We start from the raw sequence: 144,179 nt of genomic DNA, 5'->3' as shown, positions 1-144,179 counted from the left end.
AAAGAGTTGAATAAATTGAACTTCCAACTATGCCTCCTGAGAGTTCTCTGACAACAGAATTCAGCCAATAGTAACAGGTGAAAAATAAACTGAAAAATGGTTTTGAACCTACCATTTGGAATAAAGCAACTAAATTTATTTCTTCAATTGAGAAATCCTTTGTATGTTTGTACTAAATCTGGAAGAAAGGGAAAGCCGCATCTTTCTTTTTAAAAGGTTTTATTGATGTTCTTTTATCTTTTTTTACATCACTTTCATTTCCCAATGAGCAACCTCTCAACCTCCCCTTCCTTGTAATAAAGTACTGCCAAACAAAACAAATCAATATATAGGCCATGACTCAGAATGAATACCTAATTCTGCACCTAATGTTCCAGGAAGAAGAGACATGGTTCATCATATTCTTCTGAAGTCATGATCAGAGCTAAGAAGAAGTCTTTCATTATTGTGGCTATCTATTTGTTTGTTTGTTTTTGCCAGGCAATGGGGTTAAGTGACTTGCCCAAGATCACACAGCTAGATAATTAAGTGTCTGAGGTCACATTTGAATTCAGGTCCTCCTGATTCAGGGCCAGTGCTTTATCCACTGCACCACCTACCCACCCCCTAAAGGAAGCATCTCCGCAGTTACATGGACAATGAATTAGAATGGGAAAGACTTGAGGCAGGAAAACTAGTTAGAGTAAGGAGAGAAGTGAGATTCTGAATATGTATTAAGTGGTAGTTGTATGAATGGAAAGAAGAGGATAAATATGAAAGATGCTGTAAAGATAGAAATTACATTATTTAATAATGGATTGTATGTGTGGAGTGAGTGCAAGTGAGGAGTTGGGGATCCTAAGGAGTTTATGAGTATATGTGACTAGAAAGATGGCCATGCTTTCTATACCAGAACTTGGGGAAGAAAAGATAAATTCTTTTAAGGGAAAGATAAATTCTGTTAGGGGTATGTTGAGCTTGAGGTGCTTATGAGACATCTAATTCAAGATTTCCCAACTAAAGTTGAAAATATCTATATAGATATAGATGTGTATGTATTTATGTATATATGTGAATCATAAGGTGCTGATGAGACCATCAAATAAGAGACTTTAGAGAGAAAAGAGAGCCCAGGACAGAGCTTTGGGTATTGCCCTTCATTAGTGGAGGGTGACATGGATGAAGAAACAACAAAAGAGACTAAAGATTTCCTCTTGTGGAGTTTTGCAAACTCCATGCAGGAGTAGAGAAGTCTGATGTTGGGAATAGTCTAAGGTTGGTGTTTGAAAAGGGATAATGGCATAGAATGGGATAAGGGATTCAAGATGAATGTAAAGTTAATCATTTAAAACAAAGATTTTGAAGGGAGGAACATGAGATTAGAACAAGGATGATAATCTTGGAGAGCAGGGAGTGACTGAAGGTTGGGATGAGAATAAAGAATGTTTAGAAGGAATGAAGCAAGGGGACAGATGGAAAGACCAAATGTTATGATGACATCCAAGAATTTCAGAGCTAAGGATTGTGGTGGTAGAACATTTGTCAAGTTAATGCATATTTAAATGATTACAGTACCAGGGATATGCTAAACCCTGAGAATATAAAAAAGGGTGAAAGCAGCTCTGTTCTGAAGGAGCTCATAGTCTAATGGGAGATACAGCATGAAAACTTTGTACAGTTAAGATGTTCACAGGATAAACTGGAGACTCAAAGAAGGAAGGCACTAGCATTAAGGCTGACTGGAAATGAATGGCTTATCCAGAGAGTGAAATTTTTGTTGAGACTCAAAGAAAATCAGGGAAGTCAAGAAGCAGAGACAAGGAGAGAAAATTCCAGATTTGGGTAACAACCAGTGAAAATATAGAGTCAGGAAATATAAGAAGACTGGAACAGTAGGCAGTGAGCCAAGTTAACAAGAGAAATTATTTACAGGTAATAACAAGATCAAGGGTTTGACTATCCCAGGGTACAGATGAAATAAAGTAAAACATTATCAATATTTAGAACATATTAAGATGATAAACTGGAAAGTAAGTATATTTAAAGCCACCATTATCAAGGTAGTCTGTAACAAAGTTAGATTTTTGAACACAGGTCAAACTTCAGTCATCTAGGTACTCCTGCCAGTCAGCCCCTGGAGCGAGAAGAATCTGTATGAGATTTAAATTGTCTGAAGCCCTGCCTTCACCTCCAAAAAAAGTATATAATTTAAAAATATATATGGACATATTTTGTTTTTTAAATAACATTGTTTTTCAAATAGAGTCTCCATTTTTATCTGGAGTCATTATTTATAATAGATAATAAAAAATAAATAAAAGAAAGGTAAGCAATTTAAGAAAACTAACCAATACATCAACTGAGTCTGATAATACATGCGATAATTCCCTATTCTATAGTTTCTCTCTTCTAAAAAAAGAGAGGAAAAAAGAAAACATACAATTTCTTACATTGCTCTTTTTATTTTTTATCAACTATTTAATTTGATTTCATTCCTCAATATGTGAATCATCATTTTTTAAAATACAGAGTATTGTTTATAAACCACAGTGACAAAAGCAAAACCTTTGAGAAATCTGTTTTCCATTTTCCTTTGCCAAATATAAAGTCAGATTATGGGCTGGGGGAAGGGGGAATGTCACTTTCTTTATGAGAAATACTGAGTCATAGATTTTCTAGGGGGTTTACAAGAAACATGAGATAATTAGTACTAACAATTAATATTTCTGTAATGACTTTTTGGCTTTGGGTTGAATTGATTGAAGTCTATGAATGAGGAGTTGTTATTTTGAGGGGCACTATGATCCATATGGTGTATTAATAAAACTATGGACTTGTCTTTTATCTATGTTTTAATCATTTGTGAGACAAGAAATAATTGCCATGCTATTGTATCTTCAAGTTCATTTTCCTGAACATAGAGTGAGATCACAAAAAGCATTCATTTTTTTTTGTTATTTGAAATGCCAAATGATAGAATTGTTAGAGAAGAGACAGGAAAAAAAATACAACCAATGGTTATTTATCTTCATGCACTTAAATGTTATGCTTTGAGATGAATTGTCTAAAGTTTCTTGTAGGAATTTGGCTTATATCCCATAACTTCATACTTTTTTCCTTATAATGTCATGGTCTAATATGTCTCTAATTGGTGCCATCTTTAATTTTGGAATTGTTATCACCTTTCCTTAAATTCCTGGGGTCCTCTTTCTTAGCTCACCATGGAGATTATTTCTTTCTGACATCTCACTCCAAAACATCACACAATCTTTTCCAGATTTTTGCATGAAAAGTTGTGACTAAGAGGAAATGTTCATATTAAGAAAATGACTATTTGACCTTCAAATGCTTCCACATGAATAAAATAACTATTTGGTCTGTCAAATAGTTAAGTTCCTTACTCCATACTATATGCAAATATATATATGTAAATTATTAATAAAACTAAAAATTGCATCATTAATTAATTCTAGTCATAAATATAAACATAATGAGAATTTTACCCTACTCTATTAATTTCCCTTTTTCCTGATGTTTGATCACAGTTCTTGTTCTGACCTTGAGCAAGTAAGCCAGTTAAACAACAAGATAGACAAAAGAAATTCCCTTCTCATAAGGCGCTCATAGTCTGATGGGGATTACAGACTTTTAATTTAGATTAGCATTTCTTTATCTGTTAAATGTGTTATACTCTATAAACTCTATGGTCCTTTTCCCTCTAAATCCTAAAATCCACCTAAATCAATCATATCCAGAAGGATCCACCCTTTTATCTATTGAGCTGAGTACCAGTTGATTTCTCCTTCCTATTTCTTTGCCAAGAAGTAGAATCGAAGAGGTCCCTACCTGTCTTAAGTATCCTTTAGCTGACATCTCCTATCACAAGGAGAGAGAATCAATAAAATGGGACCCATGAAGGTCCACACATAATTCATCCATATCTCAGAAGGCTTTCAAACTGACAGTCTTCACATTAAGCACCTATCTCTTTCAAGGAAGGAGTATCTTAATTCCTATTTATTAATAATAATGAGAATAATAATAGTAAACAGCATTCATACCCAGCACCCAGTGCTGATGATTGTTTGGTGTATAATGGGCACTTAATAAATGCTTGTTTATTGAACTGAATAAAGAAAATCTTCCTTCCAATTAGAAAAAATAGACACAAGAAGTCATATGAAATAATATTCCACAGTATTATCTTTGCAAAACTATTACATTTGTCCTATATATATAACTTGTTTCTGAAACAGCTAAGACATTTAAAAATTCTAGATAACCTTATGGAAACCCACTCATATATATATATATATATATATATATATACATATTAAGTAATCATCTTAGTATCAATTATGTTTTTCAAACCAAACAATAGTTTTCCACCCACTGAAAAAGCATTTAGTGCTCTCCCATCCAAGTCATAAGCATCCAAGGGTCTGCTTCCAACCAGTTAAAGCCCAGAAGGTGTGGTAGTTCACAAGCATAGAGAGTTTTGAAGCCCCCATCTCAGCTCACAACAGCCACCTCTTCATAATTTATCACATTTCTTTCACTCAGAACTTTTGAGAAATCTGTTTCCTTGCCAAAAAGTCTGCCTTCTCAATAAAGAATTAGGTATATGAACTGAAAGGAATAGGAAAATTCAATTCATGTATCTGAATCTTAGTTTCTTTATCTATAAAATGACACTAGATAACCTACTTTAAATCCTGAAACATTCACATGTGACTTCAAAAGATGGTCCCATTTATTGAAGATTTCTTTACAATCCTCCTTTGCTGAATTTTCTTCCAAAGCCTAACTGTAGGGAATCCCCAATGTTCTGTCCAGCCCCTCTTCTTTTAATGTTGGTCAATCATTTTTCAGTCATATCTGACACTTTATGACCTTATTTGGAGATTTCTTGGCAAAGACACAGGAGTGGTTTGTTATTTCCTTTTACAGATGAGGAAACCAAGGCAAAGAGTTATGTGATTTGCCCAGGGTTACCCAGCTAGTAGATGTTTAAGGCCAGATTTGGACTCAAGAAGATAAGTCTTCTGGACTCCAGGACCAGTTCTCTAATTATTGTGCCATCTCGCTCCCCTTCTTCTCTTCTACCTCTATTTACTTTGGTGATCTCTTCAGCTACTATGGATTCAACTACCATCCCTAGGCTGGTGAGTCTCAGATTTATTTGTCCAATCCTAACTTCTTTCCTGACCTCCTGTCTGGAATCCCTGACTGATTATTAGACATTTGAACTGTATGTCTCAGTCTTTTTTTTTTTAATTATGTCTTTATTTTTTATCTTTTTAAAAATATATATATATATTTCATTAAATATTTCCCAATTACATGTAAATATTTTTAACAGCTTTTTAAAAAAAATTTTAAGTTTAAATTCTCTTCCCACCTCCCAACCCTCTTCTCAACTTGAGAAGACAATTTGATATCATATATATATATATATATGAAGTAAGGCAAAATATAACTCCATATTAGCCATGTTACAAAAGAAAATATAAACAAAATAAAATAAAATTATAAAAATAAAGTTAAAAATATATGCTTCTGAACTGATGCTCTGATGAGCAGAACCAGAAGAACACTGTACACCCTAACAGTAACATGAGGGTGATGATCAACCTTAATGGACTTGGCTCGTTCCATCAGTACAACAATCAGGGACAATTTTAAGGTATCTGCAATGGAGAATACCATCTGTATCCAAAGAAAGAATTGTGGAGTTTAAACAAAGACCAAAGACTATTTAATTTTTTTAAAAAAAAGGTATCTTATTATGTACTTTTGCTATCTCTTATATATTTTTTTTCTTAAGGATATGATTTCTCTCTCAACATGTTCAGTTTTGATCAATGTATATAGCATGGAAACAATGTAAAGACTATCAAATTGCCTTCTGTGGGGATGGGGTGGGAGAGGGAAGTGAGATTGGGGAAAAAATTGTAAAATTCAAAAAAACAATAAAAAAAATGCTTCAATCTTTATTCAGAGTTCATCGGGATGTGAATAGTATTTTTCATCATGGGTCCTTTGGAACTGTGTTTGATCACTGTCTTCATTAGGGTAGCTAAATTCTTCACAGATTATCTTTCTTACACTGTTGCTATTACTGTGTACAGTGTTTTCCTGGTGTTGCTCACTTCATTTTACATCATTTCATATATGTCTTTCCAGATTTTTTCAAATTTTTCTGCTTATCATTTCTTAAAGCACAATAGTATTTCCTTACAATCATAGTTATATGCAACCCCAACACATTCAGTCATCCTCCAATTGATGGGCACACACTCAATTTCCAATTCTTTGCCACAACAAAAAATCTGCTATAAATGTTTTTGTACAAATAAGTCCTTTTACCCTTCTTTAATCTCACTGGGATTCAGATTATTAGTAGTACTGCTGGGTCAATGTGTGTGTATATTTTTATAGCCCTTTCAACCTAATTTTTTTTTTTTAGAGTTTTCAAGGCAATGGGGTTAAGTGGCTTGCCCAAGGCCACACAGCTAGGTAATTATTAAGTGTATGAGGTCAGATTTGAACCCAAGTACTCCTGACTCCAAGGCCGGTGTGCTATTCACTGTGCCACCTAGCTGCCCCGCAACCTAATTTCAAATTGTTCTTCAGAACAGTTGCACTAGTTCACAATTCCACAGCAGTTGACAATTATCCCAGTTTTTCATTCCTGTAGATTGTCATTTTCCTTTTCTGAAATGTTATATAATCTGATGGGTGTGAGATAGTATCTCAGAGTTGTTTTAATTCATATTTCTCTAATCAATAGTGATTTATAATATTTTTTCATGACTATTGAGAACTTTGATTTCTTCTTCCGAAAACTGCCTATTCATATCCTTTAATCATTTGTTAACTAGAGAATGGTTCTTATTTTTATAAATTGACTCAGTTCCCTATATATTTAGTAAATGAAACTTTATCAAAGAAACTTGATGTAAAATTTTCCTCAGTTTCCTTTTTTCCTTCTAATTTTGGCTATATTATTTTTGTTTGTACAAAAAGCCTTTTAATTTCATGTAAGTAAAATTATCAATTTTTACTTTGTATAAATCCCTTCTATGGTGGCACCTGGGTTAGTCAGTAGATAAAGCTCCTGACTTGGAATCAAGAAGACCTGAGTTCAAATCCCACCTCAAGCACTACCTATGTGACCAAAGGCAAGTCACTGAATTCTCTTTGCCCCAGTTTCCTCATCTATAATATGAGCTGAAGAAGGAAATGGCAATCCATTCCAGTATTCCTACTAAGAAAATCCCAAATGGGATCACAACAAGTTAAATATGACTGAAACAACTGAAAAAATTCTTTCTATCTTATCTGCCTGTAAACTCTTCCCTTATCCATAAATCTGACAAGTACATTTTTGTATGTTCCCCTAATTTACTTATACTATCAACCTTTATGTCTAAATCATGTATCCATTTAACTTTGTAAAAAATAAATGAGATGTTGGTCTATACCCAGTTTCTACCAAACTTCTTTACACTTTTCCCCCAGTAATTTTTGTCAGTTGCTGAGTCCTTGCCCCCAATGTTTTTTGTCTTTGGGTTTATAAAACACTAGATTGCTATGGTCATTTAATACTGTGTATAAACTTCTTTTTTATTTTTATTTAATGGAATGGGGTTTTGAGTGACTTGCCCAATTACTAAATGTCTGAGATCAAATTTGAACTCAGGTCCTTCTGACTCCAGGACTGCTGCTCTATCCACTGTGCTACCTCACTGCCCACCCTGTGTATAGACTTCTTAAACTTGACACAAAAAACTGAATTCATTATCTTCCCCCCAAAAAATTATCTTTCTTAACTTTCTTATTACGATGGAGCGTATTATGATCTAGTTACTTAATCTGGAAACCTTGGTGTCATCCTCTACTACTCATTCTCTCATCCTTCCCCAACTAATCAGATGTCAAGTTCCATTATTTCTACCTTTATAACATCTCTCTTATATGTGGTCTTCTTTCCTCTACTGCTACTATCTTGGTACAGGCCCTAATCATCTAATGCCTAGACTATTACAATTGGGAGCCCTCTTGCCACCATGACAAAATATAAAATCCGATTGACTTTTTTTTGTAAATAAGGGAAGTTTATGGAGTTAAGTAACTTACTCAAGGTCACACAGTTAGGCAATTGTTCAGTGTCTTAAGTAAGAATTGAACTGAGGTTCTCCTGACTCCACGGCCAGTGCTCTATCCACTGTGTCACCTAGCTGCCCCCTGATTGATTTTTAAAGCCCTTCTTTTTTTAAAGGGTTTTGCAAGGCAATGGGGTTGAATGGCTTGCCCAAGGCCACACAGCTAGGTAATTATTAAGTGTCTGAGACCGGATTTGAACCCAGGTACTCCTGACTCCAGGGCCAGTGCTTTATCCACTGTGCCACCTAGCCACCCCTTTTTAAAACCCTTCTTAACCTGACCCCTACCTACCTCTCTTATATTCTTTTACTTTATACCACATCCATTCCCATGATCCAGGAACATTAGCCTCTTTGTTTCTTGTCACACTACATTCTTCATCTCTAAAACCCAAGAATTTTTCACTGACTGTCTCTCCTGTCTAAAACTCTTTCCTTCCTCATCTCCAACTCCTAATTTTCCTGGCTTTTTTTCCAAGTCTCAGTTGAAATTCCATCTTTTACTAATTCTAGTGCCTTCCATCTATTGATCTCCCAGTTAATCTGTGCATGCCTTGATGATGCAAAGTTGTTTCAATATTGTCTTCCATTAGATTGTAAACTCCTGAAGAATAGGGACTGTTTCTTGCCTTATTTTTTAAATATCCTCTGCACTTAGTATACTGCCTAACATATAAGAAGGCACTTAAAAAACATTTATTTATTGATTGACAATGTCAACCTGGAATAAAGAGGACTACCAGTGTAGCATAACAAGGATCTTTAATCAAATCAAGGGAATTGCAATTCAGGACAATGCAGTGCACCAAAGAGCAAGAGTGTCTGGAAAGTGGAAGGGGTTAGATTTAAATTCACTTGAAGTGAGAAGAGTGTGCAAGAGAGACAGCAACAAGGAGGAGTTAGGTTGTTTTGTAAAATAATCAAAAGCTGGAGTGCAATGATATCTGGTCAGAACAGTGGACTCCAGGTACAATGAGTTTCCAGAGATACAATAAAACCTGCTCCAAACATGGGTCAACTAGGTCAAAGTAGTCTTTGCTGATTTCTGCATTCAACAAAAGTAAACAAAGATGCTACCATTAAGAGAAAATTAATTAAGATGTTGTGTGTTCCAGGTCTGGAACTGGTTGCTTTCTATTCTTAGACCATTCTTTGTTGGAAAGAAGCCTTAGTGTCCTTGGCTATTCCTCATTTTAGCTACATATTAAAATTCTGCCCCCCCCAATAGAGCCAATAGATATTCCATCTATTTCATGTTGGGCAGGGTATGAATACTTTCTTAGCTGTGCCCATGAACTTCCAGGTGAAATTCATAACAATGCCAAATAGATGCTATTTGGTTTGCTCATTGTGCTTAGCACTCATAGATAGATTCACCATATTAGTGTAGTGAACAAAACACTCCAAATGGATTTTGGTGGCAGGAGGAAAGTTGCAAGGGAAATTTCTTGGGTGAGTCTTTCATCATTTCCACATTTAATGAGGGGAATAAATAGCTGCCTTTCTCATGCATTAAAACTTGCCCACCAAAAGGGGAAGAGAAAAATTTTTGATATAGATGGATTTATAAATAAATTCTACCAAACATTTAAGTGAATACATTTTATGTTATATAAACTGTTTCCAAAAATAAATGGAGAAAATGATACCTTATCAAATATCTCCTATGAGACAACTGCATTGCTGATATTCAAACTAGAGATATATAAAACAGAGAAAGAAAACCATGAACCAATATCACTAATGAATTATGATGCATAAATATCAAATAAAATATTAACATAGAGGCTACAGAAATAAATATATATTTCAAATTATCATTGATTGCTGAGTTTACTCCAAAAATGAAAAATGTTATAACTCTTGAAAAACTATAAACACAATCATGATATCAAACTATTTTTAAATTGAATGACTATTCTATTACTAAAAAATATCAAGAGGAAGAGATAAGACATATCATTTAAGAAAACATAAAGTACACTAAATATATAAGAATTAAAATACAAAGATGCATGCATGAATTACATAAATAAAATCATAATATTTTTACAAATATAGAAACCCTAAATAATTAGAAAAGCATTCACTGTTCATAGCTCTGCTGTGCTAATATAATAAAAGAGAGCTAATGCCTCAATTATTCTACTGCTGTACTGAACAAATTACCAAGGAGATACTTTAAAGAATTAGAAAAAAATTTCATTTAAGTATCTATAAAATGAACTGGAGAAGGAAATGACAAACCGCTGAAGTATCTTTGCCAAGAAAAATCCAAATGGAGTCATGAAGAGTCAGACACAATTGAAAAATGACTAAACAATAACAAGTTAAAAAAACAACATTTTAAAAAATAGAAAAGTGTATCAGTAGAATGGACTTGATAATCAGGAAAGAAAAAATGCATATTGTAGTCTAGAAGTAATAAAACCAAGAGTACAAACTATTGGGAAACAGAAACATTAAGAAGTGCTGAGGAAATGGTTTAATAGTCTAGGAAAGACTAGATTTAGATATCTTACACCATATGCCACAAAAAAGTTCCAAATGGATATACAATCTAAATTGAAAAATTCATCTTATAAAAGAAAAGTAGAACTGAAGGCAAATAGGGGATAGAAGAGTTCAAAAAAAAAGTCAAAATTTACAATCTTGATTATATAAAATATTTTAAATTTTTACTCAAATAAAATCAATGTCCTTGAAACTAGAAGAAATTATATAGATCAGAAAAAGTCATATTTTATATTCTTGATAAAAGTCTGAAATTCAAAATCTATAGAGAACTGACATAAATCTATAAGTTAAGCCATTCCTTAATGGACAAGTGATTAAATGATAAAATTTTCATTCCACTTTGATTCAGAGATTCCACCAATGAGAGACCAGTGAAACACATAAGGCGGCAGGTAGCAAAGTGAATAGAGTTCTGGAGTTGGGGTTGGGAAGGGCTGGGTTCAAATTTAGCCTCACACACCTAGTAGTTGTATGTCCTTGGATGAGTCACTTAACCCTGTTTGCCTCAGTTTCCTTAATTGTAAAACAGATATTATAATAGTACCTTCCTCCCAGGGTTGCTGTGAGGGTCAAATAAGATAATTTAACACTTAACATAGTATTTAGCACACAGTAGTAACTATATCAATGCTATGATGATGAAAATGAAGGTGATGATGAACAAGAATGGAATATAAATATAACTTATGATGAAGAGAGAGGAAATCAGAGCCAAAAGAACAATATTTACAATTACAATGATAATGTAAATAAAATCAACTTTGAAAGACAACAAAACTTTGATCATTTATTGAAGTTAATGCTTATACCAAATTCTCAAAATTAAAGGACAACTTCCACTATTTTATTAACAATAACTAAAAATAACTATTTGGGGGGAATATTCCTTATGGGAAGAAGGGGTTATTTAGATATTTATTGCAAAGTATCTGTTTTGTCAAAATGTATCAATAAATTTAAAAATAAAAATAGTCCACAGTACTTTGTTGTTTTGACTGAAAAAGCTAAAAACAGTGGATCCAGGTAGGACTCTGGCTGGAAAAAGAATCATGACTCATAGTTGTCTTGGTTACTTGGATGTTTTCATTATTTCCTTTATCTGTGTGCTTTGCTGTTCTGAAATTAAATTAGATAAGATTTTTAGAGATCTATAAAAATTTTAATGTATCATATTAAGAGTCTGATGTGATTTTGGCAGTGATGTCAATGTTGACTATGATAATGATGATGATGATGATGATAATGATAATTTTGTGGATTCTGTGGAAAAATGGCCAAAAGAGCTAATACTGACTTCTCTGACTTCATTCTCTCCTCCTCCTTTTCATACTACCCTTCTCATAGTCCCAAAACATGTTTTCTATGGAAATGTTAATTCATTATTCTTGAAGTAGGATCATGGTTGAACCATAGGAGAGAGTATGATAAATCTGTTATCTCAGATTCATTGATAGCTAAATGTCTGTCAATGAAAGTCCAAGAATACTTTCTCTTTTTTTAGGAATGTGCCAAATCAGATCTTGAATGGAAAAGAATAAACTCCCCAAAATTGAATATCTTAGTTTTTCTCACCATTTTTTGGTGATACTGAGAGATCAGTTGCATAGAATCAATTCAGTTTAATAAATATTTACATGCAAAGCACTATGCTAGGTACTGGCAGTATAATCTAGTAGGCCAAAGAAGATATGTGCAAATAATTATGTTACAAGGGAAAGTGTGATAGAAATGCAGATGTCCCCAAAAAGTGCTGAGGACGGACTTGTGAAAAAGTGTAAGAGTTGTAGTTTGAGAAAGCTTTATGAGTGCAATCTCACAAAATGAGATGAACTTTGAAGTAAAAAATGGAGGAATTTTGGGACAAGGATAGTAAACCTAAGAGAGGCTTGAGGATGGTATGAACAAAGGTAAAGACATGGATATGAGAGGGCAGGACAACATAGGCAACAGAGCAAAGTTCTTTGCATTAACACTTTGATGAAGCTTAGTCCTCTATGGTTTATACCCTTAATAAGAATTCTGGAGTTTTCAACAAAATGGAATGAATATTACATGACATGAAATCAAACTGAATGGGGTTACACAGTTTTTTAAGAGAATTGAAAAGGTCTATCTGGTTTGAGAGTATAGTAAGAATGAATAAATGAATGAATGAATGATCATTTGTTAAGTTTGTTTTATGTGACAATCACTGTGTGAAGTCCTAGGAATACAAACAGAAAAAAAAGATGAGAATAAATTAGAGATAGAATGTCCAATTAAGAAACAAAAGGACCTAAAGACCTTAATTTGGGTGGTTGCAGAGTAAGTATTTTAAAATGACATTTCTTCGAATTATCCTTGGCACCCCTAAACACCTATGGCTCACATCTCTTGATAACATGTCAAAATTTAAGAGACCTTTTTGATAAGAAAGAAAAGTTGTGGAGGTAGGATTTGTTCATTGATTAGATATCTGGAGTGAGAGAGAAAAAAATTTGAAGATGGCTCCAAGATTATGAATCTGAAATATTACATATATATATATATCATTAATAAAAATTAAGAGGTTAGAGGGAAGATAAATTTAGAGAAGACAATAATAATTATTCAAATTTATATATTTCTTGCCAGTTTAAAATGCCCCTTCCCCCAAACAACCATTTATGGAAGATTGTATGAATACTATTATTGTCATTTTACATATAAAGAAATTAAGTCATGGAGTAGTTATGTTACCCAGGATATTACAGTTAGTAAGTATTGGAGTCAAGTTTAAAACTTAGCTCTTCTGCCTCCAATTCCAATACTGTTCTACTATACCAAATTGCATCCAAGATGGGGCCAATTTCACAAATATTAAGTATGAAGTTTTGGTAGGATATACAGATGGAATTATTCAGTCAATAGCTGAAAATATAGGATTTGAGTTCTGGAGCTTTAGGTATGGAAGTGATTTACATAGAGATAATAACTGAAATTTTGGGAGAGGATAAGATCACCAAGAAGAGCATATAGATGAAGAAAAGAACAAACCTCAGGGTTTTAAGGTTTTGTGAAATGTCCAATAGTTATTGCATGTTTTTTTTTCTGAAAAGGCAAAGGGGTATAATCTGAAAAAAAGATGCAAACTTGGGTTTAAGGAAAGGGAATTTGAATCTGATGAACACTTTCTGTATCTTTGATGAATTTACTAAATATCTCTGAGCCTCACTTTATTTGTAAAACAAGGAAAAAAATATCTGTAGTTTCTACATCACAAGGTTATTGAAGGGATCAAATGAAATGATATATAGAAAGGGTTTTGCATATTATAAATGCAATGTATAAGTGTTGGCTCTAATTACGATGGAATTGCTTTCCCCTTAGGTCTTCTCTCAACTTAGATTTCTGGAATGATTTATCAAAATTCACTTTGCTGAGACCATACAAAAAGAGGCCCAGGGGTGGCTAGGTGGCACAGTGGATAAAGCACCAGCCCTGGAGTCAGGAGTACCTGGGTTTAAATCTGGTCTCAGACACTTAATAATTACCTAGCTGTGTGGCCTTGGGCAAGCCACATAACCCCATTGCCTTGCAAAAAAAAAAAAAGAGGCCCATAACTCAAGAAAAAAACAATAGTTTGCTTTTTTGGTCAATTTGATTTTTGAGGTTGTGGTAGCAATTTGGAGCATAGAAATAAATTTTCTCTTCTCAGAAGGTCTTTCAGAATTCTCTTTCTCCTCACATCAGAGAGGACTGACGAAAAAACATGCATTAGTTTCCTAATTCAAAAGCTACCATAATATCTTTATGTATAAAGATATTATGGTATATATATATATATATATATATATACATATATATATATATGAAAGAAAATCTTTTGAATCAACAACCTGCTCCTTAAAAAGACAAGGATTTGAGTGTTCATTTATTCAAGAAGTATTTTTCAAGTATCTAGTATATACTAAACACTGGAAATAAAAAGATAAATATCAAAGTCTCTGACCCCAGTGAATTTACATTCTATTTGAGGAAAAAAATATTATTTTAGAAAAATAAATATAAAATATAAATATGATAAATACATAGGAATTTCTGGTGTGAGAACACTAGCAATTTGAGAGGATCAGGATAGGTTTCATATGAGAGATTGCACCTGAGTTGAGTCCAGGACAGTTTTTTTAAGCTTTTATACAGACATTTTTATTTCAAAAGGTGTAGTCAAAAATCTACAAACATTCTTTTGCTTATAGCAGGGAGTACTATTTTTTATTTATTTATTTATCAGTTTTTGCAAGGCAAATGGGGTTAAGTGGCTTACCCAAGGCCACACAGCTAGGTAATTATTAAATGTCTAAGGTGGATTTGAACTCAGGTACTCCTGATTCCAGGGCTGGTGCTCTATCCTCTAGCCACCCTCAGAGAGTACTATTGAAAGAATATTTATTACTATATGGAAACAAAAAATTGATTCAGATTTTGCTTGTGTTAGATTGGAACTATGTCATGAAACATTTGCCACTGAAAAAATTGTATCACAGATTACTAAATATGAGTCTTTGTGATACTGAAAAGCAAAAATAAAAGTCAAGAAAAGGATTAAAATATAAATTCGATTTTTCAAAAGCAGAAACTTTCCAAGATAAAGAAATGATATCAAATCTTAGGATTGGAAAGTGGCTCTTAAGCAGGTATTCTAAAAATTATTATGGAAAAAAGGGGTGAGCAAGCAGGCAAAAGCTAAGAGCTCTTCATAGCTAGTTACTTACTTGGTGGGCCAATATGGATGTTAAAAGACGGGATGCATGTTCTTCCCTCCAGCGCTGGGGATTCTGCAAAGTGGTTTCTCAGTAGGATACCATGACAACTCAGTAATGGGAAATAGGAAAAGATCCCGAGGTTTTGAGGAAGTATGTTCATAGTGAATAGAATGTTGTACCTGGTGTTAGGTAGACGAGTTCAAATCCTACCTTTTCTAAACAGCACTGTGAGCCCTCTGAATCTCAGTTTCCTCATCTATAAAATGGATGTTGTAAAACCCGCTGATGGTACTTACTTAACAGGTTTGTTATACGCCTGCAATGACATGTGTTAAGTACTTTATATGAATAAATATCAGTCATTATTACTAAGAACTATATTTGCCGTGGATTGAAAAGCACCTACTCCCCTTACATTCACTCCAAATGAAGTAGTCCTGGGGTCTGCTGACTCTTCCCTCTCCCGCCCCTAGCCTGGTTGGAGCATGCGCCTCCTCTCCTCGCATCCTCCAAGCTGCCGGAGCTAAGTACGGACTACGCCCTAGGAAAGTGACTCTAGACTGGGCTAGTTAGTCCAGCTTCGGTTCTTAGAAACTTCAGCACCTCAAGGGGTGGACAGCGCTCCAGCAGTCCTTGCAGACTCTAAACTTCAGCATCTTGCAAAGCCCTCTCTCCTCTTCAGCTTACCGGGCAGGTGCAGAACGGAACAAACAGCTTCTTCTCAGTCCACTCTCCCTCCCTTTCCATTCCTTTTTCCTGTTTTTACTCCTCTCCATTCATAACAAAAGCTACCAGTGCGGGTGGGTCTCTGCAGTTTTCTCAGCAACGCCAGTTGCCTGTAGCCCCTACGCCAAAGCAGTTTCCGCAGGGAGTGAGAATGGGGCTTCTCCGGATGGGGACAACGATTCAAGTGCTGGCGCTTGTCCTCAGCCAAATTCATGCTTTCCCTAAACCAGAGGGCAGTCAAGGTAGGTGTACATCCGCCCTTTCCATTTTTTTTCCTTCTACTTTGAGACAAAATCCTTGATGTTTCACTTTCAGTTCAGAACAAATTCATGCATATTTCGCCGAAAACCAGCAAAATCTGTTTTGATATAGAGCTAAGCCTGAAATTTATTCAAATATGTTATTTTGAAAATAAAAATGCTACCATCTAGAGACGTATTATTGTTTTGTTTTGTTTTGTTTTCTACTTGTGTTGCAACATTTTCCAGATATTTCATCCATGTCATGTTGGGGATAGAGCTATTAATCTCTTAATTACACCAATCTAATTTTTTTGTTATTTTTTGCAAGTCTTTGATGATACTGTTTCATGGCATAATTCCAATCTAACACAAGGAAAATATGAAACAATTTTTTTGTTTCCATATAGTAATAAGTATTCTTTCAATAGTACTTTCTGGTATAAGCAAAAGAATGTTTGCAGATTTTTTTGTTATTTTAAAAAGGCTTTTAAGTAAAGTTTTTAAAATTTGTATTTCATTCAGAGAAGACTTTGAATCTAAGAAAATCCAGGAAACACAAAATCTAGAGAACAATTCTAACAATCTTTCTTTCTAACAATTTTTTCCACTAAAATCATAAAGAGATAAGTTTCCCTCATTTATGAACATTTAAAATATTCTTTTTATGAAAGAAATGTAAAATGCTTTTACTATCTTTAAGTTAAAATACATGTGACTTTACAAAATACCATTAATTATATATAATGTGTATGTTTATTCTAGACAAATCTCCACACAACAGAGAACTAAGTGTAGAAAGGCCTTTGAAAGAACAGGTAGGTCAAATGAAAAACAATAAACATTACTTTATGGGTTTTTTCTTATTTGCCATTATTTCTTGTTTTGCATTGTTATTATAGTCATTAAAACATCAGAAAGTTTAGGAACTAAGTAGTCCTTAGCACAAATTAAAATAAATTTCTCAATGGCTGAAATTTATTTTTGGCAATATCTGCACATTGAAAGATAGAAGCATTGAAGTAAATACTAAGGACATAATCTAGCATCTCCTGCATTATATAAACTCCATGTCTAAATCTGTGAAATTCCCAGAAATTTTTTTGAGAGTATAGTAACATATATAAATAAACAGTGACTGGAACTTTCTTTTTGTTTGCTTGTTTCACAATTAGATTGCTGAAGCTGAAACAGATCAGATTCTAAAAACATCCCCTCCAGGTAAGTGTATGTGTGTATATGTGTGTTTGTGTGTGTGTGTGTGTGTGTGTGTGTGTGTGTGTGTGTGTCTGCCTTTAACTAATCTGAATCCTGATGATCTTGACCTAAAAAATAATAATATTATGCTGGGGGATTTTCTTCCAGAAAACAAGGCAGGAGAAAGAAATTATTCTTCTGATGATTTGAACCTGCTAAAGGCAATAGGAGAAAAAGAGAAAAAGGAGAAAGAAAGAAAATCAGTACAAAACTCACCACATAATAAGAAATTAATCATAGAAGATGTAGACTCAACCAAGAATCGCAAACTGGTGGATGACTATGATTCTACTAAAAGTGGACTAGAGAATAAATCTCAAGGTATTTAAAAAATAAAATCCTTCCTTCCTATGTGCTTTGTACCTTACTACAATTTAGCATGATTTGGGGGATTAAGAAAATTCCCTATTTAAAAAACTCACTAAATACTCATAATCCTAAAGTATTTAAATCAAAAATTTGTAATAAAACCACAATCACTCACTGTTCAAGGCTACAAACTCTATAAACAGCTGCAAATTTGGATTTCCTTTGTCAACCTTATTGATGCTTTAGGGAAAAGAAAACATTTTTTAAAATTTTTATTTAAGGCAATGGGGTTAAGTGACTTGTCCAAGGTCACATAGCTAGGCAATTATTAAGTGTCTGAAGAATTTGAACTCAGGTCCTCCTAACTCCAGGGCTGGTTCTCTATCCACTGTGCCACCTAGCTGCCCACAAGAAAACATTTTTTTAAGGTTGTTTTTTTTTTGCAAAGCAAATGGGGTTAAGTGGCTTGCCCAAGGCCACACAGCTAGGTAATTATTGTCTGAGACCGGATTTGAACCCAGGTACTCCTGACTCCAGGGCCAGTGCTTTATCCACTGCACCACCTAGTGGCCCCAAGAAAACATTTTTCATAGACAGAGTTCAAATCCTACCTCAGACCTATTCTAGTTATATGACCCTGGACAAATCACTTAACCTCCCAGTCTCAGATTCTTCATCTGCAAAAGGGGAATAAGATGAATAATAACTAAATACTCATAATAAATAATGTTAATTTTAGTTTATATTAATCTTTATATTAATATAATTAAGTCCCTATTAATAATATTAATGTGCTTATAATATAAATTCTATTATTAAGAAACAATAATAGATATTAATAGTATATACTTCACTGGGTTGTATTGAATGAGATAATGTGTAATGTGTTTTGCAAACTTTAAAGCACTATATAATTTTCCATTTGATTTAAACTTAATACATAGTAAAATTATAAAATTAACATCAAAATCAGTAATACAGAAAATGGGAAATTTTACAATGAAAGAAAATTCCCATCATCCATTCTTTCGTGTTCTATTCTTTATTCCAGTGCCTTAGTTATAGTAATATTTGTGCCTGGAGGTAGAGATTTGTTCTTCTATTCTTTGTATGGGTGCCTCAAATGCCCAATGTTCTTCTTTTGTGTCCTTATTCCAGTCCCTGACCACAGGAGAATTCAGCTCATTATTCTAGTTTGTAAATCTATGACCCATTGCTGAAAGGCAGTCACTAATTAAATTTACTTTTTAATAAAGCAATACAACTTGGAGTGGTTCAAATGAGGAAACAATATTTTGCTTTATTCTTAAAATTGATGGCTAATCTAGAAAATGTGGTTTCTTTTCAATTTTATTCTTAATTTATGATTCTAAATAATGGACTTGGAGTCAATAGACTATAAATAAATCTCCATATAACTGATTCAATCATTTATGACTGATTCAAGTAAAATATTTTTTTGACTAAATTGACTGGTCATTTGTGCCTGAAGACTAGTCACACATTGCATGTCTGAGTTGGCCACTGTACTTGTTATATAATAATGGGCAATTTAATTTTAAATCACTTTAAGTTTTCTAAGTATATAGAAATAAGGTTAGTTTCAAAAGATTTGTCATCTAGTCTGATAGTGATAGGAGAAAGATAGATAAGTGTATATCTATGTGTATATATATATATATATATATATATATATATATATATATATATATAGTCCATAAAAATAAATATATGTATCTATATAATAAATATATAATGCACATAATCTCTATCTCTTTTGATAGACAGATGGATAGATGGATGGATGAATGGATGGATGGATGGATGGATGGATGGATGGATGGATGGACTTTAGTTTCAGAAATTTGCAGTTGAAAGGAACTTTAAAGGATCATCTAATCCTACCCAAAATGTCTCCATGTCTAATCCTAGTTGGATTGTATTGTACTTAGACATGTTTAGAATTACCTAAATAGGCCTGGGAGGAGGCAAGAGACAGATATAGAGGGGGCAACTAGGTGATGCGGTGGATAGAGTACCAGTCCTGAAGTCAGGAGGACCTGAGTTCAAATTTGGCCTTAGACACTTAATAATTACTTAGCTTTGTGACCTTGGGCAAGTCACTTAATCCCATTGCCTTGCAAAATCCAAAGAGAGAGAGAGAGAGAGAGAGAGAGAGAGACATATACTATGGACAACCTCTAACTCTTAGCAACATTTGACTAGAATGAATTGTGAGAGTGATTTTGATCCACTTCTACTGCTAGAGGACACAATGGAGTTTTTTTTCCCAAAGATCTTATTTTGAAGAGGAAAAAATTATTACATTGACTTTGAGACAATCAAAATGATTAATAAATGACTTTAGGATCCAGAAAGACTTCTTGAATAACTGGGAGTGAATAATAGAGGAAAGGATGATTGAAACCACTCAACAGATCATTTGAGGAAGATCTGAATGAGCTTACCTTTAGAAAAAACTTCTTATTGTAGGGTGTAATTCCTTCATGTGTTAGATAATTATGATTTTCTTGGTTATGTGTTCAAGAATCCCCTAAATACTAGTTTTCTCTACTCAAGTGAGGATATGGATATAATAGCTGTAACCTTTTGCCATCAAGTCATCATGCAGTAAGTACTTGATAAAAGCCAATAAGAGGGGGCAGCTAGGTGGCACAGTGGATAGAGCACCGGCCTTGGAGTCAGGAGTACCTGAGTTCAAATCTAGCCTCAGACATTTAATAATTACCTAGCTGTGTGGCCTTGGGCAAGCCACTTAACCCCATTGCCTTGCAAAAAAAAAAAACTAATAAGAGGTAGGTATGATTTTTCATTTGAATCTTGTTTTCTGCATGTTAAGACCTTAGGCACAGTTTCCTAAACTATAAGATGACGGGATGAAATTAAATGACCTCTGAGTTCTCTTCTTTAATCTGATCTCTTACACTTGTCTTTCCTCTGGAACCATATAAGAGAAGAGAGACATAACCACTTTTGCACATATGAATGAATGATTCTGTATGTTGCTAAGTTTTGGTCAGAGTGTCAAAAGTATTACCCCATGCAAGCAGCAGTCCTTTTGTTCTCACTTCTGTTCCCAGGATCATACTAACAAAATTCTTCCAGTAGCTTTTGTAACTGCTAATGAAAAGCTCAGGGGAATATTGAAGTGGGAAGGAGAGCAAATGTTTCTTCCCCTCTGTGCATTGCTAGTATCCTCCCTATTGGAAGGGAAAGAAATAAGCAAACTAAAAACAAAAATAATCATCTTGTTGTCTCCAGCTATAGAAAAAACTTTTCTTCCATAGATCCCATGGGACTGAGAAGAAAGCAAAATATTTTTTTCTATTTCCCGATTAAAATCTATGCAGGACTTCTCTTCATAGGTTTACAAGCCTGCAGATAGAACACTTAAGGTTAAGCAGAAGTTAATTTGTGCACCTGTAAAAGGTCTATAAGGCATAGGCAGTTTCCTGGAGGGAGAACCCCCACCAAAAAAAATTTAATGATACTTTAAACTGATAAATCTAAGCCATATTGGGTTTTTGAAAACAACTCAGAAGACTTTTTCTTAGTGTTTGTAGTCTATCCATTGCCCTGGTCCACAATACTGAACTAAATCATAAAAGAGAATCTAAACAATTTCACCTGGCTGCTCCCTGCACTTCTCACTCCATTAGTTCTTCATGTTTCTTTTGAAGCAGCAGAAAAAAGTTGCTTTGCCAGAGGCTAAAGAGGTCATTAGCTCCAGGGAATCCAGAAAGGAAACTGAGACAGGAATTTCTTCTTTATGTGAAGAGCAGCATCAGAATAATAATACTCCGACCTCCTAACCTTAGAAGAACATTATGAAAGGTATTTGAACAGAACTAGCCAGGGAGTAAATTAGTATCCTGGAACAGAAACTCCATTTCTTAGATTTCAGGCATTAAAAACTCCTGCATGAGATTAGCCTTAGGGTAACATAAAGAGCCAAGTGCTTTATAAGCTTGATGTACTTCGTGTGGCATAGAATGGAAATGAGTGTGTGATGCCTGGCAGACCTCCAGGGAATCTGGTGCAATGCCTCATTGATAGCAGTGCCTCCCCTTGCTATTAGCGTTCTGTTTCCCCAGTGTTGGCCATAAAGTAAAAGTCAGATTTTCCCCAGAAAATCCAGGGGCACATATTTACATTCTGTGCTGCATAGATTTGCATATTAGGAATTTAAGAGCATAGATTTAGAGCTGGAAGGGACCTTAGAGACCATCTCATTCAATGTCTTCATTTTATAGTTGAGCTTAAGATCCAGAGAGGTGATGACTTTTCCAAGGTTATGTAGGTAGTAACAGGGGATAAAATTTGAACCTAACTCCTCTGACTGCAAAATCAGGGGAAATTTTTTCTACAGATCCAAAAAACGTTTACCTTATAGGTATAGCCAGATCATCTAGTCCAATCCCTTCATTTTACAGATAAGGAAACTGAGTCTTAGAGAAGTGAAATGACTTGTTCAACATCATACAGATAGTAAATAGCCAAGCTAGGATACAAACTAATCCTCTGATAGGAATTAGAAATCCAGTTCTATTGGATCTACTACTCTATGCCACATCTCTTATAGTCTTAGAGAGCTGCCTTGGAGGCTAAGAGGTTAAGTGATTTGCCAGTGATCACATAGCCAATTTGTGTTTGAATTAGCACTTGACCTCTGGTCAAGTCCAAGGCTGGTCCTCTATCTGCTATATTCTCTAATGATTTTAAAATTATTCAACAAAAATAGGTGACTAGCAAGTAATCCAATTATATTTATTCTAGATGATCCAGATGGCCTTCATCAACTGGATGGAACTCCTTTAACTGCAGAAGACATCGTTCAGAAAATCGCCACTAGAATTTATGAGGAAAATGACAGAGGAGTATTTGATAAAATTGTTTCAAAACTTCTGAATCTCGGCTTGGTAAGTCAATTAAATGCTTAACTTGCTTGAAGTCAGTCACAACAGCAAACCTAGTTTTATTTTTCATCCCTTTCCTGGCAGTAATAACCTCCACTGACACTGACCTATTATTACAGTACTCTATCCTTGCCAAGGTTACAAAATCCCTTTGTTACTGTATGATACTGAGCACTTATGGGGATCATGGTTGAAAGAAAGCCTCATGGTATCTCTCTATGGAAATACTCTGAGTACTTGCCAGCGGTGGGATTCTAGAACTGGGAAGGACTTTACAGATAGTCTAATCCAGTAGTGTCAGATTCAAAAAGAAACCCTGTGGATTATATATTGATTTAGAAAAAACAGAAATTAACATTATATATGTGGTATTACATTTTTATTTTTTTCCCCAATTACCTTTTAACTTTGGGAGTTTTGTGGTTGCCTATAAGTCTGACACCTCTTATCTAGTCCAACCCTCTCATTTTATGATGGAAGAAATTAAGACCCAGAAAAGTTACCTGGTTCCCAAAAGGTCACACAATTAGAAATCTGGTTTGAATCCATTTTTTTTATTCTAATTGTGCTTTTTTTAATTATATTTTTCCTAAAAATAAGTTTCTATTGATATTTTCTCTTTCATATATTATCACAGTATCCCATATATACCTCCCTCTACTTTCCCCTTTCCAGAAAGCCATCCTGTAGGACAAATAGTATTTTTTGGAGAGGAAAAAAAATCAGTACAACTGATTGCTATGTTGAAAAAGTCCAAAATATCTGCATTGTGTAACACCTGTGGACTTCCTGACTCCATGAAGGGGTAGTTTAGGAATATCTTCCCATATCTCTTTGAGTCCCATTTGCTCTTTATAATTTTTTTTATATTTTACTTTTGATTTTTGGTGTCATTCTTTCCATTTACATTTTTTTTTGCTATGTATGTTTTCTTATTTGCATTTACTTTCTTACCTGCACCTATTTTACTCTTCATTAGTTCATACAGATCTTTCCATGATTCTCTGTATTCATCATACACATCAGTTTTTACAGCACAGTTATCACTGTGACATGTCTTTAAAAGTGAACAGGATGAGGGGCGGCTAGGTGGCGCAGTAACTAGAGCACCAGCCTTGGAGTCAGGAGTACCTGAGTTCAAATCTGACCTCAGACACTTAATAATTACCTAGCTGTGTGACCTTAGGCAAAACACTTAACTCCAATTCCTTAAATAAATAAAATTAGGGAAAAAAGTGAATAGGATGGTTTCAGAATCTTCTTAAAACTATACTTCATCCTTCTTACATGCTCTATTATTTATTTATTTAGGTTTTTGCAAGGCAAATGGGGTTAAGTAGCTTGGCCAAGGCCACACAGCTAGGTAATTATTAAGTGTCTGAGACCAGATTTAAACCTAGGTACGCCTGACTCCAGGGCAGGTGCTTTATCCACTGCTCCACCTAGCTGCCCCTATGCTCTATTATTTAGAAAGTATAGACCATAAAAAATTGAGGTAATTGAGGCTCAGAGGTGATAAATATAATTTCAACAAGGACACACAGTGACTGTCCAATTTTGAGAGCCCATGCTCTTTCTACTGAATGTACCTAGGGCCTAGCATATAAATCTGGATCCAACAGAAATTAGATAGTAAAACTAAAAATGTGGTCCTTGTATCAGTTGTTTTTTTGTGGAGGTCAGAGCTACAGATAATCATTATTCTCTGACTCAATTTCCTTGTATTTGTTGACAGAGTTATAATATGCTGGTGTTGAAAAGCTCCCTTTTTGGGAGGGAAGCAAGAAGTATGGAGTTATTCATATACTATATATAATAGCTGCATGTACATGCCATGCAAGTCATTCTACCTTTGAGTGTCCCAGGTATCCCTCTATAATTCCCTTACATAGGAATTGCTTGACAATCTGTACCAACAGAGAGAATTTCCTTAATAGGAGTTCTCTAAATCAGTGAAACTATAGGTTCAAATTTTTTAAAAAAATGTTTTAATGAAATGTTTTATGTTACATTTTATGAATAAAACATATATATTCATGGTTAAAAAGAGTTAAGTTACAAATCTTCATTTATCTCTGAGTCAAATTTATTTGGTAAAATAAAAAAAACTTTTTAAAAACTTTTTTTCTTTATAAATAAAAATGAATAAGGGAATAAACAACTGAAATTAAGTTTCCAGACTCCAGACCTAGTGATAAGCAATATCTGCATTGGGACATTTGATCATTGAAATATAGTCCTGAAGGCTGAAGGAATGACCTTCAATAGCAAGTCTTGACTCACCAGGGGAAACAGGGAGAGGATTCTAAGATGGAAACTGTAGTAAGTCCTTAGTCTTATTTTAGCTGTGTATTCCACACTACTAAGTGCATGGTGTGTTTCATATTTTTATGTTGTAATAGTCAAATCTAGAATCCCATTGAAAGAGAAATTTACTCTGAGAATTAGTACAACTTTAGCATTATTTCAGGATTAGAAATCCCCTAATTATACAGGACTATATAAGTGAAATGGTTGTAAAGTCAATGTCCTCTGCAGCTCTCTCCCAAATCAACCATTCAATGATCAAGGTATTATTTTTCAATTGATATTTTATTTCATTTTCCAATTACAGGTTATGAAAGTTTTTCAACATTTATCCACACACATATGCATATTTTTAAATTACATAATTTCCTTCTACTCTCCCTTTCCACCCCCTTCCTCTCAACAGTAAACAGTTTGGTAACTATTATACATACACACGTGTGTTTGACATGTTTACAGATTGGTGATTTTCTGTATGAGGAATTAGGATTAAGGGAAAAGAAAGAAAATAGTGAGATAGGAAAGAAAAACATAAAAGAAATTTGTAAAAAGTGAATGTAGTGTTCATTCAGATCCTGTGGGTTTTTGTTTTGTTTTGTTTTTTCTTCTGGATGTGGATAGCATTGTAAAGAGCAGGTCTCCTTAGGGTTATCCTAGCTCTCTGAACTTTTGAGAGGAGCCGTACCCATCAAAGCTAATCAACGCACAATGTTGTTAATGTGTACAATGTTGTCTTGGATCTGCTCCCTTTGCTGGCATCAGAATGAACAAGGTATTTTTAAAGTCTGCAAAGAGCTGGGGATATCAACACAAAAGTATGCTAGACTCTGCCTTTATGGAGCTTGCATTCTACAAGTTCATAGATTAGTAAATACAAGATAAAAACAAAATAAAGACAAAACAATTGGGGAGGAGTGTAATAACGAGTGGGAATCAAAAGGATCCCCTTGAAGGAAGGAACATTTTACCCAGGTCTTAAAGGGAGCCAGAAGTTCCAAATAGCAGAAATAAGGAGGGAAGGCATTCCAGGCATGGAAATTGGAAAAAGACAGAAAAATGAGATAGAATATTCCACAAGACAAAAATAAAGTCAAGAAGTGGGTCAAGGAAAGGGAAGGTTTACATATGTGGCAAGGGATGAGAAATGAAAGGCACAGAAAAATCTGTAGCAGGCCTACTGAGTGGGATTTCTTTATAGAAAGCTCTGCTTTCCTGCCCTGCCATATGGTTTTAAGAATCCATGTGACCCAACCAGAGATATTTAAACAATGAAGTTAGATGAAGCTTAGACATAGTAAAGAAAGACATCACTGCTCTGGTTTTAATTGGAGTTAGAGTTCCCTGGGATCTTAGAGTTAACCTAGGATGATCTGATTCAGACTTAGAAAGTCCACCATACTTAAATTCAGAAGAGAACTGGTTTTGAATGCCACCTCTGATATTTACTAGCTATATGATGATAGAGAACCACCTAATCTCTCTGGGCCTCAATCTCCTTATTCCATAAAATGGAGATAATACTTTAGTACCTAGAACATGGAGCAGCAAGGTGATGTAGTGGATAGAATACAGAGTGCAGGACCTAGAGTAAGGTAGGTTCATCTTTCTGAGTTCAAATCTGACCTCAGACACCTTCTAGTTGTGTGACCTTGTACAAGTCACTTAACCTTGTTTGCCTTAGTTCCTTCTATAAAATGAGCCAGAGGAGGAAATGGCAAACCACTCCAGTGTCTTTACCAAGAAAACCCCAAATGGAGTCATGAGGAGTTGAACACAACTAAACAACAATAACATGTACTATAAAATGATTGGGGAAAAAAAATAAATGAGATAATTTATGTAAATTGGCCCATTATGACCCAGCTTCTCCTCCCCCCAATCCCATGTTATTTTCAAAGGATGAAGTCAGGTGTGTTCACCCATGGGGAAGTTGATAGAGACTTTTCTGCACAAGCTACACTATGGGATAACTCCTGAGAGGAGAAAAGCTATCCTGAGTATAACATTTCCATCAGTAATACAACCTCAAATAAATTATTGCTAACTACAAGGACCATTTTCTCCTTAGTCCTCTGGGAAAATTGATTGGAAAGCGAGATATAAGAGATCTGATCTCTGCTTTCACACAAAAAATGGAAGAATAGAACCTACTATTAAAAACCCTTGACTTACATTGTAGATCATGTTAATTAATCTACTTCATGGAATATTTCTACAATTTGTTCCCTTTTATGGCTCCTGAAGGGTAATCACAGCTCCTGGAGCAACAGAGAAGATAAAAGGATCTTTCCCTGCTTCCTGATATATTGAAGTTTATGCCATGTCCTAGTGATGCTTCTGCAAAACAAAAGCTTTTATAGCTTCTAAGAATCAGTGTGTAGAAAAATCAGAGGGGAAAAGATAAGAGCATATGGAGTCAGACATGTTCAGATGTAATCTCTTGAGTCAAGTTCCTTCTGACTCTGCCCCCTTTCTGCCCTGGGTCTCTTGCCCAAAAAGATTTGGAAAAACAAGAAGGTGGCAGTTTGCTTAGAAGGGTAATTCTACTCTCTTTCAGGAAGTGATCTTTCCTCTTTCATAAATCTATAGAGGGCTTTACTCCAGGACTTTTGGTGATCAAGCTTATTATTTGCTGGAATCTTGACTCTTCTGTTTCCTTATTAGAATCACAGATATAGAAATAGAAAGATTCCCCAAAGACCACCTAGTCCACCCTCTCTCAATTTACAAATTCATAATTTACAGAAAGTGAGACTCCAAGGAGGTTAAATGACTTGAATAAGCAGTGCCAGCCCCCCCAAAAAAGAACCCATGCTCTTTAATTCCCAATCCATTCATCTTTACACAGTACCATACTGCCTCCTACCTCTGTGTATGTGATTAAACTCTCTAGATTCTAATTTCCTCATCTGTAAAATGATAGTATTGTACCAGATGACTTCTAAATTCTAAATTATCACTTAATTTATGATTCTATAATCCTTTTCTTAAATAATAATATAATGATAATGGTAATATATTATTATGATGATGTAATATGATACTAATGTGCAGTTTTGCAGCATTGGGAGGCTGCTCCCTCAATCCATGAATAGGTAAAAACTGGTATAGTCTTGTCTCATTCTATCCTGCGCATTTTATGGTTCTGAGTCAATGTTGCCTATGAGCAATGATTATGCTGCTTTCACCGTGGTTAACCACATGATCTGATGCGGTAGCTATGATGTCAGGCAGTGACTATAACAGTGCTATTTTACCAGCTGCTGCACCAGGAGAGGGAGGATACTGGAGAGTCTGTGGGTGGAGATCAGTGGGAGGATTTTTCCCTTCTAGTCTTATCTCTAAATTTGCTCCTGTTCAAGAGAAAAATTAAGAAGAATAGTTTCATTCTTCCTTTTAGGCCCCATAGCCCAGAATCATAACTAAGTTAAGACAATAAGACCTTTTGCTTGGGTGCCAATATGGCCCTTCCTTGAGGAAGGGCCATATTCCCTTGGTAGGGAAAGCACAGAAACTGCAGGCTTCTGGGGGATCAATAAGAAGCAGATGGAAGAGAGGGTCTTCTAGAGATGTGCTCTTCCCAGACCTAGTGTGATCCTAGGCAGAAGATTAGGTGAGAGTATAGTCTTTTTGAGCATTTTCTTTCCTTACAGAGGGAGCCCTTCTGGGGAAGAGGCATACTACACTATATAACACATTCTCCTATGGGAGAGAAGATAGTTCAATGGCCTTACAGAACATTCACTCAAGAAGAACAATCTGGACTCTAGGATTCTAGGCCAAAAAGGGATACCCTAATCTATGATTCATTCTTGAGGGAGGAAGATTTTCAGAGCCCTGGGTTTTCTGGGACAGGTACCAGGATGCTCCTAGACATAGGTATCCTTGCAAAGAAAAGGTCTTTAGAGGCTCTTGAGGACATCTAACTAGATGGGTCAGTGGATAGAGCGCTGAACTTAGAACAATTTGAGTTCAAATCTTGCCTCAGACACTTAATTAGCTGTGGAACTCTGGGCAAGTCACTTTAATTTCTGTCAGCCTTCATTTCTGCATTTATAAAATGAGAGGGTTGGAACTGATGGTCTCTAAGGTCCCTTCCAACTCGCTGACAATGTTCTTATAAAAGGGAACTTCAAGGCTGTGGGGTCTCTAAAAATAGGAGTTAAGTTGATCTGAGTGGGGAGGGGTGAAGGCGCTTCTGTGAACCCTGTTCATTTGGGCAGGGCATAATGTAAATTCTGGGCAACTCCAAGAAAATCTGAGAATTCCCCTTCAACTAAATTTGCTTCAGAAGCCAACATTCTTTAAAATTCTGCCATCAATGCTGAGAAAATTGATATTTATGAAAGCAAGCATATTTCCCTGGGATTATTTAAGTCTTGTATAATTTCACAAATGATTTCCTTTCTTAATAAACTCAAGGAGAAAAGACCTTCGAGCTTGTATCATTATGGGTATGGGAAAGAGGCCTGACTAAAGGTTATTCAGAAAGTCATTATTTAAACTTGTCAAGGTGATACAATGGATAGAGTACCAACCTATAATCAGGAGGATCTCAGTACAAATCAGACACTTACTAGCTATGTAACCTTGGACAAGTCACTTAATCCTGAATGCCTCTCATTCAGGGCTTTCTCCAGTGGAACTGATCCATATCTGACCACTGGACCTAGATGGCTCCAGAAGAGAAAGTGAAGCTGGTGACTTAGCACAGCCTCCCTCACTCAAATCCAATTCACATGCTTATCATGGCATCACCTCCCTGATGTCATGGTCTTCTTCATTCAAGAATGAAAGACAATCATCATCACTTAAACTTTTTTAACCCCTTGATAACAGATCACAGAAAGTCAAGCATCCACATTGGAAGATGAAGTGGCCGAGGTCTTACAGAAGTTAATCTCTAAGGAAGCCAGAAATAATGAGGAGGAACCTGATTATCCCTCTAGCAGGACAGAGAACTATGCTGAAAATCTCCCAGAGGAAACGGTAAGGTTTTTTTAGCTGTTTGCATTGTGAAATAGCATTAAGTTTAAAGATTTGAATACAGTTTTCCTTTAGGGATTAAATAGAAGCTAGCTAAAGAAAGCATGATCAATACAAGTATTATAGTGATTTTCCCTCTCTAGAGATATTATCACTATTTCATTACTGTCTCCAGTTAATAGAGTATCTGGTATGCAAAAGGTGTTTAATAAATGATTGTGGTTTTATTGACTGACTGTTTTGTCCACCTCACAATAAACATATCTCAAGCATGAAAATGCAATCAATCTGCAACTTATCTCTCTTTTATTCATACATTGAATACACGGAAAAATAGTACATTAAATAAGTGGCCTGATGTTCTCTCTTAGCTGTATATCCTGCCTTCTGTATCTGTCCCTTTCTTTCTGGGCCAATGCCATCTCTTACAGGATCATTATGTCTTGTCCTTGCTAGACTCTCAACTTTTTGAATCTCCTACAGATGTTAGTCAAGTTGTCTTCTCTGCACATTTTATTCAGCATCATGCCCATCTTCTTTATTTTTTTAAAACATTTTTATTTAAAGTTTTGAGTTCCAAATTTCATCCCTCTTTTCGTCCTTTTCCTCCCCCTCCCTGAGATGGTGAGCAATCAGAAATAGGTAATACATGTACAATTATTTAAAACATTTACATATTAGTCATGTCTTTCCAGGTTTTTCTGAAATCATCCTACTTATTATTCTTCTAGCACAATAATATTCCATTATAGGGGCAGCTAGGTGGCGCAGTGGATAAAGCACCAGCCCTGGAGTCAGGAGTACCTGGGTTCAAATCCGGTCTCAGACACTTAATAATTACTTAGCTGTGTGGTCTTGGGCAAGCCACTTAAGCCCATTGCCTAGCAAAAAAATAATAATATTCCATTATAGTCATATAAAACAATTTGTTTAGCCATTCCCCAATTGTTGAACAACTTTTTAATTACTTATTTTTAGCCACCACAAAAAGAGTTGCTAATATTTTTGTACAAATAAGTCCTTTTTCCTTTTTTTGGATATCTTTGGGCTATAAACCTAGTATTACAGTATATCAGTATAGCATTCCTAATATACCAGTATAGATCTGGTACTGCTGGATGAAAGTTGTATGCACAGTTTAAAGTCCTTTGGACCCAGTTCCAAATTGCTCTCCAGAATGTTTGGATCAGTTCACAACTTCATCAAGAATGCAGTCGTGTCTTCCCATATCTCCTCCAACATCCAACATTTTCCTTTTCTGTCATATTATCGAATCTGATAAGTGTGAGCTAATACCTCAGAGTTGTTTTAATTTGTATTTTTCTCTAATCAATATAGATTTAGAGCATTTTTTCATATGACCATAGATAGCTTTGATTTCTTCTTCTGAAAACTGCCCACTCATATCCTTTGACCATTTATCAACCGGGAATAATTTGTATTCTTATAAATTTGACTCAGTTCTCTATATGAGAAACTGGGCTTTTATCATCAACACTTATTACAGAAAATTTTCTCAGTTTGCTGTTTTCCTTATAATTTTGATTACATTGATTTTGTGTAAAAATTTTTAAATTTTGTATAATCAAAATGATCTATTTTACATTTCATAATGCTGTCTGTATCTTTTTTGGTGCTAAATTCTTATGTTATTCCCAAGTCTGGGGGCGGCTAGGTGGCACAGTAGATAAAACACCAGCCCTGGAGTCAGGAGTACCTGGGTTCAAATCCAGTCTCAAACACTTAATAATTACCTAGCTGTGTGGCCTTGGGCAAGCTACTTAACCCCATCTGCCTTGCAAAACCTAAAAAAAAAAAAAAAAAAAAGACTTCAATTCCTAAGTCCGACACATAAACTATTCTATGCTTTCTTAATTTGCTCTTGTTATCACCCTTTGGGTGTAAATCATGTACCCCTTTTGAACTTATCTTGGTACCATAGTGTGTGATATTGATCTAGACTGTTTCTGCCATACCATTTTCCAGTTTTCCCAGTTTCCCAGAAGTTTTGTCAAATAATGAATTTTTGTTTCAAAAGTTTGGATCTTGGGGTGGCTAGGTGGCACAGTGGATAGAGTACTGGGCCTGGAGTCAGGAGGATCCAAGTTCAAATCTGACCTCAGACACTTTCTAATTACCTAGCTGTGTGACCTTGGGCAAGTCACTTAAACCAATTGCCTTGCAAAAACAAAAGTTTGGATCTTTGGGTTAATCATAAATATCATTTATACCCATTCTATTGCACTGATTCATCACTCTATTTCATAGCTATAACCAAATTGTTTTGATAATTATTGCTTTGTAGATCACTTTCTTTCACATTTTTAAAATTGATTCCCTTGATAACCTAGAATTTTGTTCTTCCAGATGAATTTTGTTCTATAAAGTAATTTTTGGTATTTTGACTGGTATGGCACTGAATAAATAGATTCATTTGGGTAGAATTGTCATTTTTATTAGATTTGGCCTACCCATGAGCAATTAATATTTTTCCAATTGTTTAGATCAACTTTATTTGTGTGGAAAGTATTTTATAGTTATTTTCATATAGTTCATATAATTATGTTCATATAGTTCATACAGTTAGTTCATATAGGGTTTGTTTTGGCAGGTAGACTCCCAAATATTTTATATTGTCCATAGTTACTTTAAATAGAATTTCTCTTTTTATCTCTTACTGCTGGACTTTGTAATATAGAGAAATGCTGATGATTTATGTGGATTTATTTTGTATCCTGAAACTTTGATAAAATTGTTAATAATTTCTAGTTTTTTAGTTGATTTTTCTAGGATTTTCTAAGTATAACATCATATCTACAACCCATCTATAATAAGTAATAGTTTTGTTTCCTAATTACCTATTAATTCCTTTAAATTCTTTTTCTTTTATTGCTAAAGCTAATATTTCTAGTATAATATTAAATAATAGAGGGGATAATGAGCATCTTAGCTTCACCCTTGATTGTATTGGAAAGACTTCTAGCTTATTCCCATTATAGATTATGCTTGCTGATGTTTTAGCAAAAAAAATAAAAATTTATTTAAAAGATATTTTAAGATAAGCTAGGTTTATTCCTATGCTCTCTAGTGTTTTCAGTAGGAATATGCACTGTATTTTGTCAGAGGATTTTTCCACATCTTTTGTGATAATCATGATTTTGCTTGATTTTATTATTGATAGAATGAATTATGCTGATAGTTTTCCTAATATTGTACCAGTCCTGCATTCCTGATTTAAAATCTAATCTGGTCATTCTGTATAATACTTTTGATATACCATTATAATCTCTTCACTAAAATGTTATTTTAAAATTTTTGTATCAATATTTATTAGGGAAATTGGTCTATAATTTTCTTTCTTTGTTTTGGTTCCTCATGGTTTAGGTTATTACCCTTCTCCTTTAAAACTCTTCTATAATTTCCTATTGGTATTCCTCACCTCTTAAGGTCCTTTACTATTGTGCCTTGATTGTCTAATTTCCTAAGAAATCCTCCAATGTGCCTCTCATGCTCATGCCAAACATATTTATTAAAAACTTTCTTCATCAGTTCATCCTACAATGGCCTTTGAGCCTCCCCCAAACAGTACCATAGGCCTAAAATGTCCCTTATTCCCCCCATCTTTCTTTATTTCTTTTTTTTTTTGCAAGGCAATTGGGTTGTGACTTGCCCAAGGTCTGTCTGAGGCCACATTTGGGCTGAGGTCCTCCAGGGCCAGTGTTCTATCTATTTTGTCACCCTAGCTGCCCCTGTCCCCCATCTTTCAAACAGCTCCTGAAAACCACTCCCAAGGAAGGCACCCCATATTGATCAAAGAAAGTGATAGCCTTCCTGCACTCTACCCAGTCTGAATGGAAAACAGTCATAGCTACTCTCCATGGACTTTCCTTAATCTTTTCTTCCTTTTTTAAAAAAATTATGAACTTAATAATTATCAACAAATGCAAATATTTAAATATACAAAGGACAAAAGAGGATTATATATATAAAACTATGAACTTTTTTTGAAACTTTTTTTTAAAAAATATGTATTAGAGGGGCGGCTAGGTTGCGCAGTGGATAGAGCACCGGCCCTGGAGTCAGGAGTACTTGAGTTCAAATTTGACACTTAATAATTACCTAGCTGTGTGGCCTTGGGCAAGCCACTTAACCCCATTTGCCTTACAAAATTTATATATATATATATATATATATGTATTAGAGAGGTCTCCATAGTGTAGTGCAAGGGTATAAAATTCAAATAAAAATGGGGCGTTGAATCATATATTAGGATCTTTACATATGCATCATGACATAGAAAACCACAAATTCAAATAACTATGCTTTATTGTATTTTTATTCATTTTGTTAAATATTTCCTAATTGCATTTTAATCTGGTTCTGGATGCATTCCAAAATGCTGTAAACCATAAGTAGACCCCTTCTGGTGGAGTGACTAGAAAACTGACCTCTAGGTCAGGAAGCCCTAGGTTTAAGACATGTTTCTGGCACATACTAAGCCATGGGAAGCCTGAACAAATCACTTTCATTCTCAGGCTCCCAGGACACTCTCTGGCAGCATAAATTATAGGGCCTATGCCAATCTGCCTCCTTGGGAATTTTCTATTGTTGTAGTTCAGTCACATCCAGTTCTTCATGACCCCATCTGAGTTTTTGTTGGCAGAGATACTGGAGTGGTTTGCCAGTTCTTCATTTTACAAATAAGGAAACTGAGGCAAACAGAGTTAAGTGACTTGCCCAGGGTCACACAGCTAGTGTTTGAGGTCAAATTTGAAATCAGATCTTCCTGACTCCAAGACTGGAGTCATGTCCAAAGTACATGGATAAAATCACAACCTCAGTTCCCTCCTCCTCAGTATGTGTCTATTAACTTTAACAAGGTCATAATAAAATTGCCATTTTTGTCCCTTTCTGAACTTTTTTCTTGTTTGTATTCTTGTTTGTTTCACTGATATTTTTAATTAAAAAAAATTTTTTTACTTACTTTTGACTTATGCATTTTATGTAAGGTTTTAATCTGACCGTTTTCTCTCTTCTGTTAGATGGGCAGAACATAGCTGAGTGAAAGCATGGTGGCTCAGTGGATAGAGCATGGGACTTGGAGTCAGAAAGATCTTTTGAATTTGAATCCTGCCTCAGACACACTTGCTAGCTATGTGACTTACTCCAGTCCTTTAACCTCCCTATGTTCCTATTTCCCCATTTCCAAAATGGAGATTATTATGGCAACCAGCTCACAGGATTATTGTAAAAATTACATGAGTTAATATGTAAAGTGTTTCACAAACCTTAAAACACCATATAACTATTAGCCATTATTGTTATTGTTGTTACTGTAATGATGATGATAGTTGTGGTGAAAAGGGAGAAACTTTTCCCTTTGCACTCAAGGATCAAATAAAAAGGAGAAACAAGTTATAGTTGCAATTATTCTACCAAAATATATCTGAGGTTTTTTGGTTTGTTTGCTTATTTTTTAATGAAATCTTACTCTGCCCCTGGAGACTCTAAAACCAGTCATTCAAGATGGTCTTACTAATGGAGAAAATGATGATACAGTACATAAGACCTGGACCATACCCAATACCTTGGAAAGAAGAAACAAAATTTATACTCAAGACAATTTTGATGACCTCCAGTATTTCCCAAATTTTTATGCACTACTAAAAAGCATTGATTCAGGTAAGTATTCTGCTATATAACCATATTTGATGAAAACATTGAATCTAAAAAATGTTCTGTTTTGTTTTCAGCCTTTTGCAGACTGGTCCTATTAAGTAGTTGACATACCAAGTACTCAGAGAGCACGAGTTTTGTCAACATTTGTCTGTTCTGCCACATGAATCATTCAATAGCATTTATTTCTGAATGACAGACCCTGGGCTATGCATTGGGGACATAAAGACAAAACCGAAACTGTCTTTGCCCTCATGGACCTTTTAGTTCAGAAAATAGATGCATCGATATTTATTGATATATACAAAACAAAATGAATGTATACAAAACAAATGGAAAATAAATGCAAGATAAGTTTTTGAGAGAGAGGCCTTTAGAGTATCAGGAAAGATTTCATGTAGAAGGTGACTAATTTTCTCCTTGGTGACTCAGAATTTTACAGTTATACAGCAAATATTTATTATAGGTCTACTATGTCCCAGGGCAACTGGCAAATCTGATCTCAGATACCTCCCACTTGTGTGACCCTGGGTAAGTCACTTAAACCTGTTAGCCACAATTTCCTCATCTGTAAAATGAGCTGGAAAAGAAAATGGCAAACCTCTCCAGTTATCTTTGTTCAAGAAATCCCCAAATGGAGTATGGCTGAAACAAGTGAAACAATTGAATTGTATTCCTCAATTAAATATCAACTCATTATCAACCTCAGGGATCTTAAAATGTTAGAGTTTTAAGGGAAAGATTAGGTTGAATATTCTTTTTTTAATTTAGCATTTTATTTTTCCCTGATTACATGTAAAAACAACTTTTAACATTTGTTTTTAAAGACTTTTGAAAATTCTCTCCTTTCCACCCCATCCTCCCTGCCATTGAGAAAGCAAGCAATTTGATATAGGTTATAAAAGTGTAGTTAGGCAAAACATTTCCATATTAGTATGTTATAAAAGAAAACATAGACCCCTCTCCCCCCCAAAAAAAGAAACCCAAAAGAAAGTATAAAAAAAGTATGCTTCACTCTATTCAGACAGCATCAGCTCTTTCTCTGGGGATGAATAGTATTCATCATAAGTCCTTCAGGGTTATCTGGTATTGCTGAGAAAAGCTAAGTCATTCACAGCTGATCCTTCTACAATACTGCTGTTATTTTGTACACATTACATTTCACTTTACATCAACTCATTTAAGTCTTTCCAGGTTTTTCTGAGAGTTTCTGGCTCATCCTTTCTTATAGCAGAATACCATTTCATCATAGTCACATGCCACAATTTGTTTAGTTTATTCCCCAACTGATGGGCATCCCCTTAATTTCCAATTCCTCGGCACCAGAAAAGAGCTGCTATAAATATCCTTATTTCTCTAGATCCTTTCCCTTTTTATTTTTTATCACTTTTGGAATTCAGACCTAGTAGTGGAATTGTTAGATCAAAGGGTGAGCATGGTTTTATAGTCCTTTGGGCAGAGTTCCAAATTTTGGCTGCATATTCTAGAATGGGTTTTTAAATATGGTATAGACTTTATTTCTAAATCCCTAATTTTTGCTTGTTTTATTATCATTTGACTTTGTTCTTCTAAAAAAGGAAGTATACCTAGTTTTTGCCAGTACAATCCATTTAATTAAAAGTTCAGGTTAGTTGGGTCATCATTAGTCAAGGTTTCATCATCAACCTGAAATATGCTAATATATTATACTCAATAATTAAAAATTATTTATTCTATGGTAAACTGTAATAGAATGTTTAGGAACCTCTCTTTTCCCCAAAGATATTTACCTAAATCAACCCCTTGTTCTTATTCTATACCCTTTCACTCTGACCCCCAGTCTCATTATTAAAATTCATGCAGCCTCATTTATCTTTCTGTAAATATTATATAATTCTTCACCTGACTGAGTCCTATCCAGACTAGGCACAGAGAAGAGATTCTCTCTAACATTCTTTAGCATCCTTTCTTTTTCCTTTTGAAATATTTAGACTCATTCTGCTATTTCAAAAATGTTTAATCAATGCCTTTTGTTTGCATTCCACTGTCATTTTCAGGCACTCCTCCCCAAACTATCCCTTAAGGCCTCTCCTTGATAACAAACAGGTGAACAAGCTCAATGGATGCAGTAGTAACTCATTCTGAACATATGCATGTAGCTTCATTTCTGGAGAATACCCCTTTTCCTCCACCTCCAGACTGGGGTGTAAATGAGATCAGTCAGAATGAGTCAGACTTGCTACAGTCTCCAGGACTTTTTCCACCTTTATTGGCCCATTTCTGAGTTATTGTGTATCATTAGGAAGAAGATTCCAGCTTAAAATCCTATTTCTGTTTACCTGGGAGTCACCACTTGCCAATGAAAGTCATTCCTTCAGCCTCCAAGATTATATTCATGATATGAAATGTGCCAATGTAGATGTAGCTGTTGACAAATTGTTGAGGTAGCTAAAGTTTGTCCTGACAGTTCTTTGCCTTAATCCCCTGCTCTACTCCATTGCCCTTATCATCTCTTTATTTGCCTTTATCTATACATTTTAAAATATTTTAAAATTTTAATCTAGTTTTAACACTTGGCTTGATTCAGAGGTAAATGCTGGAATCCTGTAGTTCATTGTCTTTCTTATCTTCAAATGAGATAATATCTGTAAAGCACTTAGCACAGTACCTGTATCTTAGAAGATTCTAAATAAATGCTTCTTTCTTTTCCCTCTTCCCATACTTACCCTTAATGGCTAGGCTTTATTCACAAAACATGATATAAAACATTTCTTCAAAAAAATGAACTACATAGCACATCATGCACCTTATACACATTGTGTTATAATTTCTATTATATTTATCCATAATACATGTTTTGGCTCCCCTTGCTACATTTTAAGTACATTGTACTAAAATATAAGCTTCATGAAATCTAGGTCTATTTCTTTTTGCTTTTCTTTTTTTTTTTAATTCACTTTCTGGAACAATATATTATACACAATAGGCAACATTAATTATTAACTAATTAATTAATTGATGTTGTTGAACCATGTCCTACTGGATTCTAATTCCAGTCCTGCTACTATTATCTGTACAGGTATAACATTGGATAAATCATTTAACCTTTTTGACCTCATCTGGAAGGCTGGTAATTTGGACTAGATGCCCCAAAGTTCTTTATAGAAGTAAATTATATGATCTTATGCATTATTTAGTGTTTTGTTCCAAATACAGGCCATCACATACCACCCATCCTTAGAATAAAATCTCTTTGAATGGAAAATACCCTGAAAAATAGCATCATAGGCTACATTTAAGTTTTATATATAACCCTTTTGTGAATGGGAAAGAATATGAATAATACCATATTTTTATATTTTCCCCAGCACCAGTCATAAAGCATTAGACATAATGGACCTATAATAAACATGTGTAAATGAGTAAGTGAATGAGAGAATCTTATGTAATCATCAAAGATAAAGGTATATTTTTATTGTTTATAAAATGATTTATGTCCTTTTTTATATATAGAGAAAGAGGCTAAAGAGAAAGAAACACTGATTACTATAATGAAGACATTGATTGACTTTGTGAAGATGATGGTTAAATATGGTACAATTTCTCCAGAAGAAGGTGTTTCATATCTTGGTAAGAAGACTATTTGTAATAATAGACTTGAATATACTAAACTGGGTGTGTACCAAACACTGTAATAGAGTTAAATTTATTTGTAGCTTATTTTACCAAATTTTACCCAATTTTGTCTAGTTTTACCCAATATTGGTCAGAATCATAACTAGAACAAACAAGTGGAACTTTGTCCTTAACACAGTTAACTTAGTGAAGGAAAATTTTTTCCTTTCTGCAGACAAGAAACTGCTGGTTCTTCTCCAGTTCATGCCTTATCTAAGTGTGGTGGGAGACAGGCAGACTGGAAGATGGCTTAAAGGTCAGACTGTAGCGCAATAGGTACTTGGGAAAGAGATTGGGAAGAATGGACCACTCCATCTCCTGATACAGCTACATGCAGGATTCCTTCTCCTGACTCATATACTTATTAGCTATGTGACTCTGAGCTATTCATTTAACCTATATTTTCCTGCAAAAGAATGTTTACAATATTTATTGTTGTTCCTATTAATGATCCTAGGATATTCTAGATAAAATTGCTGTTTTCAAGGGTTTGAAGAACTATCATATGAAAGAAGGATTAGACCTATTCTACTTGGTCCCAGGGAAAGAACTAGGCAGAAGTTGCCGAGAGACAGATTTCAGTTCACTCACTATAAGGAAGAATTTCCTAAGAGTTGGGTCTGTCCAAGAGATGATGCTTCAAGAGGCAGTAATTTTTTTCCATTGCTGCATGGCATCTTATCAGAGATGTTATTTGAAAGCATTCCTGCTCAGGTAAACCTGGATTGGATCAGGTAACCTCTTTCAGGTCCCTTTCAATGTTAAGTTTCTGCAATTCTATGAACCAGTGCTATCAGAGTTAATCTGTCAGCAAAAGCAGCAGAATATCTATATATAGTCAGACCCCATTTCTTCCCTTCTAAGCTGTCATAATGTTGGCACCCAAGGATTGGAAATCCTGTACAGACCTCTGGAGATTCTTGGTGAGCAATAAATACTCTTCCCTCTGCCACAATGATCTGGTGTGGGCTACAGTGGTGTATCCTGGTCAGGACTCTCCATTGTCACTTGTAGCTACCATAGTACTGAGAATTAGGTACAATTATGTGAAGTCTTTCCTCAAGTTATTCATTGTACTGTCCATCAAACTTATTGTGACCTGTGTCATACAGACTTGTGAGGTATAGTGCTGCCCTGGTGATAGATGACAATTTTTTTGGCAAGGGAAGAGATAACCATGGTTAAGTGACTAGTTCATAATCACAAAGCTAGTGTAGAAGGCCATATTTGAACTCAGGTCTTCCTGACTTCTGGGCAGGCATCTGATAGATGACATCTTGACTAAAATGCCCCCCCTCAGACTTCTTACCACAGTTAAGGACACCTCCTTGGTCCTAAAAATGAGATTTTCTAGCTTTATAGACTTCTATTTCACATCATCTCTAAATAGGGGTTTTAGTTGATATCATGTCCTAGATAATCACTTTATGGAATCATTGACCCTAGAGTCAGAAGACCTGGCTTCAAATCCTGATTTTCATGCCTTAAGCATACTACTTTCCATTCATTAGCATCAGTTTCCTCAACAATCAAGTGAGTAGGGGTGGCTAGGTGGCATAGTGGGGGCGGCTAGGTGGCTTAGTGGATAAAGCACTGGCCTTGGAGTCAGGAGTACCTGGGTTCAAATCCGGTCTCAGACACTTTAGTAATTACCTACCTAGCTGTGTGGCCTTGGGCAAGCCACTTAACCCCATTTGCCTTTCAAAAACTAAAAAAAAAAAAAAAAAAAAAAAACAATCAAACGAGGAGATTGGACTAGATGGTCTTGGAGGATTTTTTCTAACTCTATATCTGTGATCTTATGATTACTTTTCTATAAAGCTTCACCTTTCCAGTATGATGGACAGGCAGAATCATTCCCTGGAATCATATTTCTGGTACTACATTTTTAATATCATCATCATCATCATCATCACCATCACTAGCATTTTTTGTTCCCATGTGCCAAACACTCTTTACAACAATTATCTCATTTCATCCTCACAACAACACTGAGAGGCAGGGTGGTATTATTTCCTCCTTTTTTCAGTTGAGAAAACTGAAGCAAATAGAGACTAAATGTTGCCTAAGGTCAGTGTCTAAGACCGGATTTGAACTTAGGGCAATTCTGACTCCCCAAGTGGCACTCTAACCACTGCTCCACTGGCATCCCCCACATGAAGTGGATAGGGTGGTCCTACTCTCTACTGTAAATTTCATTTTACTCAATCTATTTAGCCACCAAGAATGTGCATGTCTTTACCAACTATTATTTTTACTACATTTTTTCCTGTACTCCTGCTATTCCCTGAAGGTCCTGTGAACAATGGCTAATTAGTAAAGTTAGAGTTCATGTACACTGACCTACAGTATACCTGTAAAGGTATATATAAATGGTACCATTTTGGGGTGCAAATCATTGAGCATGAGGCACTAGACCTGGCTCTCCCCCTTCAACATCTCAACTAGTAGAGTTTTTCTGAAATTTATGGAAAGGGTGTTGAGTCCTTTCCCCATTCCTTAGTAAGTAAATCCATTAGCATACCACTAAAAACAGCTGGTGGTACAGGGCAGGGTGTACTGAGTCAAGAAGACCTGAGTCCAAGTCCAGATTCAAGCTGTGTTTATTTGCTTTAGTTTCCTCAAATGTAAAAACATTACATATGTTGCAGGGTTGTTATGAAGATCAAATGCAATGTTGTAAAAAGTGCTAAGCACAATGACTGTCACATAGTAGTAGGAACTTTATAACTGCTTTTTCCCTTTTTCCTACTGTACCAATTGAAACTGTCAATGTTCTGATGTTCTTTTCTACGACTGATTCAACTTAACTCTAATTTATACCCTCTGAGTTGTTCAACCACCTTTTCTTTCAATTGAGTAAGAAAATATATATTGTACAAGATTTCTTTGAGAAATGGAGCTTGGGGCCAACTAGGTGATACAATGGATTGTGCTCTGGTCATGGAGTCAGGAAGACCTGAATTCACATCTGACCCCAGACACTTAATAATTGCCTAGCTGTGTGACCTTGGGCAAGTCACTTAACCCCATTGCTTTGGAAAAAAAGAGAGAGAGATGGAGTTTACTGTTTCAAAACCCCAGAGAAGTTAGATGGCAAAGTGGAATAGATTTGGGTCTGCAGTTGGGAAGACAGAGTTCAAATTTGGCATTTAACACTTGCTGTATTTGTATGTGACCCTTAACATAATGCCTGGCCCATAATACACACGTATGTAAATGAATATGGGAGTTAACACATGATGATGATGTACATGACCCATTGAGCCATAATCTGAAATGAAGGTGAAGGAAGATGGTATACATGCCTGCAGCCTAGCAGAGTTGGCTGAATCATAAGGAGTCTTAGTGGACCCTGTTCACAGGCGTACCAGGTCATCAGCATTTTCCAGAAACAAAATACCAGCAGCAGCATTAAAAAGACCGAAGGTTTGGTGAATCACGTTGTGTCAGGCAAATGGTTATCCATGAATTTTGACTTCTTATACATATATGGACCTTCTTACTGCTTCCTGCTTTAAAACTGTGACTGGCAATATCTCTGTACTCTGTAGAAATCTCATATGAACCCAACCCTCCTTTCTGTTTTGCAATTGTTCACCTTCCATGTTCTACTTTTCCCCTTTTTTTATTGCCTCATTACAGGTCCATGCTAACCTTGCTCCAAACAGATGTAACATAGTCTGTTATGAGAAGTTACTGGATAGTTTGAATAGCAAGGAATAAAGATATTAGAAAGGCCATCATATTAATGGATCAGATGCTCCAGGATCACAAAGAACCAATTATACAGTCAGATTCTTGATGGAATAAAGCAGTGGTTTTCTTTAAACAAAGAAGAAAAAAAGACAAAAGTGATTCTATTATTCTGTGGATTCTGTGCATCAGTGCTCATGTCTTGATGAAAAATAATAGCTTTAAATACAAGTGAGCATTATTATGAGACATTCTTCTCTGATGGTACAACCAGCCCTGTGCTAAAGAGTAAGAGGGATGCAAAGGAAGAATAAGACATGGTCTTCTGATATTTGTACTACATAAGTGGGACTGGATAGGCATCTTTCTGGGATGTTATCAGGATACCTGAAGAGAATTGGGTAGGGAGCTGGACTGGGAGATCTCAAATGTCTTGACTGCTTTCCTATTCAGTTTTATTAGATTAAGTTGTTTGCTTTTTGAAAGATTTAAAATCTAAACATGGACTCTTAAAATAGCACTTTTTTTCCCCCCAGAAAACTTGGATGCAACAATAGCTCTACAGACCAAGAATAAACTTGAAAAAAATGCCCCTGACAATAAAAGCAGTTTTATTTCAGGTATTTTTCTTATTTCCTTCATGGTTTTAAAAATGACAAATATTATTTGGATTAGTAAAAAAAAAAAAAAACTTGTGTTTATTATTGATCAGGCACTAGATTGTAACTTTGAAAGACCTGGGGTAAGAAGGATAGGCTTAAATTGACTGCCAGGGAATGTATGCATACTAGGTGACCTCTAAAATTCCTTAGAATTCCAAGATTCTATGATCCTTTTATTACAGCATTTTGCACAATTATTACTGTATTACCTATTGTGGTTGTGGTGGTTGTGAATTTTTTTCAACCTCTCAGAAAGAGTATGTTTGCTTTATATCTATTTAAGTAGGTTCAACTGATGTTGAACATCAATGAATGACCTCTTTTAGTCTACCAATTTTCCCTTTGGATCCTTATGTAAAGGAATTTAAGGAATGTAAAGGGATTAAGAAAATAGAACTCAAAGGAATAAAGTTCTTGTTAAAAGTTCAAGAATATGGTCTGCTATTCTAGGACTGAACAGTTTTGAATGAATGACTTCATGCAGTGAAGAGCTATACTGGTTGTTGTTGTTGTTTTCCAATTAATCAAAAACATCCAAACTGGATAGTTTTTTAGTCCCCCCAAATTTACCATGGGACTTGATCTACCCAGTTTTGTTGCTTATGTTAATTAAACTGAATAGAAAATTGCTAGGTTTCCACTTCATAGTATCTCATTTAAGTAAAGAACTGGTCTTGAATTGAAGATATAACAGCAATCTTTGCTCATGGTTCCTTCAGACAAGAGTCATGAGGAAGCAGACAGTACAAAGGAGGAAGCAGCTAAAATGGAAAAGGAATATGGAACGCAAAAAGATTCCACAAAAGATGGGTCTGACACAGAAAATAATGAGGAACCAAAAGGTAAAGAATCTTCACCCTTGACTTATGAGATTACAGTATTTATTTCTCCACATCAGAGAAAGGTTTGACAATTATCACACAATGTGCCAAAGCTTGTAAACAAAGTCATCTGCAACTAAACCTACTTTTAAAAATGCTTTTCCATTAGTGGCTAATGGTTGTGCCAGGCTGTTCATATTCTCTGAAATCCATTCCTTTACTCTGGTCTGTGATCAATTGACCCATACTTTCAAGTCATTATCATGACTTAAATGTATGAGGCATCTTAAAATTCACACAATCCTTTCCTCATAACAGCCTTGTGAAGAAGATAATGCAAATAAAATTATATATTTTATAAATGAGGAGAATAAGACAGCTAGAGGCACAGGAATTTAAACACCATTCTGATGTTTCTTTTTTATTTTGCTCTTTGCTCCTGCCACTTTCAGATCCTCCCTTACAGACCCTACAAACCCAAGAAACCTCTCTCTGTTTAAAGAATCTAATCCAGATCCTTATTGCAGTCAATGATGACCTTTCCACCTTGTGTTTCCACCTCCTCTTTGATAAATTAAGTTTCTGACTCCATCTTTTTCTGTTCGCCAATCTTTGCCTTCTTCAAAAAAAGCAAACAAACATACCAATTTTGACCTCCCAGTTCCATTTTCTAATCCTCCAACATTCCAATGACTTCTGACTCCAATCTACAGAAGAGTGGTCCTGCGGCTGTAACTGAATTGTATCCCCTCCCTCTTACCAGTCACCTGCTTTTATCCCTGGTCCCCTAATTTCTACTTCAAGATCTGCCCTTAATTTTGCCACTATGGTGCTGGTGCTGTATTAGACCAGAATTTTGTTATTCCTCCTTGTTGAATTTATTAACATTGTGGTGGTAATTGTGAACATCATTACTTTGGTTCTACTTTTTTCTCTTCTACATACCTAATTCTTTAATACCTGCATTTTCGTGTTTCTTTGAATTCTTCTTATTTGTACAGTGGATAAAGCACTAGACTTGGAATCAGAAAGTTGTTCAATTGTTTCAGTTGTATTCAATTCTTCATAACCTCTTTTGTGGTTTTCTTGCAAAGACACTGGAGTGGTTTACATTTCCTTCTCCAGCTCATTTTACAGATGAGAAAATTGAGGCAAAGAGGGATAAAGGGACTTGCCCATGGTCACACAGCTGGTAAGTGTCTGAGGCCAGATTATGAATTCAGGTCATTGTGACTCCAGTCCAAGAATTCTCTCTAGTGGCCAACCAGCTACCTTGAATTCAGATCATGCCTCAGGTATTTACTAGCTCTGTGATCTTCAGAAAATCATTAATCTTTTCAACTTCTGTTTTGTCATCCTCTATGGTCCCTTTCAGCTCTATGATCTATGATCATTCCTCATTGCACAATAATATTCCATTATGTTCAAATATGATAAGAACTAGCTATTCTCTATTATTGAGTATTCATTTTGTTTCCAGTTTTTTTTATCACATATATCATAAATAATGCTGTGGTCAACATTTTTCAAAAATAAGTGTTTTCTTCTTGGAGACTGTTCGAAGAAATAATCCTAGAAATATGTAATTTAGTTGGTGAAGTAGATAATTCATTTAACTTCTCAACCTGTTTCCTCAGTTTTGAAAGTATCCATTTATCTTTTGAAAATGTAGGTTTAAGTTACATTATTGATTACTACTTATTCAGGAGTTGATTACTCAGGGATTAAAGATCACCTATTTCTTTAACTTCTCATCAGAGTAGAAGAGGAGATAAAAAGAGTGAAACTCACTCCTTGGAATTTTGTTATCAAGCCTAGTGAAACATTCCATAGAGACTAAAGGAGGTTTTCTTTGTATTTTTAAAAATATAGATTTATTATCTTTCCCTCTTTTTCTGTGCTATCTCTGACCTACCTCACTGCCAAAAAATACAACAGATAGCTACGATAGTGCAGCCAGAACTGGAATCAAAGATTAACATGTATTAAATGAATAAGATTACATTTCATAAGACAAAGTCACTAAGAAATATGTTCTATATTTATGATTTGTTCATTTACTTTAATGTGAAAAAAACTGGTCTGTTTTTCTAGTCCAAATGAGCTGTGTGTGTGTGTGTGTGTGTGTGTGTGTGTGTGTGTGTGTGTGTGTGTGTGTATGTAGCTTTCATTACTGGAAAGAACAGTGGAAACTTCCATTCTGATTGAGACCAAAGTTGTCTGTTCTTCCTGTCTCTTTCATTCAACAAATGTTTATGAGGTTTTGATGGCTTATGCAGCGATGTGATGGGGAATGGGAGGGGAAGATATAGATCTGATTTAAGGTCTAGGTTAGGGGTGGCTAGGTGGCATAGTGGATAAAGAACCGGCCCTGGAGTCAGGAGTACCTGGGTTCAAATATGGTCTCATACACTTAATAATTACCTAGCTGTGTGGCCTTGGGCAAGCCATTTTACCCTACTGCCTTGAAAAAAAAAAAGCCTAAGGTCTAGGTTAAAGGGAATCAAACTAGAAAAGAATTTTTAAATAATATGAAAACAACTATGACAAAAACTGGATATATAAATGCTCATAGTTCTTCTCAGGACAGAAGAAGACACAGGATAGAACTTGTCAAGGGCAACACCAATCATTGCTGCTCAAGTTTGTATTTAATTCAATTCATTAATTAAATAGGGACCCTATGATGGGTCAAGAGCTGCCCATCCATCTTGTGAGCAGCCCCGACCAGTCTACCCCAATTAGTTAATGATCTTTTTTGATATGTGATTTTGCCATACAGAAAATATATTTATTATTATTGTTACATGAACAAATTTCCTTTGAATAGTATACTATATAGTATCTTCTTAAAACATTGTTATTTATAGTATTGTGTTGGGGCAGCTAGGTGGTGCAGTAGATAGAGCACCAGCCCTGGAGTCAGGGGTATTTGAGTTCAAATTCACCCTCAGACACTTAATAATTATCTAGCTGTGTGGCCTTGGGCAAGCCACTTAACCCCATTTGCCTTGCAAAAACTAAAAAAAAAAAAAATAGTACTATGTGTTTTGTAAGAGTCAATTTGCTTCATATAGTTCCATAATTTATTGAATCTATGATTAAATATTTTGTTAAAAATAGTGAATATCAATACAAACAACTGAACTAATTTAATAACTAATTTCAATTAATAAGTATAACGGTTGCAGTCATTTCCTTCAAACCTCCATTTTCCCCCATACGACTAATTATAGTTAGTTCCTATTTTCTAAGCTTTTTTTTTTTACTGCACATTATTTTATAAAGATTTTTCCAGGTTTCTTTGTATTTCCCATCGGTTTCATGATTTCTATTAGTCAGCCTTACATTGTATATACTATATCATACTTATCCAGTCATTAAGTATAGGGATTTCTGCTATCTGTGCTCATAGTATAAAACAAAGCAATTTTCCTGGGTCAGAAGGAGCAAATTGAGGTCAATACAAATCTATATGACAAATTAACAATTCTGTTGTTGAAAGTTCACATGGCTACCCAACCAAGATAATACAAAATTGAATCTCTGGCATTCTTCCACTCCATTTCAGCACATTTTAAGGCCACATACAACTATGAAAAAAACAGAGGGGGATAATAGAGACTCAGAATGCTGGAGTGACTCTTCATTCTCTGTCATCTCCCATATCTAATCTGTTGTCAAATCCTGTCAATTTTACCTTCATAATATCTTTCCAATACACCCTCTTCTCCCCTCTTACGTTATTACCATCTTGGTGCAGATCCATATCACCTCACACCTGGACTCTTGCAGTAGACTACAGCAGACCAAGAGTAGACTACAGCAGACCTCCCTAACACAAGTCCCCTCCCCATTCCAGTCCATCCTCCACTCAGTTGTTAGTAATCTGAACTGTGGATAGAGCACTGGTCTTGGAGTCAGGAGGACAGGAGTTTGAATCTAGCCTCAGATACTTGACCCTGGACAAGTCACTTAATCCTGATTGCCTCTCGTCCAGGGTTACCTTCAGTCATTTTTTATGTAGGTTTTTGCAAGGTAAATGGGGTTAAGTGGCTTGCCCAAGGTCACACAGCTAGGTAATTATTAAGTATCTGAGGTCACATTTGAACTCAAGTACTCCTGACTTCAGGGCCAGTGCTCTATCCACTGCGCCACCTTCATATATGGTCATTGGACCCAGATGGCTATGGAGGAGAAAGTGAGGCTAGTGACCTAGTACAGTCTCACTCAAATCCAATTCATATACTTTTTTTGGCATTACTTCCCTGTTGTGGTGGTCTTCTTGAAAAATGAAGGACAAAAAAAAATTGTCAAATTAATCCTAAACTGAAGATCTGACCATGTCAGCACCATTACCATCTTCCATTCAATAAACTCCAATGGGTCCCTAATACCTCCAGGATCAAATATGAAATCCTGTTTGGAGGTCGAAGTTCTTCACAACCTAGCCCCCTTCCTAACTTTGCAATCTTCTTACAACTTATTTCCTTTCTCATACTTTGTCATTAAGTGTCTTTCTTGTAGTACTTTGCACAGTCACCAAACTCTGGCTTAGTTTCTTCATACAAATGAGAATACAAATATAAATGAAAATGATAATAGCACTATCCTCCCAGAATTATTGTGACAATAAAATGAAGTATTTGAAAAGTGCTTTCAAACCTAAAAATACTATATTAACATAGCTGTTATTATTCCTACCTATTCCCCTTATCTAAAATACTCTCCCTCTTCACTTCTGTCTGCTGACTTCCCTGGCTCCTTTCATTTCTATGTAAAATTCTGGCTTCTACAGAAAGTCTTTCCTAATCCCCCTTAATGCTAGAGCCATCTCTCTATTGATTTAGCTATACATTTAATTTGAGGTTTGTTTTTCCAAAATGGATAGATCACATACTCTTATTTTCTTTCTTTCTTCCTTTTTCTTTCTTTCTTTTTTTTCTTTCTTTCTTTCTTTCTTTCTTTCTTCCTTTCTTTTTTCCTTCCTTCCTTCCTTCCTTCCTTCCTTCTTTCTTTTTTTTTTTTGCAAGGCAATGAGTTCCAAGGTCACACAGCTAAGTAATAATGTTTGTCCTTCATTTTCAAAGAAGACCATGACATCAGGGAGGTGATGCCATGACAAAAATGTGAATTGGATTTGATTGAGGAGCTGCTATCCTAAGTTACCAGTCTCACTTTCTCCTCCAGAGCCATCTGGGTTAAGTGACCAGATATAAGATGGTGACTTGCCCAAGGTTATACAGTTAGTTAAGAGTCAAGTGTTCTAAGGTTGGATTCGAACTCCCTTACTCCTGACTCCAAGGCCAATGCTCTATCCATAAATGTCTAAGGCTAAATTTGAACTCAGGTCCTCCTGACTCCAGGATCAGTACTTTATCCACTTCGCCACCTAGCTGCCCCTGTTATTTTCTTGAAAACTTTATTTAGCATATGTTTCATTGGTAACTGATTCCTGATCAAAAGGTGTAACAAAGAAATTTTAAGATTGTAATAAAGACTTTGCTATTCATTTGCAACATATTATTGAACTAACTTTACTTTCAGAATTTTTATCAATATGTCTATGCCACAGTTAAGGTTTATTTTGGTTTAAAGAAGCTCTTTTACTCTTTGCCCCCCCCCCCAGTAGTGATTTAATATTATAAACAGTATGGTGACATAAATATTTCAGAGAAGAAACAGTTTTCAAGTACCCTCGGGGACTTAGAAGCCTCATTTACATACAAACAACCTAAATGCTAATGACTAAGAACTAATGACTCATCTCTTAACTAAACAAACTCCATAAGAACCTTTACTGGGCAAGATTTCATTGGCCTAGTTTCTAGAATCAAAGAGGTACATTTAGTCCAACTCATCATTTCCCCTGATAGGGATGTCCTGTTGGGAAGGGGCTATTTTTTGCTTTGTCTTTTGTATCCCCCAGTGCCTTGCAAGTAGCAGTTGCTTAATAAAATGTCAACTGAATTGAACTCATTTCATAGATTGAGGAAACTGATCTCTAGGGACACAAATTGACTTTGCTGAGATCACAGCAAGTTTTTTATTGTATTTTGTTTGGACTTCATAGTAGTAACATTCTGCCTTGTATTATAGTGATACGGATTTTTTTTTTTAAATTCCTCCTCCCCCCATCCTATTACACTATAATAAGAACAGCTAGAATTTAGGTAGCTGGCTCTCAAATCCTTTTACAAATATTATCTCAACATTGTACACAGAAACAGCAACATTTGTATGATGATCAACTATGATACACTTAGCTCATCTCAGCATTACAGTGGTCCAAGACAATTCTAAAAGACTTCTGATGGAAAATGCCAACCACATCCAGAGAAAGAACTATAGAGTGTGAATGCAGATCAGAGCATACAATTTTCACAGTTTTAAATTTATTTTTTGTTCCCCTTTTGTTCTGATTATTCTTTCACAATATGACTAGTCTGGAAATTAAAAAAAATATTATCTCATTTGATCTTCACAATGATACTGGGTGGTAAGTTCTATTATTATCCTCATTTTTAGCTGAGGAAACTGAGGCAGGCTTCAGTTGCCCAGGTTTCACAACTTATAAGTGTCTGAGTTGTGAACTGAGGTTTTCCTGGCTACAGGCCCAACACTCTTTTCATTATACCACCAAGATATATATCTATAAGCTACTGATGACAAAGATTCTTCAGGAGTGTGACATAGGGGCAGCTAGGTGGCACAGTGGATAAAGCACTGGCCTTGGAGTCAGGAGTACCTGGGTTCAAATCCAGTCTCAGACACTTAATAATTTCCTATCTGTGTGGCCTTGGGCAAGCCACTTAACCCCATTTGCCTTGCAAAAAAAAACTAAAAAAAAAAGTGTGGCATAGTGTATAGAGAAGTAGACTTGGAATCAAAAAATCTTTCCCTTGTTTTTCTCAACTATCAAATGAAGGAATCATATTTGCTGAACTTCTTCCAGCTCTAAACCTGTGGTCCAGTGACTATACTACCCCTACTACTACTACTACTACTACTAATAATATGTATATAATGTTCACTATATGCCAGACACTATGTTGTGTTATATAGTTATTTTATTTGATCCTCACAATAACCTCAGGAGGTAGAGGTTATTATATTACAGATCAGAAAACTTAGGCTGAGAGATTAGGTGACTTACACAAGGTCACTCAACTCACAGATGTCTGAGGTCTGAAGTCCCACACAACACTCCTATCCGGGCACCCAGCAGCCTATACTGAGAAGCACCAGTATATCACTAGAAAAAGTACTAGATTCAGAATCAAGAGCCTTAGGTGTGAATTTCTGCTCAAGCAGCTTACTCATTAACTGGACAAATCATTTAACCTAATTTGCCATTAGCTGGACAAATCATTTAACCAAATCTGTACTTATTTCCTTACCTATAAAAAGTGGATAACAGTGAGCATTATGCAGCTCACAAGGTTGATGTGAGGAAAGTTCTCCTAAAACTATCCAGCAGTAATCTAGATGTACATATTTCACCTTTTATTATTATTTCATCTTTGCATCCCCAGTGTCCAACCCGGTCCTTGCACATACATAACAGGTACTGAGGACCTACTGAGTTGAATTGAGTCAGGTCTTCCAACTCTCCGTCCAGTCTCATCCTACTTACTATATACTTAAAGATAACCAAGTTATATTTTTTTCAAAGATGTTCTCTAATTTAGATTTTTCAATAGTTTGAAGAGTAGAAAAATAGAAAAGGTGTTGACTGATCTTAGAGTTGGATGACCCAGGTTTGAATTTTGATTCTGCAATTTACTCTCTGTAGGTGCTTGTGACCAAGTCATTTCTCTCTGTTTCCCCAACCTATAAATGAGAAGGTTGAACTGAATGATCTAGAAGGTCCCTTTCTCCACTGAATTTATTTGAATTAATGAGCACTGTTTTTGCTAGACTCAATTTAGTTGACCTTAGTAGCTTCAGAAAACAGACAATGAAAGTCTATATATTGATTTCCTTGTGAAGTTGAGGAATGAAATTCTTTTACACCTTACATGTAAACTAAGCCTTCTCACTCTCAGTCAGGGTAGTGTGAGGTCCGAAGCCAAGATGGGTTGGGGTTATCAAAAGAGGTTGACATTAAGACTGTCTAAAGTCAGTGAAGGTAAGATGATCATAAAACAGATTTAGCAAGATTCAAGGTGGCAGCATAACACTTCAGCCCCTACTCTCCATTGATGGCTTCCTTAGTTCTGTTGCACTGGACCCTCTAGAATTCCTGTCTTCTTGAACTTAGGGAATCTGGTTTTCTCCAGAATTTCCAGAAGGAATGAAATTCTCACCACCTCTTTCTAATACTGAATAGTCTTTCTATCATACCTCCTTCCCTCTGCCCTCCTCTCTGACACACTGGGCTAAGAGAAAGAATAAGCATATTCCTTGCTTCTCACTATTCCTTTATTATCATCACTCAGCAACCTCTTCTTTGAGAGTCACTCCATCCATCTATATCACTCATTCCAAACCCTTGCTGTTGTCACTTAACAGTCTCCAAGTCTCTTTTGCTCTCAAGAAGTTTGGTATCTGAATCCCAGTCTTCTTTTCCACACCTACCCCCACCCTAAAACTGAGAGTCTTCAATATACTTGTTGATATTCCTCAAATACCATGAATTCTTAGCCCAGCCTCCTCTTCAACTCCTACGATTTATTCTGTCTCATCCTGCCACAGAAATGGTGACAATTTATCATCATATAATTATGCTACCTCCTTCATCCTGGATTCTGAAATTCCTTCCTTACTAACTGTGTGACCCTGGACAAAGTACTTAACCTTGTTTACCTCAGTTTCCTCATCTGTAAAATGAGCCAGAGAAGGAAATGGTGAGTCATCCTAATATCTTTGCCAAGAAAACACCACAAGGAGTCAGACCAAACAACAATAAACCAAAAAAAATATATATATAATATAGAATTTAAATTGAAGCTTTAAGGAAGTCATGTCCAAAACAGAACTCATTGTCTTTCCATCTAAACATTCCTCTCTCTTCCAAACTTTCTTATTTTTGTTGTTTCAACATCCAGATTCCTTGGAATCATCCTTAAATATTTGTTCTTCCTTGCTCCCTATGTCCAACGAATTGCTAAATCTTATCTAGCTTCCACATTCTCTCTTGCATCCATTTCTTCTCTGTACTCATTCTATTACTACCATAATTTTAGTTCTTTTTCATTTCTCACCTGGAGTACTGCAATATCCTATTTGTTCTCCCTCCTACTAGTTTTTTTCCTCTCCAATCCATCCTTCACACAACTACCAAATCAATATTTATAAAGTTTCAGGTCTGCCAATGTCATTCTCATGCTCTAAAATCTTCAGTAGCTTCCTATTGTCCCTATTAACTAGAAAATGCTTATCACTTAAGACAAAATACTCCCTAGGACTGGCCTCAATCAGACAAAGAAACCCTTGGTCATTGATGAATATGCCTATAACTGCATTTTTTTTTCTATTGAAGTTTCTTGGAGGTCATCTAGTCCAATTTCTCCATTTTTATGAATGAGGAAATTGAGGTTCAGGGATATTAAATAATGTGTATAAGCATCAGAATAGCATTTGAACTCAGGTTCTCTGACTTAAGCTCGATGATACAGTGGATAGAGTACTGACCTCAGGAAGATTTGAATTCAAATTAAATCTATTTGTTATGCAATTCTGGGCAAACCACTTAACCTCTGTTTGCCCTAATCGACTGGAGAAGGAAATAGAAAATCACTCAAATATCTTTTACCCAGAAAGACTGGATGACTGAATAACAACAACAAATCTCTGACTCTAGGACCAGTGCTTCCCCCACTGTTCCCATACTGCCTTGCATATTTATATATCTCACATAACACCTTATACAGTGACTTTACATCTTAGATGATCAATAAATATTTTTGACAGAGAACTGACTTCAGTGCTCTATCAACTGTACCACCTAAGTCCCCAGATCTATTCATTTTAGCTAAAGAAGCTTTTCAAAACAAAACATGTTAACTTTTGGGGGGGGGGAGATGAGGGGGTTTACAAAGCAATGGGGTTAAGTGACTTGCCCAAGGTCACACAACTAGATAATTTTTAAATGTCTGGGACTGGATTTAAACTCAAGTCCTGATCAACCTTGAAGGACTTGCTCATTCCATCAGTGCAACCATCGGGAGCAATTTGGGGCTGTCTGCAAAGGAGAGTGCCATCTGTATCCAGTTAAGGAGCTGTGGAGTTTGAACAAAGTTCAAGGACTATTCCCTTTAATTTAGAAAAAAAACCAGATATCTTATTGTCTGATCTTGTAACCTCTGAGACTTCTCTTCTTTAAGGATATGATTTCTCTCTCATCACACCCAATTTGGATCAAGATACAACATGGAAACAAAGTAAAGACTGACAGATTGCTTTCCGTGGTGGTCGGGGGGAGGGAAGTAAGATTGGGGGGGAAATTGTAAAACTCAAATAATATCTTTAATAAAAATTAATTAAAAAAAAATAAAATCAACTCAAGTCCTCCTGAATCCAGGGCAGGTGGTCTATCTACTGTGCTACCTGGCTCCCCTCAAACGTGTTAACTTTTTTTTAGGTTTGCTTTTTTTTTGCAAGGCAAACAGTAAGGTTAAGTGGCTTGGCCAAGGCCACACAGCTAGGTAATTATTAAGTGTCTGAGACCGGATTTGAACCCAGGTACTCCTGACTCCAGGGCCGGTGCTTTATCCACTACGCCACCTAGCTGCCCCTACGTGTTAACTTTCAATGAATTTTTTTTTAATTTTGGTTTGTTTGATTTTTTAATAGGAAAAACAGAGACCTATTTGGAAGCCATTAGAAAGAATATTGAATGGCTGAAGAAACATGATAAACAAGGAAATAAAGAAGGTATGAAATTAAATTTTTTTTTAAAAAAACCTGCTATTTATCATTGGGAGACATGGACTTACAGGTCTGTTTTTATGTATTATTTCATCCTTGAAAGGAACTCCTAGTATGGAACCTTTCTCCACTGATGCAGATCACCAGCTCATCTGAGGTTCAGTTTCCTCATCTACAAAACAATGGATTGGGGACTGGATGACCCTTAGCCCCTTCCAGTTCTAAACCTATGATCCAATGGAAGGATCTCTTCTCTGCACTCCTTTTAAAGATGTGGAAACTGAGGTCCTTAGAAATTAAATGACTTGCCCCAAAATCAGCTTGTCAATGTTGAAACAAGAACTAAAATCACAGGCTCCTAATTCCAAGACCAGTGCTTCCCTAACGAAATGCTTCTATTCATTCCATTAAGTTACATGTACTGGGCATGTACAGAAGAGATCTGGACACTCATTTGCCACTTACTGTGTAACTATGGGAAAAAAAAATCACCAAATCTCTGAGTCTCAGTTTCCTCAGATGTAAAACTGAGATAATAATATTTGTGTTACTAATCTTCTGTGGGTGTCAAATGAGGTAATGTACATAAAACACAATATTAAACTCTGCCAGCTTAAAACTGCACTAAGACTTGGAATACTTTGTATAAATTTGAGTTCTTATTATCACCACCAACATATGAAGCTCTATGATAGTTAAAACTTCGGCCTGGATGAATCTCATTAGCCCTTCAAACCTTGATACTTCAGTGACTGGTTGCTAACATGTAAAACAAAAGGCAGCAGTTAAGAATGGTAGTTTCTGAATGCAGGTAATGGTGATCAGATGGGTATCTTTTTTTTTTTGACCAGTTAAATATTTATCAAGTACCAACTAAAAGTCAGGCACTGTATTTTTTTATTTGTTGAATGAGCATTTGATAGAATCATTTCTTTTTTTATTTATTTACTTATTATTTCCCCCATTTTTATATGGAAAAACAATTTTTAACATTCATTTTTAAAACTTTGAGTTCCTAATTCTCTCCCTTCTTTCCTCCCCACCCTCCCTCATTGAGAGAGTAAGTTATTTGATATAGGTTAAAATGTGCAATCATGTAACATATTTCCATAAAGTCATGATGTGAAAAAAAAGACCTCCCCCCCAAAAAAAAAACCTCAAGAAAAATAAAATGAAAAAAAGTATGCTTCATTCTGATTATGAAAGCTATCAGCTCTTTCTCTGGAGATGGATATTATTCTTCATCACAAGACTTTTGGAATTGTCTTAGGTCATTGTAGTGTTGAGAAAAGTTGTCATTCACAGCTGACCATCCTAAAATATTATTATTATTACAGTGTCACAGTACATTTCACTTTGCATCAGATTCTGAAAGTCTTTCCAGGTTTTTCTAAGAGCATCCTGTTCATCATTTTTTTCCTTAATTGATATTTTATTTTTCTAATTGCATCTTATTAAAGTTTTTCAACATTCATTCATCCATATGCATATTTATGTTACATAATTTTCTTCCACCCTCCCTTCCCATTCCCCTCCCCTTAGCAGCAGTCTAGTGAATATTATACATGTTCATTTGTATTTAACATATTTACATATTAGTTATTTTCTATATGAGAAATTAGGATTAAGGGAAAAGAAAGAAAAACATGGAATAGTAAGGAAAAACATAAGTGGAAATTTTAAAAGTGAACCTAGTGTTCACTCAGATTCTGTAGTTTATTTTTTGTTTTGTTTTTTCCCCCCTTCATCTGGATATAGATGGCATTGTCCATAACAGGTCTCCTAGGGTTGTCCTAGCTCTCTGAATTACTGAAAGGAGTTGCATCCATCAAAGTTGATCAGCTCACAATGTTGTTAATGTGTACAATGTTCTCTTGGTTCTGCTCCCTTCACTCAGCATCAGTTCCTGTAATTCTTTCCAAGCTTCTCTAGAGTCCAACCATTCATGGTTTCTTACAGAACAATAGTACTCCAATAGCATTCATATACCATATCTTGTTCAGCCATCCCCAATTTCCAATTCTTTACCACCCCCAAAAAAACTGTTCATCATTTCTTATGGCAGAATAGCATTCCATCATGCCACAGTTTGTTCAACCATCCCCAACCATCCTCTCAACTTCTAATACTTTGCCACAGAAAAGAGCTACCACAAATATCCTTGTACATCTCTTTTGGGATACAGATCTAGTAAGAAAACTTTTTACAGGGAAGTTTTTCAATTTTCTTGTTATTCTGAACTTACAATCATCAACAAACATGAACATTTCAACATACAAAGAACAAAAAAAGAATAGTATATTCAAAACTAGGAATCTCTTTACTTATAACTTTGTGTGTTTCTAGTTTAGACTAAATTTTAGCACATTCATTTCAACAGATGTCCTTGTGGGTGCTTCATCTGAGCCTTCTTCTGTTCTCTTCCCTGCATTTTCTTTTTCTATCTTTGCTGTAACTGGCTTCACTTTTCTCCCCAATTCTCCTGTGTAGGTGGTTCAATGTCTAGAGAGTTGGGCCTGGAGTCAGGAAGCTCTGAGTTCAAAACTAACCCCAGGCACTAACTAGCTGTGTGACCCTCCCTTTGCCTCAATTTCCTCAACTGTAAAATAGGGATCATCTCACAGGGTTGTGAGAATCAAATGAGATATTTATAAAGTATCTAAGCATATGGCAGGTGATTAATAAGTGCTTATTAATCCCTTCCCTGCTTGCCTGTCAAAAAAATCTCTGTAATAGCAGTAATAGTTGCCTTATAACGTTTTTCATAAATTAAGCTGTCCACACACAAATTTATTCTCTTGATGACTGAAAGGATCTCTAAAATCCTGGGCTTTTTGTACCAAACTACCTCTCCATGATTTAGCTTGATTGTCCATTTCACGTCCAAAAACAAGCAAGCCACCAAAACCCACTTTTTTGAACTTTCTGTAGTCCGGAAATAGACTGCCCACATCCTGTGTCTCTCTCTGCACCTTCACTAGCAAAATTGGTAACCTGATTAGTCAATAAGCATGTGTAAGAAAGGGCCTGGAGAAGAGACCAAGTGGTATGTCCAGGGTCACCCAGCCAGTAAGTAGAGGACCTGGACACACAGCTTAATCTCTCAGAGCTACAGTTTAAGCATCTGCAGAACAGAGTTCGTGATAAGAAATTGAAATCCATGTCTTATCTGATAAGATTGTGAGAGAGCAGAATTCAGTGAATTTAGAGAAAATTTTTTTTTTCTCTTTTGGGAATAATTTGGGAAATTCTGAAGATCCTACCTCACAGGATTACTCTTTGCAAAACTTAAAGTAGTATATTAACCTAAGTTATTTATACTATCATGCTGGAGAATACCAAAGGAATAGGCCAGGCAGTACATCCCTGACAACCCATTGTTCTGTGCCTCCCAGGCTTCTAAGACCGAGGTTATGCTTTGGAGTGGAGAGGCTGCTTCTTGGTTCTGAAATCAGTATCTCCTCAACACTACCTCCTCTCCCTTCTTCCTCTTTTTTCCTCTCGTCTGTCTCTTCCTCTCCCTCTCTTCTTCTCTCTTCCTCTCTACCCCTCTCCTCCCTTTCTTTCCTTCCCTATAACCCTCTGTCTCTCTTTCTCTGTTCTCTCTCCTTCCCTTGCCCTTTTCCTTCCTCTCCATCCTCCTCTTCCTCTTCCCCTTCCCCACCCTCCTTCTCTTTTACTCTCTCTTCTCTCTTCTTCCCTTTCCTCCTTCTCTTTCCTTCTCCTTCCCTCCCCATCCCTCTCCTTCTCTCTCTCCCTCTCCCTTTCTCCTGGTAGTTTTTGGAGTTTCTTTGGATTTCATCTAGGTAATAGGGATGTTTGGGATGGGACCTAAAGAAAGAAGGCTATTGATGTCAGACAAAAAAGAAATATGAAGAGCCTATTTGTATAACTCAGCTCTCCTCTTCTGACAACAGTCCATTTCAATAAACAGTTTTAAGTATTCATTATACATTTCATATATATATATACATATATTTACAAGTTATGATATTAGATGTTATGGATATAATAGTGAAAAATTACACAATACCTGCCCTCAAGGATGGGATACACCTTATTTGTAGCATTTTACATTTAATATCTTATTTGAACCTCACAACTGGGGTGGCTAGGTGGCGCAGTGGATAGCGCGCCAGCCCTGGAGTAAGGAGTACCTGAGTTCAAATTCGGGCTCAAACACTTAATAATTACCTAGCTGTGTGACCTTGGGCAAACCACTTAACCCCATTGCCTTGCCAAAAAAAAAAAATCTGAAAAAAAAGAACCTCACAACTATGAGAGGTGAATACTATTCTTATCCCTATTTTATAGAAAAGTGGGGTTCTGAGACATTAAGTGATTTCATTCCCACAGAGCTATCCCCCTGTCTTTATAAAGATAATTTACACTTATATGCTACTCAATAGTACAAGGTCTGTTTCAAGTATAATATTTTATTTAAACTTTATTAAACCGAGATAGGAAGTGGAAACTTTTTTTTTCATTTTACAGATTTGGAAACTTGCCTTAAAACTAAACTGCTTTCCCTAATTCATACACACATTTAGTTCTGGATTCAAGCTCAAATTCTGACTTCAAATATAATAATCCTTCCAAATCATAATTGTCAGGAACCAAAGGAAACTTTTGTTTATGAGTATCTGATATATGTAATTTGTTTTAATTAGATCAACAGAATCCTGTTTCCTAGGACCATCTACTAGTATTTGGAAATAGCTTGATGGTTCTGGTGTTCATTATAGTGTGTTTTGCTTTGCTTACTTTCTGCTAATTTTATATTTCAGATTATGACCTTTCAAAGATGAGGGATTTCATCAATCAACAGGCTGACATTTATGTGGAGAAAGGCATCCTTGATGAAGGGGAAGCTGAGACTATCAAACGTATTTATAGCAGCCTATAGGAAAGACAAGGAATCCAGGGAGGATGCTAACATCTTGCAATTGTGGAGCACTTAGGAAAACATGCTTTAGCTTCAAGCAATTTCTAGTCCTGTGATCTGAGTTCTTTTCATTTAAGGATTAATAGAAAATGCTGAATTCACATTGTAATGAATATTTTAAAGTGATGAAAAGTAGCTCTCTTGATATAAAGACTAACATTATATTAGTATCCTCTGATTCACTAAAAAAAAAAGTAGCATTTTGGGGAAAATGTGTGTAAATTAAAATTTTATATACTGAATCCTTTTGGCTCACTGATATATTATAAAATCATAGATGTGTTCCTATGGAAAAAATCCTCCAGAAAATGAAGTTAAAACTTTTTTCAAGGAAGGAATTAAAATAGATTTCCCACCCCAGGGCATGATGGATACTATAGTATCCCAATGACAATATGTCCACTGCAAATTGTAGTTCCCACCAGCAGTTCACTTTGGGATGCTAAAATAAATCTGTTCTTTTTTTTTTCTTTCAAAGCCTCTTTAACATGATAAGGTATTGAGCCATCTGCTTCTCTAGGTGCTATTTTTACCGGCCTCTAAATTAGAGCATAGACTAGACTCTTTGGGCACCACCCCAAAGGGTTCTGAAAGTCATATATTTTTGATGGTTTACCTACAATATTAAGAAACACATCCCTTAATTTGTAAATTCCATAAAAGTGAGTTTTGAATCATTGAATTTACTTGGAACAAGGGATTACCTGTGTACCTCCCAAGAGGCCCAATTAGGTCATTGAGTACACCTTAGAGCAAAAAGTCTTAAGCCAAATCATTAGTTATCCGAATTGGATATGTTCCTAGAGCTAAAAATGTTTCCCAACAAGGAATAAATACCAAGAGGTTCAGGCAATGAGATAGAAATGAATCAGGTAAAAACCATTCACCTCATTCTGAACCAAAGCTGACAGATCAGCTTCCCTAGAGGAAGGGAAAATTAATGAGCTGAAAGTCCTTCCAAAGCCTCTTCCTCACTCTCTTTCCACAAACATGCTGCTTAAAATAATCACTCAAAAATGGCCTGAAAACTTCATGAAATGTTATTAGGTTGATGCTCCCATAGTAATCCATGCTTTGAAAATTTATTACTTAATGTAAATTAATTAAATGTAAATGTTTTATATGTTTTCATTTAAAAATAAAAATATACTGCTTTATATATTAACTGTCATTGCTTCAAATGGCTTTGTTGACATCTGTCCCCACAGTCCAATGTAAACCAGATGCCCTAGCCCATCCCTTCATCTCTCAGAAGAGTTCTGTCATCCTCATAAAGCAGACTAATTAGGTCACGAGAAGAATAGATTGAAACCCAAAATGTGTCTGTCTTTAGTAGATGTTCAAATGTTTTTTATAACTTCAGAAAGATATTTGGCTTTTTTAAAAACCCCTACTGGGTTTTAAACTTCTTTGGGTCAGGAATTATTTCCTAGTTATCTCTTGCCTCCTACTGCATATGTGCATTGTACATAGTAGTTGTTCATCCTAGGTGTTTGTTGAATGAATATCTTTTACCATTCCCTTTCCCAATCCTAACATGTCTTTCCTATAAGTCAGCTTGATCCTCATATTCAGTCAATATCAACTAATTTCAAATTCTTCAGAACTGCACAAATTCCCTCCATCTAAAGTCTCAAATTCACACAAACATCCAGTATTGTCTTTAATATTTAGATTGAAGGATGTTTAAAAACAGAAAGGGATACTTTTGAACTATAAATACTTTCCACTATCCCACTGCATGGATCTACTCATATCAGCCGCTCCCTGGACCCCACAAACACAAACACAAACACAAACACAAACACAGACACAAACACAAACACAACACAAACACATATCTGAAACCCAACTTTTTTTTTTGCAAGGCAATGGGGTTAAATGACTTGCCCAAGGTCACAGAGCTAGGTAATTATTAGGTGTCTGGTGCCCAATTTGAGCTCAGATCCTCTTGACTCTAGGGTCAGTGCTCTATTCACTGTGCCATCTAGCTGCCCCAACCCAACTGTCAATATACCGAATGCCTTCAAAAGGAGATCATCCTTCCAAAAAGTTTTCAATCATTTTGTCAAAGTCATATTCATTCTACCCTTCAACAATGCTGAAAAGACATCTTAACTCTATGCTCTACGGGTATGTAATATTGAAGAAAGTCTTATCTTTGTATTCATGTAGTTACCTTAGACTTTGGACAAAATGATCAGTAGTCAGAGGGCCTGGGTTCAAATCCTATCCCTAGTGGAACAATGACCAAGTCACTTAACTTCTCTAGGGCTGTCTCATCATCTGGAAAATAATCAGGTTGGATTAGATGGCATTTGAGATCCCTTCCAGCTCTAGTTCTATGTCCTATGATTCCTTTCCAGATTCTTCAAAATGTCTGTGTAGATTAGGCTTATAATGATTAGCTGACAAGGTTGGGGGGACAGTGAGGAAGGATGGCCCTGCTAGAGGGAGGGCAAGTTGGAAGGATTCAAAAAGTGAGATGTACTTTATGAGTTGCTAAGAAATTTATGGAGTTCTGATAAATGAGACAAAAAAATCAAGAGACCTTCCCAGAACCATTGGGAGAGGAGCAAGAGACACATAAAAATTCATCTGAGTTTTTGAAAATCATTTAATAGAGCAAAGTGTTTTTGTTGTTATTCAGCTATGTCCTTCTCTTTGTGACCTCATTTGGGATTTTCTGGGCAAAGATATTGGAGTGATTTCCAATTTCCTTCTCCCTATCATTTTAATAATAAGTGTCTGAAGTCAGATTTGAACTCACAAAGCTGACTCCAGTACCGATACCGATACCATATCCACTCTGCCACATGGCTGCCCAGAGCATAGTGTTGGGTGCTATTAAAAATATAAAAAGGGAGCCAAGATGGCTACATGAAGGGCTCGAGTCTTAGGAGCTCTCTGATAAAAACTCATAAACTAAGGACTCTAACTAAACTTTCGAGAGACAGAACCCACAAAGGGACCCAGTGAGGCAGTTCTCCTCCTCAAGGTAACCTGGAAAAGAGCAGAAAGGCTCTGCTCCCCGGGGTCGGAGGGGTGGCCCGCCAGAGGGCCAAAGAACTTCAGCCTCCCGGAGGCAGCCCCAGGGCGCTGGGAGCTGTGGCTCACAGGAGCAGGGGAGTCGACTGAGCTGCACCCCGAGGAGCACAGGCACAAAGTGGGGGAACAGCGGGGGACCTCTGCCAGAGCGAGCACGTGGAGCCCAGCCCTCAGGGCACACAGCCAGCAGCTTGGTCTTTCTGCAGCCCAGATCCAGGAAACAGAAGCAGGCAGAGCCAGTAAGCAGGAGCCCCCAGGGCATGAGCCCATTGAGCTGAGGGAGGGGAGTGAAGAGAGAGACTGCCAGGCTCTGTCCTCTGCCTCTGATACAGGACTCTGGGGCTCTGACCACATTCAGATCCTGATCCCAGTCTAGGCCCCCCCATAGAATGACAGGGGCCCCCCCACCTCGGCCCCGTGGCAGAGGGGGGGCGCTTATAGTCATTCACAGACCAGGAGGGAGGACAGAACCTCACACACTGAGACCCTTGTGGGAGTGTCCCAAAAGCTCAGGAAGCACCCCAAAAAAACAGGCTTAGGCTGGGAAAATGAACAAGCAAAGAAGAGGAAGATCATTGAGAAATATTTTGCAAATGAGCCCAAGAAGGATCAAAATACTCAGTCTGAAGATGAGGAAGCACAAGCTCCTGCATCTAAAGACTCCAAGAAAAACCAGAAATTGGACTCAGGCTATGATAGAGATCAAAAAAAGACTTTGAAAATCAAATGAGGGAGTTGGAAGAAAAACTGGGAAAAGAAAGAAGAGAGATGCAGGAAAAACATGAAAATGAAGTCAGTAGCTTAGTCAAGGAAATCCAAAAAAATGCTGAAGAAAATAGCATGCTAAAAAACTGCTTAGGTCAAATGAATGGATAAAACAGTTCAAAAAAGTTATTGAGGAGAAGAATGCTTTAAAAAGCAAAATTGGCCAGATGGAAAAAGAGATAAGAAAACTCTCTGAGGAGAATAAATCCTTCAGACAAAGAATAGAATTCAGGGAGATTGATGAATTTACCAGAAATCAGGAATCAATACTTCAAAACCAAAAAAATGAAAAATTAGAAGAAAATGTGAAATATCTCATTGAAAAAACAACTGATATGGAAAACAGACTTAGGAAAGATAATCTGAAAATTATTGGAATACCTGAAAGTCATGATCAGGAAAAGAGCCTTGACATCATTTTCAAAGAACTACTACAGGAAAATTGCCCTGATATTCTAGAAGCAGAGGGCAAAATAGAAATGGAGAGAATCCACCGATCCCCCAGAGAAAGAGATCCCAAAAAACCAACCCCTAGGAATATTATAGCCAAGTTCCAGAACTCCCAAGTCAAAGAGAAAATATTACAAGCAGCCAGAAGGACACAGTTCAAATATCGTGGAGCTGCAGTCAGGATCACACAGGACTTAGCAGCATCTACATTGGAAGCTCATAGGGCTTGGAATACAATATACCAGAAGGCAAAAGAGCTTAGAATGCAGCCAAGAACGAACTACCCAGCAAGGCTGAATGTCCTCTTCCAGGGAAAAAGATGGACTTTCAATGAACCAGGGGAATTTCAAAGTTTCCTTTTGGAATGGCCAGAGCTGAACAGAAGGTTTGATCTTCAGATACAGGACTCAGGTAAAGCATGGAGACTGGAGGGGAGGGGGAAAATATGAGGGACTTAATGAGGATGAACTGCATGTATAGAAAAATGATACTGATAATATTCATATGAACCATCTCAGTTAATAGAGCAGGTAGAGGGAGCTTTTATAGTTGAAGCACAGGAGAAAGCTGAATTTGAAGATAAAATATGGTGTAAAAATGGAGTCAATAGAAAAAAAGGGAAATGGAAAGGGAGAAAGAAAAAGGAGAGGTGGAATAGTCCAAGATATTTCACATAATAAGATTTTTTTTGTTACAATGAGCTATTGCAATGATATGGAAGAGGGGGAGGCAAGGGGGAATGAGGGAATCTTTGCTCTAATCAGAGATGGCTAGGAGAGGAAACAGCAAATATACTCAATGGGGTATAAACATCTGGAGTAAGAAGGAGCAGGGAGCAGGGGGAAGGGGTGGGGATGTGAATAAAGGAGGAGAGGATGGACCATGGGGGGACAGTGTTCAGATATAACACATTTTGTTTTTTATTTCTTGCAAGGGGCTGGGATTGGATGGCCTGTCCGGGACCATAGCACCAGGTGGATGCTGGGCCTAAGGGGTGGTATGGGGGCTCAGGGCTTCTTGGCCCCAGGACCAGGGATCTGTCTGCTGTGCCACTCAGCTACCCTACAGCAGAGTCAGAGTGAAAGGAGAGAGAAAATAGAGTACACTGTAGTGGAGAAATAAGAAAGGAGGGAGTTGTGATCAGCAATGGCAACGTTGGAAAAAAATGGAAGTAACTTTTGTGATGGACTTATCATAAAGAATGTGATCCACTCACAACAGAGTTGATGGTGTTGGAACAAAGACTGAAGCACATTTTTTGTTATTATTTGGGGGAGGGTGCAGGGCAAGTGGGCCTGGGTGGCCTGCCTGGAGCCACATAGCAGAATGATCTTTGGGTGTCTGAGGCCGGATTCAGACCCAGGTGCTCCCGGCTCAGGGGCCAATGCTCTGTCTGCCACCCAGCCACCCCTACTATTATTACTATTTTATTTTATTTTGGGTCTTTTTTTTTCTTTCTTCTTTTTGGTTTTTGCAGGGCAGTGGGGATCGGGTGGCTTGCATGTCACATGGCTGGGTGATTATTGGGTTTACGAGGCTAGATATGTACTCGGGTGCTCATGGCTCCAGGGCCAGTGCTTCGTCCATTGCGCCACCTGGCCATACCTACAATTATTACTATTATTTTTTTTATTTTAATTTTTTTCTCTCCCCTTTACTTTTTCGCCCAAGCAAGTCTATCTATATTCGTGGGGGGAGGGGTATTTTGTTTACTTGTAAACAAGTATATTTTATTAATGTAAGAAAACATTTGTACAAAATGAGAATAAAAAATTAGAAAAGAAATAAATATAAAAAATAGTCAAAAGACAGACAGTTTTCAAAAAAAGAAGAAATCCAATCTATTGATACTAAGAGTCAGATAAAGGGAAAATGTTCTAAATCATTAATAATTATAGAAATGAAAATTAAAGCAACTGTAGAGAACAGCTTTCAAAGATTTTAGAATTCTGATCAAGACATTAATAAAGCACAAGTACAAAAGGAAAACAAAAAGATATAAAAAGATATAAATCTATAGATTTTTCATGAGATGGTTTCATAAGGTCCTGGAACCAAAAAAATATCTTTGCCAGGTAGCACCTAGGGTCTGTCACTGAAACCATTTTCAAAAATCTTCCCTACTTGACAGTTCTGTCAGGGAACTATTTAGCAGTAGATGGAGTACCAGACCCGGAGTCAGAAAGATTCATTTATCTGAGTTCAAATCTGGTCTCAGACAGACACCAGCTATGTGAAACTATTTGTCTCAGTTTCCTCATCTGTAAAATGAGATGGATAAGGAAATGGCAAACCACTCTAGTATCTTTGCCAAAAAAAAAAAAACCAAATGAGATCTTGATGGATTGATCAGCTACAAATCAGAGCTCAAGGTTATTTGTGCATCATGATGAGGTACTCAAGAAGGAATGGAGAGTATTATAAAAAACATCTTTAGAAAGTATTCTCATGGGGTGGCTAGGTGGTGCAGTGGATAAAGCACCGGCCCTGGAGTCAGGAGTACCTGGGTTCAAATCCAGTCTCAGACACTTAATAATTACCTAGCTGTGTGGCCTTGGGCAAGCCACTTAACCCCATTTGCCTTGCAAAAACCTAAAAAATAATAATACCAACAATAATTACCTAGCTGTGTGATCTTGGGCAAATTACTTAACCCCATTACCTTGCAAAAACTAAAAGAAAAAAATATTTTCATGAGGTCATTGTTCTTTTTCTAAGGTCATTTTGATTTTATTGTCTTCCTTCCTAATTGGATCATTGTCTCTTGCTGGAGGAAGCCCTTCTGCTTCCTTATTCCTGCTCCTTATCTCCCCCCTAATTTGGTAAGCCATTCCTCTTTGACAATAATTTCCTATAATGGCAGATGTCTGTGGAGCAATCAGATAAAAATAGGTTATTAAATAAGAAATATATTTCTGTCCTTTATATTAAATTTTCCAAAGAAACTAGGTTTTGTACTTACCAAGGGTATTGTTAACTAATGCTGAATAAATGATAAAACATTTGTTTTGTATTCATGTAGTTTATCACTTTAACATGCTAAGAACTTATATATATTATATTGGGTTTTTTTCCCTATTTTTGTATTAAGATGTTAGATCTAGAAACATACTTGTTTCTTGAGGCTACAGGTTAAAATGGGGAAGGAATGTAGTCCCTTCTGCACCTATACCCTTGCTGAGGAGTAGGTAAAAGAATGTGTCCCAGTCTGACAGGTTTTGGGGTTGTTGGGTTTTTTTTTTTGCAAGGCAATGGGGTTAAGTAATTTGCTCTATCCATTGCACTACCTAGCTGCCCAGTCTGGCAGTTTTTAAAGCTGACATCTATCCTGGCTACCCAGGATTTTTGCTCTTGCCCATTAGGCAAGGGGATCCAGGATATTTTCTCCCAGAAACAAGGTGCCTGGATGTTAGGTAATTTGGGCAAGTATAGATAAGCCCTGTTACATTTGTAAGGCATAGCACAGGAGGCTTGTCTCCTTCCTTTCTTCTCTCTTTCCCTAAACTTTACAAACATTGGAAGTGATGAACTTTGGAGCCTTGTCCACAATTGATAATTTTTCTCTCAAAGCCTTATTCAAATACTTCAAATTTTTAGTTATCTACACAACAAATACAGCACATTTTGTGTTCCATTTTCCATTTCATGTCCAACTCTTTGTGACCTCATTCAGGGTTTTCTCAGCAGAGACACTGGAGAGGTTTGCCATTTCCTTCTCCAGCTCATTTTACAAGATGAAGAAATGAGGCACACAGGGTTAAATTACTTACTCAGGGTCACACAGCTAGTAAGTGTCTGAGGTCTGATTTGAACTCAGGAAGAGGAGTCTTCCTGACTTCAAATGTGGTACTCTATCCATTGCATCACTTATTTTATAACTGCTAAGCTCTATTATTGTGTTCAAATCTGTAAAATGAGGAAGGAAATGTCTAAACCACTCCAAGATTGTTGCCAAAAAAATCGAAAAAAACAAATAGGGTCACAAAGAATGGACACAAATGAACAAAATCAATAACTGATTCTATGCTAACTATATATTTAATGTTCATCTATAAGCAAAAAAACCCTCAAACCACAAGGGATTTTCACTTAAAGCTATCCAATATGCAAATTAGATTGCTGTGAAATATGTCTTTGGGTTTGAATAGTATTGTCTGGGGTCATGGATGCAGTCAAGCAAATTAGATGTACTTCTGCATATAGCATTTCATTGCTTTGAATGTTGTCACACATTTATAGCTAGAAGATACCTTGCAGGCCATCTTGTCTACCCCCTTCATTTTATAGATGAAGAAACTAGGACCCAGAGAGGCTATCCAAGGTCACATAAAATAGTTATGTGGCAAAGACTGAGATTTGAATTCTGGTCCTCTGACTCCAAAATCCAAATCGCTTTCTACATGCTGCCACTCTTTAGGCTGAGAGTCTGCATCATATCCCCTTTTCTTCCTCATTCTTCCTGACTACATGTTGATTTTTTAAGCTTTAGACTGTTATCACCAACTCCTTTCTCTTCTATACTGCAACCCTCCTAACCACCATCACCATGGATTCCATTTAGTCTGTCTTGTTTCCTCTGGGCTTCCCTTTTATATGGATGTGAACTGGGACTACAGGACGATGCTTGAGACCCTACCCTCTTTCCCCAGGCTGACTGGTCCCTTGGACTCTGCTAATTGACTCTAATCCCATCTGCCTCAAGTCTTCCTTAGTAGGTAAGGACTTGACTGGCAAGAGCAATGTCCCTTTTAGTATAGGGACCATCCAAAAGGGGAAGGAGGTGAGATACTGCTACATTCAGAATACAGTCACTTCATTCCTTTGTCCAAGGTCATCTCTAATAAATAATATTAAAGGAACATGAAAGGGCAGAAGGGAGATAAGATGGAGACTGGAGAAAGGTGGAAGCAATGAAGGAAGAGGAGTCAGGTGATTTGATTGAGGAGATTTCTGGATGAAGAAACTCCTTCCATTTAGGTTGGAACTTCTTCCATAACAGTAATCTTAAAGATTTGCTTATATCAGTGGTGCCTAGATCAAACTCAAATAAAAGAGGAGCTTCTTATTCATACATATGAATCTCTGCTAATCTGCTAATTAACTTAGTTTTAAAATTAATATATCTCTTATATTTTTGTTTATTTTGCTAAATATTTCCCAAATACATTTTAATGTGATTTAAGCTGCACTTTACAGTGTTGTTGATTTGAAGGCATTGTGTTTGAGACCTCTGATCTAGAACAAGAAGTGACTTTCCCATTGTGACACATCTAATACAGATCAAAGGGGTCATTTGAACCCAGATCTTCAGCTCTCTACCAGAGTATGCTGACTCATAGTAAAGATGAAGAATTGAGATACTGACTTAACAAAGAACTTTGGAGAAAATTTTTTTATTTTGATTTTGCTTCTATTATCAAAATCTCACCTGGAAGAACTATAGTTATCCTGCTGTTGTTCAGTCTTATCCAACTCTTCATGCCCCCATTTGGTGTTTTCTTGTCAAAGATTCTAGAGTCATTTGTCATTTTCTATTCCAGCTTATTTTACAGATGGGGAAATTGAGGCAAATTGGATAAGTAACTTGCCCATGATCTCACAGCTAGTAAATATCTGAAGTTGGATTTGAACTCAGATCATTCAGACTCCAGGTCTAACACTGTATCCACTGTGCCACCTAACTGCCCCAATTACTTGTAGTAGTCAAGGGATCACAAACCTGAAACACATATTGGAAAATTTGTGTAGTACAGTAGAGGGAGTGCTAGACTTGGAGGCAAAAGATCTGAATTTGACTCCTGGCTCTGACATGTAGAAGTTGTGTGACCAGTGACAAGTAATTTAACCTCTTTTCGACTCCTTTATTTAAGATGAGTATTTGTAGCAACTATTTCACTGAGTTGTGAGAAAAGAGTTCTCATTATGTCCATCATCATGAGTATCCACTCATGCCATCTCATTTAAATTGACCTTGAGAAAAAAAATTTTTGAGACAAAAGCAATGGAGATAAGAAAAAATTATATGCATATATAGCAGAAGAATCAGTACTAGGAAGGGACTGTAGCAATTAGAAACAATGGAGAAACAAAAAATAATTTATGTTCTTGTTTAAATGTGTTTAGTGTCTGTACTGATAGAGGGTATGTTGTTTTCTTTATTTTTTATTATATAAATATTTTATTTGTTTTCCTATTACAAACAATGGTAGTTTCTACCAGTCATTTTTTTTACAAGGTTTTGAGTTTTATAGTTTTTTCCCCCTCCCTCCCTTTCCTTCCCCCTAAAGAGGGTATGTTCTTTTGAAAAATTAGATTTAGAAGTCAGTACTAAGAGGAGCAGAGAAAGTCTGTTGACATTGAATGTCTTTAAGAAGCATTACCTTGGGTGTAAGAATTCAAACAAAGGTAATCAATCTATTCTTGCTAAAGAAAAGTTTGAGAAATTGGCATGACCTGAGTGGGTCTGTCATAAATGAAGATGAAAATAATGAGCTCCTTCCATTGACAATCAGGCAATGCCACTTGAGGAAAAGCAAAAGCCTTTCAAAAGGCAGATTTGAATTGAGGGGCTTTTCTGGATTAGATTGTCATTTTATGATTGTAGTAAATCTGAATCACAAAAAAAGCTAAAATAGCTTAGGGCAAGACTAGGTGTCACTGGACAGTCCAGGGGCCTCCTTTGTGAGTCAGGTCCCAGATTAGACAACAAAACAACCAACCAGGTTTGTAATTCAATGGCACAGACTGAAAGGGTTCAAGTTTGTATTGTCTGTCCTTGGGAGAATTGTTATGAAAAATTTCAGTTGCTTATGATTGTATCCCTATTTAGGAAAAACCCTCTAGCAATGAGCTTGAAGATGGGATCCCAGTCCTGGGATGGGATATGACCTGACTATCCTCTGGATTACCCCCGAATTGTCCCTTCCAATGAACAAAGGGGCATAAAGAAATAATATGCATCCTTAGGTTAACCACAAAAGTTTATGAATATGGTTTTAAAAAATTCAGTTTATAAAGGAAAATGAAAAATATTTAAATATAGGTACCAGTGACATCCAACAGAATGAGTGAGAGGTATTCAGTTTATGACCACTACCATAGATCAGAGTAGTCTATTTACTTCTTCGACTTTCCCCAGCCTCTTTGACTGCTGTTGAAATTGCCACCCAAACTTCTTTCCATTCAAAGTCTCAGCCCTGCTCTGAAGGCTTCTCTTCATGGCTTCTGCAGCTAAATTAATTCTTATGGTTGACAGGGGAAACCCTATGCCATCTCTCTGTGTATGTATTCTCTTTTTGTTGCATGGCCTCTAGTCTCATCTTAGTACCCAAACCATGTGATATTTCTTGTCTCAGTAGATAATTAGAAAAATTCCAAATCCTCCAAATCTGTGGAATTCTAAGTCATTCTTCTCCAATTTAGAGAAGTAAGGCTGGAGGTCAGCACATTAAAAAAAAGGGTTATAAGTACCTGCCTAAGAGTAGAGAATACATAGGTGCTCAACAAAAACCAAAAGATGACAGAAGTAGTTCTGAGAACCAAAAAAGAACCAAAAGAACCAAAGCTCAATAGAGAACAAATCCCAGCAAATAAAAGAAGTTTTTCAAGGCAATAACATACAACAACTTTGGAAGCAGAAGGGTGTTCTTTCTGGAATGTAGCCCAAAAAGCATGAGTTATCTAAACCAGTCATTCATTCATTCAGGCATTTATTAAACATCTATTAAGTACTATTGAGGAGACAAAGACAAAACCATGAGCATCCTTACCCTCAAGGAGCTTACACTCTACTGAACAAAACACATTGATAATTAAATACAAAACATATACCAAAAATTTGTGAGGAAAGAGGGAAGAAAGGCTCTGACAACTGGAGAATTCAGGATAAGTTTTTGTAGGAAGTGGCAATGAAGCCAAGCTTTAAAGGAAATTAGGACTTCCATCAGGTGAAAGTAAGTAGGTAGTACAATTCAGTTATGAAGGATGGCCAGAGCAGAGACACAAAGATGTGAGATGGAATGCTGTGTACAGAGAATAGCAAATAGAGCTTGGAATGAAATAAAGAGTATGCAAAGGTTAGTAAATAGTCAATTTAAGCATGGAAATATAAGCTTGAGCTTATATTGTGAAGATACTAAATAACAATGAAGTTTGGTTTGTATTCTATAGGAAAAAGGGAGTCACTATTTAACATGATCTCAATTTGCTTTCCAGAATGGTTACCAATGATCCTCAAAGACTGGGCAATAGTACATACTGCTTCAGCTAAGACTACTAAGAATAACACTAGCAATGAATGCCCCATCGTGTCTCCCTGTTCTCCCATTTGTATGCTTCATTACTCAGCAAAAAATTTTTGAGAATCCCTGGTTTAGACAAATTCACAGTTCCACCATAAGTGTACCCCAGAAAAGGTAGAATTCCAAAGAAAAAGAAACAAACTCAGGTAAATTACTTTAATAGATAACATGAGAAGCCAAGATTTAAGTAATTGCAACTAAAATGAAAAGAGCTGCAGGAAATCTGTGATTTTAAGTATAAAGATTGCCTATATAAACTTGTAAGTATAGCTTTTGATATCTTGCATCCTAATGATGGGATGAGTTAAAATTTCTCTCTTTAAATACAGTAAGTTATGACCAGAGACAAGATAGAAAGTATTACAAGGTTATAAAATGGATAATTTTCATGACATTAAATTTAAAATCTTTTGTACAAAAAACCAATGAAACCAGACCGGGAAAATTTTTTACAGCAAGTTTCTCTGATAATGACCTAATTTTTCAAATTTAGTCAGATTTATAAGATTTATTCATTCCCCAATTGATAAACAGTCAAAGGTTATGAACAGGCAGGCAGTCTTCAGATGAAGAAATCAAAGCTATTTATAGATATATGAAAAACTGCTCTAAAACTCGTTATTGATTGCTCACTCCCATCAGATTGGCTATGACAGAAAAGGAAAACGACAAATGTGGGGAAATGTGGGACAGTAATGCACTATTGGTAGAATTTCAAACTGATCCAACTATTCTGGAGAACAATTTGGAACTCAGCCCAAATGTTCTAAAATTGTGCATACCCTTTGACCCAGCTATACTTCTACTAGGTCTATATCCCAAAGATTTTTTTTTTAAAAAAGGAAAAGAAAAGGACTTATATATACAAAAATATTTATAGTAGCTCTTTTTTGGTGGCAAAGAACTGGAATTAGAGAAAAGTTGAGCTCAACTGAGCAATGGCTCTTATAGTATATGATTGTGATGAGATACTATTGTGATATAAAAAAATGACAAGTAGGATGCTTTCAGAAAATCTGGAAGACATAAACCAATACAAGTGAAGTGATCAGAAACAGAACATTATACATGGTAATAGCAATATTGTACAATGATTAACTGTGACTTATCTATTCTCAGCAATACCATGATCAAAGTGAGTACCAAAAGACTAGTGATTTAAAAAAAAACAACTACTATTCACCTTTAGAGAAACATACTGATAGAGTCCAAAAGTTGAAGCATACTTTTTTAAAATTTTATTTTGCTTGGGGTTTTGGGGTCTTTTGTCTTTTTTCATAATGTGACTAATATGAAAATGTGTTTTGCATGACTGCACATGTATACCCTATATTAAATTGCTTGTCTTCTCAAAGAGGAGGAAATGGAGGGAGATAATTTGGAATTCAAATTTTTTTAAATGTCAAGTTGTTTTTACATATAATTGGGAAAAATTAAAATATTTTTAAAAATAAACACAGTAAGGGGAAGCACTGAGTCCCATCTATTAAAGGTTCATGAGAAGGGTAGTTAATTGTATGTCAGTGTTTGTTCACATCCTGCTAAAATGTCAGCATTTTAATGTTATTTTTGTTGTTTTCAGTTATTTAAAAAATGAAAAAACCAGTTGACTAGAAAAATAATCTACATTCTCCATGATTTGGTTAACCTATAATATGCCAGGTGGTTTGTGTCAGTTCATAACAGAAGTAGCATTGCTCATGTGGTGGCAGTCTACCTGTTGAAGGAACAGTGGTTAGGAAGAAGTAAATCCCTCCAAGCAGAGAGGAGAAGAGGATGAGGAAGATGGTGTCCATTAGGGCTTGAGTCAACAGCTGGTGAGTTTAGAAGTGATGAACTTACTCTAGGAGGTTCATCTTGTTCTGAACTATTCCCAAAGCCTTTCTATACAGAGGGCAAAAACTGGATTCTCATCTTACTCTGCTTTGCATCTGCTGCTTTGTCCAGGTTTCAGCTCCTGGGAACAAGATACTCCCTGGTTTCTCCCATTCTCCTTCATTTTTCCTCTACCTCTCCTTTTCTGTCTTTTTTTCTGTATTAACTCCCCCATTAGATTATAAGTTCCTTGAACTGTCTTTCTTTTTATTGTGTTCCCAGTGGTTAGCAAAATGGTTGGCACATAGTAGACATTTAACAAATATTTATTGGAATTTACTAAAGTTGTTCCCTTTTTTTCCTTTCATCTTCCTCTCTCCCATTTTTCTTTTCCTCTGCTTTTTTCTTTTCTCTCTTCTTTTGTTCCCCAACCCGCCTTTCCTTTTCTGTCCAAACCACTCGCACAAGTTCCCACAAATCTTGACTCATCATAACATTTTCAGGACCAGAATTGCTGTCACCTCATGCCAACAACAGAGATATGCTGGAGGCAATTCTATTGGAGAGCCAATGTTAAATTTTCAGTGTGATCATTTAAATCTTAGAAATTGGCAAACACCACAAACCAGGACTAGATTTATTGTTTTATTCATTGTTTAAACTTAAGAAAGTGATGGACAAAATTATAATGAATATTAAACTTAAAAGTGTGTCCTATATATATTGTCCTCAGATAGCTGGTTGTTAAAAATTTAACAGAATAGTACTGGTCATTATGGACTATGGTCCAGTACTTTGGAGTCAAAGGCCATGGTTTTAAATTCTGCCTCTACTTACCAACTTTATAACCTAATATTCCCCATCCCATTTTTTTAATCTACAAAATGTTGGACTAGATGATCTCTGAGGCTAGTCATGGGATCAGAGATGCAGAACTAGAAGAGGATCTAAGGGATCCCTTCCAGATCTATGATCCATCTGAGCTATTAACTCCTTTAAGTTACAAATGAGGAAACAGGCTTTGGGAGGTAAAATGACTTGCCTAAGGTCACACAGCTAGTTAGACACAAAACTATGATTTGAACCCAGGTTCTCAGACTCCATAGCCAGCACTCTTCTTACAGTGTCACTTGTCTACATTGTACTCTCTCCTGGAATTTGTACCTCAAAGAACACAATATCTCCTAATAATTTTTAACATATTAAGATAAATCACCCTTTGGGCGCTAAAGAAGTTAATCAATAAATATCTAATAAATGCGTCCTATGTGTCAGACACTATGCTAAGTTCTGGAGATACAAAGAAAGGCAAAAGACAGTTCTTGTTTTCAAGGAGCTAGCTCACAGTCTGAAGACAATATGCAAACAACTATATGCCAAAAAAAAGATAGACAAGTAAATTGGAGATAATTTCAAAGGGAAGGCACTAGAATTGAGAGGGAATCAGGAAGAGTTTCCTAAGAATGAGTGATTGTAGCTAGGACTAGAAGGAAGCCAGGAGGTGAAGGTGAGGAGGGAGAGCATTCCAGGGATGGGGGGGGCGGTGCAGTCAAAGAAAATCCCCCAAGCTGGAAGATAGTGTCTCATGTAAGGAAGAACAATGAGGGCATTGTCAATGTTGGAGACAAGGGGTGTGCATCCCTGTATAGAATGTTAGACTTGATTGATATGTTGGTTCATTTTACTGGACTTCTTTGTCTTCTTCTTTTTTGTTAACAAATGGCCTTCTGGGTAGGGAAGTGGGAGATATATATTGTGGAATTATGGTGATACAATAACACAGGTCATCTTTGTCAACATAATGTTTTTAGCTTCTATCCACTAGGCATCACCATATTGTCCCTTAAATCACTTGCCACACTGATGAAGTTCCATGACTTACAGTTGTGAAGTAGGACCAAGAGGAAAAAAAAATATGGGCTTTTGGGTTGGCAAGAAATTTCAGATTATTAAGAATGTCATACACATTCCTCCAAATATAACCAAAACCATTTTCCTTCTGTTCTATTCTAAACTAAGAAATCTAGAACTATTACCCAAGTTTCCCCATGTGTAATATGTACCCTTTTTTGAAAAATTTGGGGTCTAAAAACTGGGAGGGTCTTATACAGTGGCTGTAGATTTTTTTTACTTGCATTTCTTGCTTTTTTCACACTACTTGTTTTTACCATGTTCTTCCCAGAAATGGTTCAGAAAAGATTTTTTTTCCAGTGCTGATCAAGTTCAAAGTGATCCATTTTACCAAAGTGAATGGAAATCATGCTGCTGAACATCAGTTTGGTCCTCCTCCAACTGAGAAAACAATCAGAGACTGGCTCTAGGAAGAAGAAATGCTACTGAAAGGCAGAAGGCCATGAGAAGCAAGTCAGTAAAATGGCCTGATTTAGAGAGGGAACTGAAGCTATGGATTGAAGAGCAAAGGGCAAGTGGAATTCCTATGTCCACAAATATGGGTCAGCATGAGGTGCAAGAAGAATCACTGATGGATAAGAAGTGACTGATTTCAAAGGAGGACATAATTGGTGCTTCAGGTTCATGAAAGGGAATGGATTAAGCATGTGTCTACACACCAGACTTGCTCAAAAGATGCCTGAAAGCTATGAGCAGAAGGTCCTTGAATTTTATGATGAATAAAACGAGTTCAATGATTTTATGTAATATTTTTTTTTCTAAATTTTGGACCCCCAAAGATACTTCCTATATATGGGAGCATCTTATACATGGGGAAATACAGTAATTCAATGGGTTCTGCCCCTCTATAGCTGCCTATCAAGACCTGGACAACCTCCAATCATCCATTTCCATTTTCCAGTGTGAAAGACTTGGCTGATCTCTAATGGGGGGCAATGGATCTCATTGTTCCTGAGCTAATATGAGCTGAGATGAAATGAAAATCTTAAAGTTACCAGAATTCTCACTTATTTGCTTGTCGATTACTCTCTAGTAAAATACTGCAGATCTTTGAAATATATACAATTACAAGAGAAATGCTTTAAATATTAAACTTAAAACTATAATTTTAAAATTGCTGATTAGCACATAATAGAAGCACCATTGTTCAGGGAAAAGAGTATTGGTCCTGAAATCCAAAGATCTGAACACTGGGCACAACACTAATCTTTTCAGAAGAACAGAGATAAAAGTACTAGCACTGTCAACCTCTCAAGGGAAGTGCTTTGTAAACTTTTAAGTGCTATAGCCAATCTGTGGTCAAGTACTGTTGATTTTACCTTCATAACATCTCTTGAATATGCTCCCTTCTCTCCTCTGACACCCTCACCATCCTAGTACTAGTCCTCATCACTTCTCTCTACTACAGTCCATCCTCTACTCAACTGTCACCGTGGTCTTCCTAAAGAGCAGGTCTGATCACAGCATGCTCCTACTCAATAATCTGGTGACTCCCTCTGACCTCCAGACAAATATAAAATCTCCTGTTTGGTGTTCAAAGCCCTTTGTAACCTGCCTTCCACCACCACCTTTCCATTCCTTTTCTTCAGTCAACCTGAATTTGGGATAGGTAATACCAGCCTCCTTGCTAAATCCCACCCCCCATGAAACATCCCATTCTTCTGACTCCCAGTCCTTTCAATGGCAAGTCCCTTCACACCTGGATGCTCTCCCTTTTCATCTCTACCTTCCTTCAAGTCCCTCATAAAATTCTTCCTTCTCTTAGATACCTTTCCTGATTCCCCTTAATGCTAGCGCTTTCCCTCTGTTGATTAGCTCCAACTTGTCCTGTCTGTCTCTTGCCTGTACATAGTTATTTGCATGTCGTCTCTCCCATTAGCCTGTGAGCTATATGAGAGCAGACTGTCTTTGTCTTTGCCTCCCCAGCACTTAGAACAGTGCCTAACATGGAGTAGGTGTTTAAGAAATGTCAAGGAACCGAATGATTATATAAATGTGGAAACACTTTCCACTAATGCAGATGAGTAATGCGGTGCCTGGAGAACTGAGAAGTGACTTCCTAATGGTCACAGGCTTAGTAGGTGTCAGAGGCAGGATTTGAACCCAGATCTTTCCTGATAAGGAGACCACTTTTCTATCCACTATGTCATTGAATTGCATTTCAAAATATAAATATCAACAAACCTTTTGTTATTCCTTTGTTTAAAAAAATAAAAGATTTAAATATATAAACATAGTTTATTTTCTCATTCAGTCTTTTTCAGTTTATTTTCCAAAATAGAGGAATAAATTTGGTTCTTCATAATAATACAATATATGTAATACATACCTAAATATATATCTATATATATATATTTCACATCAGATATTATAAACACACAGCAAATTCAGTCTCACTAAAAGAGCAATTATTTTCTATTAGACTTTCCAAAGATAGATGATGGTTTTACCTTGACTATTTAAATTGGGAAGTTTTTAACGCTTTAAGTATTTACAAAAGCCAGTCTAGAGATCAAACCATCTTACAAAAGGGTGAGCTCAGGGATGTAAGTTTACTTTATCATGCCATAATGAGGATATCAAGTTACAGAAGGCAGAAAAGGACAAATAGTTTCAGTGCAATTACAGTCAGTGAAATTACCAGTGCCTAACTTTAAAAAATCTGCAAAGGAAATCCAAAAGAGAGTTGTCTTAATCTTCAGTTTTCCTCTTTAAAATCCAAATGATTCTTCTTCCAAGTCTTGTCTATTAATCATTTAACTGTGGTAGAGGGATGTTGCATAGGGACTATCATCATCTCTAAGGGTAAAAAAAAAACAACACAGATAATTTGAAAAGTTACAAAACTGCTTGCTAGATAGTCTATGAATATATGAAGACAAATATTTGAAAACAAGTACCTAGGACCCTGGAGAAGTCACTTAACTGTTTGCCTAAGTTTCCTCATCTGTAAAATGATCTGGAGAAGGAATTGTCAAGTATCTTTGCCAAGACACCTCAAATGGGGTCATAAGGAGTTAGACATGAATGAAATGACTGAACAACAATCTATACCTCTCTCTACTTTTTTTTTTTAGGTTTTTTCAAGGCAAATGGTAAAGTGGCTTGCCCAAGGCCACACAGCTAGGTAATTATTAAGTGTCTGAGGCCAGATTTGAACCCAGGTACTCCTGACTCCAGGGCCAGTGCTTTATCCACTGCACCACATAGCTGCCCCCCTCTCTCTACTTTTTGAGGAAAAGCAGTGTTGTATCTAGGTGTGTTGTATAGAAGGTTATAGTGAACTGTAAACATTTGTTTTGTGAATCTTATTTTTTCCATTAATGCTCTAAATTTTCTGAAATATTCCCATTCCTGCATTTGCTCCTAGAAGAAAAAATTGTATTCCACCACCAACCTCTAAGACATTGTTTTCCTAAAATAGAATGGCAAACTCTGCCCGAGCACTGACCACTTACAAATGACAGAACTTTAGAATGAGAAGGAACCTAAAGAGGTCACCTATTCCAATTCCCTCAAAAGACAAGGGCCAGAGAGGTTAGCTGGGTGATTTGTCCCAAACGTCATACAGTGAGTTGATGGTAGAGCTGGAATTAAAATCCAGGTCTCAGGGACGGCTAGGCAGGGCAGTGAATAGAGCACTGGCCCTGGAGTCAGGAGAATCTGGGTTCAAATCTGACCTCAGACACTTAATAATTACCTAGCTGTGTGGCCTTGGGCAAGCCACTTAACCCCATTTGCCTTGCAAAAAAAATCCAGGTCTCCTGAATTCAGACTGAGTGAAGTATCTCCATTTCTGGGAGATGTAAAATTGGAAGGGACCTTAGAGGTCAGTAATCTCGTCAAATCCCCCTATTTACAGATGAAGAAACTGAAGCCTTCCAAAAAGAAGTTTATTTTCTTACCTCTTTCCTAGACTCAACATATTGGCATGCATTGTGCTCCTGAATAAAAAAATAAATTTTAAAAAGTCTTGACATTTATATAAAACAATTAAAAATAAAGACCACAGCAAGTAAACAGGGAAGCCTTAAACTGGCTGCAATGACATGATTTAGAATTCATATGTCCAAATGTACTTCTCACATTCAAGGAGCTTTAATTTTCAAAGAGGAAAAGAAAAGATTTAAATAAGCAAGAAGAAAACTTGCTTATTCTTTGGTCACAGAGGCTCTGACATTTCAAAGAGTATTATTACCTGCTATCTTTTAATTTTCTGGCTGCCTGTGTTGACAACTTGATCTGCAAATCTAGTCTCTGTAGAAAGTCTTTGGCAGACACTTCTTCAGGCTGAATGGACTGGATATCAGCATCCTGAGGAACAGGAGAGATGTCCTCTTCTTGGACTCCTACTATCACTTCTTCCTGAGAAAGATGGCTGCTGTCCACAGTTTCATTTTCAGGAGATTCAAGTGAATTAAATCCATTGAATAAAGGTTTTTCTGATATAATAGGGATATTCAGAATTTTCTTCAGAAAAATACAATCATTGGTAAATAGTTTATTGGCCCTTTTTATTTGCTCCATCTATAATATATAAAAAAGGAAATTGCGAATTACATATACTTAAATTCAGTAAAATTAGTATTTTCAGTAAAGTAGGTAAAGAGAAAAATTATCTGCAACGATTATTCTAAATCTGCATTTCCCAATCTGTTTTCCAACAACCCAGAGTTTCTCCAATTATCTTATATGATGTCATCAAATTCTCAAAATAAAATTACTTTCATTTTAAAAAAAATCTCATTTTCTTATATATACCCTTCCCATCTGTTTGTGTGAATGGGAGAGAAATTGATAAAAGTACACATCATATATTCTTTGTGGGAGAGGGGAAGGAAAGGAAGAAATAGCTTTTAGGAGGAATTAGCACAAAACAAAAACAAAAACAACATAAAGTAAATTGCTAGATAATCTACATAAATCATACTTAATACTTCTGCAGGTACTTTAATTGAGAGTCATATAGCCCAAGTTTCATCTTCTTTTCAGGCCTATGGCCTATCTGCCACACTCTCTGCCCCTCATGTCTACAACATTCAGTATAGTTTCAGGAAAGATCACTGATTTTGGAGCCAAAAACCCCAAGTTCAAATTCTACTATTCATTTAGCAAGCCCCAATCCAGCCCTTCCCTTCCTCCTTTTGTGTGTTGTCTCCTCCCATTAGATTGTAAATTCCTTGAGGGCTGGGATTTTCTTTTTTACTAATTGTAACACTTAAAACAGTAAGCACCTAAAAAATGTTTGCTGTATTGGAAATAGTTTCTCCTTTCTATAAACAGACCACTGTAAAAGTGTAAGCTTATGTGTAATGGAAAAATAAAAAACTTTGGTAAGTAAAAAAGGGGGTTGACTTCAAAATGGCAACCTCTTTCAATAAAAACTTTCACTGTTACTTCTGTACAGTAGGTTGAGATTGATTTAAAAAGAATGCAGGAAAAACTATCAGACTGCCTTCTGTGGGGGGGTAGGGAGGGAAGCGAGATTGGGGGGAAAATTATGAAATTCAAACAATTACAAAGAATGACAGTCATAATTTATTATTTCTAACAATTCAAAGTTCCTGAAACCTTTTTAAAAAAATTTCTCAACAGGGGCAGCTAGGTGGCACAGTGGATAGAGCACCAGCCCTAGAGTAAGGAGTACCTGAGTTCAAATCTGACCTCAGACACTTGAGAATTACTTAGCTGTGTGGCCTTGGGCAAGCCATTTAACCCCATTGCCTTGCAAAAAAAAAAAAACCTAAAAAAAAATCTCTCCACAGATGGTAGGCATCATTTTTCCAATATACAGAACATGAGGACTTTGGGAGCTATCTGATCCTATCAGCTTTCTGGATCAGGAAGCAGAGAGCTGTATTGGAAAAAGCTCTGGATATGGAAAAAACCAAACACCTAGATCTGAATCATGGCTCTATCACTTATTACCCTATGTAGTTATCTTACTATCCATGACTTATTACCTCCTACTTTTTTTTTTAAGATTTTTCAAGGCAATGGAGTTAAGGTGGAGTACCTGAGTTCAAATCTGGTCTCAGACACTTAATAATTACCTAGCTGTGTGGCCTTGGGCAAGCCACTTAATCCCATTGCCCTGCAACGCCCCCCCCCCAAAAAAAGAGAAACTATTGTGTGACATTTGAGACAAGCTAATCACTAATCTTCCAAACCACAGGAGAATAAACTACAAGCTTTATTAGGTTTACTGGAAATATCTATTATCAGACATTGCAATGACCAGAAGTACCTTTAGAATCAGAGAAATATTTAATATATTTTATATTTAATATATTTTGATTCTCTAAATCTGTAATTTTCAAATTATGTAATTAATAACTCAACTGACTAGAACATGTTATTTTCTAACCAATTTAGTTCAACAAGTGTTTATTAAGTGCCAATTTAAGGTACAATATATATACCCATCCCATATCAAATCTGTTGCCAAGACATGCTAATTTCATTTTTGCTACATCTTGTGTCCCCCCTTTTGTGCTGTGACAGTCACCACTCATCACCTTAAGGCTGGACTATTGCAGTAGACTGCTGGTGGTATATATCAACCTCAAGTCTATCCCTACTCCTTTCAGCTGCCAAAGGGATTTTCCTAAAGTGTAGGTCTGATCACATTCCCCCAACTCAATATATTCCAGTGGCTCCCTATCCTCCAGGATCAAATATACAATCTTGTTTGATATTCAAAGCCTTTCATAATCTAACCAGTGTTACTAGAATATAGAGTTCTTGAAATGGAGAAATGTGAAATAAGGCTACAAAGGTAGATGGGATCCAGACTGTGGGAGGTCAGAAATGCCAGCCTATTTGAGTAGGAGTAACATGGTCAGACCTTCTTGATATTTTATTTTTATTTTTACAACAACATGTCATGAAAAGCATTTCAATATTCATCCACCTGCATATTCAAAAGTAAATAGTTTTTGATCACCCTCTCTTTCCACCCTCAGTGGCAAACAGTGGTATAAAAGTTGTACATATTCACCCATGTTCAACATGCCTACATAATAGTAATTTTTTTATATGAGGAATTAGGACTAAGCAAAAAGAAAGAAGACCATAGGTTAGTAAGGAAAAACATAAGAGAAGTTTTTAAAAAGTAAACAGATTATCCTTCAGATTCTCTGGGGTTTTTCTGGTTGGTGGTGGTTTTTTCCCACTGGATGTGGATGACTTTGTCCATAACAGATCTCCCAGGGCTGTCCTAGTTCTCTGAACTGCTGGGAGGAGCTGCATCCATCACATATGATCAATTTACTGTGTTGTTGTTATTAATGAGTACAAGGTTCTCTTAGTTCTACTCCCCTCTCTTATTATATTATTATTATTATTATCTTATTATCAGTTCATGTAATTCTTTCCATCCTTTTCTAAAGTCCATCCATTCATTGTTTCTTATTGAACAATAGCACCCCATAACACTCACATATCATAACTTGTCCAGTTAGTCCCTAATTGATGGACATCCCCTCAATTTCCAATTCTTTGCCACTACAAAAAGAGCCACAACAAATAGTTTTGAAAATGTGGGACTTTTCCCATTTTTTTTATTATTTCTTTTTGGATATAGGCCTAGGCAAAAGGTATGATCAGTTTTTTTGCTCTTTGGGCATAGTTCCATATTGCTCTCCAGAATGGCTGGATCTATTCACAACTCCACCATCAATATCCCAATCCTCCGACCACCTCTCCAACATTAATCATTTTCCTTTTTTTGTCATCTTAACCAATCTGATTAGGTGTGAGGTGGAATCTCATAGTTGTTTTAATTTACATTTTTCTAATCCAGACTTGCTCTTGAAGAAAATTATTTTGTAGCTGTGTTAAAGGTGAATTAAAGAAGTGCTGAGAGTCTGAACTAGACCAGTAGTTGAGAGAAAGGGATAAAATTGAGAACTGAAAAGATTTAGCAAATGATGAGATATGGGGGTTAAGGGACAGGGAACAGTTAAGTAGGACTCTAAAACTATGAATGTGGATGAAGGCAAGGATGGAGGTGCCCTCTTTAGAAGTAAGGAGGTTTGGAGGAAAGAGATTTAGGGAAGATAATAAGTTCTGGTTTAGTCATACTGAGTTTGAGATGATCATGGAAAAGAGATCTATCCTGTGGTGATGTAGAACTAGAGTTAAGACAGGGATTATGGCTTGATCTGCAGACTTGGCAATCATTCCCATAGAGAGAAGCAATTAGATCATGGAGATGGTAGAGAGGGAAAACAGTCCAGAAGAGACCAATGGAAGATAGTCATCTCAAGGCAGCAGAAATAGATGATAATCTATCAAAGAGGGATGAGAACAGTCAAAAAGCTAAAAAAAAAGTATGTCTTACTGAAGAATGTCTATACTGCAAATAATAGGTGTTTTTCATTTGATGGGGGAGGGAGAGGGGAGGGGGTTGGAGACTTGGGTCTCCTGATCTCACCCCAACTAGAAGGACAGCAACCACTCAAGGTCCATTCCCATTACTGAAGTTTTAACCTGCTCTGCTTCTGACCTATGTACCCGCCTTCCCTCCTCCCATCCCCATTGATGCCAGGCTTAGGTCCCACACTGGATCCCTTTTACCCTTACACAGAATTCCTGAAGTCGAGTCATCTACCAACTTTCCCCAGTAACGGATTACAGGCAAGTGCCATCATGACTGGCCTATTGATAATTATTTAATGGACATTTTATAGACTTTTATTAAAATTAAACATCCACTTAAAAGTGTGATTTGTAAATATACCATCATAGTGTTTATTTAGCCCAAATCTAGCATTTAAGAAGTAAAGATTAAACAAGTCTATATAAGACCTATGGAAGCATCTCACAAAAAGAATAACAAAAAGACTGACATTATCCACCAAAAAGGAAAGAATGTTAGAACTGGAATCAAGATTTAAGATCAAATTCCAACTCTATCATTTACTCTCTTGGGCAAAATACTTCTCTGCTAGAAGAGAAGGCATCTCAGTTTCCCTCTTTTATAGAATAAGAGTTTTAAACTAGATGATTTCTAATGGTCCTTATAGTTCTAAAATTCTATTATCTAGAGTAAATAGCTCATAAAGCAACTGACTGAATGCTCACTAGGGTTAATTTTTTTTTCCTCCTAAAGCAAGGAGACAGTATGTTAAAAGTAATTTTTTAAAGCAAAGGACAGTGAGGAACAGTAGTTTTATTCTGAGAAAACAGAAATCAAGAAAGTTTCTAAAAAAGGAAAGGGGGAGACATTTTTTAAACACTCAAAATATATCATATACACCCACTTAAATAAGATCCTTATTAGTCTTAGTTGTACTATGTCTGAGTGGATTTACTAAGGACTGCTTTATCAACAATCCTTATGATGCTATATCTATGTAATCCTTATATGCTAAGAACTGTAAAAAAAGATTATGATCAAATATGCACAAATGATAAAATGGTAAACAGTATCAATGATGACTTAAAATAAGGCTCTATTATATATAAATTTTATAAATTTATATGTTTAATGAGATAATGTTTAATATTAAATATTAATATATTTAATAAAGCTCTATTTACTCTAGGAATTTTTGAATGAAAAGACAATTTAAGGTTTTAGTTAGAGTTGCTGTGCTGGATCTGGACATCATTATTCTCAAATTTAATTGCTATTACACACACACACAAGCACACACATATTTAAGGTAAAATGTTGAGAGAGGAAGAGGTGAAAAAGATACAAAGGGGGCAGCTAGGTGTGCAGGGGAATAGAGCCCTGGAGTCAGGAGGACCTGCGTTCAAATCCGGCCTCAGACACTTAACAATTACCTAGCTGTGTGACCTTGGGCAAGTTACTTAACTCCATTGTTTTGCCAAAAAAAAAAAAAAGACTAAACTAAATTAAACAGATACAAAGAATGAGACAGACCCAGGCTGTTGCCCTAATGGAACTTATTGTTAAATAGGGAAAGGAAGGAAGGGAACACCAAAATGAAACTGTAACATAATACAGAAAGTGAAAGTGTGGCAAAATTTAAGGAAAAGTGCTACCTTAGTTCAGAAAACAGGTTGATTTCTTCTGACTAGGGCTCTCTCTTCCTTCTCTTTCTACACTTTGCATTTCTTTCCTGTTTTCCAACAAGAAATTGCTGTCTTTTTGTAACAATACAGTAGTTGCCTGGAGAGTCAATTTCCCTGCAAGGCCTGATTCTGAGCTAGGAGGGAGGGCTCTGCCGGCATCTGAGGTTGCTTTCAACATTATCTATTAATCAATGTGTCTACAGAGACTACTACATGATCCATATTGTGCTATGAAAACAATCTAGATGAGGTAAAGACCCTTAAATCTCCTTTCTTTTCCTTTTCCCAAAATAGTTAAACATTTACAAATGTGTTTTAGGAGTAGTCTGAACCAATTAACTGATGCTATGAGGGGCCTTCATGTTGTCCATCAGCAAGCATTATTTATGGTTTCCTTTTTTTTTTTGCTAGGCAAATGGGGTTAAGTGGCTTGCCCAAGGCCACACAGCTATGTAATTGTTAAGTGTCTGAGACCGGATTTGAACCTAGGTACTCCTGACTCCAGGGCCGGTGCTTTATCCACTGTGCCACCTAGCCACCCCTACAAGCATTATTTATTAAGCAAAATCTCTCACTACTGAAGATACAAGAAAGATACAAAGAAAGACAAGAAACAGCCCCTCCTCTCAAGGGATTGAGCAGAGACAAAACACAAACAACTATGAAGAAATAAGACAGAAATAAATTCTGATGGAAGACACATCTAGCTTTAAGGGGGATCAGATTATTGAAGATGGCGTCATACAGTTTCAAGATTTTCTGAGTAGGAACAATGACGCCTCAGAGGTAAACAATTTCCCCTAAGTGTACCCATGCCTTTCATGTTATGAGACCTTGCAGATGACACTAGGTCATCTTCAGGTGTTCTCCGTGTCATCCTCCCTGCCCTGGCTGGAGAAGATGTCTGCAGGCAGAGAAATGTCTCATTCAAGCTTAGCTCCAAGGCTTGGCTTGGCTCTTACCCCGGTTTCTTATGTCTTTCACATTCACTTAGTGCACTCCTGATTACAGGGCCTCACTCAGAAGACATGACTTGGAACAAAGCTGGAGCAGCTAGAAGAGGAGGAAATGTCTTCTATTTCTGATAAAGAACTCTGATTTTAGAACAAGCTGGGAAATGATACAAACACATAAGCTGTTCCTTAAGAGATAAGTGGTCATGGTTTATGAATACCCAAAAAAGAACTGCAATCAACATCCACATGAAAGTCTGCTCCAAATTACTAATAGAAGTAATGAAAATTAAAACAAACCTGAGTTTACATCTCACACCCAGCAAAATGACAAAGATGATAAAAGATGGAAGTTTAAAAATGTAAAACCCTCTATGTATCCGATTAAGAGATATAATGATCTAATGAAGAGAGGGACTGCCTTGGAGTCAGGCACTTAGACTAGCTATATAATCCTGGGCACAAGTCACTTAAACTTTTATCCTGGACTATAGGATAGATGGGTCTTTTAAAAGGCCTTCACAGGGTGGCTAGGTGCAGTAGTGGATAGAGCACCGGCCCTGGAGTCAGAAGTACCTGAGTTCAAATGTGATCTCAGACACTAGCTGTGTGGCCTTAGGCAAACCACTTAGCCCCATTTGCCTTGCAAAAACCTAAAAAACAAAACAAAACAAAACAAAACAAAAAGGCCTACAAGAAATATAAGCTGGAAAGAACTAAATGGCCCAATGAATAAAAAACTGGGCCTAGAGTCAGGAAGATCTGAATTCAAATTTACCCTTAGACACTAATTGGGAGACGCCAGGCAAGTCCTTCAGTCTCAATTTCCACATCTGTAAAATGGGGATAATAACAGCACTTGCCTCCTAAGATTGTTTTGTTGTTGTTGTTTTTAGGTTTTTGCAAGGCAAATGGAATTAAGTGGCTTGCCCAAGGCCACACAGCTAGGTAATTATTAAGTGTCTGAGACAGGATTTGAACTCCTGCCTCCAAGGCCAGTGCTTTATCCACTAGGACACCTAGCTGCCCCATGCCTCCTAGGATTGTTGTAAGGATTAATATGAAAATAAGCAGTTATACATGAATAACCTATAATAGATTACTCTCTCTAAGAAAGTGGGGAGGGGAGAAAAATGTGGAACTCAAAACCTTACCAAAAAAATTACTGTTGAAAACTATCTTTGCATGTTGCTGGAAAAATAAATAAATGAAATTATTTTTTAAAACAATTTAAAAACACTTGCTGATTCAACTCAACTGGACTAAAATTTCTCAAAAAATCTTGTCACCTGGCTGGGACTTCTGAAAATTAACACAGCTATATCTTGTTGATTTTTCCCCCAAAGAATCCCTCTGAGCTAAAATCAGAGCTAATTGGTAAGCTTTCTTCAAACTCTTGCTCAACCACAATTGTACTGAGTGTGAGTAAGTGTATGCTTTTTATCCTCTGAGATTCCAAAGCACAAATCCATAGGGAGATATAGTTCATGACCTAACATTAGTACCTTTGGTATAAAGTCTATGGAAACATTTCTGGTGGAGTTGAACCCAGGTACCACAGAATGCCACGTGTTGACTCTCTTGAAATTTTTGCTCAGGTTTCAGGGTTCCCAACATGTTCATTGATTTTCAATTGAATATGTTGTGGCTCACTTCAAGGATGGTAAGGTTTAGTATTAAATTTCTTAATACCTGTCAAAGCCATTTCTTAAGTTATCTGCTTTCAAAGTTTCTACCTTGGTCAGAATATATATATATATAAGAAAAAAAAAGAATAAAGCCAATCAGAGAAACCAAAAAGGGACAAATATTTTTACCACAATAATTTAGCAACTATGGAAGCATTTTGGCTTCTGGTGTGATGTGTCTGTGTATAAACAAAGAATGGATCACTTACTAATATACAACACTGTTACATATTGTGGGCTTGAGTCTCAAACTTTTTAATATCAAGCAGTTTAATATTTATTTTCCTAGCCACAAGATATTTTCTTATAATCATAGATGTAAAATGTCTGAAAATGTTGCTAATGATAAATGATGGAGATTACTGTTTTATTTGATGCAAATTAATTACATATAATGATTAATTCATTATTTATTACTATATAGTCTATATATTTATGGAACAAATATGAGCTTATTAATATGACTTTTAAAAAATGAATTACACGAATTGTAATATTTTAGACTGTTCCTTATTTCAGAAGGGGATTCAGAGTAAAAATGAGGACATTATAAGACTATTGAAAAGAAGGTCAAATAACTGTGAAGTTATAAGGTCATTCAAAGTAATGTCAGGGCTGGAGAATTCATTCTGTCAGCATTCTAGGAACAGTTCATCTACTGGATAATTTAAAAAGACCTGATACCCTAATAGAAAGGAACAGTACCTTTGAGTTGATTTCTACCTTCCTTTCTAAGGAAGAAGAGTTGGTCAGAGGTGGGATCTGAACCTGAATATCCTATGGCACAAAAATATCATATATGTGTGCTCAAAAATCACAGATTAATTCCCCTCAGTTGTACAAAGAAAGATTAACCTGCATGTCAGACAAGAGCTGAGTCCCCTTCCCTGAAGTGCACAGAAAAGACACACTTGGGAGTAGGCCTAAGATAAAATACCTCTCTTCAAACAGCAAAGATAAGCCAAAGATAGAAACTTTCTCAGGGAAATGTTCTTGCTTGAATATTATGAAAAGGTCTTGACTAGTTTGGAGACAAATCTCCAGTAGGGTTGTTAGGCTTCTGATAAGGACAACAGGATTTTGATGGAAAGCCTTAAAAGATCCTACACTAAATTTATCCCCTCAATGGAATTTAAGTTTCTTAAGGACAAATCTATTTTCATTTTTATCTTTTTTATCCCCAATGTTTAAAATCCAAAGTCTTTTTTTACAACTAAATTATCTTAAGTATAAAAACAAACTAAGCCAAAACAAATAATCAACAACAATTGAAACCTTCAAATATTTACAGACACCAAATTTCATTTTCCATTTTAGAATATAAACAGTATCTTCTCAGAGATAGACTCCACCCTTTAAGAAACAGAAAGTAGAAACCCTTGATCTGTGCTGTTTTGGGGGGGGTTGTTTTTGGGCTTTTTTATTACTGTGGTGTGTAATATGAACTTGGAGAAAGCTAATGTAAATAGAATATCATAATGATTGACATATTTGGAGTTAAAAAGAGAATACAGAGCCAGATTTGCAACACAAGAAAATTACAGAAGGGCTGTGAAGATTAATAGGATCTAAGCAGAGAAATTGGGATAATTCCTAATAAACAAGGAATACATTAATTGACTAAGAGGTAATCAGTTTAGGAAAGATTTCAGAGCAAGAAATAGCTGAAGGTAGCTAGCTTGAGATAGTGTGCCCAAGACAAAAATTCAAACAGATTCCAATTTAGGGGGATTTCTGTTTGGGAACATTGTCCCCTAGAATATTTATAGAGCTAGTGCTCTAGCTGCCTACAATACAGCCTAGCCTAAAATCAAGGGTAAGGCTTGGGAAAAAAAGTAAACTATACTCCTTGAGGACAGGTATTTTTGTCCCTTCATTGTATCCTCAGGGTGGGCCTATTATTGTCTTGCACACAGTAGGCCTTAGATGTTTATTGACTTGAACACACACACACACTCACTTTCATTAAAGGGAGTATAAAAGCTAAGGATGGAATGAGGAAGTGATGCTGAGAAAAAAATATTACAGAATCAAATTGGGTAAGTAACCTGTGTACTGTACCAACCTTTTTCATATATAAATATATAGCATATATCCTGAAATCTCCTCACATTGCAGCAAAGTAACTCTGTATTCTAAATAAACTCTGGTATTCTAAATACCAGAATAATCTACAACAGAAAAATAAATGCTGAAGGCTATTCCCAAGGGCTTGATCTTTGAAGGAAAAAATTCTTAAGTCTTTAGTAGAGGTGTAGCTTACCCAGTAACTTAAAGAGAGCCTTTCATTGGAGACCAGTTCTCAAAAAAAAATTTTTTTTTTTAGGTTTTCAGGTTCCCCTTAACACTTTTTTTTGGCAAGGCAGTGGGATTAAGTGAGTTGCCCAAGGCCACACATCTAGGCAATTATTAAGTGTCTGAGGTCAAATTTGAACTCAGGTCCTCCTGACTCCAGGACCAGTGCTCTATCCACTGCGCCACCTAGCTGCCCCCCCCTTAAACACTTTTAACAATTATTAAGGTAATCTTCCTCTAAAAGCTTTTTGTTTATATGGGTTATATCTATGAATATTTACCATATTAAGAATAAAAAGATATTATTATTATGAAAATAGTTTTGGCCTTTCAGGCCTCCTCAAAGGGCCTTGTTCCAGGGCCATCCAATGTGTCTTGGCTAATTTTCATTAAGGGCACCCTCTGGAATTCTCCAATCTGTGCCTGGTTAATAATGCCAATGAATTTCTCATCTTTTATTGTGATCACACACAATCAAAGAAAATCCATTCAGCACAAAGACATTCGGGTGACTCGGCATATTCCTTATCTTCCTCTGGGCCTGACCCCAAAACCCACCCTGGGGATTCCAGATAAAATAACTGAACCTTATGGAGCTTCACAGAGAACTCCCTACAGGGACAATAATGAGTTCATTTGATTAGGAAGCATTCTCCCAGCATGTTGGAGACACAATACGCTGCGGGTGTGTTTAACTGATAAAAAAATAAGGTTGGTAAATCTATACCCCTAGAAGTCTCTGTTCTTTGGTCTGGGAAAAAAGTCTCGTTTAAGAGTGAAGTATGGCTAAGGTCACCTCTTCCCTTCTCTCCGACTTCTGGAGTATTCCAGGAGAGGACACTGAAAAGGGATCCGCAGAGATTTGGGGGGGGGGGAAAAGTTTTTCACCCACCATGGAAACTCTATTAAAAAAAAAACTTCTTAAGGTAAAAATGTGTCCGTCTGCTTTCTCCAAGGTCATAAGGCAGGACAATACGCCGGAGACACCCATCAGGCGATAAATTTCTAGTGGGCACATCTGGGCCCCGGGCCGCTGCCTGGCAACAGGTAGGAGCCTGCGGCGCGGGCGGCCCTCGCAGCCCCGGGCCTCGGGTAGGAAGCAGCCTGGGCCAGCGGATCATCCGCAGGGCAATTCCCGCCCCGCCCTGCTTCGCTTTTGAAGCGCGCACACACGAAAGGCGGCTCCGGTTCTTTTCTGGGCTGGGGGGGCTCCGCGCCTCAGACTCACTCTCGGGGGGCCCCTTCCTAGGGCGCCCCAACCCTCGGAGCTGCGCTTCCACCGCCGGGAGGGCGCGGGCGCTCGGGGGGCTGCTGCTCGGGGCCCCCTCCCGCGCCGCTCCGGCCCCGGCCCCGGCCCCGGCCCCGGCCCCGGCCCCGGCCCCGGCCCCGGCCCCGGCCCCGGCCCCCCGGCCCCGGCCCCGGCCCCGGCCCCGCCTCCCCTCACCCACCGTGACTCCGTACTTGAGAGCGATGCCCTGCAGCGTGTCCCCCGCGCGCACCCGGTGCTGCACTCGGCGCTCGCAGACGGCGGCCAGGGGCGCCCGCACGCTGGCGGTGCTGCCGTACGAGCGGGTCTTGGTGCGGGCCAGGCTCAGGGACAGCTCGGCCTCTTCCGACCCGGAGCCCGAGCCGGAGCGCGGCGGGGGCGGCGAGGTGGCCGCGCGGGGGCCGCCTTCCCGCAGGGACGGCGCGGGCGAGAAGTCCGCCATGGCTCGGGCCGAGGCGTGCACCTCGCTCGGTTAAGGGGCGGCGCCTCGTGCCCCCCTCCTCATCGGGGCCCCGGGCGGAGGCTCAGCGGGGACGTGGCCGCGGCATCTCCCGGGCCCTGGCAGGAGCGGAGCGAGCGGGGCTGACCCCGGGGAGCCGCCAGTCGGCGGCCTGGCTCCCGGCTGCCGCGCGCGGGGAGGCGCCACCCCCGGCGGGGGAGTGCAGCCGCTGTGCTGGGGGGGGTCGCCCGGGCCAGCCGCGCCAGCGGGAAGACTCTCCCCGGCCGCAAGGGCCCGGGCTTGGGCTCAGGGTCCCAGCCCCGGCCGGGCTGCTGCCGCCGGGATGGCCGCGCTCCCTGGCAGGCCTCGCCCCTCGCGGCCCTTCCAGTTACCCCGCCCTTTCTGACTGCGAGTGACCTCAGAGCGCGCTTCACAATGGACATGATGCGGCCTCTCCAGCCCGCCCCCATTCACCTCCCTGTAGCCCCCCTCAACTTAGTTTAAACCCGGCCCCAGCCACCTACCAGCTGGGGGACCCCGGCTAAGTCACTTAACAACCCTGTTTGCCCCGATTTCCTCACCTGTAAAATGAGTTAAGTAAAATGGCTCACTTTTCCCCATACCTGCCAAAAAAAACCCCAAAACAACAAAACCCAAATGGGGTCAAGTCACAGATAGGAATGAAAGACCATTTTTACCTATAATTTCCTACAAGTGATTCCATCAAGCCTCTCTAGACCTCTGCACTGGCTCTCCCCAAACCGCATCACCTATCACCTCTGCTTCTTTAAACCGGTTTGTTGTTTAGTCACAACTGACTTCATTACCATATCTATATATATATATATACATATACATATACATATATATATATACCCCTTATCTATACTAAGTCCATATATATATATATATATACCACATTTATACCATAAATATACCATATATGTATATATATATACCCCATAGTGTGTGTATATGTATATATATATATATATATATGTATGTAAATACACACAAACACACACCCCATATCTATACTGAGGTTTGTTGTTGTTATTGGGGGGGTTTTTGGTAAAGGTACTAAAATAGTTTGCTATTTTCTTCTCCAGTTGGTTTTTTGGAGGAGGAAACTGAGGCAGACAGAGTTAAGTAATTTAGCCAGGGTCTGAGGCAAGATTTTAAACCCAGTTTTTCCTGACTTCAGATCAGACCTATCTACTGTGCCACCTGGCTGCATTAGTTTCCTTCAAATCTCAGTTTCTGCCAGCTTCCAGTGCCTTCTCCTCATCCCCAATGATTTTATAATCTATTTTGTATATATATATATATGTACATATATATATATATATATATATATATACACTTAGGTACACACATGTTGCCACTCCAAGTTAGACTGTAATCTCCTTGGGCAAGAATTTTCACTTTTGTCTTTGAAATCCTAATTCCCTCTGTAAGGTTGTTATTGTGAGACTACTCACGTGAGAATATGTATTCAAAGTGCTTTGAAAAATACTACTTGCCAAGTCTTTTAATCCAAGGCTTTATTTGTATGAAAAATTTCAATTTAATGAACTCAACAATCTGTTTCAGCCCTAAATCCTACAACTATACAGAGTATTGCAACTAGAACCTTAATAGTCAAAGGTATATGGAAATATGATTTTATAGAGATGAGAATTTCCTTCAGCTGTTATAACTACCATCATACTGCCTCATTTCCCTTACCACTTTTGACAACCTCCCTTGCCCTACTTCTCAAATCACATCAGTATAAGCATCCTTATTAACTTGTCCAATAACCTCTTCCTCATCAAATCTTTTTTTAAAAAATGAGTCTGACTGATATCTTTTTTTATTTTTATAAGTTATCACACAGTAAATACAGACCTGGCCTTGGGACTTGGAAAACCTGAGTCTAAGTGCTATCTCTGATGCAAACTGGATCTGTGACCCTGGGCAAATCATTTACAATTTCAGTGTTCTAGGCAATTCATTAACATAAATTGCAGAAAATTTGATCCCAGTTTTTAGAAGTTTTCTCACCTAGGAATTCCCTATACCAGTGAGATCACAGGTCTGGTCTCAATCTTTTTAGTTTTATAACAAAACCATTTCTACATAATTCTCCAAAAGAGGCCTCCTTTGTTATACAGAAAAAGTCACTTGAAGGTCAGCTCAGCCATCCTTGCCTAGAATATCCATCTCTCTACCAAAAGGAAGGAGACTCACCAGATCCAATAAGACCACTTTCAATTCTGGGATCCTGTGACTCATCCAAGCACCTTATTGTATGTTTTTATTCTAATTAAGTATTCTACCAACTTTATGTGTGGAGAATTTAAACATTCCTAATATTACTGAGTCTTAAGTTGTCAATTTCCTTTTATGAATTTTGCTGTCCAAACAGTAAAGTATAAGCAGGAGAGTAAAAACTACATGCAGAGTTGATTAAGGAAATTATCTTAAGGAAAAAAGATCTCAATCAAACCTTAGTGTAGTGGATGAGTAGATCTGGTATACAGGGCTCAAATTCTATCTCTTACTGATACAGACTGTGACCTTGGGCAAGTCACCTATCTTCTCAGTTCCCAGGCTACTCTCTTAAGATTATACCCCTGATGGTATCAGCTAAGAAACAGAGTGGTGGACCAGTGGAATAGACTAGGTGCAATAGCAGGAAATGATTATAATAATCTGCTATTTGATAAACCCAAAGAGTCTAGCTATTGGATTAAAAACTCTCTCCAATAAAAACTGCTGGAAAAATTGGAAGTTAGTATGGAAAAAACTTAGATTAGACCAACACCTCACACCCTATACCAAGTTAAGATCCAAATGGATACAGGATTTAGACATAAAAAACAATATTATAAGCAAACTAGATGATCAAGGACTAGCTTACCTGTCAGATCTATGGAAAGGGAAGCAGAAGAAAGAGATGGAGAATATCACTAAAAACAAACTAGATGACTTCAATTACATTAAATTAAAAAGCTTGTGCACAGACAAAACTACTGTAACGAAGATCAAAAGAAATGTAGTAGACTGGGAAACAATCTTTACAACTAATGTCTCTGTCAAACAACTCATTTCTAAAATATGCAGAGAACTGAGTCAAATTTTTTTTCTTTAGTTTTTGCAAGGCAATGGGGTTAAGTGACTTGCCCAAGGCCACACAGCTAGGTAATTATTAAGTGTCTGAGGCCAGATTTGAACTCAGGTACTCCTGACTCCAGGACTAGTGCTCTATCCACTGTGCCACCTAGCCACCCCCTCAATTTTTTTTAAAAGGCTATTCCCAAATTGACAAATGGTCAAAAGATATGCAAAAGCAATTTACAGATAAGGAAATCAAAGCAATCTATAGTCATATGAAAAATTGCTCTAAATCATTACTTATTAGAGAAATTAGAGAAATGCAAATTAAAGCTCACACCTCTCAGACTGGCCAATATGTCCTGCAAGGATCATTATTGGAAGGGTTGTGGGAAATCTGGGACACTAACACATTGTTGGTGGAGCTGTGAACTCATTCAACCTTTCTGGAGAGTAATTTGGAATTACGCCCAAAGGGCAACAAAAATGTGCACACCCTTTGATCCAGCAATACCACCACTGGGTCTTTACCCTGAAGAGATGATGAAAAAGGGTAAAAATATCACTTGTACAAAAATATTCATAGCAGCTCTGTTCGTGGTGGCAAAGAATTGGAAATCAAGTAAATGTCCTTCAATTGGGGAATGGCTTAGCAAAATGTGGTATATGTATGTCATGGAACGCTATTGTTCTATTAGAAACCAGCAGGGATGGGAATTCAGGGAAGCCTGGAGGGATTTGCATAAACTGATGCTGAGTGAGATGAGCAGAACCAGAAGAATACTATATACACCCTAACAGCAATATGGGGGCGATGATTAACCTTAATGACTGGCTCATTCCATCAGTGCAACAATCAGGAACAATTTGGGGCTGTCTGTCATGGAGAATACCATCATCTGTATCCAGAGAAAGTGCTGTGAAGTTTGAACCAAGGACTATTAACTTTAATTTAGAATAAAAAACTGATATCTTAATTGTCTGATCTTGCTCGTTCTTATACTTTGTTTCTTCCTTAAGGATATGATTTCTCTCTCATCACATTCAATCTGGATCAATGTATACCATGAAAACAATGTAAAGACTGGCAAATTGCCTTCTGTGGGGGGTGGAGGGAGGGAAGTAAGATTAGGGGGAAAAATTGTAAAATTCAAAATAAATAAAATCTTAAAAAAAAAAAGATTATACTCCTAAGGTAGCTGGTTAGTGCAGTGAATAGAAGACTGAACTTGTAATCAGGAAGATCTACATTTACTTCCAGTTTCAGACATTTCCTACCTGTGTGACCTGGCTAATTCACTGAACCTTTCTCTGTTTTACTTTCCTCAACTTACCTTCCAGGGTTGTTGTGAAAATAAAATGAAATAATATTTGTAAAGCAATATAAATGCTAATTATTATTACTACACTTCTGAAATCACAGATTCAGTAAGAAAAATAAATGATAACTTTGCAAACATCTAAGCTTAAACATTAAAAATGTTAACATTTGCTGTTAAACTGAGCTTTACAGATAAATAAAAGCTAAAATTGGAATTCTTTTTTAAAAATTTAAATATTTTGTTTTTCCAACTACATACAAAGGTAGTTTTCACCACTCATTTTTTTTGCAAGGTTTTGAGTTTTAAATTTTTCTCCCTTCTTCCCTTCCCCCCCTACAAAAAGCAATCTAATATAGGCTTTACATGTGGAACCATGCTAAACCTAGATCCATATTAATCATTATATGAAAGAATAATCAAATCCAAATTGGAAAACAACATGAGAGAAAAAATAACATAATACTTAAGACAACTTTTAAAATTTTAAAATAAAAACTAATTCTTGGGGCGGCTAGGTGGCATAGTGGATAGAGCACCGGCCCTGGAGTCAGGAGTACCTGAGTTCAAATGTGGCCTCAGACACTAAATAATTACCTAGCTGTGTGGCCTTGGGCAAGTCACTTAGGCCCATTGCCTAGCAAAAACCTAAAAAAAACCCCAAAACAACAAAAAACTAATTCTTAATCCTTCCCTTATTCTACCTTCTCTTCTCTCCTATTCCAAGTTGGTACATGACCTCTTATTGTCCTCTGACCATACACAGTTTTCCTTATGGTGTTCATCTCAGGCTTGTCCTCCCAAATTTTCTAATTGTGTGATTTTGAGCAAGTCATTTAACATCACCTCAGTTTCTATAAAATGAGACAATTGGATAAGAGTCCTTCTGACTCTCAGCCATGAAAAGTATATCTGTATTTTTTCCCTAAATTCTTTAATTAATTGCTTACTTTAATCTAATACATTTCTTGATTAGGGTTTTCCTTTTTTAAAAAAAAATGCTCCCTCCTCAGCTTGGTGTCAACATTTTTCTCAGAATTTTGTATAGTCCAATGTTACCCAAAGTCATTGTGATGCTTCCTGTGACCTTAGCTTAGGGAATCATTCCTATGACTTTCATTCCCTGCCTTAGATATAATGGTCCACTGCTTTCAGTCCTACTCTGATATCTTTGACTCTAATTCTAATCTAGGATATCTTGCTGCTAAGCACATTAAATCCCCAGTATGTTTCCCTTTTCTACCCTATTATTTTCCCACCCTCTTTCTAGTTTGAGTTGCTGATTTGATTGATTTAGCAACCAATTGCTACTAGCAACCAACATTAAGAACACCTCAGTTAAAGGGACCATATGCCCATTTTCCACATGCCTTATATCTGTCATATTTATCTTTTAATTACCACTCACAAGATCCTGACCTAACAACCTATTGCTGAAGAATTCCTCTTATACAAATGATGCCCAATTGCTGTTCATCCTTCATGTTGGAAAAGGCCCAATGACATAATGAGGATGATGTCTTGCTTAGTAGATGAATTGGATTTAAGTGAAATAGTATTGTACAAAGTCATCAGCCTAGCACTGTCTTCCAGAGTCATCAAAGTCCAGTGGCAAGGGGTGGCTAGGTGGCACAGTGGATAGAGCACCTGCCCTGGAGTCAGGAGTACCTGGGTTCAAATCTGGTCTCAGACACTTAATAAGGACCTAGCTGTGTGGCCTTGGGCAAGCCACTTAACCCTATTTGCCTTGCAAAAAAAACCTAAAAAAAAAAAAGTCCAGTGTCAAGACAAAAATCAAGAGGAATGGTAATGGCTTAGGATGCAGAAGCGTGCAAAAGCAATTGGATAGATAACCAATCTATTAATTTAGTCAACCAGAACATATAGTGGATTGACACTGCAGATGGATTTTGGGCTCAGTTAAAAATTGAATAGGAGAACAGGCTTAAATTACATTTGGGAAATTTCTAAGCCCTTTAATGTCCCTAAATTACTCTTTGACCCAAAACCTAGCACTAATGTATTACCACTGAAAGGTCTCACATAAGAGGTAGGATCTGAGTTGAACATTAAAGGAAACTAGGGACTTTAGGAGGCAGAGTTAAGGAAGAGGAGCATTCCAGATTCAGTTCAACATCTGAAGTCCTCTCCAGTTCTAGAAAACTGAGTCTATATGTAAGGCATCCAGCCAGGCCCTGGGGTTAAGAAGACAAAATTTAAAAAATCTAAGGAATTGGAAAGGGCCAAAGGGGTAATAGGAAAGGAAATAAGCTACTATGTGCAAGGCTGTGTCAACAACCCTTCAAAATTGGAGCTAATAGTATTCCCATTTTGAAGTTGAGGAAAATGAGGCAAACAGAGATTAAGTGGTTTGCCCAGGGTCTTCCCTCTAATGAAAGCCAAATTGAATTTAGGTCTTCCTGTTACCAAGTCCACAGCCCTATCTCCTGCAGAAGTAGCTGCCTATGAGCAAAAATATCATGGAGGTAGTAAATATACTGAAGCATACTGCCAGTAATAATTTGGTTTCAAGAAGTGATAGAAAAATATTTTCAAGAAAAAAATAAGTAGCAATGATTATGTATCATGAGTACAGAATAAATATAAATCTACAGATTTGTATCCAAGTATTGAACCCAGAGAATGTTAAAATAGTCAGAGAAAGACTCTGACACATTACACAGATCTTCTCTGGAGAATTCATGAAAGGCTATGGACAGGAATTGTATAAGACAAAAAGGCATAGAAGAGAAAAGCCATATCAATCATTTCATTGGTCCCTTGTATAGAACAGAACAATTACTTTTTTAGACTTCTTCCATCCTCTCCCCAGTGAGCCATTCCTTATAACAAAGAATAAAAGAAAATAGTGCAGCAAAACTAACACAGCAACTGAATCTGACATTATATACAACATTCTATAACAATGGTGCTCAAACACTGCAAAGAAAGGAAGGGGTAGCATTTTCTCCTTTATTATTCAGGATCAGGCTTGATCATTGTGATTACTCATGGTGTGAAAACAAATTTAAAAAGAAATTTTGAACAGAATTTAAAAACTGCTTCTAGTGGATAAGTGCCCACAAGATACAGTTTTTAAAAGAAGAAATGCAAGCCATTAAACCACTACATGAAAAAGGTCCAAATCAACTAATCAGAGGAAAAATGAAAACACAACTGAAGCTTTGCCTTGTGCCCATCAAATTGACAACGATGATTTTAAAAAAAAAAAGAAATGTTGTTGGAAGGACTATGAAAAGACAAGGATTTTTTTTTTATTTTAATGCCAAAATATAAGAACAAATAATTTAACAAAATAAATTCCATGTCTAAATACGTATACCTGATTCTGGATAAATCCCTCATTTCTCTACAATGGATAGCTAACATAATTCACCTTCCTTCTAGATTGGGAGGGCCTTGTCCCTGTCACAAATGGGCCCTTTGGCAGTCTTCTTTGGCAGAAATCTATGGATTTCTTCTCAAAATAATGGTTTTTAAATCCATGAAATAAAACAAACTGGATCACAAAGGAAACAAATTTGACAAAAGACTGTTGTCAAAATACTTTAAGCATCTCAACCTCGAGGATCCCCTGAAAACTGTATATGGATCCCCAGTTAAGAACCCCTATTATAGAGTTTGTAGCCTGACCTCATTGAATCCCTTTTACCATCATTCCTTCACCACTTTTCTTAGGTTTTAGTTGCCTGGAACAGATCCACAAAACAAGTATCCACAATAATAAACTGATATTTATATGTGGCTGAAAATGTTTAGAGAGTTTTGCCTTTGAACTTCACCAAAAAACCCTCAGAGATAGCACTCATAGGTATTATGATAATTTTCAGATAAGAAAACTGAGTCATAATTAGTAAGTGTTAGAGGTGAGTTTAAAGCCATATGCATGTGTGTATATGTATGAATATTTAACTAGAGTTGGATAGAGTTCATTCAACCTCAGACTACTAACTATGTGATTTTAGGCAAGCCACTTCTGCTTGCTTTAATTGCTTCAGTTGTAAAATGGGGAGAGATAAATCATAGCACCACATTGGCAGGGTTGTTGTGAGGATTAAATGAAATAATATTTGTAAAGTTCTTAGCATAGTGCCTGGTGTATAGGAGTACTATATAAATGCATATTTCCTTCCCTTTCCCCTACCATTTATATTTTAGTGGGTAAAGTATTATGAGGTAGCATAGAATGGTGAGAAGAGCCCCAAACTTGGATCTGGGAGACCTGAGTGAGATTTAGGACCAATCACTTAGCCATTTCACTTTCTTTTCTATAAAATGAAAGGGCTTCACTATATAACTTGGAGTCAAGGAAAACAGTGGGTTCAGACAATTACTAAGTTTGACATGGGCCAAGTTACTTAATTTATCTTAGTTTCTTCATCTGTAAAATAAAAGGGTTAGATTCAATGACTCCTTCCTTTTTTTTAAGAAAGATTTTATTTATTTTGAAATTTACAATTTTTTCCCCTAATCTTGCTTCCCTCCCCTCACCCCCCCTACAGAAGGCAGTCTGTTAGTCTTTATGTTGTTTCTATGGTATGCATTGATCTAAGTTGAATGTGATGAGAGAGAAATCATATCCTTAAGGAAGAAACATTAAGTGTAAGAGATAGCAAAATCACATAATAAGATAATGGCTTTTTTTTTGTTTTAATTAAAAGTAATAGTCTTTGTTCAAACTCCATAATTCTTTCTTTGGATATAGATGGTACTCTCCATCATAGATACCCCAAAATTGTGCCCAATTGTTGCACTCGTGGAACGAGTAAGTCCATTAATGTTGACCATGACCCCCATGTTACTGTTAGGGTGTTCAGTGTTTTTTCTGGTTCTGCTCATCTTGCTCAGCATCAGTTCATGCAAATCCTTCCAAGCTTCCCTGAATTCCCATCCCTCCTGGTTTCTAATAGAACAATAGTGTTCCATGACATACATATAGCACAGTTTGTTAAGCCATTCCCCAATTGAAGGACATTCACTTAATTTCCAATTCTTTGCCACTACAAACAGGGCTGCTATGAATATTTTTGTAAAAGTGATATTTTTTACCCCTTTTCATCATCTCTTCAGGGTACAAATCTAGTAGTGGTATTGCTGAATCAAAGTGTATGCACATTTTTGCTGCCCTTTGGGAGTAATTCCAAATTGTTCTCCAGAAAGGTCGGATGAGTTCACAGCTCCACCTTCAAAGTATTAGTGTCCCACATTTCCCACAACCCTCCTAACTATGATCATTATACTTTCTGGTCATATTGGCCAGTCTCAGGGGTGTGAGGTGGTACCTCAGAGATGCTTTAATTTGCATTTCTTTAATAATTAGTGGTTTAGAGCAATTTTTCATATGACTAAGAATCGCTTTGATTTCCTCATCTGTAAATTGCCTTTGCATATCCTTTGACCATTTGATTCCTTCCTTTTAAAAAATATTATTTGAAACACTTTATTTAAAAAACATGAAAAAATATCAACCTTAATATCAGATCTATATATTCAGACAGTAACAAGGGCATACACTATTCTGTAGATATTTGTTATATATATTATATTGTATGAATTGTTGATGTTCAGTCATTTGTTATCTCTTTTTTTAAAGATTTTATTTTGAGTTTTACAATTTCCCCCCATTCTTGCTTCCCTCCCCCACCCCCACCCCCACAGAAGGCATTCTATTAATGTTTACATTGGTTCCATGTTGTACACTGATCTCAGTGGAAAGTGATGACAGAGAAATCATATCCTTAAGGAAGAAAAATAAAGTATGAGATAGTAAAATTACATATATTATTATATTATATTATATCTGACTCTTCATGACCCCCTTTTGAGAAGTTTTCTTGGCAAAGATACCAGAGTTATCTGTCATTTCCTTCTCCAAATCATTTTACAGTTGAGGAAACTGAGGCAATAAATGTCATGCGAAATGCCAAAGGTCGCACAGTTTAAAAAGTGTCTGAGGTAGGATTGAAACTGAGAAATATGGGCTTCCTGAATCCATGCCACATCAGCCATAATTTTCGGGTACATGATCTCCAAGGGAGAGTGAAGTAGGGGTAGAGGAAGACTGGAGGGGAAAACAAGATCGTAAAGCAATAGAGGATCTCTTCTTGCATGGTGACGTGGGCCAGGTCACTTGACTTCTCTTAGTTTCCTCATCTGTAAAAAGGAGCAGGATGGACTCCACTGCCTCTAAGGTGCCTTCCAGTTGTTAAGCCTAGGTCTTGGGCCCCCAAGCTTTGGGCAGCACACCCATAATTAATAATAATCCAGGGGGTGTCCAGGAAGCCTCTACCGCCCTATTCCCCACCTTGGCTAGATACCCAGCCCAGTCTCAGCCTCCCCCAAGCCTCAGCGCCGCCAGCAATGCCCCACCCGAAGCCGACACCCAGCGATGCCACCTGGGGACCCAGGCTGGAATCAGACCCCTCCCTCCGGGGAGTGCCAAAGGGGCCGCTTCCAGCTCTGCCCTGAAACCCAAAAGGCGACGCCGGTGCTTCCAGGCGTTGTGGTGACGGGGTGGGTGGGGAAGCCGAGGCGGGAGGACCGAGGAGCGTGGAAGGCCCGGGGCGGCCCGGCAGGGGCGGGCTCGCGCCCCCGCTCCCGCAGCGCCCCCGCTCCCGCAGCGCCCATCCCCGGGCCCGGACTACAACTCCCGGCGTGCTCCGCTCCGCGGGTCTGGCTCGGGGCCGCGCAGCCGCCCGCAGGCGGGCTGAGGAGCCTGTGGCTAGCCGGGCTGAGCATCTCCGCTCGCAGCCGCGGCCGCGGGCCAGAAAGGGCGAGGGGCGGCCCCAGGGAGAGCCGGCTGCGGGATGGAGGCCCCGATGGGTAAGGCGGCTGGCGGGACGGCTGGGCGGGATGCGCGGCCCCGGCGCCGCGGCTGCCCCGCGCCCGCCCGGCCTGGAGGATGCTCCCGGGCGGGGCCGGGGCGGGCGGCGGGGGTGGCCTCCGCGCGGGTGGGCGCGGCGCGTGCCGGCCAGCCGGTGTGTGTCCCCCGCGGAGAGGCGGCTGGGCCGCGCTTTGTGCCGATCCCGCCTCGGACAGGCGGCGCCACGCGCCCCTGGAGCTGTCACCCTGCCCGCGTCCGCCCCTGCGGGAGGCTCGGTGCCGCCCGCCCCGGCGGCTCCGGGAGCGGGGAGGCGGCCGTGGTGGGGAAGGAGCCCCGAGCCCACCATCTTGTGCCCACCGCTCGGCTTTCACCCCACCCCACCCCCTCCCTTGCTTCATTCAGCAGAACTGCAGAGGGGAGAGTTTTTGGTGATGGTGGATGAACACTTGGCATCCAAGTGGGCTTTGTTTGTTTCCTTTGCCGTGGGGGCTGCAGTTTATTCTTGCGGTTGCTTTAAAATAGCTTTCCTCTAGCTGACTTTATTTGTCACTCTTCCCCCTGAGCAAACAGAACCTTATCAGGCTATACATTCCAATGGCCCCTTTTCAATTGTCTTTACAAATGGGTAGCTTATGTTTTCTTTATTTGGCCGGAGTGGGGTGAGAGGAGAGTGATAGGGTATCCGCACCGGGAAGAAAGGTGCCAGGGTGGAGCAGGGCCAGGCAATAAGGTGTCGGGGAATGGAAACTAAATTCTAGAGGCGGAGGGGGGATCTTTAGTCATCATGTTAAGGTTCTTAAACTGCGAATTACCAACTTGATTTTTAAATATATATATTTTGGGGGGTGGCTAGGTGGTGCAGTGGATAGACCACCAGCCCTGGAGTCAGGAGTATCTAAGTTCAAATACGGCCTCAGATGCTTCATAATGACCTAGCTGTGTGGCCTTGGGCAAGCCACTTAACCCCACTGCCTTGCAAAAACTGAATATATACATATATGTATATATATATATATATATATATGGATTTCAATGGAATTATTTTCCTACTTGTAATTTTTAGTAATTTCTTTTGTGCATTTTAAAACATTGTACTGCGAGAAGTCCACAGGCTCTATCAGACTGCAAAAGTTTCCTATAACATTGAAAAAAAAGTCAAGAATCTAGAATAACCCCTATATTTTGCAGATTAAGAATTTTTAGACCTAGAGAGCAGAAGTAAATTGCCTCCCTATATATAGAATGTAAACTTTTAGAGGACAGAAAACTTCATTTTTGCTTTTGTATTCCCCTTGATGGGGAATGGCTTTCGTTCACTCGTATTATTAGTAAGTAAAAGACTCAAATCTAGGTTTCCTGAATGTAATTCAGATTCTGCGTTGCTTCTTCTCTGTCCTTTTCATTTTACAGATGAAGAAACTGAGGCTTTCAGAAGTAAAAGGACTTGCCCAAGATCATACAGCTAATAAACAACTAATGGGATATTTGAACTCAGCTCTTCCTAATGCTAATCCTATAGTTTTATCTATTAAGGCAATTCAGTGCCCTACAAACTATTTCTTGAGACAGACATGAAAATAGTTCCTTACTGTAGAATACAAAGTTATTTACCATAACTGGATTTAAAAATGAATATGCAGGCATGTATATTTGCATTCATACTCATCTACCACTACCATGTCTATATTTGCATGTGTATCTAGGAATATCTAGTATGTACCATTCATCCCTAGAAAAATTTCTTAAGTGAAGAGAAAAGTCATGAAGACCTAGTTTCATGTCCTGCCTTTGATACATCCTGCTTTGTATTACAACTTATCAGGACCCCAAGCAACTCTGTGAGACTATAATTGAAAAACAGTTACTGAGCTGCACTGGTAGAAGTTTATCACCAAGAGCTCCCCAGGCCCATGAAATCACAGTACTAGATCAAAAAAATAATAAAATAAAATAACTATATCTGTAATTCTGTCAATATCAGTAGACATTGGTAGCGGGGTTTGTCAGCAAATCAGCAAAGATGATGAAAGGTGGGAATACTCAACGAGAGGGTTTTGGAAAGAGAGTATGTGCTAATGTATTGTTGGAGCTGTGAATCCTTTTGGAAGGCAATTTGAAATTACAGTCATTTTTAAGGACTAAAATATCCTGCTCCAAAGATTCTACTGCTAGCCATATACTTCAAGGAGGTTAATGACAAAAAAAAGGGGGGATGGGGGAGGGAAGGGGTTAAAAGGATATATATGCATACATACTTTTGTACATATCTATATATCTATATCTATCTATCTCTCCCTCTACACACACACACACACATGCACACATATACCAAAATATTTAAAGCAGCACTTTTGTAGTAGCAAACAACTGGAAATAAAGTAGAAATTCTTTGATTGGAGAGAGGCTTAAAATTGTGGAAAATGAGTGTAATGGAATTTTACTGTGCTATAAGAAATTATGAATATAAATATAGAGAAACATAAAAAGACTTATATGAACAGATACAAAGCCAGGTGAGTAGAACCAGGAAAATCAATATAGACAAAAATAAAGATACTATAAAGAAAAAGAACAAAATAATCAAAACTGAATAGTAGGAAATTATAATGACCCAGCTTGACCTCAAAGGAGAGATATCAGTTACTTCCCCCAGTCCTTTGCAGAAGTAAAGGCTTATGGGCATGGGATATTCCTTATAATGTCAGACTTTTTAGTTATGCTATTTAGTTTTACAGATCAATTTTTCATCTGTGAGGAATAGCAAATAGGCCCTATAATTAGGTTCCCAAATAGGGAGATGAGTAATGTGTAATAAGATTGAATGAATTGGAAGGAGCCAGGAATTTTTACTTTATATTAGAGTTAGTAGAGTATCACTGGAGTTTATGAAGTTTATTGGGAGGCCTTTACTTGAGGAAAACAATACATTATGTGGCAGATTACCTGGAGCAGGGAGAGATTTGAAGCAGGGAGACCAACTAGGAGGCTCCTATAGTAGTTTAGGTGAGTAGTGATGAGAACCTGAATTGAGATAGTAACTGAATTTAAAGGTATTCAATGCAATACACATTTATCAAGCATCTGTTTGTAAGTGAGACACTTTGGCGATATTTTGAAAGTGGCTGGATATGCACGACTGAAGCACAGAGGAGAAATTATGGCTAGAGTGATAGTCACTGGGTGGGACTGAAGGGTTAAAAGGAATGCTTTTTCAAAAAAAAGGACAGATTTGAGAATATTTTTAGACAAATGGGAAACATAATAGTGATCCCAGAGATTTACAATACATAAGGAAGAGGGATGACTGGAGCAAGACTAGTAGGAAGTAGGATCAAGTGTACAGTTAGAGGAGAGGGATTCATTTTTCCCCAAAGGGATGGAAATATTATTTTACTCTTCTGAAGTCTTCATATCAGCTAAATAGTTTCACATGTTTATGAGGGTCAGTTTCTAAGTGACTTTTTCTATATAGTAAGTAAAGGTTTTATATGGGGATTGGGAAAGGTATCTAGGAGAGAGGGAGGGAAGTATGGAAGAGAGAAAGTGAGAGAAAGCAAGGGAGGATTATAAAACAGGTAAAGAAGGGGAAAGAAAAACATATTCCATGACTCATGAAGATTGTTACACTTAGCTTCTTGAATACAAGTGGCCTAAATTCTTGGTAGTCCCAAAAGTTTATTACTAATTTTTAATTCCACTGGGCTTATGTTGGCCATCTGTTAAGAATGACAGGATGACAGAATTTAGAATTGCAAGAGACCTTAGAATCAACTTAATCCAAGGCCCCTTATTATTAAACAGTGCCCCTGGTGGGCTTTTAGTATAAGTCATCTGACTCTAAATCCAACATGCATTTGTGGTTCAGTGTTTTTTAGTTATATACAACTCTTTATGACCCCACTTGGGGGTTTCTTGAAATGATTTGTCATTTGCTTTTTTAGAACATTTTACAAATGAAGAACTGAGGCCCACAGGTTAAGTGATTTTCCCATGGTCACACAGCTAGTAAGTGCCTGAGACTGAAATTTGAACTTATAAACATTTATCTTCCCAATTCTAAGTCCAGTGTGACACATAGCTGCTCTTTAAACTCCCTGAAAATTATTTGTTTGATCATATCAATCTGAAATAATTTTCCATTTCCTTATCTAATTAATTAAGGCTTTATCCACTGAGACACCAAGCTTCCTCTAAGTTTACTTACCTTTACTAAAATCTGAATATTTATGTAGCTTTGCTATATTGTGGGTGTTTTATTAGGTCATCTAGATTCTCTTTCTTAAATTAGAAAATTTCTCATTCAAATAAAAGAGGATATATTTTATATGGTTAACCTTTAGGAGTCAAGACCAGTAAGGAAATAAATTCTAAAGACTTGAACTATGACTGGTTTCAAGAAGAGTTAAGTATTAAAGCCAGTGCTTAGGTGGGTATCAATGCTGGTCTATGATTGTTAAGTCATCCATCTTTTGTGAGGTTCACAGTTAGGTGTGGTAGACAGTAGAACATTAAAAAAAAGGTAAGGCTCTAGAGTGCTTATATAGATATTCAGCTGGGATGGTCTAGTATTTCTTCCTACTTTTCTCAACGCTTTTTTTTTTGGCCATGGCCCTGGGAAAAGACAGCCAGGGCCTCCCATAGTATATCTTTTTTTCTCTAGGTGTCTACATGTTGATCTGAGGTCAGGTCCTATGATGTGTCCAGAGTTTAGACACAAAATACATCAAAAAGGAGAGCTGAATGATCTTCTATGTACTGCAGATTCTGCCTGGAGATACAAGTCTTATTCATCACATGTCCATTGATGGGCATTATAATACAACAGCTGCCATTCCAATCCAACTTAAATAAGTTACACCCAATAATTCCTAGACTACATACTTCAAATGGATCAGAGTTTTCACACTGGATATATTCCTGAGAAGTTTTATGGATGTGGAATTTTTAAAATGTAATAATATTTTTTTACCATCAAGGGAATTTGCTTTCTTAAAAGAACCCAGGATGCATACTTCTCTGGCACAAAGATTTATACTCTCTTTAGATGAAATAATTATTTCTTGGTTTATCTATAAGATAAGGCAGTTGGATTAGATGATCTTTAAATACCCCTTCCAGAGTTTATTTCTGTTCGGTAAGTTGAGATCTTCAAATATTGGGTCTTAAAAAAAAAAGGTCACACCTGTGTTTATTTCTGTCACTTTATTTTTCTTTTTATCTCATTTCTGTTCTTGGATACTTTTCTCCTAATCTTAGGCATACCCAAGGTGACTTCAGTGGTCAAGTGAGGCAATTTAGCTGAGATGCTGATGTCAGAAAAATAGCTTTTTTTTAGACACCAGAACCTGTGATATAACAGTTTACTTGGGAACTGCTCTGCAGAGAAGCTCGGCATTTACTTATAAAATTCTTAGGTTCTCTTCTCTTCTTTTCCTTCATTCTTTCTTTACAGTTTTCTTCATATAAGACATACTATTCTACCTTTTCTTCTGTGTTGCCATCGAGGTGGTCCTCTCCCATCATCCTTAATGAATCCTATTTTTTCATTCATTTCATCATTCTCTCCCTGAATAATAGATAACACATGCTTCTTTCTTTAAGATTTACATTTGCATGATTTCTATTACATGTCAGTATTCTCCAAGATCTATCTGGTAGTTTCTAGTCTCACCTTTTATTAAATTCAACAACAAATTCAGCAAGCATTTCCTTTGTATAGGGCATTCTGTGGATCCTGGAGGAGACAAAAGATGCAATCACAGACCAGTCTCTGTCCTCAAAGCACTTACAATCTCAGTTAACAAAATCAAATCAAATACAGTAAAGTAGAATCTACCAGAGGAGCTAGGAGACACAGCTGATAGAGACTATAGTCAAGAAGATTCATGCCTCAGATACTAGTTGGGCAAGTCACTTAACCCTGCTTGCCTCAGTTCCTCATCTGTAAAATGAGCTGGAGAAGTAAATAGCAAAGTACTCCAGTATTTTTGCCAAGAAAACCCCAGTGGGATCACAAAGAGTCAGACACAACTGAACAAGAGTCTACTAGAACACCACCATAACTAAGCACTACTTGGAAGTCTGATTTACCAGAGCGGATGGGATACTGTATGTTTCTTTCTCATTACATAGGCTTCTGAAGATCAGAAAGGTGGCCCATGAAAGTGTCCAGACGCTGAACAAGAAGCAATGGCTCTGCCTTTCCAAAAAGAACTGGAGAAGTACAAGAACATTGATGAAGATGAACTTCTTGGTAAACTCTCAGAAGAGGAACTAAAGCAGTTGGAAAATGTTCTTGATGACTTAGATCCTGAGGTGAGTGAGGAAGAAATGGAGCACAGTGATTAGTGAGAGAACCATGTAATAATGTTGCCTTCATGGCTGAGCTGTACAAACTATAAGGTTTGTGGTTCCAACACCAAGCTTGAGTCTCCTCCCTAGCAAATTTGTGAAATTAGAAAGTCACTTAAGATCTCCATTCCACTGGTAGAAATGGCTTTTCTAGAATCCTGAATTCAACCCAGGGCAAGATTCCAAGGATCCCATATGAGGCTTTTATGCAACCCCATGTTAGACCACCTACTTCTATTGCTTAGGGATGTTGGGACAAGGATCCTCCTATATAGGGATCCTTCAGACCAACTCACTTCACTATCCCAAAGCAAACTTCAATAGGGCAAGTGGTGATTTACAAGGGGCCAAACCCTCCCTTCCTCCTCTTCCTAAGGGCAGAACAGAACCTTGGTTAACCGGACAGAAGTCCTGTGCTTACCTGATATACTAGTAAATGGGGACGGAGATAGCAAATGAAACCTCAGGCCGACGACCTATCTTGTCACTGACACCTGACCGAACCTATTATTTGGCAGAGTGCACTCCTGCCAGCAGGTTTCCGGCAGAAAGATCAGACACAGAAGGCAGCCACAGGCCCCTTTGATCGGGAACACCTCCTTTCATATTTGGAAAAAGAAGCACTGGAACACAAGGACAGGGAAGACTTTGTACCCTTCACTGGAGAAAAGAAAGGTAAGATCTGGACCTAAATTAGGTTTGAATGGCCAGCCAGTGCACCATCAGGTCAAGAATGGGGACCAACCTAAAAGAGAGGAGGGGCAGGAAAAGGTCTACTTTTCTTTATTTGCTTACTGCATAGAAAAATGGACTCTGACAGTACTTTTTCCCTCTTTTTTTTTTTTTGCTTCTTCTTTTTGGACTGGATCTGTGATTTAATTGATAGAAAAAATTCTTTGCACTAATGTGGAGTTGTATTTTATAGTTTTGGGTTTTTTTTGTTTTTTTTTTTTAGGTTTTTGCAAGGCAGTGAGGTTAAGTGGCTTGTCCAAGGCCACACAGCTAGGTGATTATCTGAGGCTGGATTTGAACTCAGGTACCCCTGACTCCAGGGCCAATGCTCTATCCACTGTGCCACCTAGCCACCCCTATATTTTATAGTCTTAAAGAGTTGGCTGGGAATCCTGAGAGGTCACAGGACTTACCCACAACAACAAATGAGAGGGTCATTTTTTGACTTAGGGACTCCTGCGTTATTCATTATCCCTTATAGTTTCATCTGAGGCTTACTGTTGAAAGTTCACTAAAGAAACTGAACACCCACAGATGAGAACGACATCAAATATACTTCAGAGGGAATCCTAAGCAATGGTGTGCTGATAAATGTTTAATATCAGCTCTCAAAAAAATTATCCATGACACACTTTTAAGTTTTAATCTTTTAAGTTTAAGTTTTGAATTATTAAAATTTGCTCTATCAGTTTAAATTCTAAACAATCAAGCTCTGATTTGTAGCATGTATTGGCTTACAAGGTGTAAATGCTCACATTGAAAAATGTAATAATTAGCTCTCTGGTTTGAGCCATCTTCAGCACATTCCTGGATCCTAGGGGAAAGGTCCCCTGCTTTCTGATATGTGTCACTCAGGCTTATCTAGCTCTTAACTCTGTGCCAGGGATTCCTATAAAGCCTTTTCTCCTTTATGTCCCTTTGATGTTTACTCCCCTACAGCAGCCCTAAGCAGCAGACCTATTCAAGTTAATGACATTAGAGGTTGATTCACATGTCAATGGTACATGTGTCTCTCCAGATGAACACTAAACCAACAGGTGAAAAACTCTGATTGTTAGTCCTTATTTCTAGTTCTAATATATCTCCCCACCCACATACCCAGAGTAGAGAGCATGCTGTGGAAGCCACTGAATGACTGGAGCCAAGGGTATTTCTCTGATAAAGTACTTAATAACCTTGCAGCCAGAGGAGTTTGTGAATTTTTATAGCATCTTATATAGTCTACCAAGACACTAACATCTAGGCTTCTAGGCTGACATAAATTAGGGTACTACCATCTTGCCTGTAGCTCTAGCTATCTTCTGACTTTAATTTGCTCCAAATTATTCACACACTAACTGATGGCTTGAGCAAAATTTAGAATGACATTTTGTTAAGAAAATTAAGTAGAAGTGAAGAACTGAGCAGATAACAGATTACAGTAGAAAGATTGCTTGGTTTCCATGGTAGCTGTGATTTACTTAATTGGGAAAAGGGAAAAAAGATTTCAAATTACAGTAAAATTTCAGGAGATGTATCCAAAGGAAAGATTTTAATCAAATATACCAGGGAATTGCTTCACCTCAGATCCATTCTGAAAAACTTTGGAGGAGGAGTTGGAATTTTAGAAAGCATGAAGCATAATTTGGAGGTAAAAGTAGGGTGTGGTGAGGAATAAAAGAGCAAGTCTTCCAAGAAAAAAAAATCAGACTGGGAAATAATGTAAGAGGTGGGGCTACTAGTAAAGGGCTTTGAATCCAGATATGGTGATATATAGATCAATAAAGATCAATGAGGAATACTGCTCTATCACTTAAATCCAACTCACTTGCATCTCATGGCATCACCTCCTTGATGTCATGGTCTTCTTCAAGAATGAAGGACAACATGAACAACATTGCTATATCTTAAGGAGAGATGTCATATGATCTGTGCTTTATGAAGATCACTTTGACAAGTTGAGTTTAGGCTGGACTAGAATGGAAAAAGACTTATTTCAGGAAAACTACCAGAGGACTAAAGCAACAGTCCAGGAATAAGGTGGGGAGGGGCCTGCATACCAAGGTGGTGGCAGTGTCAGAAGAGGTAAGGGGACATCTTCAAGAAGTATTTAAAAAGGTAAAATTGACAGGTTTGGGCCACAGATCAGATATGGGAGGTGATGAGCCTGGGTAATCATCCTGGTGATGCCCTTGACAGTAATAGGAAAGTTTGGAAGAAAGGCAACTTGAGGAAAAGATAATAAAGTAAGCTTTGGATGTATTGAATTTAAGACACCTGCCGAGATGGAGAATACCATCTGTATTCAAAGAAAGAACTGTGGAGTTTAAAAAAAGATAAAAGACTACTACTTTCAATTTTTGTTTTAAAAAAAGTTGTCTTATGTACTGCATAATTTTGCTATCTTTATTTTTTATTTTTTTTTCCTCAAGGATATGATTTTTCTTTCAACACATTCAGTTTTGATCATTGCATAGCATGGAAACAATGTAAAGATTATCAGACTGCCTTCTGTGGGGGGAAAGGGGTAGGAAAGGAGGGATGGGGGAAAATATGTAAAATTCAAAACCTTACCAAAAATGATAGGAAGAAACTACTGTTGTATATAATTGGAAAAAAATAAAATATTTATATAATAAGACATCTACAGAACATCTACTTTGAGATGTCCAATAAACAGTTGGAAATTCAAGACTGGAGGTCAAGAGAAGGGTTAAGGGCTAAATAAGTACAGTTGAGAATCTTTAGTATTAGAGATGATAATCACATCCATGGGAACTGATGAGATCTCCAAGCAAAAGAGTATGAAGGGGAAAAAAGAAGATAGACTCAATCTCAAAAAAACCCAAATCTATTCATTTACAATGAAAAAAAATAAAGAAATCATAGGAATAAATGAACCTTTCTTTAATATGATGTATTCTAGATATATCCTTTGAGAGGGGTTCCTAATGAGTTCCCCAATTCTTTACTTCCTTAGCTTCATCTTTAACAAAAATGGCATTTAAATATTCCCTATATTTTTTAAGAGTTCTAGTTGCCTCATATCTTTGAGGCACAGAGAAATCAGCAAGATTTCTTCACACCGTTTTCCTCCCACTCTAAATGCTGATGACTTGTAGACTAAGGGATCTTGAGCTCCTCTAGCAAATAGAGAAATCTCAGGTAGACACATAAAATAATGATTTCAGTATATGGCTGTCAAAGCTACATCCTTCAAGTCAATCAGTTCCCATCAATAAAATAATCATTCTCTGTAATGTTTCTTTGATTGTTTGTTTCAAAGGAAGGATCTTTATCCCCAAAGAAAAGCTACAAGAAACTCATAAAGAAGAAAAAGTGACTCTTGACCCAGAACTGGAAGAAGCTTTAGCTAGTGCTTCTGATACTGAACTCTATGATCTTGCAGGTTGGTAATTAACTGGATAAAAAAAATATTTTTACCTATTAGATCATAAACCATGGAATAATGTGACATATATCAATAATCCTTTGTAGTCCCTTAACATCTACTGACATTTATGGAATGCTTTAAAGCTTGCAAAAGAATTTATATATCTTATCTCATTTGAGCTTAACAATCAGTCTATAAGAACCCCAGGTCATTTCTTTTTGATGCAGACTTCTGACTTGTAATTTCTTCAGTGTTGGGGGTTCACCCCAGTGAGAAAGCGCCCTCTGCCCATACACTTTAGGAACTTTTCTGTAATTTCTGGTCCAAAAGAATTATCTGGGATACTCAAGTGATTAAACTGAACATCAACTTAATTACTTATAGATTAATAACTTAAAAACCAAAAGGACCTTAGAAGCTGACCTTTTCATTTACAGATGAGGAAACTAAGGCAAATAGAGTTTGTGCCTTATGCAGATTACATAGCAAGTATCTAAGGCTGGATTTGAACTCAGGGCTTTCTGGCTCCAAACCCAATTCTTTATCCACTGAGCCATCTGTTAAATTGGCCAGGATTTTATGGGAAGTATATATCAGAGGTGGAACTTGAACTTATCATTACACCACATGGGGTGACAGCTGGATGGCACAGTGAATAGAGCACTGGTCTTGGATTCAGGAGGATAGGAGTTCGAATCCAGCCTCAGATACTTAATTACCTAGCTGTGTAACCTTGGGCAAGCCACTTAACCCTGCTTGCCCCCCATCCAGGGCCATCTCCGGTCATTCTGATTCATATCTGGTCAATGGACCCAGATGGCTCCTGAGAGAAATTGAGGCTGGTGACTTAGCACAGCACCCCCCACTCAAATCCAGTTCATGTGCTTGTCATGGCATCACCTCCTTGATGTTGTGGTCTTCTTCGAATATGAAGGACAAACATTATTACACCACATGGTCCCTCTAAATAGGTACATATTTTAGGCATTATTATTATTATTATTCCCTTTTCATTATTCTTATTATACTACTGAGGCAATTAGATGGTTCATTGGTAGAGTGCTGGACCTGGAGTTTGGAATATCAAATCCAATCTTACCTACTGTGTGATCCTGCATTAGTTACTAACTCTATTTGCCTTAATCTACTGGAGAAGGAATTGACAAATCACTCCAGTATCTTTGGAAAAGCAAACAACAGGATGGAGTCAGGAAGAGACAGATCTGACTAAATAACATCCAGGTAGATAGAGTGCTAGACCAATTAGTTATGTGATTCCTGGGCCAATTACTTGATGTCTCCCTGCCCTAGTTTTCTCATCTATAAAATAGAATTAATAATAGTACCTACCTCCCAGGGTGTTCTGAGGATCAACTGAGATATTTGTTAAGTGCTTTGCAAACATAAAAACATTAGATAAATGCTAGTTATTATTATTATTATTATTATTATTATTATTATTATTATTATTATTATTAACTATGTATTTTCCTGTACAAAAGTCCTATTCCAAAGTCTTAATCTCAATATAGAAATGACCTGGAGTTCTTGAAACCTATGACATCTGAGTACAAAGTTTTGTCAGGTCCTACCCAACTGGAAAGTTATTGAGAATAGGTCCAGTGATAGAAACTGGAGAAAGTCACTTAATATCTCTGAACCTCAGTTTATTCATCTGTAAAATGGGAATAAGGATGACATCTATTTCACAGGGTTGTTGTATCAGAGGAGTTAATGTGTATAACTATTAGCTATATAAATATGAATTATTATTATTATCATTATTATCATTATAACATGCCCAGTATCTGGGTAACCTTTTCAATAAGAAGGTAAGCTCTCTGCAGGCAGGGGTATTCCCAGGGTCTAGCACAACAGTAGATATTTATTAAATGTTTATTGACTGATCAAAAGGAGAGAAAATAAGTGTCTGGGTAATAGAAATAATATACATGAAGACTCATTTCCTAAGAAACAGATTGAAATTTTGGAATTTTGGTATAGTATTTATCATCTAACAGTATCTCTTTGATTTTTAGCTGTTCTTGGAGTTCACAATTTAGTCAATAATCCACGGTTTACTGAAGAAGTAGCCAGCAAAGATAGCAAAAGCCCTCCTAGAAGTAAGTAAAGGGGTGGAAAGGAGGGGATGGAAATTGCAAAGGTTGTGAAACTTCTTGGCTACCATTAAATTCAGATTGCTTAAATGGTTGTTCCACAGTATGTACCAGAATGTTCAGGATTATGTGACTGTCAAAAACCTTAATGTTGCAAGTGTAATATGCTATAATATGCTATCAATCAAGCCCTTTCCCTTTAAATTTTCATTCCTCTAGTTATATGTGATTTACCTTCACTAACAGAGATTCTTAGATTCTGTCTGTCTTGCTCGCTTAAAAATTACCATACCTGCCATTTTAAGAAACTAGGTTTAGGAGCAGATGCTACTCTTATTGCAAGCTGTAATTCAAAGTACAGTAAAAGTTATCTGGTCATGAAGAGAAACATTATCTGGGAAGATAAGAGAGTAATGAACACTGAGATAGAACCTAGGGGAAGCAGTAGACCATGAAGATAGATTGAAAGGAACTTACAGATATTAATATAAAACCTAGAGGTTAGTATTTGGTGTTTAATTAGAAAAGTAAATAATGGAGGAAAAGAGGGGAGAAGGAAAGTCTAATTACGAAGAAAATTCTTTATCTTTTTTTAAAGTTAGTGGCACAGAACAGTATTTGTAGTCTAGGTTTGTTTAGTTGTTTTTCAGTCATGGCTGACCCTTTCTTAGAAGAGTGAACCCATTTGGGGTTTTCTTGGCAGATATTTGAATGGTTTATCATTTTTTCCCCAGATCACTTTACATATGAAGAAACTGAGGCAAACAGGGTTAATAACTTGCTGAGTCAAACAACTGAGACTGGATTGGAACATAGGTCTTCCTGACTTCCACACCTGGCATTTTATCCTCTATGCTACCTAGCTGCCCCAGTGGCCTGGAAGACCTGAGTTCAAATCTGTTACAGATGGATGACCTTGGGCAAATCACTTAACCTTTTGTCTGCCTCAGTTTCCTCATCTGGATATTTATAGCACCTACCTCTCTGGGTTGTTGTGAGAATCAAAGGAGATATTTGTAAAATACTTGGCAAAACTTAAGGTACTATGTAACTGCTAATTATTATCATAAAAAATAAAAGTAAGCTTTATTACATCAACTATTATGAATAAGATTTATTAGGGAGCCTCATTTCAGCCTTTCCATGGCCTTTTTGCTTCCTAGCTCTTCAGTATTTGCTAGAAGTTTGACATATTTGCTTAAGTTTAATTGAATACTTTATGTGCTTTGGATGAAGCCTCAGGATGGGGGAATCCACAGTCAATGATCAGCAGCCAGTGGATTTTGCCATACTATTCCAAGGGGAGTGGATACTCTAGCTTGATTTGGGAAATTGTAGGCCCAAAGGTGTTTGGGTTTAGCTTATAAGCAGTTATTAGGAACAAGAAATAAAATTGCTCTATGAGGTACTGAATTACTACCTTCATGACTCCCAAATACTTTTTTTCCCATATTTTTTTGCTCTGCCAAAATTGATTTGCTTTTGGGATTTCTTCATCTGTACCTACATTCCCAAAGTGATACAAAGAGCTCAAATGCAAAACTGACTCTTCCAAATTTCCCCTCCAAGTTATCATTTTTCTTACTATTGTGCCCCAGAATTTCAGACAGGGACCATTTTAGAAAGGAAGAGGGAATTGAAAATTTGAAAAGTGAGGAGAATAAATGCCATTTCTTTTTTCATCACAATGATATATATAAGGTTGTATTTATGTGTAAATAGTTACATTCAATCTCCCACATTTACATATTTAACTTTCCTGACTTGAACAAGATTTTATTAGTAACCTCATCTTCACTTTTGTGTTGACAATTATGCACATTTGCAGTTATATTTACCCTAGATCATGCTATTCATAGTTTCTAGTCCTGAAGAGTGACTTGGCATAATTGACCAGCTGGTTAGTTGGATACATTGAATAATTGAATAAAACAAAAAATTGAGGCTGCTGATTCCATCATCAATTTCAGCTTCAAGGTTAAATGTCAACTCTCCTCCTCTATACTCCCGTACTCTGAAACCCTTAAGAATTTCAAATGGTATACAAAGCAGACATTGCTTTCAGTTCATTTCAAGCTTGTGTGTCTTTCACAATCTTCAATGCCATCCACTAGCCATGAAGGACAGAGGGTCAGAGGTGATGCTGAGACTTTACTAGTCTAAGCATCTTCTGATGGCAGCATCTATAGTTCCAGCAATGTCTCCCTTAGTTTTCAAAAGGCAGTCAAGATAGAGATGTTTAAAGCAGTCTGGGCTACAGTATAATGCCCTCACACTGCCATCTGACACAGTGGAAGGTAAGATTCAGGTTAAAAAAGTTTGTTTTAAGAATTTTATTTGCTGTATAATATTTATGGTACTGTAGATTTCAGATGTTATGAAAAGTGAATATCGTCTAAAACAAATGTTTTTGGTTTTTTTTTTAATTGAGAAGTTAGCACAAAAGGTCACAGAATTCTAGGGAATTACAAGGAAAAATGTTTTGCATTTTACCAATTTTATTTTGAGTACTATGTTTTATGGGTTATTTCACAGTTACTGTGTTTGGAAAAGTACATTTTAGGAGAATTAATGTTTTGTATCAAGAACTGTATGCAGAAAAGTGGATTTTCAGAAATCTTTAGCAAAAGATTCTAGTTTTGGGTGGTTGTAGGAACCCCTATTTCCCATAGATTCAGTGTTATCAGCATTCATGTTTTTTACTCATGAAAGTTGAGGATCAACTGCATAAATGTGTGTATGTATACACACATACTTATACACATATTATCTAGTATATGTATATAAACACATAACCACAATACATGTGTATACTGTGCATATAAACTTGTGAATGCTGTCAAACATGTATGTATATACATGCATATATAGCTGCCTGTTTGCTATGTCCTTAATAGTAATAGATCAGTCATTTTCATATGAAGTACTTATTTTTGGGAAGGTACATGTTTGGTTCTTCATAAGCAATCAGTCATAAAGTTTGCCCCATCACAATATTTCTGAACAGTTCTGTTGAGGCTGTTTTAGTGATGGGCCCAGGGATCTGCTCATTTCCTATAATCAAGTCCTAAACATAGCTACTGAAACTCAGAAATGCCAAGTTATCAGCACTAGGAAGAATTAATTAATCATTAGTAAATCCATATAATTCACTTGCATGTTTGCTTGTCCAATAAAATTGATTATTTTTTCATATTATATTTCATGGTTTCTGAAGTTCATGATAGAATGATACTTTGGGAAATCATCTTTGGCTAAGAATGATTTTAATCACACCTGATTAAATAGAAGAGAACTTGAATTCTACAACAGTATTAACTTGTGTTTTAGATGTGGTCAAAGGTGAAAAGGTCAAGCCAATATTTGAGGAACCACCTAATCCCACAAATGTGGAAGTAAGTTTGCAGCAGTTGAAAGCCAATGATCCTGGCCTTCAGGAAGTGAACCTCAACAACATTAAGGTATTTAGTTACGGTAGCAGTCACTTGATTGCATCAGAAAGGGTTGAAAATGTGCTGGATATTACCTATTTGCTTATCAATTTACACCAGTTTAGAATGTCTCTTATTTTCCATGGATTGTGAGATATATTGGTAAAATGGAAAAAAAAAAGAGGATATAATCCCCACTGTTCCTCGAAAGAAATCTCAGTCCTTGCCTTACATACAGAAGGAACTTAAAATATGTGTTTATCCAGATGGTAGCTCCATTCTTAGCCTTAGTTATTCAGCCTCACATGAAAATGGAAGGATAAAATAGACCAGGGAAGCAAAACATCCCCACTGAGTGAGTGAGAGAACATAATCTAGCAAAGCACAAAGTATACCAGTGTGAGTGTTTCATTAACAATAGCAAGCCAGTCCTTCCTTTTTGAGAGGCCAACTTAGAGATAGTCAAATCCCAGGATTTTTAGGTTTGGACTAGGAAGAGTTCAAGCATTGTACTCTGGACCAGAAGTGATTATCTATCCCTTTTACTCCAAATCCAAAGGGTCCCTTGGGCCCTGAAGGGAAGGAAGAATTTTAACTGATAGAATTGGGGTCTAGGGCAAATAAAGGTGACTACCAAATCAAGATATTCAATCCTAATTACTCTCCTATTCTTTAATCTTGCATTTCAAACTACCTGATTTTACATTCTACCAAGATGTTCCATAGACAACTCACATTCAACAAGTCCAAAACGGAACTGAATTTATTTTCCCCCAAACCCAACCCTCCTCTGAATTTCCCTGCTTTTGTTTCAGTTGAAAAACATTGATTAAACAACAACTATGTACCTGGAATACTACTAGTTTAGGAATACACAGACAAAAGTGAAATAACCCCTACTCTCAAGGAGCATATCATTCTATTGTAGGGTATGACATCTACAGATATAAGTAAAAATAAATCTATGGTTTTTTTTAGTCGGAACATTTAATTTCTTTGGTGTAGATTTTTCCTTTAAGGAAATTCCCTTTATCAATGCAGTTGGATAGCTTCTGTAATTTATACTTTTAAGGCAACTACCTGAGACAGAGTAACTGTCTTGTCCAGGGTCACACAGCCAATGTATATCAGAGACTAGTATGCTATCCACTATGTCAGGCAGTTATAAGCATTTTTGATGAATAGAACCCTGGATTTGGTCTCAGGGAGACCCGAGTTGTATGAGCCTGGGTCACCTAACTGCTCTATAAAGGGCAGCTAGCTGTTGCAGTGGATAGAACATTAGCCCTGGAGTCACAGAGACCTGAGCTCAAATCTGACCTTAGACACTAACTGAGTAACCCTGACCAAATCACTTAATCTAAATTACCTTAAAAAAAGAAAGAAAGGTAATTTATAAATACTAGCTGTTATTATAAGCTCAAAATATGCCAAAGTAAATTTATAGATATTTGGGAAGGAGAGAGGGAGGGAGTGCTTGCCACCTGGGGAAACAAAATCAGCCTTTTATAGGAAGTGGTCCTTGAACCGCCCCTTAAAGGAAGCCAAAATTCTAACCAGAAAAGTCTAACCAGATTATAAAGATATTTAAAAGCTAAATAGGGGAATTTGTATTTTATCTTAAAGGCAAAAGATTACCTCTTAATGGGTTCTTAACCTGGGATACATGAACTTGATTTTTTTTAGGTTAAAACTCTTATTTAATATAATTATTTTCATTTTTAATTTTACACATTTAAAAGTATTATTCTGTAAAGGGATCCATGACACAAAAGAGGTTTAAAATTCTTGGGTAGAGGTTTATTAAGAATGGAGTAACATATACTTTAGAAATATTAATTTGACAGCTGGATGAAGAACAAATTGGAAAGGGGAGTGATTTAAGAGAAGGAAAACAGGAGACTTATTGCAGTAATCTACATAGCGTAGAGCCTGAATGTATTCAATGAGCTCTATGTGAATGCAAGACTGTGTGATTGGGAATGTGCTCTGACTGAAATGGTATGCTGGTAAATGTTTAATAATGGGGTCTACCAAAAAAAACCCTATAATTATGAATGACACACTTTTAAACTTAATCTTATTTATTACTCATTATTATCATTTTCTACATTACTTCATTTTTTTTGAGGCAGTTGGAGTTAAGTGACTTGCCCAGGGTCACACAGCTAAGAACTCAGGTTCTTCTGAGTGAGGTCAGTGCTCTATTCACTGTGACACCTGACTGCTTCTTCTATTTTATATCTAGATAATCAACAATAAATTAAGCCCTGTTTTGTAGTATTGCTGTATTTCAAAGTAAAATTACTCAACAATGAAAATTTAACATTCAACACTCTGGTTCAAACTGACTCCAGCTCACCCCTATCTAAATCTAATAGGTTGCCAAGGTTTGTTGTTGCTATCTCCACATCTTTGCTATCCATCCTCCTTCTCTTCCATCCTGAAGCCCCTCTCTTGGTTCAGGTCCTCATTACTTTTCACTAAGACTATTGCATTTAGTCTACCGAAGCTTCTAGTCCTTCCCCTCTATTCTAGCCTACAACCAGCAGTTAAATAGATATTTCTAAAATAGAGATCTGACCATGTCATTCCCTATTTAATAATTTTCAGGAAGTCTCTATTGACTCAGAAGATGAAACAATCATCAAAGCTAAATCTGGCTCCTACCTACCTTTCTACTCTTATTTCCTATTAGACCCTTTCACATCCTCTTAGTTGATGATTTCTATTTTACACTTCTGTACCTTCTTACAAGTGGTCCCCCATTTCTGAAATGCAGAAATCCTTTCTTAGCCCCTCTGCCTTTTAGCAATCTTGAAAATATACCTCAAGTATTATTTACTACAAGGCTTTTCCTATTCCTTCTAGTTTGGGGTTTTTCTTCTTCTTGAAGCTATTTTGCATAATTTGGTAGATATTTTGTATTTAGTTATCATTTATACTTTGTCTCCTCCAATAGAACCACTTGAGTAAGCCACTTGAGCACAAGGGCTACTTCATTTTTGTTTTCGTACCCCCATCTCCTAGCACAGTGCCTTGCCAACTAGGAAAAACTTAATAAAGATTTGCTAAATTAAATTGAAGTTTGGCATATTTGTTTGTATAATTCCTGTGCTTTGGATGTAGCCTTAGGATGAGGAAGTCCATAGCTATTGATCAGCAGTTGATGAATTTTGTGATATTGCTACAAGGAGTGTGGATAATTTTCCAAGGGAAGGATGGTAGACATAATTCAAAAATAGATCTTTGTCATAGTATGCCAATACCATCACAATAACAGCTATCCATTATGACCTCCCATTTTATAGTATCTGCATTATCATTCAGGGAAGCCATTAACTTGTGATTCTTATCTTTCATTGGGCTTCACACGTTTTACAACTAGCTTACTCATCTGTTTCTCTGATCTCCTCTAATGTACAAAAATTGATTGATGTGACTTTATAAAATTTATGATTCTTTCTCGTTGTACTTTTGTTGATTCATGCATAAGTATGGTAGGTCTTCTCTCAGATTCCTCTATTCTAATTCAAAAAAAAAAACTTTGCAGAGAATTCTGATGAATACAATATATATACTGTCAAGGTCACATGCAGAAATTTTGTTCTATAGGCCTCATTTGGGCAAATCTATCTTCATCTTCCAGATTTCTTTGCTACATTGGAAAAAAATCCATAATTTAATTGGTGAGGGTACTCCCTCCATCACTGTAGATCAAAGCTCCTTAATATCTCATGAGTGTCTGAAAAATTAATCACCTGGTGACCAACTTTCTGGTAATGAATCTTTCTACATTTCACTAGGCTAGTTCCCAGATATCAAATAAACAGTCCAACTTCAGCCCTATATAATGAGCTTTTCCAGCATGGTAAGGCCAATCAGAGCTTAGTCTTTCAAATCATAGGGTCATTTTTTTTTTTTTAAAGGTTTTTGCAAGGCAGTGGGGTTAAGTGACTCGCCTAAGGTCAGACAGCTAGGTAATTATTATGTGTCTGAGGTCACATTTGAACTCAGGTGCTCCTGACTCCAGGATGGTGCTCTTATCATAGGGTCATTCCTACACTAATAAGCATAGGTTGTGTGTAGGTTCCTCCCACTTTACATTATTTTTCCTGTGATCAAAAGCTTGGCTTTTTTTAATTAAAAATTTTTTCAAATGAAGATTCACAAGACTTACATGGACTGATGCTGAGTGAAATGAGCAGAACCAGGAGAACATTGTACATCTTAACAGCAACATTGTACAATGATCAATTAAGATAGACTTAGCTATTCTCAGCAATTCCAAGATAATTTTAAAAGACCTGTAATAGAAAATGCCATCCACGTCCAAAGAAAGAACTAAGGAATTTGAATGCAGATCAAAGCATACTATTTTCACCTTTTAAATTTGTTTTTTGTTTTTTCCTTCTCAAGGTTTTCCCCTTTTTTGTTCTGATTATTCTTTCATAGTGTGACTAACATGGAAATATGTGTAACACAACTGTACACATATAATCTATTTCAGATTACTTGCTATCCCAGGGTAGAGGAAGAGAATGGTGGGAGGGAGAAAACTTTACCAAAAAGAATATTGAAAATTAAGATCTACCTTTTCTTCTCTCCTATTTCACACCCTCTACTGAGAAAGCAAGAAAAACATAATCCTCTGTTAAAAATATGCATAGGCTAGCAAAAAAGATTTGACCCACATTTGACCCACAAAGCATTTTTGGGGTAGCAAATGGTGGATGAATGTAAGAATTTTGTACTGATAAGGACTAAGAAATAGTTATGGGTCAAATAAAAGTGTAAATAATTGAAGGCAACACTCCCCTTTGCTCTAGCAGAGCTATAGCTACTCCTGATAGTTGTCATAATAGAAATAATTGTCCTGTCAAACCTGTGGTATAATGCAAAGAATAATGGATTTGGAGCCAGAAAATGACAGATGAATCTAGATAGAGAGTTGGAAAGGACCTCAGTTCCTTTATCCAGTTCCTTCAAAAATTGATTCCAGGGCAACTAGGTGGCACAGTGGATAGAGTACCGGCCCTGGAGTCAGGAGTACCTGAGTTCAAGTCCAGCCTCAGACACCTAGCTGTGTGGCCTTGGGCAAGCCACTTAACCCCATTTGCCTTGCAAAAAAACCTGAAAAAAAATTGATTCCAGTCCCATTTCTGCTCTGTGTGACCTTGTTCTAATCATTTATCACTTCAGTTTCATTATCTGTAAAATGAGAGTTGGGCTTTATAATCTTCATTTATTACCTATTAGTATTGCTTTTAGGAGCATTTGATCGTTTTTTTTCCTGATGTTTCAAAATATCCTCCTGTCCATAAATGGAAAAAAAAACACAACTTATATTTCTGTTAAGATAATATTAGAAGTCCCATTCCTTTTAGGTAATGAAGCTCAGAAATGCCATTATAACAACTGGTGGGGATTTGACATCTTGAGGACAAGGAGAGACTTGCACTGTGAAATTTTAAATGAATGGAAGCTGGGAATGTTGTCAATATAAATTTTTAATAGTAGGACAATTAGTCAGCAACTAGTAAGTACCTAATATATTTCAGTCACTGGGCAGTCCTCAGTTTAAAAATGGATTATATTCCAAAAGTTTGTGCATTATTTGCTTATTTAGAATGCAGAATATATTTCTCTATAGAAATGTTATATGTTATTAACATCATATATTATCCAATATAAAGGGCAGTTTAATTCATAATGTAACTAAAATTCTATATATTGGCAATGAAAAGTAGAGGACAATATTATTAAAGTATTAGTAATTTAAATAATTGTATGAAACTGAAAACCATAAACTTTAGTGTTTTATTTGTCTTAAAAGCTGGTGCCTGAGGAAAAACAGGCTAAATTATAGAAAGAAAAGTGGGAGATTTTTGTGAGTTTTCTAAAAGGAAATTCTGCGTAATTATAAGGGTTTTAAAAAAAGGTTGATGTTATTGGTTCTTTATGATGCTTAATGTTATGAAAAAATTTATGACTTCCCTTTTCCTTAATAGAGATGTATCATTAGCACCACACTTAAGTTTTCATAAACCCCAGAACCTATCATAGTACTTTATACACAGTGGGCATAATGGGTGCTTGATAATGTATGTTGCATTTGTAGCCATGTTTAAGATCATTTAGGACTTTACAAATGGAATGAAGAGAAGGGAAAAGGGGAAAATGGGGGTGGAAGGAGACAGATTTTTTTTCCTTGAAATACATTCAATATTGGGAAGCAAGGAAAGAAGAAATTAAAAATATTTATACTGTAACAAATCGATCCCCTGGGAAGATAGTATGCTATCTTAAACTTCATTAAGAAAACTTTAGCTTAAGGGGCAGCTAGGTGGTGTAGTGGATAAAGCACTGGCCCCAGAGTCAGGAGTACCTGGGTTCAAATCCGGTCTGACACTTAATAATTACCTAGCCACTTAACCCCATTTGCCTTGCAAAAACTAAAAAAAAAAAAAAAAAAAAAAAACCATTAGCTTCTAGGAATGAGAAGGTGGTACACCTATAAAACTCTGCTTCTGGAAAGATCAGATCTAGAGTTCTATATTGATTTTTGGTCATCATATTTTCATGCTTAGATAATGATAAGCTGGAGTTGTCCAGAAACGGGTAACTAAGATGCCATAATGAGGGAGGGTAAGGAAGGAAGAAGGGAAAAAACTTGGAACTCAGTTTTAAAAATGAATGTTAAAAATTGTTTTTACATGTAACTGAGGAAAAGTAAAATGCCAAATTAAATATGTGTGTGTGTGTGTGTGTGTGTGTGTGTGTGTGTGTGTGAAAAAAGAAAGGAAGAAATACCCAGCTCATTAGAAACAGATACAGGGAGCTCCCAATTTTATAACTTACCTCTTCCTAAGTTTGGCGTTCAGCTAGTCCTGATTCCTTCCTTGGTTGATTAAAGGAATTGGGGTGTGTATGTGCACACACACACACACACACACACACACACACACACAGACACGGCATATAAAAGAGAAGACTCAGGATGAATATTCTGGCTGCCTTTAAGTATATGAAAGACTCTCACATGGAAATAGGAATGAGATTTTGTTCTCCCTGACATCAGAAAACAAAAATAGGAACAGTTTTGTGGAAACTATAAATAAGCAAATTTAAATTTGATATAAAGAAAAATTCCCTAGAGCAATTAGAGCTATCTGTTCAAAGACATTGGGTTTCTTCATAGTGGAGAAAAGCTAGATGTCCATTTATTGTTTTAGAGGAAATTATTTTTCATGAATGGATTGGATTAAATGTCTACTAGAATCCCTTCCAGCACTAAAATTCAGTAATTTTGTAATTATCTGGACTATCAGCAGTGAAAGGGGCAGATGTAGGAACCTTCTAATTGAAAAGAAAGGAAGTGATAGGTTATATTTAAGCAATATATGTTAGAAAGGAGGCATCATTAAGTCAAAGAGTTGGTCCAGTCTATCCAGTTTAAAACTTGGTCCTTATCCAGAATGAAGAATAATAGAGGATAAATGGATGGTTGAAAATTCACTCTAGATGAATGGAACATTTTACAAGTCGAGCGTCTATAATTCATGATGGTTGTCTTATGGCCTTAAATCTCCTCTTATTATTATAGAATATTCCAATTCCAACCCTGAAAGAGTTTGCAAAGGCTTTGGAGAAAAACACCCATGTGAAAAAATTCAGCCTGGCTGCTACTCGAAGCAATGACCCTGTTGCAATTGTAAGTAATATTTTAAAAAATGAAACTTGAAAAACCCACCTCATTTGATGGTGTACAAAAACATATTGAAACATCCTTTTTTTAAACTTATTTTATTTAAGGTTTCTTTGTGGGGGGAGTAGAAATCTATGTTTTCTTTTACAACATGACTATTATGGAAATATTTTGCATGACTACATATTTAGACAATATCATATTGCTTGCTTTCTTTTTTTTGTTTTTTTAGGGTTTTTAAAATTTATTTAAGGCAATGGGGTTAAGTGACTTGCCCAAGATCACACAGCTAGGCAATTATTAAGCGTCTGAGGTTGGATTTGGACTTAGGTCCTCCTGATTCCAGGGCCAGTGCTCCATCTACTGCACCACCTAGCTGCCCTATTTGCTTGCTTTCTTATTGAGAGAGGGTGGAGAATGAGGAAGGGAGAAAACTTGTTAACTCAAAATTTTAAAAATGAATGTTAAAAGTTGTTTATGGGGCGGCTAGGTGGCGTAGTGGATAAAGCACCGGCCTTGGAGTCAGGAGTACCTGGGTTCAAATCCAGTCTCAGACATTTAATAATTACCTAGCTGTGTGGCCTTGTACAAGCCACTTAACCCCATTTGCCTTGCAAAAAACTTAAAAAAATAAAATAAAATAAATTGTTTATACATGTAACTGGGGGAAAACAAAAAACTAAATAGAATTATTTAATATTTTGCTTTTTTCCAGTTACATATATGTTCTTTTATATATTTATATGAAGAAAGAAAGAAAAAGGAAAAACCCAATGTATTAGAAACAGATATAGGATGGTGCCAAAGACATAAGTGGCCCAAGTGCCACAGAACAAAAGTCTTTAATAACTGCACTAAGACATTTGGGACAACCTATATAACATCTATTTTCCTGTTAAGTTTTCTTTTTTATTACTATAATTAATTTTGGGGAGAAGGTAATAGGTGTTAATTGACTCGCCCAGGATCACACAGCAAGTAAGTGTCTGAGGCTGGATTTGAATTCAGGTCCTCCTGATTTCAGGGTCCAGTACACTAACCATTATACCACCTACCTACTCCCTATTAGTAAGGAAATACACATTAGTTATGATTTTAGAGGGGGGGGACCATTTTCATTACCTGAAACTACCAGGAGATATCAAATAACCAGAATTTTTAAACACTTTAAAATAAATAATTTGGGCAAATCATAAGGAAACTGCTGAGCAAGGCACTAAGCTCCATAAATAATTCAGTCAAGAAGGATGTATTAAATGCTTATTATATAACACCAGGTACTGAGCTAAGTATTCTGAATACAGATACAAACAGAAAGATGGAGCCTTTATTCTCACAGAATAAAAAAATGAAATAAAAATAAAAATAATAAAAAGGAATGGTGCTGAGTGAAATGAGCAGAAGAATATTATACACACTAACAACAACACTGGGTGATGATCAACTGGGATGGACCTGTCCATTGGAGCAGTACAATAATCAAAGACAATTCTAAAAGACTTGTAATGGAAAATACCATCCATAGCCAGAGAAGAAACTATGGGGGGTTTAAATGAAGGCCAAAGCTTACTATCTTTAATTTTTAAAAGGTGTCTTTGTAGTAAGTTTTTTTTTCTCTCTAATGTTTTTTTTTCTCCTTCTGTTTGAATTTGATTCTTCTCTCACAACATGATTAATATAGATCTATGTGTAGCATAGTTACACATGTAGATCCTATATTAGATTGATTTATATCAGGGGTAGGGAGGACAGGAGAAAAATGTAAAACTCAAAACCTTGCTAAAAAAATTGGTGAAAACTACTCTTGCATGTTGTTGGAAAAACAAATAAATAAAAATATTTAAATTGAAAAAAAGGAATGGGAAGGGAGATAAAGGTAGGTAGGGCTAGAATTGATCTTTCTTGCTGGAAAGAAGCTCTCATTTCCAGACTACTTGAGGTCCTAGAGACCTGTGTAACATCCTGTTTGGGGAATAGCTTATTAGAATCCACATTTTTCTTGATGAAGTGTTAGCAAACCTCTTTGTTGAGTTTGCTGAGTGCTTCTGTACAGAATGCCTTGGAAATGTTCATGGAATCTTCTTCCTTGTGTGTTCAGGCTTTTGCAGATATGTTAAAAGTAAACAAGACTTTGAAAAGTCTAAATATTGAGTCCAACTTTATTACTGGAACTGGAATTCTGGCACTGGTGGATGCCCTGAAAGAAAATGAGACCCTGACAGAGATCAAGATAGACAATCAGGTAAGCCCAAGCATCTGCTTCCACTCTGCAGGAATGGGGGACTGGGGACCCAAAGCTTATCCATGCTAGTCTGGGATTAGGGTGGATATGCCGGAGTGAGCAGTGGGAGACCATCATTCTCAATTTAGCTTAGCCCAGCCTAACTTCATCTTTGACTCCTCCTTCAATCCTATCTAATCAAGAAAGGGAAAGAAGATTGCCACACATAGGAACTCAGATACCATTTTAAAAATTACTTCCGTTTCCTCATGAAATATTGCCAACGTGTCCAGTGTGGATAAATCATGTTCTGTGTGAGCAAGTGCAAATCAACAAGCCTAATGCAGTCACTGGTGCTGATTCCCCCAAACAATCCCTCCCCCCTTTTCTCCTTTCCTTCATATGGCTAGCTCTAATTATTGCCTGCCACTTCTTGGGGAGGGGACGAAGTTCAAGCAGAGATATAATAGCCACAAAGGTCCCTAACCTAAGTTCAGATGTTCAGTGAATATTTAAGTGCTAGGGACACAAAAAGAAGCAAAAAACAATCCCTGCCCACAATCTAATGGAGGAGACAATAAGCAAATAAATGTTGAGACAAGCTACGTACAGAAGAAATAGGAAATAATTAATAAAGGAAGACACTAGAATTAAGAGGGGTTAGAATTAATTTTTTTTAAATGAAGAAAAAAGTACCCCACCTGCCCACCCTTCCACACACATACACAAAGAAGAATTGGGAAAGGTTTCCTGAAGGAGATGAGAGTTTTGTTGAAACTTTGAAGGAATCCAGGAAAACCAGTAAGTAGAGATGAGGAGGAAGAGCATTTCAAATATGGGGGATAGTCAGAAAAAATAGAGATAAGAAAGAGGATATCTTTTTCAAAGAACAACTAGAAGTAAGGAGTACATGTCAGAGAGGAAGGCGTAAGAAAACTAGAAAGGTTTGAATGATGACAAAGGAATTTGTATTTGATCCTAGAAGCAATAAAGAACCATTAAAATTTATTTAGGAATGAGGAGTTACACAGTAGCATTTCAGGAAAATTTTTGGTGGCTGAGTAGAGGACAGGTTGGGGAGAGACTTGAAGCAGTCAGACTAACCAGAAATCTGTTATAATTATGCAGGTGTAAGGTGATGAGGAGCCACCCTAGAATGGTAGCAGTGTCAGAGGGAAAAAGGAGGTACAAATGAGAGATTTTGCAAAGGTAAAATCATTTGGCTATGGCAATAGATTGGATAGGGAAGAGTTGAAAGGTAAGGCATTAAGGATAATTCCTTCATTGGGAGAGCCTGAAGAATCAGGAAGATGGTATTGCTATCTACAGTAATAGATTAGTTAAGATCCAAGGAGGGTTAAGGGGAAAAGATAATGAATTCTGTTTTGGATATGTTGCCTTTAAGATGTGGACATCTAATTCTAGATATCTGAAAAACTGTTGGGGATGTGAGATTGGAAGTCAGCAGAGAGATTGAAGAAAGAAAGGTAGATTTGAGAATCTTCATTATGGAGATGATAACTTAATCTATGAGTGATGAAATCACCAAACGAAGTAATAGAGAGGCTGAAGATAAGGGAAACCCAGAACAAATCCTGTGGGACACCTATTGTTTTCTAAGAATATTTTATTTTATTTTTTAAGAAAGCTTTTATTTATTTTGAATTTTAAAATTTTTCCCCAATCTTGCTTCCCTCCCCTCACCTCCCACAGAAGGCAATCTGTTAGTCTTTTTTTTTTTAGGTTTTTTTGCAAGGCAAACGGGCTTAAGTGGCTTATCCCAGGCCACACAGCTAGATAATTATTAATTGTCTGAGACCGGATTTGAACCCAGGTACTCCTGACTCCAGGGCCGGTGCTCTATCCACTGCGCCACCTTGCCGCCCCTAATCTGTTAGTCTTTACATTGTTTCCATGGTATACCTTGATCTAAGTTGAATGTGATGAGAGAGAAATCATATCCTTAAGGAAGAAAAATAAAGTATAAGAGATAGAAAAATTACATAATAAGATAACTTTTTTTTTAATTAAAGGTAATAGTCTTTGGTCTTTGTTCAAACTCCACAATTCTTTCTCTGGATACAGATGGTATTCTCCATCACAGATACAGAAAGGGAATATTTTAGATGAAGTTACAGTAAATGAAATTGTGGTGTGGTCAGATCAATAGGAGGAGAACCAGGAGAGAATGATGTCCCAAAAACTTAGAGAGAAGAGAGTAACAAGGAGGGAAGGGAGAACTGATGAGATTATCAAACAAGTTGGTAAAGGAGGAGAAGAAAAAAGTTCCAGAACAGAGCTTTAATGGATGGTTTGCTGGCATGACCTAGATGAAGATCCAACAAAGGAGACTGAGGAGTAATCAAACAGATAAGAGGAGAGCCAGGAGAGAAAAGAAGGTTGGTCATCAGTTAAAGGTGGCAGAGAGGAGAAGAAGGATGAACACTGAGAAGCAGCTGAATTCAAAAATTAGAAATTAGACTACATAAAGTTGAAAAGAGGATGAGAGAGGGGCAGCTAGGTGGCGCAGTGGATAGAGCACCGGCCCTGGAGTCAGGAGTACCTGGGTTCAAATCCGGCCTCAGACACTTAATAATTACCTAGCTGTGTGGCCTTGGGCAAGCTACTTAATCCCCATTGCCTTGCAAAAACTAAAAGAGAGAGAGAGAGAGAGAGAGAGAGAATGAGAGAAGAATTGGAGGTAACAATTTTATAGACAATCTTATTAAGGAGTTTAATAGTCACAACAGAGAGGAGATTTATTAGATGACACCTAGCAGGAATGAACACATCAAATAAGGATTTTTTTAAGAATGAAGGAGAAAAGGGCATATTTATAGGCAACAGGAAGCACTCAGTAGACAAAAAAAATTAAGATTAGTGAGAAAGGGGGAATCTGATAGAGACAAGGGGGTGCCATTTTGCTAGCTCCATGGACTAGAACTGAAGATCTAATCTGAAAGTCTCCTGAATACCTTGCACTGGATCTGTCTTCAATTCCAGTTAGATCCAAGGGTATGGTTTGAAGAAGAAAGGATACATGCCTGTGCTGTGCTATTCTGTATTATTCCTTCATTTTCTGACCCAGTTCAGGAGTCTTGGACAGCCTGGATCATTTCCAACTTCTTTATTCCTTGAACTTACTCCTGAACTTAAATAATTCAGCCAAGATGGGGAAGAGAATAGGCAAGGCATCCTTTTTGTGAACCTGTACATCTCTGGTATTGAGATTGGACTCCCTCACCCCCTAGCCCAACTCCAACTTGCTTGCCCAGAATACCCATAGAACCTATTTCTTATTCATTCTGGTCAAATTCAGGATTATGAGCTATGGGTATCCCATGGGTACTTTCCTATAAATTGCTACATTAACCTGAGACAAAGGTGGAAGGATGGGGGCTATTAAGAGCACCAAGAAAGGAAAGAAGAGGTAGAGTAACTGGATGTTTAAATGGAACTAACTGAGACTAAATTATGAAGTAATGAAAAATTCATGGAAAGGTTTTTTCAAAACTCTAGAGAAACATTGCTAAGAGATCTGAACTCTGCTTATTTCAAAGTGTATTTACATTTTTGTATGTAAGATGGCTTAAGTCATTTCAAAACCCCATTTCAGAATCCATACCCCCAAAATCCTTGCTTCTAGAAGTTCTACCATCTTAAAAATCTTCCTAATAATCTTGACCCTTGAAAATTTCAATCTTGATCTTTGAAAATATGAACACGCAGGGGCGGCTAGGTGGCGTAGTGGATAAAGCACCGGCCTTGGAGTCAGGAGTACCTGGGTTCAAATCCGATCTCAGACACTTAATAATTACCTAGCTGTGTGGCCTTGGGCAAGCCACTTAACCCCATTTGCCTTGCAAAAACCTAAAAAAAAAAAAAAGAAAATATGAATATGCAGCCTACATTTGTCACCTCAAATCCTCTCAACGTACTAATCTCATAGTTCATCTAAAGTCACCCCAGAATAGACTGACCAAATTCTAATATTTGACTTCTCTGTTATACTTTTTTCTCCTTGTGACAAGAAGAGGGAAAGAGCATTATTGGTTTAGCTGAAGAGCTTAGCTTAAGTCAATAAGATGCAGAAATCCAGAATGAGAACTTGGTGTTCCATTATAACTTTGTTCCAAAGGCATAATTGGGAGTTGAATCTAATATAGAAAAGTAAGTGGCAGACAAGGTTCCGGAGTGCATGCCTATGGAGATTCCACTGAGTGATGGCCAAGAGCCCAAGGCACCAGATAAACAAGATGATGTCAGTAAAGCTCTAATTATAATTCCATAAAGTTATCACTTATGAAAAATAGAACAGTCAAGGGAGCACATAACAGATTAGTCAAAAGAACAATGTAACAAAATGGACATAGCTCTGGTTTGGAATCAGAGGACCTGGCCTGGAATCCCAGTTCTTTGGATAAGCCCTTGCTCATTTCAGGGTCTCAGTTTCTTTAGTTGAAAAATAAAAATATTAGATTTAAATAATCTTTTAAAAGGGAAACACACATTGATTGATTTAGTTAAGCACTTTAAAAATATTATTTCATTTGATCTTCACAACAACTGGAGGAACATTTTACAATTTTACTAAGTCAGACAGTAAGTAACTTACCCAGAATCACCCAGCTAATAAGTGTCTAAGACTAGATTTGAACTCAGGTCTTTCTGATTCCAGACTCCTCACAATATCTTATGATTCTATAAAACAACTTACTTGTAAAGGAGATAGGAGATAGGAGTAGGAGATAGGAACCTTCTAAAAAAGGAGTTGCCCATTTTTCTTTTACAAAAATATTTACTCCCACCAACCCTATGAAAGGCAGGTTTTAGTATCCTCCCCATTTTATAGAAAGGAAACTGAAGCTCAATTAAATGCCAAAGCCAAGAATATGAAACCATATGTGCCATGATAAAAATCTTGTTTTAATAATCCCTGGAAAAACTTACAAACAAAATACTTTTAATAGGAAAGTCCCCGAAGTTTTTAAATAAATGAGAGGCAGCATTATTCTCCAGCCTAAACTTGGATTCAGAAAAATCTAGATATGTATCTCAACACACTCTCTCTTATTACCTATTTGATTTTGGTTAGATCACAACCTCTCTGAGACTCAGTTTCCTTATGATAACAATAACAATAATACCTTCCCTGACAACCTCAGAAGGTTATTGTGAAAATCAAATTACATAAGGGATGTGAAAATGTTTATTAAACCATAAGCACAATATAAGCATAAGTGACAAATTGTCCAAATAGAACATTCAGATCAATGACAGTGGATTTGCCTAGAAAAGCAACAATGCAATCCTAATGTTCATGACCTAATTTATTTAACCCTTTTTCCTAAAACTGTAATCCTCTGAATGAAAAAATAGGAGCAAATAAACAAAGCTTTGAAAAAAGTTGATAGAAAAGTATTTATACTACAAAGGGAAGGTGGATACCTAAAGACCTTGGAGGGGAGGATGAACATGGGACTGGGCCAAAACATTTTCAGACCAGAAAAAAAAAATCTCCAGACCCTTTTGGGGAGTCTTTTCATTTTTAGAGAGCAGTTGTTTTTGCAGATTGATGTCCCCATCTTGTGGTGCTTTCAAAAACTGCTTCTAGAGTTCTTTCTAGCAGTGTTGGGAAAACCTAAGTACATACAAATTTAAACAAATCGAGTAACCCTTAGCTGCTAAAGGAGAGAAAGAGGAGAGGAATGCAGTTGTAGTGTCTTTAACACACACACACACACACACACACACACACACACCCATCTTCTCTCTCTAGGCAGGCCTTTCATTATTTGTTTTACAGTTTCAAAAATGTAGCTTGTTACTTTTTTTTTTGGCAAGCCAATGGGGTTAAGTGACTTGCCCAAGGTGTCACATCTAGACAATTAAGTGTCTGAGGCTGAATCTGAACTGAGCTTCTCCTGACTCCAGGGCCATACTCTATCCACTGTGCCACCTAACTGCCCCTACTCTTAGTTTTTTTTAAAAATTCCTGTTTTTAACTTCCTCCCTCTAATTCATTACCAAGTACCTTGTGCCTCAATCTTAACAATCTTTTCCCTCAATTTAATACAAATATGATTACAATTTTCTAAAAAATTGAGGAATTATTGTGATGTCCAATTAGGCAAATCATTTGGACTTGCAATCAATTGTGACAAGAGTCAGAGGAGAATCAGATTAAATTTGTGACCTTTAACTTACAGATTATCCAAATCAAATATATGATTAAACACCTATTTCACAAGACACATAGAAGTCCTGGGCCTCAAAGATAAATTGAAAATTAATCCCTGCCTTCATTGTACTAGGAAGTATAACACGTAAATAGCTAGAGTAATACATAATCATTTGAGGAAAGATCAGTTAACTATGAAGGAGAATCAGTGGACAGTTTGCAATGGTGGACTAGAGTTAGTAACCCCTGAATTCAAATCTGTCCTCAGATATTAGCTAGTTATGACCTTGGGCAAATCATTTCACCTGTTTGCCTTAGCTTCCTCATCTATAAAAATGAGAAGAAGAATAATAGCACTTATCTTCCAAGGTTGTCATGAGGGAAAAATGAGATAATATTTGAAAAGCATTTTGCAAACCTTGACTTGCCATGTAAATAGCTATTATTATTGTTGTTGTTTGTCATTATCATCAGAAAATATTATATGAGAAATTGATGTTATTATTACTATTACCTGAGTTGGATCTTGAAGAAGGCTAGGACTTCTAGAAGATAAAGGTAAGAGGATGGAACATTGTAGGCAAGGAGGATGCCCTATACAAAACCACAAAAGCAGAAATTGTTATGCTGAATTTGGGGAAAGTAGGCCAATCTGGATGGAATGTAGAGGATGTAAAAGGGAGGAATGTTCAATAAGCATTAAAAGGTAAGTCATGTATGGGTTTAAAGTGCCAAGTAGAGAAGTTCATATTTTTCTCTTGATGGAATGGGGGCCTCTGAACTTTTATGAGTCTAGAAATGGTTAGATTTGTGCCCTAGGAAGAGGTCAAACTGACCAGTTGGTGAAGTTTAATATTATTGACTTTCAGATTTGAACCTATAGGGGCCACATTCAATAATTACTTTAGTAAATATGATGTCATTTAATTTTTGAGAACTCCATTTGATTATTTATCCATGTTAAAACAGAAAGATCTTAGTAAGCATCTGGTCCAACCTCATCATTCAACAAAAGATGAAGCAATTTGCTTAAGGTCACATAATTAAATTAGTATCAAAGCAAGCATTAGATCTCAGATCTCTTATTTCCAAGGCCAAAACTTCTTCCATTACACCATACTGCCTTCCTTACAAACATTCGGTAGAATACAAGTACCACCAAATATTAACTTTGGTTTTAATTTTCTCTCCATTTCTCTTTTTTTTTTCCTTCTTCATAAGTGATTTTCTCAGTTTCTTCAATCTGGAAAGATTAGGAAGTCAGGTGGCAGACACATATCAATTGATGTTTACTTTTAAATTTGCTATGATGACATTGTCTAAAGCAGAATCTTAATTCAGTTGGATAGATTGAGTTACAAATTAATCTTTTTTTTGCCTTTATCTTTTAAAAGCCAAAATAAACCTACTCTTTTTTCCTATTAAACCTATTAGTGATTTGATTTATATCTCATGAAAGTAAATGTTTCCTCTTCTTTCTTGGTGTGTCTTCTCTGTGTGTGTGTGTGTGTGTGTGTGTGTGTGTGTGTATGTATGTTTGTATACCTCTATTCACAAACCAGAGACAGCAGTTGGGAACAGCGGTAGAAATGGAAATTGCCCAGATGCTTGAGGAAAATTCAATGATTCTCAAGTTTGGATACCAGTTTACAAAACAAGGGCCACGTACCAGGGTAGCAGCTGCTATCACCAAGAATAATGATTTAGGTAAAATATCATAATTTTAATAATGGTTATTGTGTAGCTTTTTAGATGCCTTGCATTTAGTGGATGATAGAATATTTAAAACTACAGGAGCATGATGGTCATTTTTAGACAGTTCCATCTTTACATTTCAAATAACAATAATTTAATAAATGACCATTCCTATTAACTTCAGAATCATTTAGTAGTACTTCATCAGAGTCATTGCTAATGGAATCATCCTAATACTCAATACTTATGGTTTACCTAAACTAGATTCATGAACATGGTTTTTTCCCCCTAATGTTTTGATAACTGTATTTCAATATTACTTATTTATCATGTAACCCAATGGTAGTAAATTTTATGCATTTCAAAACATTATTTAGAGAAGGGGTCTATAAGCTTTCCCAGACTGATAAAGGGGTCTAGAACACAAGAAAAGTCAAGAATTCTTGACTTAAACCATTCCATCAAAACAAGAATTTCATCTCCTCTTACCATAAGTAGCCTTTGGTTTTTGACTTATCTTTTGTTTTTAAATCTTATTTAACTGTACCTTTTAGGTATTTAGTAAATATTCACTAATTCAAATTAAATGCATTTACACATTGTCCTTAACTATCATTCCAATGGGGAGGAATAAGGAGTTATTCCCTAAATCACTTACATTTGACTTTTAGGATTCTTATTTACTCTTGCTTTTAAGGGTATGTCTGATCTGGGAGAATTTACAGAAATTCACAGATTATCTGTAAAGACTCAACTCAAAAGTATCTAAAAAGGAACTGAGACACCCTCCAAACAGTTTCCCTACTTAACTTTCCTCTCTTCTTCCATTTAATGCTGGGGGTGGATAGCACTGCTTTGATACTAATAAGTACTGACTGAAATATTCCTACTCTCTTTTTTCCTTTGATCTTGTTAGCCATCTGAAAATATCTTTTATAAAATTGGTCACGTAATTCAATTTAAAAGGGGGCTACTTCAAAACTAGATCTTCTTACCTCTTGATGGTCAGTCTATGAAATGGTATTAAAGTAGATTAACCATCAGAAAAGTTATTTGAACTGTCTAAAGTCATAAGGAAATTAGAAGGAAAACTTAGTGTGAGTAAGCCACATTAAAGAAAAAGAGAAGTTCATTGGGTTATGACTTTTGCTCCTGATCCATGAAATTTTGGAGAATCAAAAAGCTGCTAACATTTAAGTTAAAGGCAGTTTTAAATCAGCCATTAGATCCAGAGTTGCCTGCATTCTCACTGATAATTTTTAAAAGTTAATAATGGGGGCAGCTAGGCGGCGCAGTGGATAGAGCACTGGCCCTGGAGTCAGAAGTACCTGAATTCAAATCCAGCCTCAGACACTTAATAATTACCTAGCTGTGTGGCCTTGGACAAACCACTTAACCCCATTGCCTTGCCCCCCCCCAAAAAGTAAATAATGGGAAAGTTGCAAACATGTTCAAATTTTAATTTCATAGTTCCTGATGTGTTTACATGAAATTGTAGAGGCAGAAGGAAAGGGAAATTGTAACTTCTATGTGCCAGACACTTTTACACAAATTATCTCACTTAATTCTTACAAGAACCCTCTTGAATTGGTACGATTTTATCCCTAGTTTACAATTAAGAAAAATGAGGTACACAGGGTAGTAACTTGCTGAGGTCACACAACTAATAAACATCCCAAACTATATTTTAATTCAGGGCTTCCTGAGTTAAACCCAGCATTGTAGCTATTGCAGTACCAACCACCTCAAACAATTCCAGAACAAGTCAGAAAGATTTCTCTTCCAGAGTTCAAAAATAGTAAATGTATTTCTCTTCATCATTCTTCATCATTCTCTCAATGGGAACAAGACTTCCAGATCTTCTAGAAGTCAAATCTCCCAAGCAGTTTTTTTTGGGGGGTAGGGGGAATGAATGTTTTATAGTTTGTTGATGAGGCCTAGATCTTACAAGTCTTACAGGCTAATTTTAATATCAGTTAGTACAGCCTTAAATAAAAAAATGAATTTCATCAGTGAGAAATTGCCTTGCTCCAATATATTTCTCCAGTCTTTGTATTGTCTTGCATGTGACCATACTTTTAAAAGAATGGTTTAGTGACTGCATTGTTTTAACTAGTCTTTTCTCTCTCCTCCCAACTTCAAGAAGTCTATACCACAAAGTAGATGGATCAGCAACAGTCCCTTACATTGCCAGGTCTCTGAAAGTATTTATTTATTTTCTAAGTTTTTATTTGACTGATTTTTTTTTAGCAATATATTTTTTTAAATTCTTGATGGTGTTTTTCATTTTAGATTCCTTTACTTTGTTCTGTTTAACTGATCCCATTTTTGTGATGGGTTTGAATGATCCTTGAAATGTTTGGCTTTCACACCAATCACTGCACTATTTACACTCATGGAAGTGTGCTCTTTAAGAATTATAATTTTTTCACTTTTCCCTGGACTAGCATCTATTTTTTAAAACCACACAACTAAGAATTGGTCAAAGGAGAGCTACCACATTTGTGTGTACCACTAAATTTATAGCACTCAGCTGGTGAAAAATGAACAAAAGTCAAGAAATCAGCTCAGAAAGGTTTCATGTAAGTCAGTCTACTTTCATGGGAGCACACATACATTAAAAAATGAAACCATATATAAATCATTGCTTATCCCAAGTAATTTGCACATCATTATCACCTCATACATATATTACTTTGCTCTTTGTTCAAAAAATCTCTGAGAAAATGTTCATCCTTTGATGAAATTATCAGAAGAGGATGGTCAATTTCTTGTAAACAATTTCCTACAGTAGACTACATTTATAGTTATATGAATACAAGGTCCCATTTGACTATAAAGAAGCATTTAATATGCTTGAGCTAAAATATTGCCTTAAATATTTCAACAGTATGGAAATAATGCAAGATTACTTCACAGAATCACAGAATTGAGATTTCAATGGCCACCTAGTCCAAACAATTCCTGAAGAGAATCCCCAATATATCTAACAAATGGTCAGGCAGCTAGGTAGTACAGAGTTTTGGACCTGGAGTCAGGAAGATTCTTCTTTCTGAGTTCAAATCCAGTCTCAGACACTTACTAGCTGTGTGACCATTAGCTCTGTCTCAGCTTCCTCATCCTATTTAATACTAGGCACTATGATAAATGCTTTATAAATATTATCTCAATTGATCTTATAATAACCATGAGAAGTAGGTGCTGTTATTATCTCCATTTTGCTATTAACAGAAACTGAGGCAAACAGTTTAAGTGACTTGCCTATGGTCATATGGCCAGTAAATGTCCAAGGTTAGATTTGATATCAGGTCTTCCTGAATCTAGACCCTATCCACTGTGCCACCTCATTAGTATATAGGCAATGTATAGAAGAACAATCCAGTATGTTAGGTGAACCCCCTCTGGAAAATTTAGGGACATGAACAAGGGCTGCATGTGGTCATTATCATTGGAGGGAGTCCCCACAGTGATGAGGTTTCAAGTAAGTTGAAGTATCAAAGAATCCAAAAAACAATAGTATAGCATCTTATTTTTGTAAGGTAATGGGGTTAAGTGACTTGCCCAAGGTCACACAGCTAGGTAATTATTAAGTATCTGAGTCTGAATTTGAACCCAGGTCCTCCTGACTCCAGGACTGGTACTCTCTCACTGTGCCACCTAACTGCCCTAATAGTATTATATCTTTATGAATCAAAGAGATTGATTTTGCTGCCCCATCTGTTTCAATTTGAGTTTAACACAATAGACAGACATATTTGGTGCCTAGGTTTTTTGCCTTATTTTATACACATAATCAGTGTATAATTAAATGGTAAAACATACATAGGAAATACCTTGTTGGAGGAAAGTCTTTAAACTTATATTTTGCTCTATTGAATCAAGTGGTTTAAAAAAAATCAAGTTCAATTTTCAGATTACTAATAAAGATTTAGGGGCCCTATGACAATAATTTGTTATGTAACCCTCAATTGGTGCCTGGTGACAGGTATTTCTAGGTAATTGCAGTGAAGGAAAGAGTTGTTAATATCATCCTAGTTTCTCTCCTACACTCCCCACTTCAAATACTCTTAATTATAACTGGGTAATAGGTGCATCAGGATCAGGAGTTCTTTTTTCTTTTTTTAACTTATTTTTTTAATTTTTTATTTCAAGGCAATGGGGCTAAGTAACTTGCCCAAGGTCACACAGCTAGGTAATTATTAAGTGTCTGAGGTCACATTTGAACTCAGGTCCTCCTGACTCCAGGACCGGTACTCTATCCACTGCACCACTTAGCTGCCCTAGGATCAGGAGTTCTTAACCTATTTTTTTTTCTTGGTGACATGGACCCCCCCTTGATAACCTGGTTGAAAGCCTGTAGTTGTATCCCTTCTCAGAATAATGCTTTTAAATGCATAAAATACATAAGATAACCAAGGCAATCAAATAGATTGAATTAGGTCTGTGAAATTCACATGGGTTAAGAATCCCCTTTTCTAGCACTTAAAATGTAGTAGGTATTTTATGAAGGCCTCCTGACCTAACTAGATACTTAATATGAAATATTCTTATGTCATAAGCACAAAATGCTATTTATTCCAGTTTTGTGCTGAGTAAGAGAACTTTTCATTATAGAACTTATCTTAATTATTTACTAGTGGGAGATCAAAATTGTGTTTTAGCCTTGATCTGAGAGAGTCACTTTATTTACAACTTTTAAGCTGACATAATGACTATAGCCCAGCAAGAGTTAGGAGGCAAAAAAAAAGGTTGAAGTTTCCTTGGATGGTCAGAATCACTTATCAGAAAAAAGACACTTTAAAACACACGCACACAAAATAAATCTGACAATTTGCTTGAACAAAAAAAATTTAAAGGAAGATAGGGCAGCTTAGCTAGGTTCTCATAATCTCAGAGATATACCATCCCAAGACCTTTTAAAAAAATGTTCAGATGATTCTGCTCCCATCCATAGACACAGATAATTGAGAATTCTGATCAGTATATTCTAAATACATTTTATTTTTATTTTGTAGGACTGTTATTTTTGTGTGTGAATATTTAAAAATCTAAAATGCTTTGAATAATAGTAATTTTATTCTCTTTAAATTTATTTTAATTTCTCTTTGGCTTAGTTCGCAAGAAACGAGTAGAAGGAGATCGACGATAACCCAACCATCGGAGAAGTACTGCTCTGCCTAAGGCAGCTATCTGTTAAGATTGCAACTTTAGACTCTTGCCCCTCAGAGAGACCATTTTTGCAAAGGTCATTCATTTCCGTTAATTGCTCCCACTTTATTGACACCACTAATACGTTAACTTTATTTTGTGTGTGTGTGACATTATTTCTCTCTGATGAATAATGTGCACATATTTTTATTTTCATCATGTGTGATTCTGGCATGCACAGTGAACAGTGGATTGATATAGACTTTAGTTGAGTGGCAAGCACCAGAAATAACATTAACTACCTTCGTATAGGGATTTCTTGCCCAATTTATTCAGTGTAACCAACTTGTGTTTTTACATCCCACAGAAGATCATTTTTAACCACAAAGAGGATTTTTAGTAACATAAGGTATGTTTTTAGGTATAGTTGTTTTTATCAAGCCCTAGCTCTGTTTACATGCACTGCTTTGAGTTAGGCTAATTGTACCAGAGACATTCTGCTGACAT

The 144,179-nt window shown here is 36.8% G+C and overlaps 3 protein-coding genes across 7 annotated transcripts; 2 read left to right on the top strand and 1 right to left on the bottom strand.

Annotated features, from left to right (window-relative positions):
- Positions 1-16,265: 16,265 nt before the first annotated feature.
- SCG3 (secretogranin III) lies at positions 16,266-60,436 on the top strand. The gene is made up of 12 exons (XM_074231938.1): positions 16,266-16,356; positions 17,119-17,171; positions 17,529-17,574; positions 17,719-17,931; positions 22,717-22,859; positions 30,003-30,152; positions 35,654-35,831; positions 39,318-39,434; positions 43,712-43,782; positions 44,535-44,679; positions 55,456-55,536; positions 60,318-60,436. The coding sequence occupies exons 1-12, from the start codon at positions 16,266-16,268 to the stop codon at positions 60,434-60,436; spliced, it is 1,407 nt and encodes a 468-aa protein (XP_074088039.1).
- Positions 60,437-79,297: 18,861 nt separating this feature from the next.
- On the bottom strand, positions 79,298-93,850 carry LYSMD2 (LysM domain containing 2). Of its 2 annotated transcripts, none has more exons than XM_074234678.1 (3): positions 93,196-93,850; positions 80,963-81,291; positions 79,298-79,563 (listed from the first exon to the last, which is right to left on the bottom strand). In XM_074234678.1, the coding sequence occupies exons 1-3, from the start codon at positions 93,454-93,456 to the stop codon at positions 79,521-79,523; spliced, it is 633 nt and encodes a 210-aa protein (XP_074090779.1). In that variant the 5' UTR covers positions 93,457-93,850; the 3' UTR covers positions 79,298-79,520. The 2 variants fall into 2 exon arrangements, with proteins under 2 accessions (XP_074090779.1, XP_074090780.1); XM_074234679.1 differs by having other exon boundaries at positions 93,209-93,290.
- Positions 93,851-104,611: 10,761 nt separating this feature from the next.
- Positions 104,612-143,827, top strand: TMOD2 (tropomodulin 2). Of its 4 annotated transcripts, none has more exons than XM_074234675.1 (10): positions 104,612-104,714; positions 110,848-111,030; positions 111,585-111,741; positions 115,064-115,186; positions 117,211-117,294; positions 120,619-120,749; positions 128,326-128,433; positions 130,526-130,669; positions 138,392-138,536; positions 143,639-143,827. In XM_074234675.1, exons 2-10 carry the CDS (start codon positions 110,905-110,907, stop codon positions 143,671-143,673), a joined length of 1,053 nt encoding a protein of 350 aa, XP_074090776.1. In that variant the 5' UTR covers positions 104,612-104,714; positions 110,848-110,904; the 3' UTR covers positions 143,674-143,827. The 4 variants fall into 4 exon arrangements, with proteins under 4 accessions (XP_074090776.1, XP_074090775.1, XP_074090777.1 ...); XM_074234674.1 differs by lacking the exon at positions 104,612-104,714 and adding an exon at positions 109,646-109,849; XM_074234676.1 differs by lacking the exons at positions 104,612-104,714; positions 138,392-138,536 and adding an exon at positions 109,646-109,849.
- The last annotated feature ends 352 nt before the right edge of the window (positions 143,828-144,179 follow it).

This window comes from Macrotis lagotis, chromosome 4 (assembly GCF_037893015.1).
Source record: "Macrotis lagotis isolate mMagLag1 chromosome 4, bilby.v1.9.chrom.fasta, whole genome shotgun sequence".
In the NCBI taxonomy this organism is placed as follows: Eukaryota; Metazoa; Chordata; class Mammalia; order Peramelemorphia; family Peramelidae; genus Macrotis; species Macrotis lagotis.
Note: the sequence above shows the minus strand (reverse complement) of the source record. Positions and strands in the feature narration are given on the sequence as shown.

Bases quoted from the DNA above. Each gene is read 5' to 3' on its own strand.
- SCG3 (XM_074231938.1), top strand. From the start codon at position 16,266: ATGGGGCTTCTCCGGATGGGGACAACGATTCAAGTGCTGGCGCTTGTC. The intron at 30,153-35,653 runs GTAAGGTTTTTT...CTGCCCCTGGAG, and splicing joins AAAATCTCCCAGAGGAAACG to ACTCTAAAACCAGTCATTCA. The intron at 39,435-43,711 runs GTAAGAAGACTA...TTTTCCCCCCAG, and splicing joins AGAAGGTGTTTCATATCTTG to AAAACTTGGATGCAACAATA.
- LYSMD2 (XM_074234678.1), bottom strand. From the start codon at position 93,456: ATGGCGGACTTCTCGCCCGCGCCGTCCCTGCGGGAAGGCGGCCCCCGC. The intron at 81,292-93,195 runs GTGGGTGAGGGG...TATATATTATAG, and splicing joins CTCTCAAGTACGGAGTCACG to ATGGAGCAAATAAAAAGGGC. The intron at 79,564-80,962 runs GTAATAATACTC...TTTTACCCTTAG, and splicing joins AGAAAATTAAAAGATAGCAG to AGATGATGATAGTCCCTATG.
- TMOD2 (XM_074234675.1), top strand. From the start codon at position 110,905: ATGGCTCTGCCTTTCCAAAAAGAACTGGAGAAGTACAAGAACATTGAT. The intron at 111,031-111,584 runs GTGAGTGAGGAA...ATTATTTGGCAG, and splicing joins TTGATGACTTAGATCCTGAG to AGTGCACTCCTGCCAGCAGG. The intron at 128,434-130,525 runs GTAAGTAATATT...TTGTGTGTTCAG, and splicing joins GCAATGACCCTGTTGCAATT to GCTTTTGCAGATATGTTAAA.